The following is a 133,894-nucleotide window of genomic DNA, read 5'->3' as shown; positions in this document are numbered from 1 at the left end:
AGCGAAGGAAGAAGGGAGGAAGGGGGACTGGAGCCCCCTGGGAGCTTGGCCCACCTGGACTCCCCCAAAGGGGGCTCCGTGGGGTTCCCGGGAGCAGGGCCCTCTGTGCATTGGACCATGCTAGGAAGTCACTGGGGGTGGGGTGGGGGTGGGGGCTGCAGTTGTACTTGGGATTCAGCTGCTCCCTGTACAGCAGCTGCTGGGCCATCTCTCTAGGAGCCACAGCTGTCCTCTGGGGTGGCACAGGTGGGACAGGTGGAGCGGAGGGGCCTGCCCTGTCCCCTCCCAGGAGCCGTCTCCCACAACCGGTGAGCCTAGTGAGGGAGGGGCTGGGGCCCTCACAACACAGCCTGGGGTGCTGAGGCCACTCTGCTGTCCACCAGCTGTGTGGTCCAGCCAAGTCACTGCCCCCCCGCCCCGGGTGTGTCATACATGATGGGATGGGCTAGGGGTGTGTAACAGACATTCCTGATTCTTTTTTTTTTTTTCTCAAGATTTATTTACTTGAAAAGCAGAGTGACAGAGAGAGACAGAGAAAGAGAGCTTTCATCCTCTGGTTCACTCCCCAAATGGCCGCAATAGCCAGGGCTGGTCCAGGCCAAAGCCAGGACCAAGAACTCCCTCTGGGTCTCCCACGTGGGCGCAGGGGCCCAGGCACTTGGGCCATCCTCTGCTGCTTTCCCAGGTGCATTCCCAGGGAGCTGGACTGGACGTGGAATCAGTACTCCAGTATGGGATGCAAGCAGTGACTAACACACGGTGCCACATGCTGGTCCCTACTTCTGTCTCCATGGAGTTGCCTACTGTGGACATTTTCACAGAAGTGGAACTGTATTTCAATTACTATGGTTTTTCAAAAATAGACGTCATTTTTTGGAGCAGTTGTAGGTTCCCGGTGGAGCTGAGTTGAGGAAGAGAGCTGTCACGTGACCCTGTCCCCACTCACAGAACAACTTTCCTTCAAGGGGTGCATTTGTTCCAGTCGGTGAACCTAGGAGGATTATCATGGGCACCCGAGTCCAGGCTGATGGCAGCACCCCCACTTCATTGCGTCTTTTATGGGCTTGCACACACATGGAAGGGGGGTGTCTACCATGTGAGGTTGATACACCGGATTTTCACCGCCCTCAACACCCCTGCTCCGCCGGCCTATCCATCTCTCTCCCCCAGATCCTTCCAGGCCGGCGTGGAGGCGCAGTGGGCTGAGCTGCCGCCTGCAAGTACCCGTTCCAACCCCAGCTGTTCTGCTTCAGATGCAGCTCCCTGCTAACGTGCAGGGAAGGAGATGGCTCAAGTGTTTGGGCCTCTATCACCCATCTGGGAGATAAGGGTGCAGCTCCAGGCTCCTGGCTTCAGCCTAGCCCAGCCCTAGCCATTGCAACCATTTGAAGAGTGAACCAGGCCGGGGCTGTGATGTAGTCGGCTAAGCCTCCACCTTCAGTGCCAGCATCCCATATGGGTGCCAGTTCCTGTCCTGGCTGCTCCTCTTCCAATCCAGATCTCTTTTATGGTCTGGGAAAGCAGCGGAAGATGGCACAAGTCCTTGGGGGCCGGCACCCATGGGGGAGACCTGGACAGAACTCCTTGCTTTGGATGGGCTCAGCTGTGGCCATTTAGGGAGTGAATCACTGGATGGAAGACCTCTCTCTCTGTCTTTCCCTCTCCCTGTCTGTAATTCCACCTCTCAAATAAATAAATAAAATCTTAAAAAACTAACTCTGCCTTTCAAATAAACGAGTGAAAAGAGCCTGTAGGAGCGGGATGTAGTGTTCATCTATCTGTGGCTGGCTTATTTCACGTAGCACGATGTTCTCAAGGGTCTTCCATGTGAGGTCACAGAGTAGAGTTTGCTTCCTCTGTAAGACAGAACAATGTCCCACGGGACGCATGCATTTCCCTTCCCCGTTCGTCCAGGGTGGCCACCTGGGTTGCTCCCGTGTCGGAGCCGCCGTGAGCGAGGCTGCCTGAACACAGACGCACAGACATCTCGAGACCTTGCTTTCAGCGCTTCGGGATGTACCCATTAGTGGGCTCACTGTGTCATGGGGTGCTTCTGTTTTTAACCCTTTTTGCTTTTGTAGAATTGTCCATGTGGCCTCACTTCCATTTCTGATTTTGTAATTGCAGTCTTCTCTCTCTCTGCTTTTTCAGTCCTTCTAGCTAAAGCTTTGTCCGTTTTGTTGATCTTTTCGAAGAACCAACTTTCAGTTTCTTTGATTATCGCTATTGTCTCCTGTTCTCTATCTAATCTTCATTGTTTCCTTCCTTCTCCTAGTGTTGGGCTTAGCTTGCTCTTCTTCCTTAGTTCTCTAAGTTGTAAAGTTAAGTTGCTTTGAGATCACTCTCGTCTTTTAGAGCAATTTCACCCTCACCACCGCTTTCACTGTGTCCCAAAAGTTTTGGGATGTTGCCTTTTAGTTTTCATCGGTCTCCAAGTACTTTATTTGTTCTTGTTCTTCTTCTTCTTCTTTTTCAATCTTATCTGAAGTGCAGAGAGACACAATTAACCAAGGAGAGGGGTCTTTGAGCTGCTGCTTTACTTCCCAAATGCCCACAACAGTCAGGGTTGGGCCAGGCCAATGCCAGGAACCAGGAGCTCCAACAGGGTTTTTCACGTGGGTGGCAGGGACCCAGGAACTTGAGCCATCACCTGCTGCCTCCCAGAGTGAGCATCAGCAGGAAGCTGGATTGGCAGTGGAGGTGGGATGCAAATCCAGGCTCTCCAATGAGGGGTACAGGTGCCCCAGCAGCAGCTTAATCACTATGGCCACCCCCAGGTATTTTCTAATTTCCTGTGGTTCTTTCTTTGATCATTGGTTGTTTAATATCATGTTATTTAATTGCCACAGATTTGTGAATTCCCCGGGTTTCCTACTGTTACTGATTTTTTTTTTTATAATTTTTTTTTTGACAAGCAGAGTTAGACAGTGAGAGAGAGAGAGAGAGACAGAGAGAAAGGTCTTCCTTTTTCCATTGGTTCATCCCCCAAGTGACTGCTACGGCCGGCGCGCTACACCAATCTGAAGCCAAGAGCCAGGTGCTTCCTTCTGGTCTCTCATGTGGGTGCAGGGCCCAAGAACTTGGGCCATCCTCCACTGCCCTCCCGGGCCACAGCAGAGAGCTGGCCTGGAAGAGGGGCAACTGGGACAGAATCCGGCGCCCTGACCGGGACTAGAACCCAGGGTGCCGGCGCCACAGGTGGAGGATTAGCCTAGTGAGCCGTGGCGCCAGCCAACTGTTACTGATTTCTAACCTCATCCTGTTGTGATCAGAGAAGACCCTTGGTGTGTCATCAACCCATCAAGACGGTCTGTGGCTTAACACTCGGTGTCCTGGAAGCCACCCTGTGTGCAGTCGAGGCGCACGCGTGTGCTGCTGTTAGCGGGCAGAGTCTTCCACACTGCCAGCCGGGCCTGCTTAGGACCCCTGTCTCCTCACTCAGCTTCTGTCTGGTTGTTCTGTTCGTTACCAGGGGGATAGTGACGGTGCCGGCTGTTAGGTAGAGCTGTTTCTCGCTGCGGTTCCATCCGTCATTGCAGCGCACGCCTCGGTGGTCTTCAGTAGGTGCAGGTACACCTTAGGGTTCTCCAGGGAGACAGTCAGTAGGAGACAGTGGATACGGGGAGGGGACTCCTTAGGGGAATGGACACACATCAGAGTCGGTAAGCACACAGCATCCCTCAGTCCAGGTCTGAAGGCTTGGTAGAGGGAGTGGGGAGCCCAGGGAGCCTGGGAGAGTGTAACTCAGTGTGGGGACAAGGGCCCAGCAGTCCAGTCCTGGTGTCCAGGGGCAGAGAAGAAAGGCATCCTGGCTTTAGCCAGAGGAGCAGCCTTGGCCCCTCCTCCACGCTTGGTCATGGGGCCCCCAGCCAACTGGCCATGTGGAGGACGGGTCTTCACCGCCCAGGCCACTCCCACGCCAGTCTCCTCTGGGAGGTCCTCGCGCCCACCTCGAAACCTTGCTTCCCCTGCACTCCCTGCGCCTTCACCCAGGCGACCAGCACGGTGCACAGCTGCACACCACTGTTAGGTCTCTGGGCTGAGCCTTTTATTAGCATAGGGAGGAGGGTGGGGGCGGGGGCTGCCGTGTACGGGACGGTCAGGAAGTCTCCAGAGGGGCAGCCTGGCAAGGTCTGGGTGAGGCGTTCCAGGTTGGCTCCGGCAGGTGCAGGATGTGAAGGGCGGGCGGGGAGAGAGTGCAGCTGGGGCCTCGAGGGCAGTGCAGCAGAGGGACATGTTTCAAGGATGCTCTCTTGTCCTGTGCAGGGAGGAGGGCACTGGGGAGAGGCAGGGTCCTGGCATCCACGCTGAGGGGGCCAGGGGGAGCTCAGGTCTGCCGCTTCCCAAGACACCCCTGTGGCCCCCCTGCCCTGGGGAAGGCCCCAAGTGTCTCTTTGGAACCCTAACACCCGTGAGCAGCATGCCAATGGGAGCTGATGCGGCTGGGCCATGCAGACCCCTCCCTGGGACCCGACGTTGGCAGTCCTGTCGGGACGCCGGACGCATGGACCGGGGCCGCGGGTCTCCATGGGCTGGCTGGCTGGCCGGCTGTTTCCGGGGAGTTAACTGGTTTGCCCTTTGCTGATCCAGCATCCTGGGGGAGGGGAATGAGAGTTGTCACTCTTGTGGGCAGGGGCGGGCCCTCAGACAGGAAGCCACGCGATGGAAGGCGGTTTCTAGACAGAAAAAGGAAGCCCCCTCTTTGGGAGGGTCTGCAAGTCTGGGTGCAGCTGGTAGGGCTGAAAGGCCACGGGAGGCCGGCTCGCTCAGCACCCATTTCCCTGGAGATTCGCTCCCAGGACAAAGACAGCTGTGCTGACTTAATGAGCTCCTGCTGTGTGCACGGTTCAGCCGGGCAGGGGACCCAGGCACGCAGCAGCTGAACACAGCCTATGGAGCTCCAGATCCGGCGGGGAGGAAGCCCACGGAGAGCCCCTGGGCCTGTGTCATTCCAGCCATTACTCTGATCGGTGCTCCAAGGCAGGCCCATGGGTGCTGGGACGGGGAGCCAAGGTATCAGGGAGGCCAGGAGAGCTCCCTGGAGGAGGTGGCCCTAACCATGTGGCCTAGGCAACCCCAGGAATGCCCCCTAAAGTGGGCAGTCTTGAGGCAGACTCGGAGCCGATGACCTTTGGACACCTCTGAGGGCAGGAGCCATCCTCGGCTCTGTCTCCCAGTGGCCATCCCACTCACCCTAGAGGCCCCACACTTGTCCGGCTCTGTGGTCTTCTGGGGGTGGGGGCTTCTCAGAGCGTAAAAAATGTTCCTGAGTGATTTCCATGAAGGGCTGTGAGGGCCCCGCCTGGGGCTGTGCCCCTCTTCTGCTGCAAGGTCGTGGGCACCCAGAGCTACTGCAGGGTGTGACCTGGGCCCTGAGGAGCCTGGCGGTGGCCTTCCTGCGGGAGCGAGGTCACCCCCAGGGGTCCTGGTACCTGGCAAGCCACAGCTTCTGCAGCGAGGCTGGCTCCCCCACGCCAGGCCGTGGAGGGCGCAAACTGGCGCAATCGGGAGAAAGCTGAGGCCCTGGGAGGTAGGTTGTCTCCTTCCTTCCCACACTTGGCTGTGTAGTCACCTCTATTTCTTTTTTTTCTTTCAAGGCAGAGTGACAGAGGTAGAGAGAGAGAGAGACAGAGAGATCTTCCATCCGTAGGTTCACTCCCCAGATGGCTGCAACGGACGGGGACTCCGGCCAGGTTTCCCACGCGGGTGGCAGGCGCCCAGGTACTTGCGGTGTGACTATGGCTGTACTAATCTTATTCCAGGCTCTTGTCTTACACAAAGATTACCAGGTACAGACATGTATGAGGTGCACACAGTGATAACACGTTTTATTCAAAAGGTGAGAAAGTGAACACACACGCACTAGTGAGCGTGGATGGCCCTACGTGGACAGACACCTGTCACGGGTGGGCCAGAGGATTGCTGAAGGGAGGGGTGGGGGAGGGGAGAGCGAGCACCTCCAGCTGCGGCCCACAGCAAGGGAGACCTGCCCTGGGTGTTGGTCTTATTTATGAGGCAGGGGGTGTGCCTCCGCAGGCGTGAAGCCACCTGGGAATTTTATGAAACTTCCATAAATTGCACGTGGAGCTTTACATCCATATTTCAGGGTGCCCCCCTTTAGGTCCTGGATGAAGCAGGTGTATCGTGGGAAAGGGGCGTTTTGATGGACAAGTAGGAGGGCACACTCACATTCGGGGCTCTCAGAGGCTTCCAACTCACGCAGACCTGTCTGGCTTCCTGGTTACACCATCACTTGGGCCTTCCAGGTGCCTTCACAGGAAGCTGGATTAGAAGTGGAGGCGGGACTCCAAGCCAGGTGTCCAGTACGGGATGCAGGGGTCCCAAGCCATGGCTTCACTCGCTGCCCCATCTCTGTGTCTCACAGTGTTGTTGAGACAGAATTCAAATACTGCACAGTGCACCCTGTAGAGTGCACAGCTCCGTGGTTTGCAGAGTTGGGCCATCATCACCACAATCAATGCCAGGAGATCTCACCACTGCTGAGGAGCCCTGCCGCGCAGTCACGGCCCTTCCTGCTCCCCTCTGCTGCTGACAGCCATTAACCCACTTCCTGTCCGACACCGTGCTGAAGGGAAGCCCGTGTGATTCTTTGTGACCAGCTTCCCCACCGAACAGGCGTTTCCAAGGTTGCCTGGGTTACAGGCTGTCTCTGACTTTGTTCCTTTTTATGGTGTCTCATATTCCGGGTTTGAATATACTTCACTTTGTGTAAACATTCATTGGGGGATGGACATTAAGTTTTGCCTACTTTGTAACTATGCATATCAGTAGTATATATGGATAAAACTTCTATGAACAGTTGCATACACAATTTTTTAAACATTTAAACAAAGTTTTATTTGGGAAGAAAATATATTTCATTTCACTGCAATATTTGCATACACTTTAGACATTTTGAGGGGCCGGCACTGTGGTGTAGCAGGTAGACCTGCTGTCTGCCATGCCGGCATCCCATATGGGTGCCTGTTTGAGTCCTGGCTGCTCCACTTCTGATCCAGCTCCCTGCTAATGCACCTGGGAAAGCAGCTGAGGATGGCCCAAACCTTTGGGCCCCTGCACCCACGTGGGAGACCCGGATGGAGTTCTTGGCTCCTGACTTCAGCCTGACTCAGCCCTGGCCTTTGGGACTATCTGAGGAGTGAACCAGAAGATGGAAATGCTCACTCTCTCTCTCTCTCTTTCAAATAAAATAAATACATCTTTAAAGAAAAGGAGAGAGAGAGAAAAAGATCTTCCATCTGCTGGTTCACTCCCTGAATGTCTGCAACAGCCAGGGCTGGATCAGGCCGAAGCCAGGAGATAGGAACTCCATCCAGTCTCCCTGGTTGCGTGGTGGGGACCCAAGTACTTGAATCATCACCTTCCAGGCGCATTAGCAGGAAGCTGGGTAGGAAGTGGAGCAGCCTGGACTCTAGCTCGCACTCTGATACGGGATGAGCCTGCCAAGCAGCAGCTTAACCCTCTGTGCCACCTCAGCCCCATGTGTCCACACAGAAACGTGTCTGCAGAGTGGGTGTTGTGGCATGGTGGGGCAAGGGCTACTTGCAGGCATTTGGGGAATGAACCAGCAGATGGAAGATGTGTCTCCCTCTTTCTCTGTCATTCTGCTTTGCAGATAAATCTTCAAGCAAAGTGGATGTATGTGTTAGTTTTGGATGTATGTCTAGGATTGGGATTTCTGGGCCAACTGGTAACTCTAATTGAACTTTTTGACTGCCCAGCTGCCTTCCAAAGCAGCTGACCACTACGTTCCCAGCAGCAGTGGGTTCCAACTCCTCCACACCCTCACAGCTTTTGTTCTTGTCCAGCTTTCCAGAAATTGCCAGCCTTTGGGCACAAAGCGGTGCCTCATGGTGGTTTTGGTCTGCACTGCCCTGGTGGCTACTATTAGGCAAGGTTCACGTGCTTATCGGTCATTTGTGCATCTCTACTCAGATACTTTGCCCCTTTTAACATCGGTTTATTTATTTTTCTTTCTTTCGTTCGTTCTTTATTTATTTGAAAGTCAGAGTTATACAGTGAGAGGAGAGGCAGAGAGAGAGAGAGGTCTTCCCTTCACTGGTTCACTCCCCATTGGCCGCAATGGCCGGAGCTTTGCTGTTCTGAAGCCAGGAGCCAGGAGCTTCTTCTGGGTCTCCCACGTGGGTGCAGGGGCCCAAGGACTTGGGCAGTCCTCTTCTGCTTTCCCAGGCCATAGCAGAGAGCTGGATCAGAAGAGGAGCAGCTGGGACTGAATTGGCACCCACATGGGATGCCGGTGCTTCAGGCCAGGGAGTTAACCCACTGCGCCATAGCTCTGGCCCTAGTTTATTTATCTTTCTGAGATGTGTGAGTTTACTATATACTCTAAAGTCCCTTGGCATGCATGATTTACAAATATTTTCTCCCACTGTGTTATCTTTTCACCTTTTAAAAACATTTATTTTGAGGCCGGCGCCGTGGCTTAATAGGCTAGTCCTCCGCCTTGCGGCGCCGGCACACTGGGTTCTAGTCCCGGTCGGGGCGCAGGATTCTGTCCCGGTTGCCCCTCTTCCAGGCCAGCTCTCTGCTGTGGCCCGGGAGGGCAGTGGAGGATGGTCCAAGTGCTTGGGCCCTGCACCCGCATGGGAGACCAGGAGAAGCACCTGGCTCCTGCCTTCGGATCAGTGAGATGTGCCGGCCACAGCGGCCATTGGAGGGTGAACCAACGGCAAAAAGGAAGACCTTTCTCTCTGTCTCTCTCTCTCATTATCCACTCTGCCTGTCCAAAAAAAAAAAAATTATTTTGAAAGGCAGAGTTACAGAGAGAAGAGGGAGACAGAGTTTCCATCCGCTGGTTCCCTCCCCAGACGCTGCAACAGCCAGCACTGGGCCAGGCCAAAGCCAGGAGCCAGGAGCTTCACTGAGGCTTTCCACCTTGGGCCGCCTTCCGCTGCTTTCCCAGGCCATCAACAGGGAGCTGGATCGGAAGTGGAGCAGCTGGGACTCGAACTGGCGCCCGTAGGATGCTGGTGTCTCAGGTAGTGGCTTTACCCGCTACGCCAGCTTTATGTTTAGTTCTTACAGTTTGTCGCAGATCCATTTTATTACTGAGTTACTGACTTAGGAACTAGCAGGATCTACGCTGGCTCTAAGCACTGTGAGATTTTGGAGACGAGAGTAGGTGTTCTCCCGAGATTTCGTGCACAACTGTGCTGAGATGGTGTCACGGTTTCTGTGGGTGACAAGGTCACAGGCCCTGCTAATACCACCTACATCCTTAAGTGAAGAGAATACTAGATTTCAGTTAAAGGTCACTTTAAATGAAGCCGACATCCATGTCCTCTGATGCCAGCCACGGGTCCTAAGCTGAGAGCTCCTGGGAGGGCAAACATTCCCTCCTCAAACCGCAGTTTCTTGTGGGGCCCTGCATGCTCCCGGGCCTGGCTTCAGGGCTGTTTTCCTGCCTCCCTCGCCCCCACCAGCCCTGGCCAGGACCCTCTCCTGCGCCCGGGAGCTTGCCGAGTGGGCCTCTCTAACAAGCCATCTAGTACGGTGACAGCAGTAACCAGCAGCGGCGATGAGAGCTGTCAGCACTGTTAGAACCAGACAGGGCATCCTGAGCACAGCCTTGTCCCCACCCCACCCCCGGCATTCCTGGGAGCAGCCCTGAGAGGAGCAGGATCCCGCTTGGCGCTGTGCCTGGCGTGAGCCCTCCTTTCCCCACGTGACCGGTGCGTGACTTTCAGCAGATGCTACAGCCCGGGACGCCTCGGCTTCCTACCCACAGGGTGGGAGGCAGGCACGGTGTGGCCACCGAGGGGACTGCTGGGCAGGCTACGGCGCTCAGAACTGTGTCACTGAGGGGAGCCGGGCACGGGCACAGCCTGCAGCACCAGCTCCTGCCGCGGGGCTTCCCAGGGTGACAGGAAGATGGCTTCTCCTTCGCTTGAATCTCTCCACAGCCCTCTGCACCCGTTATCTGCATCACCCTGGACTCGGGTCATATAGGACGTTCTGGGGGACCAAGTCAGAAGGCCAGGCTTTCAGGCCTGGTTTATGAGTGGTGTGGGTCTCTGATGGGCCGGTCAGGTCTCAGCCCCCTTCTCCCTAACTCAACACAGACCAGTGGGGTGGGGAGGGGGAGGCAGGCCAGGGGCTCGGGGTGCAATGGGGGAAGGAAAGCCTCCTCAAGCACTCCAGGGTCAGAGAGCTCCCTGGCCCTGCCTCGCCCCAGCCAGGTCCCTGTCCTGGGAGCCCTGGGCATTGCCATTCCTGAGGTCCTGGCCTCGGAGAGGAAGGGGTTCTTTCCTGAGTTCCAGAAAAAGTTCCTAAAAGGGCCTCAGCTGCCTGCATTCCCTACCACTCATCCATCCACCTCTCACTCAACAGGTATTTAATGAGCACCTACTATGCACCAGACACAGAGAATGAACCTCAATAATTATGGGTTGGAAGGCAGCGTGGTGCCCAGAGGGAATGGTCAGCTCAGGTGCTGCTGCTGGCAAGGGGAGACCAAGAAGGGACTGCTGTGGGTGAGCTCAGCAGGGGTTAACGGGTGGGGGGCACGGCCCGGTTGACTGGGCTGAGAGGTGGAGAGGCCACGTGTAGATGGGGCTCTGAGGAGGGTCTGTGAGGGGTCTTGGGAGCAGGCGTCAGGCTGGAGCAACCCTGAGGGGGTGAGAGGGTCTGGGGGGCAGGGAGAAGTCAGTCTGGGGACTGCAGGGGAGGAGCCGGTCTGCTGGAGAACAGGGGAGGCCATGGGCTGGGAGCAGGCAGAAGGGCTGTGGGAGGTGTAAGAGGGGAGACAGCGCAAAAGCTCGGTCTCCCCCACAGCCCTGGCTGCTGGCTGCATGCAGCGCGCAGGGCGACTGCCACCCCCAGCCCCAGCAACAAGAGAGACGGCCCGGGAAGTGAACTCCAGGAAAACCCAGGAGGCCAGGAGGAAGGTCCCAGAACCCGCATTTTACAGGTGAGGTTGCAGGCCTTGGGGTCAGACACAGCAGAACAGGCCCTTGTTAGGCTTTTTATTTTAAAAATAAGATTTATTTGAAACACAGAGTCACAGAGACGCAGAGAGAACTGCTGCTTGTTTGAGCTTATGGGCTGGTGCTGTGGCGTATTGGGCTAAGATTCTGCCTGTGGTACGGGCATCCCATAGGGGCTCTGGTTTGCTTCCTGGCTGCTCCACTTCGGACCCAGCTCTCTGCTGTGGCCTGGGAAAGCAGTAGAAGATGCCCAAGATGGCCCCTGTACCCACGTGGGGGACCTGAAAGAAGCTCCAGACTCCTGGCTTCAGATCGGTTCAGCTCCAGCTGTTGCAGCCATTTGGGGAGTGAACCAGCAGATGGAAGATCTTTCTGTCTCTCCTATTCATTTATTTGAAACAGAAAAGCCAGAGACAAAGGGGGAATCCTCCACCTGCTGGTTCACTCAGATCTCTACCAGGCCAGCCAGGGCTGCGCCAGCTGGAGCCAGGAGCCAGGAGCTCTGTCTCTCTGGTGGGTGGCAGTAATCCACTCCAAGCACTCCAGTCATTATCCGCTGCCTGCCAAGACATGAGCAGAAGCTGGGGCTCATGGAGAAGCCGGGAGGACCAGGCACTCTGATACGGGATGTGGGGGTCCCGGGGCAGAATAAGCAGCTGTGCCAGAGCTCACACCAGCAGGTTAAAAAAAAAAAAAAAGAAAAAAAAAGAGGGGGGGAGGCTGAGGGCTGGCGTCTCGGCTTTGAAGGTTACGCCTTGAGCCTGCAGTTTTGGCCTCGCACGTAGGCGAGGTTCAAATGCCAGCTGTTCAACTTCCAACCCAGCTGCCTGCTAATGCGCCTGAGAAAGTGGAAGACGGCCAAGTCCTGCGGCCCCTGCACTCAGGCGGGAGACCGGGAATGAGCTCTTGGCTTCAACCTGGCCCAGCCCCGCCTTTGCCACTGTGGCCTTTTGGGGAGTGAACCCAAAGATGGAAGCTCTCTCTCTCCTTCTCTATGGCTTTCAAATAAATAAAATCTTAAAATAAAAAAAGAATGGCTGGAAGGTCCAGTGAGGCACACGTGGTGGTAGACCCAGCCAGGAAGTGGCCCCCACTGCGGGCTGGGGGTGCGTGCGCCCTGGAGCCCCTGGGCCCTAGTCAGTGAGTCACCATCACCTCCGTGTCCTGGGAGGCTGGTCTTAGTCCAGGGGCAGGGCAGGGCGCTCTGAGCCTCCTTCCGTGAGTCAGAGGCCCGGGCCGGGCCCAGCCCCAGGAACACAGCCGTGGGTCCTGCCCTGCCCTGCCCCGGGCTTTGGCGCCTGCAGCTCCGGGACTCTCCGGGGGCAGGGGCGTCCTGAGCGGAGCCCGGGAGCTGGGCCCTGGACTCGGCTGCGTGGGGTGGGGTCGCAGCCCTGCTTAGAAGAACCGCAGTTCGCCAGGACGGGAAAGCCCTGGCGACGTCCTCGGCTTTAACTCCGGATTTCTCCCGGTGCCGGCTACACCCTGGGCCCACAGTAAGCTCAGGTTTAAGTAACTTAAAAACGGGGATCCCGGCTTAAAAAAGGAAGAGGTTTCCCGAACACGCGTCCTGGGGTCTCACTCGGCGGCCCCCCGCCGGGTGCGGGGACCGGGGGGCCGGGCTCCTGCCCGGGAGGAAGCCGACCCTCCCCCTTCCCAAGGGCTTGGGATGGAAACAGCTTCTTCCTTGTCGCCCCCACCCCCGGCCCGCGGCCCACTTCCTTAAGCCCCCCGCTCGGCCCCCAGACGGGTCGGGCAGGACGCGGGGCCCCCGGGGCGCGCCCCCAACTCCGGCAGTTCGGGCCCCCCACCCACCCACCGGCCCGGGGAGCGCCAAGCCCGGGAGACCCAGGAGACCCCGGCCCCGCACCGCCGCCTTCTCCGCAGGGAGGCCGCCCCGGGGACCCTGCCCCTCGCTCCCCCGGCCCCGGCACATCCCCCAGCCCCTCGAGAGAGGCGGGGGCGCAATTAGTTTCTCCCAATTAGTTTCCCCTCTTTGTATGGATCCGTTCAAGCTGCGGTGTAGTCCTCCGCGCGAGCGGAAAGTAGTCCCGCCTCGCGTGCTCGCCCGTGCTCCAGCCGGCTCGCTCGCCTTCTGCAGGCCGGCCGCGCGGCCCGGGCTCCTCCGGGGCGGGCGGGGGCGGAGGCCGCGGGGGGCGCTCGCGGGGCCGGGCCGGGGGCCGCGGGGAGGGGCGGGGGCGCGCAGGGCAGCCGACTCCTCGCTGTTGCCTGGAGAGATGGATCATGGGGCGTAGAGAGATTGCAACCCTCGAACCACGTACAGTGGGCGATACGCGCCAACCGAACCCGGCCAGCGGAAGCCCGGGGCCGCCCCCTCCGCGTGCGCCCGCCCCGGGGCCCGGACGGACGGGCGCGCGCGGCCAACCCCGCCGCCGCTCGACCGCGCCGTCGCACGGAGGGGGCCAATGGGCGCGCGCGGGGGCGGGGCCTCGCGCGCCGGGTTAGGCTGCGCGCGGCCCGCCCCCGGCCCGCGCAGGCCCCGCCCCCGCCCCTCCCCGCCCGCGGCGCCCGGAGTAGTTGGAGCCAGTCAAGTGCGGCCGCCGATGAGAGCCAAAGTTGCGCTCGGATCGGCGCCGGGGGCTTGAGGCGGCTCCGCACTCCGCCCGCCTGGGCCTCCTGAGCTCCGACTCGCGCCGAGGGGCTGCCGCCGCGCCCGCCCGGCCCGCGCCCGGCCCGCGCCCCCTCCCCCCCGCCCCGGCCCCGCTCCTCGGAGCCGCGGGTCCGCGCCACTTCGGCCGGGCCCCGGCCCCCGCCGATGCCGGCCATGGTGGAGAAGGGCCCTGAGGTCTCCGGGAAGCGCAGAGGGAGGAACAACGCGGCCGCCTCGGCCGCCGCCGCCTCGGCCGCCTCAGCCGCCGCCGCCTCGGCCGCCGCGGCCGCCTCAGCCGCCTCGGCCGCCGCGGCCGCCGCCGCCCCCAATAATGGCCAGAATAAAAGTTTGGCGGCGGCGGCGCCCAACGGCAACAGCGGCAGCAACTCCTGGGAGGAAGGCAGCTCGGGCTCGTCGAGCGACGAGGAGCACGGTAGGTGGCAGCCGCCCGCGCCCGCCGCCCGCTCACTCCCCGCGCACCGCCCGCTCACCGCCCGCTCTGCTTCCCCGCAGGTGGCGGCGGCGGCATGCGGGTCGGACCCCAGTACCAGGCGGCCGTGCCCGACTTCGACCCCGGTGAGTAGCGGCCCGGCCGCCCGGAGCGGGAGCGCGGGGGGCGCCCGTCGCCAACTTTCTTTTTGTGTGTCTGCCCTGCCGTCGGGGGGCGGGCGGGGACGGGGACACGCACGCACACGCACACGCGTGGCCCGCGGACGTGCCCGTGCGCACGGGAGGCGCCTGCGAGCTCGGAGGCGGGGGGTGGGGCGGGGGCGGCTCCCGGGCTCCCGGGCGCAGGTGAGCCGGGGTCCCCGCGCCCAGGTGAGCCGCGCCTCTCCGGGGCCGGGCGTCGGCGTGGCGGCGCCCGGGGAGGTGGGGGGCCCCGAGACCCCTTTCCCAGCGCTCGCCGGACGCTCCCCGCTGCCTGCCGGCCCCTGGCGGCCCCCCGGCCCCCCGGAATCCGTTCATGAAAGAAGTGCTTTCCAGAGGGCGCTTGCCTGGGCGGGGAGGCTCGCGCGTGGCAGTCGGGTGTTAGGACCTATTTGTAAATGTGCGTGCATTTCCTTTATCTCTTTTTGGGGAAGGGAGGGGGAGGGGCGGAGAGGATAGAGCCGTCAGAAGCTGGAGCCTAATAGATGGTTCCACCTACGAGCCGTGCCTGCACCCTGGAATGGAACGCGTACTTCCTCTGCTCCGTTTTGTGTGGAAGCGCATTTAAAGTGGTACAGGAAAAAATCCAATCAGACAAAGGAATTCGTCGGATTTTAGTGCCTGGGATTCTGGCCTGTCTGTCTGAGCGTCGTCTCTAAAGGGAGGACGCAGGGTGCGTTTCAGAGATGCAGAGGATCTGTGAGGCTGGACTTGTCTTCCTGGTTGGGGGTCTAGAGCCGGCGGTTCTCTGTGTAGGTTCTACCCCAGGTTTATTAAAAAAAAAAAAAAAAAAGTGCTTTCCGTGGAAACAAAACTGCAGGAAATTGCAAGGATTTCGTCCTTGAAAAAGGCGATTGCTCTTCAGCTGTTACTGAGGTGCTAAACTCTGGGTGTGCTTTGAAGTGAAGATCCACAGGGGTCCCTGGGGGGCCCTTGGACATTGGAAACCTGTGACTTTACCCAAGTCTGCTTTCTAAGTTTTTGTTTGTTGACTTGAATCTCTTGGGGTTATGCCGTCTACCGCCAGGTTGGTCTCCCCCTTTGAAGCCCCTCTGATGTCTTGGTGAAGTGAGGGTCCCTTGCCCCACATTCCCTGCCTCCTGCATGCCGTCCCTGGCCACCAGGGGAGGCACACTGTGTGTTGGTTACAGTTGACCCTGCCTTCATTTTGTAGGTCACGTCTGTCTTCGCTTTACAGAACATAAAGCTTGTCACCAGGTTTCCCCATCGTGCTATTTTAAAAATCAGCTTGCACAAACCTTTGAGTAAGTTGGTCAGTTTTTGATTTGTGTTACATTCATTTTGAAAGCTTTATTTGAGTATGTTGGATGAGATGAGGAAAAGGGAATATTTGATGGCGGCAGCAGGAATTCGATTTCTGACGCTCATCTAAATGGTGATGTCCAGCTCTGAGTTGCTAGCAGTGAGCTGACTTCTCTGGAGTGGTGCTCAGCTTTGGAACAGTAGATGTTGAATTGCCGCTACCTTTTTGATGGAATAGGTGCTGCCATCAACTTGCCACAGGCCCCCTTTCTAGAAAGTGAGACTTTGGGAAGGCCCTGCTGTGTGGACTGTGTGGGTAGCAGTGTTTCCGCCTTTCTTAGGAGTCTTAACAGGTAGGAAACAGTTTCAAACCCTCTTTTGTCAATGGGACATTCCTAGAAATGACTGGAAATTGCCAAACTATTATTTTTTAGTGATTTTTAAAAATGTGTATCGTTATTTAACTCAAAAATCTGAGGGAAGGGGAGACTGCCGTCTTGGAATAGAAGTGATACAGCAGGTTTGTTTCATGGGAAAATTCTTCAGATCTTTGAACTTAAGCCAGGCTCTGGAAGAGTACAAGCTAGGAGGAATGATGCAGTTGAGGGTGCGACTCTGCTTTCTCCCTGCCGAGGGTTGAGTATATCTTTGTTCTCATTTACAAGAATTTGAAAATAGACAGATGAACGTGAAGCACATCAGAGCTATCCCCCCATTTTTATTCACTTTTCATTTTATTTCAGATGAGAGAGATCTTTCATCTGCTAGTTCACTCCCCAAGTGCCTGCACTAGCCAGTGCTAGGCTAGGTCGAAGCCAGGAGCCAGGAAGTTATTTGGAATCTCCCATGTGGTTGGCAGGGATCCAGGTGTTTCAGCCATCACCTGCTGCCTGCTGGGATACTTTTTTTTTTTTTTTTTAAGCAAGAAACTGAATCAGAAGCAGAGTAGTCAGCGCAGGAGCCAGGCACTTGGACATGGCATGCTGGGATTGCTGGCAGTAAATTTACTGCTGTGCCACATGACTGCCTTTTTTTTTTTTTTAAAGATTTATTTATTTGAAAGTCAGAGTTACACAGAGAGAGAAGGAGAGGCAGAGAGAGAGAGAGAGAGAGAGAGAGAGAGGTCTTCCATTCGCTGGTTCACTCCCCAATTGGCTGAAATGGCCAGAGCTGAGCTGATCTGAAGCCAGGAGCCAGGAGCTTCTTCCGGGTATCCCACATGGGTGCAGGGGCCCAAGGACTTGGGCCATCCTCCACTGCTTTCCCAGGCCATAGCAGAGAGCTGGATCAGAAGTGGAGCAGCTGGGACTAGAACCGGCGCCCATATGGGATGCTGGCACTGCTAGCACAGCACCAGCCCTGAATGCCTCTTCTTAAAAACTATATATGATAAGGATGTATGAATGGAAGAAATTTGGCCGGAGCCGTGGCTTAACAGGCTAATCCTCTGCCTTGCGGCGCCGGCACACCGGATTCTAGTTCCGGTTGGGGGGCCGGATTCTGTCCCGGTTGCCCCTCTTCCAGGCCAGCTCTCTGCTATGGCCCGGGAAGGCAGTGGAGGATGGCCCAAGTCCTTGGGCCCTGCACCCGCATGGGAGACCAGGAGAAGCACCTGGCTCCTGGCTTCGGATCAGCGAGATGCGCCGGCCGCAGAGGCCATTGGAGGGTGAACCAGCGGCAAAAAGGAAGACCTTTCTCTCTGTCTCTCTCTCTCACTATCCACTCTGCCAGTCAAAAAAAAAAAAAAAGAAGAAGAAATTTATAATCAGTTTATCATGTTTGTTTGCGGTATCCCTACTTTCTTTCACTTTAAAGTGAATGGTTGGGGCTCAGACCATTTGACACTTCTCTAAATAGTCCCAGAAAACTAATTCTGTCATGCTTCACAAGGGGCGCATGAAGTGAATAGTACCATAGTCCTAAAAATGCTGATTTGGTTCTTAAAATTTTTTTTTTTTTTTGGACAGGCAGAGTGGACAGTGAGAGACAGAAAGGTCTTCCTTTTGCTGTTGGTTCACCCTCCAATGGCTGCTGTGGCTGGCGCGCTGTGGCCAGTGCACCGCACTGATCCGAAGGCAGGAGCCAGGTGCTTCTCCTGGTCTCCCATGCAGGTGCAGGGCCCAAGCACTTGGGCCATCCTCCACTGCCTTCCCGGGCCATAGCAGAGAGCTGGCCTGGAAGAGGGGCAACTGGGACAGAATCTGGAGCCCCGACCGACCGGGACTAGAACCCGGTGTGCCGGTGCCGCAAGGCGGAGGATTAGCCTATTGAGCCACGGCGCCGGCCGGTTCTTAAACTCTTTTACAGAAAGCTTACAGCACCACACACTTCAGTACTTGTCATGAAACACAGACAGCCTCCCTCCCCACCTTACCTGGCACAGATACGCAGTATACTGCATAAACCATAGATTCCACTTTATTTTTCCAGAGGATAACTTTTCTTCAGCCCTTAAAGATTACACTCCGTACATGGGCTTTGGTGGAGGCTGTGGGGCAGCACCAGTAGGTTCGTAAAATCTTAAGACCTAGACTAGATCAGTGGAATATGGCATGGCTTAGAAATTAAAATACCATCTTTTTTTTTTTTTTTTTTTTTTTTTACAATGGAAGATAATTTGACCAGAGTTGAATGCAGAAACCAGGGGCCAATGTTGTGGCATAGTGGATTAAGTTGCCAGTAGCCAGTTCGAGTACTGACTGCTCCACTTCCAGTCCAGCTCTCTGCTATGGCCTGGGAAAGCAGTGGAGGATGGCCAAGTGTTGGGCTCCTGCACCCGCGTGGGAGACCCAGAAGAAACTCCCGGCTTCGGCCTGCTCTAGCCCTGGCCTTTGTGGTCATTTGGGGAGTGAACCAGTGGATGGAAGACTTCTGTCTCTCCCTCTTTCTCTGTAACTCTGCCTTCCAAATAAATAAAATAAACCTTTAAAAACAAACAACAAAAACCAGTGCTGTGGCATAGCAGATGGGGCTGCCCCCCTGCAGTGCTGGCATCCCATGTGGGCTCCGGTTCCAGTCCCGCCTGCTCCACTTCTGATACAACTCTGCTATGGCCTGGGAAAGCAGCGGAGGATGCCCCAAGTCCTTCGGCTCCTGCACCTGCGTGGGAGACTGAGAGGATGCTTCTGGCTCCTGGCTTCAGGTCTGACCAGCTCCTGCTCTTGTGGCCATCTGGGGAGTGATCCCATGGATGGAAGACCCCTCCCCTCCCCTCCCCTCCCCTCCCCTCCCCTCCGCTCCCCTTTCTCTCTACAACTCTGCCTTTCAAATAAAATAAGTAAATCTTTCAAAAATTAAAAAAAAAAAAAAAAAAAAAAAACCAAAACACCATCCCTGTACCTTTAACGGGCTGGAGCTTAGCTGTCTCGTGGTGTCCAGACTGTGTCTGCCTTGTGCCAAGTCGTCGCTGATGTCTCGGAACAGTCGGGAGGAGGATGCCTATTTTATCCTGCCTCTGGGTAGTTCTCTCCTACACTAGCAAAGCATCACTTATTTTGAAGTGAGTAGATTTTTTGGTTTGAAAAATGCATTTTCTTGTGATCTTAGCAATAAACTTGTGGAGGAAAAGTCTCTTAGCCTAAGTATTTCTTGATCATTTCTTTGACACTTTTTAAAAAAAAAATTATTTACTTGAAAGCCAGAGTTCAGAGAGAAAGGAAAGAGATCTTCCATCTGCTGATTCACTCCCCAAATGGCTGCCCAACTACCTGGGCTGGGCCAGGCCAAAGCCAGGAGGTTAATCCAGGTCTCCCATGTAGGTGCAGAGGCCCAAGCTCTCGGGCCGTCTTCCGCTGCTTTCCCAGGCACATTAGCAGGGAGCTGGATCAGAAGTGGAGCAGGGGCCGGTGCTGTGGTACAATGGATAAGCCCTGGCCTGTAGCACTGGCATCCTATATGGGTACCGGTTTGAATCCCAGCTAATGTGCCTGGGAAAGCAGCAGAGGATGGCCCAAGTCCTCAGGTCCCTGCACCCATGTGGGAGACCTGGAAGAGGCTCCTGGCTTTGTATCGGCCCAACTCCAGCCTTTGTGGCCATTTGGGAAGTGAACCAGTGGATGGGAGATCTCTCTCTGTCTCTGACTCTCTTAATAACTCTGTCTTTCAAATAAACAAAATAAATCTTTTTTAAAATTTTTTATTTATTTATTTATTTATTTTGACAGGCAGAGTGGACAGTGAGAGAGAGAGACAGAGAGAAAGGTCTTCCTTTTTGCCGCTGGTTCATCCTCCAATGGGCGCCGCAGCTGGCGTGCTGCGGCCGGCGCACTGCGCTGATCTGAAGCCAGGAGCCAGGTGCTTCTCCTGGTCTCCCATGCGGGTGCAGGGCCCAAGGACTTGGACCATCCTCCACTGCACTCCTGGGCCACAGCAGAGAGCTGGCCTGGAAGAGGGGCAACCGGGACAGAATCCGGTGCCCCGACTAGGACTAGAACCTGGTGTGCCGGCGCCGCTAGGCAGAGGATTAGCCTGTTGAGCCACGGCGCCGGCCCAAAATAAATCTTTAACAAAAAAAAAAGGAAGTGGAGCAGCCAGGACTCAAACAGGTTGCTAGACTCGATGCTGGCACTGCAGGATGGGGCACAACCCACAACCCAGAGTCTGACACTCTTGCTCCCTGTTGTCTTCTAGCTACAGGAGCACACGGATAGGTTTTAAGGTTGTTCAAGTTCCCTTAGGATGTCACCTTTTATCTTGAGTTGGTATTGAGTATCACAGTTCGCTGATGCTAAAGTGAAGACTTAAATACAGAGAAAGAAAATTGTTAATGCTGAGTAGTTTTGAGGTAATGGTCCTTTAAAAAAAAAAAAAAAACCTTTACTTGAACATGAAATCCAGTGTTTTTAATCAGATTTAAAACTTGTGGTTATCATCAGTTTAACTGTCACTTCAGACTAGACTTGTATTAGTAAAATGTGTTTTGCTTTCATGTATTAGAGATAATTTTCTGAACAGGATATCTTGACCTGTGTTTCCGCTGGTGTTTGGACATGTTCGTTCATTTGTTCGTTCGTTCTTTCTTTCTTTCTTTCTTTCTTTCTTTCTTTCTCTCTCTCTCTCTCTCTATTTCTTTCTCTTTTTTCATTTATTTATTTGAGAGGTAGAGTTACAGAGAGAGGAAGAGACAGAAAGGTCTTCCATCCTCTGGTTCACTCCCCAGATGACTGCAGCGGCCGGAGCTGTGCCAATATGAAGACAGGAGCTTCTTCCAGGTCTCCCACCTGGGTGCAGAGGCCCAAGCACTTGGGGCATCCTCTGCTGCTTTCCCCGATGGCATTAGCAGGGAGCTGGATAGGGAGTGGAGCAGCCAGGACTCAAACCTGCGTCCATATGGGATGCTAGTGCTGTAGAGTGGGGCTTGAACTCACTGCCACAGCGCTGGCCCCGGACGTGTTATTTCTGTTAATTGTAAAGAACTATTTTGTACATATTCTAAAAGTCATAGGTTTTGCAAATGCTCTGTGATTTAAACATGTTTTAAGGCAATTGTTCACCCCAGTGAGAGGTCAGGGTTCTAGCGTGTGATGGTAAATCTAGAGAGTGATCAACTGCATTAGGTATTATGGTTGGGAGTCACCCAGTGGTGGCCCTCAGGAGAGACTATCCTGCATCTGTGACTGAGAAGGAGATACAGGTAGAAGTATCCTTTTGTCACCAAGCGCCTCATTTCTTCAGTCTTGAATGGGTGGTTCTTTTAATGGTGAATACTGTCTAGGGGCAACATAGACTAGACTAGGAGAGCGTGCATGGACTGAGAGCTGTGAGACCCTGGTTCTCACAAGTGCCCTTTTGTGCTGACCCCAGGCCAGTGATTTCATTGTGTCTTCATCTGTAAATGTAGATACTAGAACTTTTTTATTTTTATTTTAATTAAAAATTTTTTTTTATTTGACAGAGTTAGTGAGAGAGAGAAAGGTCTTCCTTCCATTGATTCATCCCCCGAATGGCTGCCATGGCTGGCACTGCGCTGATCCGAAGCCAGGAGCCAGGTGCTTTTCCTGATCTCCCATGCGGGTGCAGGGCCCAAGCATTTGGGCCATCTTCCACTGCCCTTCCGGGCCACAGCAGAGAGCTGGACTGGAAGAGGGAGCAGCTGGGACTAGAACCCGGTGCCCGTATGGGATGCTGGCGCTGTAGGCGGAGGGTTAACCAAGTGAGCCATGGCACTGGCCCTCCTTTTTTTTTATTTTTTATTTGACAAATAGAGTTAGACAGTGAGTGAGTGAGAGAGACGAGAGACAGGTGTTTTTTTTTAGGTTTATTCATTTATTTGAAAGGCAGAGTTACAGAGAGGCAGAAGCAGAGAGAGAGAGAGAGGTCTTCCATCTGCTGGCCCACTCCTCAGTTGGCTGCAAGGGCTGGAGCTGCGCCTATCCGAAGCCAGGAGCTTCCTCCTGTGTGGGTACAGGGCCCAAGGACTTGAGCATCTTCTACTGCTTTCCCAGGCCATAGCAGAGAGCTGGATAGGAAGCGGAGCAGCCGGGACTCGAACCTGTGCCCATATGGGATGCCAGCACTGCAGCTGGCAGCTTTACCAGCTATGCCACAGCGCCGGCCCCAGTTCCTGTGTTTTTTTTTTTTCTTTTTCTTTTTTAAGATTTTATTTATTTGACAGGTAGAGTTACAGACATTGAGAGACAGAGAAAGGTCTTCCTTCCGCTGGTTCACTCTCCAAATGGCCACAACGGCTGGAGCTGCACCGATCGGAAGCCAGGAGCCAGGAGCTTCCTCCCAGTCTCCCATGTAGGTGCAGGGGCCCAAGCACTTGGGCCATCTTCTGCTGCTTTCCCAGGTCATAGCAGAGAGCTGGACTGGAAGAGGAGCAACCGGGACTAGAACCGGTGCCCATATGGGATGCCGGCGCCACAGGCGGAGGATTAACCTAGTGTGCCATGGCGCCAGCCCCCCAGTTCCTGTTCTTAAGAGAGGCAATTATCTGAGCCATATGTAAAACTCTTAGTGTAGTGCCTGCCACACAGTGAGTACTGAGTAAACATTTTCCACCATTCTTGTTTTGATTGTTATCCGTGTAACCGAGGTTGCCAGGCAGTGGTCCCTTCATTGCCTGCATTACTGGGTGGTGACATTGGCTTGTAATGAAGCCACTGACTTGAATGCAGGTCAGCCCTACACTGAAGTGTGGAAGATCATTGTTTTTAAGTTATGTGTTCCTAACACAGTTTAAGTAAATGTCCTTTCCTGGAAGAGAGCCAGTCCACAACTTTTCTGTAGGCCAAGAGAACACTGAGGTCCAGAGAGCAGATGCACATGTTCAGATCAGGTCCCGGATGGCACAAAAGAAACCTTGAATACAGCCCTGGGCTGGGGAAGTACACAGTAACTGGCTTCTGAGTTAGGAAGCTTTTTGATTTTTTTTGAAAGACAGAGGGAGCCAGACACAGAGACAGAGACAGAGAGCTTCCACCCGTTGTCAAGTTACTATTTGTGTTAAAAACAGAATCTGGAATCACTTTCCAGGGGAGGGAGTCTGTAGCAGCATAGAAATCTGAATAAATAGGAATTGAGAAACCTGTGCTGGTTCAGTGGTTTGGACTGAGTTAATTCCCACAACTAACGAGCAGTTTTGGAATATGTTTGTGACTCTAGAAATAGTAGAGGGATAGGAGCAGTATAGCAGTTCCTTCTGTTTTATGCTCTGGAAGTTTTATTGATGCACATAACTGATCTCTGGCTTAATTTTATGATTTCTGTTGTTGACTTTTAAAGTTGATTTTAGGGGCAGGTGTTTGATGCTGGCTTTAAGACATCTCTAATCTGTGTTCGAGTCCTAGCTTTGCTTCCAATTTCAGTTTCTTGCTAATGCAGACCCCGAAAGACAGCAAGTGGTGGCTTAAGTACTTGGGTCCCTGTCGCTCATGTGGGAGACCCAGATGGAATTCTGATTCCTGGCTTCAGCCTGGCCCACCCCTGGCTATTGAGTGAACTAGTAGATGGAAGATCTCTCTTTGTGTTGGTTTGTCTCTCTGCCTTTCAAATAAAAATAAGTAAAATTTTTTTTTTTTTTTGACAGGCAGAGTGGACAGTGAGAGAGAGAGAAGGGTCTTCCTTTTTGCCGTTGGTTCACCCTCCAATGGCCTCTGTGGCCGGTGCATCATGCTGATCCAAAGCCAGGAGCCAGGTGCTTCTCCTGGTCTCCCATGCAGGTGCAGGGCCCAAGGACTTGGGCCATCCTCCACTGCACTCCCGGGCCATAGCAGAGAGCTGGCCTGGAAGAGGGGCAACCGGGATAGAATCCGGCGCCCCAACCGGGACTAGAACCTGGTGTGCTGGCGCCGCAAGGCGGAGGATTAGCCTGTTAAGCCACGGCGCCGGCCAAAATAAGTAAATTTTAAAAAAAAAAATTTTTTTTTTTTTTGACAGGCAGAGTGGACAGTGAGAGAGAGAGAGACAGAGAGAGAAAGGTCTTCCTTTGCCGTTGGTTCACCCTCCAATGGCCGCCGCACCGCGCTGATCCGAAGCCAGGAGCCAGGTGCTTCTCCTGGTCTCCCATGGGGTGCAGGGCCCAAGCACTTGGGCCTTCCTCCACTGCACTCCCGGGCCATAGCAGAGAGCTGGCCTGGAAGAGGGGCAACCGGGACAGAATCCGGTGCCCCGACCGGGACTAGAACCCAGTGTGCTGGTGCCGCAAGGCAGAGGATTAGCCCGTTGAGCCACGGCGCCGGCCCAAAATAAGTAAATTTTAAAAATTACCAAGTTTTTTTTTGTGACAACAAAAATGGTTTGCTAGAATGTTTGAGAAAAAATACTTTCAAATAATATTAAATGCTGATCCTGGGGCTGGTGTTGTAGTACAGCAGGTTAAGCCATTGCCTGTGATGCCAGCGTTCCATATGGGAGTGCTGGTTTGAGTCCTGACTGCTCTATTTCCAATCCAGCTCCTTGTTAATGTGTCTGGGAGGGCAGCAGGGGATAAGCCAAGTACCTGGGTGCCTGCCCTCCATGTGGGAGATCCAGAAGGAGTTCCTGGCTCCTGACTTTGGCCTGGCCCAAACCTGGTTGTTGGTGACCTCTTGGGGAGTGAATCAGCTGATGGGGAGGATCAATCTCTGTCTCTCTCTGTCTCAGTCTGCGTTTCAGATCAACATCTTTAAGATGTCACTTCATTGAAATGTTAATAGTAAGCACTAAAACTTCTGTTTTTTTCAAATTAGTCAAATTTTTAAAATGTATTGATCTTAGTAAAAGTTACACACCAGACATAATTCTTGGAGATTTCTTGATTTTCCCTGTCTCAGAGTTCTTGGAGAGAAAATTGTGGTTTCCATCTAAACCAAGGTTTCCTGTTCCTGAGAGTAAGATAAAGGAGATAAAGTAATTTGTATTGTCTTTATTTTGTAAACATAAGAAGTATCTCAAGATAGATATTTATTTAGGGTCATATGTGACCAAATGTAGAACTTTTTTCTTTTTTTAAAGACTTCTTCATTTTACAAGTCAGAGTAACAGAGAGAGAGACAGAGACAGAGATAGATCTTCCTTCTTCTGGTTCACTTCCCAGATGGCTGTAACTGCCAGTGCAGGTGAATCTTAAAGTAAAAATTATAAAATCCAAATAGAATAATATCAGCATTGTGATTAAACATTGTTAATATTAGACCCTGTTTGCTGCAGGTGCAGCTGAAGCCTTAATCCCCCCTAATCTTTTTTCATTAATTCGAAGTTGAAGTTTGAATTTGAAGTTTTCTGGCAGTTTGTATTTTCTAAGAAGCAGGTGCCAAGACAGTGAGATGTGTCAGAAATTTGTTGTAGTAAATGCTTGTCAAGGTTCAAGAGGGGAGGGGAAGGAGATTTGGGTTGCGAGAACTTCCAGTCAGATGTAGGTGGGGCCCTTGGGGAAGGAAGGATGATGGAGCCCGGGACTGCAGTAGAGCTTGCAGCCAGAGTTAGAGGAGTCTTGGGCAAGACCAGCCCTGCTCTGGATGCCTGCTGTTTTCTTTCTTTTTTTTTTTTTGACAGGCAGAGTGGACAGTGAGAGAGAGAGAGAGACAGAGAGAAAGGTCTTCCTTTGCCGTTGGTTCACCCTCTAATGGCCGCCGCGGTAGCGCGCTGTGGCCGGCGCACCGCGCTGATCCGATGGCAGGAGCCAGGTGCTTCTCCTGGTCTCCCTTGCGGGTGCAGAGCCCAAGCACTTGGGCCATCCTCCACTGCACTCCCTGGCCACAGCAGAGAGCTGGCCTGGAAGAGGGGCAACCGGGACAGGATCGGTGCCCCGACCGGGACTAGAACCCGGCACACCGGCGGAGGATTAACCTGTTGAGCCACGGCGCCGGCCCCTGCTGTTTTCAGTTCTTTGCTGGGAGTGGCCTGGAGGAGCCCTCCCAAGGTGCGGGTATTGCAATGGATTTTGGTGGGGTCAGGCAGCTGGGGCTGTCAGTTACCCACATTCCTCTCAGCACTTTCTCCCTCACAGGGAAACCCAGTGTTCTCTGGCACTCACAAGGTGGTCAGAATTCAAATACCTGGTCTTGTATTTCAGGACAGACTTTTGTATGACAAATAAGTTTTTTTTTTTTTTAATAGTCTTTGTAAATGGAATTACTGTGTTTTGTTGCTTTCCAAACAGGTACATTTCTTTTTCTTTTTTTTTTTTTTTAATTTTATTTATTTACTTGAGATGTAGAGTCACAGAGATAGACAGAGAGAAAGGTCTTCCTTCCGCTGGTTCACTCCCCAAATGGCCGAGATAGCCAGAGTTGTGCTGATCCGAAGTCAGGAGCCAGGTGCTTCTTCCTGGTCTTTCACCTGGGTGCAGGGGCCCAAGCACTTGGGCCGTCTTTCACTGCTTTCCCAGGCCACAACAGGGAGCTGGGTCAGAAGAGGAGCAGCCGGGACTAGAACTGGTGCCTGTATGGGATGCTGGTGCCGCAGGCGGAGGATTAGCCTGCTGCACGATGGCGCTGGCCCCAGCCAAACAGGGACATTTCTACTAACAAGGCACACAAGTTCACCTAGTCTTCACTATGATGTTAGGTTTATTAATTTTTTTTGAAATGTCACTCTTGTGATTTATCCTACCATTTTTCTAATTACTGGTGCAGTTTCCTTGTGAGAATGCATCATTTGCTGTCTGTAGAGTGTTGATCGATTTCTTATTGGCTTGTGAGTTATTTGAATGTTTGGATAGCAATCCTTTGTTAAAATTGTGTGTGCTCTTGTTTTCTTTTTACTTGTGTGTGCGGTGTGTTTCTTTCATTAGAAAAGCATAAAAATACATCCCTGATTGTAGACTGTGCTTGAAAGCGGAAGTCTTTAATATTTGTCATGAAGACCCCTGCTTTGAGTGTCACTAAGAATGGACTTCTGTTTCAAATCAATGTCGTTTGGCTCATTTTGGTAAGCTGTTAACCAGCTGACCCAAATGATAGTGCCGATAACTTGAAAAGCATGGTTTAATTTCTGCCCAGTGTGTACTTAGAGGTTAAGTTTAAGGCTTTGATTCCTACAATGGTCAGTTAGTTTCCTACAAAAGCTGAAAGTGCTGTGAACTAAGATTCAATTCAACTGTCTGGTGCACTTGCCACTTGATGGGTGAGTGTCTGGATGGGACAGTCCAGCCTGACATCATTAACAGAAAACCTAACCTTCAACAGCGTGCTTGAGGAGTGCTAAGTCAGTGTGATGCTCACTCTGTGCCGGGCTGGTTTGAAGACTTTATAGTATTGAATCACTCGGCCCTCACAACAGTCATTATCTCCATTTTCTGGATGAGGAAACTGAGGCACAGAGGCTTTGTGTCACGTTTCAACCTGAGAGCTTGCCCAGCATATCCTATTCTGAGATGCCATTAGCTGTCAAGTGCATCATTATTATTATCTTTTTTAAAAGATTTTATTTATTTGAGAGGTAGAGTTACAGACAGTGAGAGGGAGAGACAGAGACAGGTCTTCCATCTGCTGGTTCACTCCCCAGATGGCCACAACGGCCAGAGCTGAGCTGATCTGAAGCCAGGAGCTTCTTCTGGGTCCCCCACGTGGGTGCAGGGGCCCAAGTATTTGGGCTATCTTCAGCTGCTTTCCCAGGCCGTGGCAGAGAGCTGGATTGGAAGAGGAGCAGCAGGCACTAGAACCAGTGCCCATATGGGATGCAGGCGCTGCAGGCAGAGGATTAACCTACTGTGCCACAGTGCTGGCCCCAGGTGTGTCATTATTTTGTATGTCACTAAAAAAGGAAAAACATTAACGATGTCATGACTGTTGAGTTGTAATCAGATTTCAACCTGGTGTATTTCAGGGACAATCAGCTAGAAATGCTGCTTAGGAAGCACTGGGAAAAGAGAGAGAGAGAGAAGCAGTATTGGTCTGGCTTGTGGTGCAGCAGGTTGAGCCACAGTGACATGCCTGGGAAAGCAGTGGAAGATGGCCCAAGTGCTGCACCCATGTGGAAGACCCAGATGGAGTTCCAGGCTCCTGCCTTCGGCCTGGCTCAGCCCTAGCTGTTGGGGCCATTTGTTTTGAACTAGCAGATGGAAGACTTTCTCTCTGCCTCTCTTATTCTGGCTTCCAAATAAATGAATCTTAAAAAAAAGAAAGAAAGAAAGAAAAGAAGAAACGCTTAGGAGCAATGCTTTTATCAGATTCAATGATTAGCTTCCATGTGGGCCCAAATGTTGTAGAATTTTATTTTATTTTTTTATTTTCTTGATACTTGGGCCGTCTTCTCCATCTTCAGTGCTTTTCCCAGACGCATTAGTAGGAAGTTAATCGGATCAGAAGTGGAGCAGCCAGGGCTTGAACCTGGGCCCATTTGGGATGCTGGCACTGCAGGTGGCAACTTTACCCACTTTGCAACAACGCCATCCCTGTGGAGTTTTTTTTTTTTTTTTTTAATTTTTGACAGGCAGAGTGGACAGTGAGAGAGAGACAGAGAGAAAGGTCTTCCTTTTGCCGTTGGTTCACCCTCCAATGGCCGCCGTGGTAGCGCGCTGCGGCCCGCGCACCGCGCTGTTCCGATGGCAGGAGCCAGGTGCTTCTCCTGGTCTCCCATGGGGTGCAGAGCCCAAGCACTTGGGCCATCCTCCACTGCACTCCCTGGCCACAGCAGAGAGCTGGCCTGGAAGAGGGGCAACCGGGACAGGATCGGTGCCCCGACCTGGACTTAAACCCGGTGTGCCGGCGCCGCAAGGCGGAGGATTAGCCTGTTGAGCCACGGCGCCGGCCCCTGTAGAGTTTTAAGTTCAGGGTTGCAGAGCCAGCTTCATGTCCACTGCATTCTTCTTCATGGTATTGAAAACCGATGGAATGGGAGGTAGCTAGCTTGGGTCACTGGGCGTAGATGGGAATGAGCTGCCTTGTTCCTGCGTGTGTTGAAATAGTTGCCTTTCCGGAGCTTACAGTATAGTGGGTGTTGAGGGGAGCTGTTGGCTATGACTTGAGGCTATGATACAGTGCTGTGCTACCCTTTTAGTGTAGCATTTAGATCTCTTCTCTCACCTCCCAAATATGTTCTTCTGCAGGCTTCCGTTGAATTTGAGCTGTGGAATGAATTTAAGAGTCACATTTTGAATAAGGTGTGAAATAATGAAGTATCTGAGAGTATTAATAAAACCGTTGATGTCAGAGCACAGCAAGTGCAGCTGTCTGATTAGTGCCATCTGTACGTGATCTCTTGCCTCACTCTTCCCATTTCCCTCCTCACTAGAAAACAAGCTTCTCTTTCCTTTGCCCACAAAATCAGCATATATTTTTTGGTGTTATATTTCAAAGGCCAGATAATACTTAAAGAAATATCAAGTCTTATTCTAATTGACTCAAATGTGAGATTTGCCATATTCGATTTTAGTATAATACTAACTCAAGCTGGCTTTGTATTTAAACCTAGGGCCCTCAGTGCTGTGGTATAGCAGGTAAAGCCGCCGCCTGCAATGCTAGCATCCCATTTGGGCACCGGTACGAGACCCAGCTGCTCCACTTGCCATCCAGCTCTCTGCTATGGCCTGGGAAAGCAGTAGAAGATGGCCCAAGTCCTTGGGCCCCTGCGCCCATGTGGGAGACCCGGAGGAAGTTCCTGGCTTCTGGCTTCGGATTGGCTCAGCTCTGGCCCTTGTGACCAATTTGGGGGGTGGGCCAGTGGATGGAAGACCTCTCTTCTCTTTCCACCTCTCCTCTGTGTAACTCTGCCTTTCCAATAAATAAATAAGTCTTTTTATTTTTTATTTATTTATTTATTTTTTTTTGACAGGCAGAGTGGATAGTGTGAGAGAGAGACAGAGAGGAAGGTCTTCCTTTTTGCCGTTGGTTCACCCTCCAATGGCCGCTGCGGACGGCGCATCTTGCTGATCCAAAGTCAGGAGCCAGGTGCTTCTGGTCTCCCATGGGGTGCAGGGCCCAAGGACTTGGGCCATCCTCCACTGCCTTCCTGGGCCATAGCAGAGAGCTGGCCTGGAAGAGGGGCAACCGGGATAGAGTCTGGCGCCCCAACTGGGACTAGAACCCGGTGTGCCGGCGCCGCAAGGCAGAGGATTAGCCTGTTAAGCCACGGCGCCGGCCAATAAGTCTTAAAAAAATAAATAAACCCAGGACCCTCACCTGCATCTCTTGCTGAAGTTTGGTTTGCTTATCTTTCTCTAGCAAATTCACACTGTGCCCTAGAATGCTGCTTGATGGCTTTGTACCTGAAAAGTGTTGGGTTGACTAGGCATTCTTTTGCCAATTTTTTTTAGACTTATTTATTTATTTGAGAGGTAGAGGCAGACACTCCCCAAATGGCCACAATGGCCAGAGCTGGGCCGATATGAAGCCAGGTCCTGGAGCTTCTTTCAGGTCTCCTGTGTGGGTGCTGGGACCCAAGGACTTCAGCCAGCCATCTTCTGCTACTTTCCCAGGCCATAGCAGAGAGCTGGATTGGAAGTGGAGCAGCTGGGACTTGAGCTGGTGCCCATATGAGATGTTGGCAAAGCAGGCAGCAGCCTTAGCCACAGCGCTGGCCCCTCAATCAGGCATTCTGACTTGAACTTGGGGTATTTCTGTACTGTTTCTCTCACATACACTCATTGAATGCTATAGTTTTTGCTTTGCCTTTATTTGGGTAGAAGCTTGTGGGCTTGCCAAGTTTAACGTGTCTTATCTGATTTTCCTCAGTCCTGCAAAGCTTCTGGGAGCTGGGGGTGTCCTGGACTATGTATGGTTTCTTTGGAGATAGTAACAAAGTTTTCCGCTGCGGAGTTGTTAGGTGTCTTAAGTCTCATGTTGTGCTAAACCTGTAGCAGACAACTCAGTGTCACTGAATACTAAAGAATTCTCAGTTTTGCTGAGTTTTCTTGAATATTCATTTGTAATGGACATTTTATAATTAAGCATCAAGTTCAGTTATTTAAGAAATGGAAACCCAAGGGGAAATGGGCTTTTAAGTTGTAGTTAGAAGCTAATTTTTCCCATTTTCTTTGCCTCTCCTATAATTAGGTGAACTAAGATGTACATCTTGCATAAAACGCTTTTTTTTTTTCCGAGGGGGATGATACTCCCATCTCCTGGTGGATTTTATGGTTAGGGTTGGGGCTGGGGTTGTGTGTTTTATGGTAAGATACATTTTTAAGGCTCCTTTTCCTTTGAGTTAATTTTTTGGGTGGATAGAGGTTTGTTATATCCTTTGAGTATGTATAGGGTGGTATTTGGGGAACTAGAATAGAGATTTAAAATCCATTGTCTGCAGCAGGCATCTGGTGCAGCAATTGGGTCACTGCTTGGTACACCTCATCCTGTATCAGTACCTGGTTAGAGTCCAGACTACTACATTTATTTCATTTTTTAAGGATTTATTTAATTTTTTTAAAGATTTATTTAAAGACAGAGTTACAGAGAGAGGTAGAGACAGAGAGGTCTTCCATCCGCTGGTTTACTCCCCAGGTGGCTGCAACGGATGGAGCTGCGCAATCCAAAGCCACCAGGAGCTTCTTTTGGGTCTCCCACATGGGTCATCCCATATGGGAAGTCGACGCTTCAGGCCAGGGCTTTAACCTGCTGTGCCACAGTGTCAGCCCCTTAAGGATTTATTTGAAAGGCAGAGAGGGAGAGGGAGAGCCAGAGAGATTGATCGATCTTTATCTGCTAGTCCACTCCCCAAATGGCCGCAACAGCAGGGCTGGGCCAGGCTGAAGCTAGGAGCCAGGAGCTTCATCTGGGTCTTCCCGTGGGTACGAGGGCCCAAGGACTTGAACTATCTTCTGCTGCTTTCCTAGGTGCATTAACAGGGAGCTGGATCTGCTGAAACTCTAACCAGCGCCCATATGTGATAGTAGCAGTGCAGGCTTAACGCACTAGGCCAGAGAGCTGACCCCACCATACTACATTTCTTTCTTTCTTTTTAATTTCTTTTTATTTATTTGAAAGAGCTACAGAGATAGGTTGAGACAGCGAGAGAGAGGTTTTCTGTCCACTAATTCACTCCCCAAATGGCTGCAATGGCCAGAACTGAGCTAATCCGAAGTCAGGAGCCGGAAGCTTCCTCCGAGTTTCCCACGTGGGTTCAGGGACCCAGGCACTTGGGCCATCCTCTACTGCTTTCCCAGGCCAAAGCAGAGAGCTGGATCAGAAGAGGGGACTCGAACTGGCACCCATATGGGATGCCAGCGCTTCAGGCTGGGCTTTAACCTGCTGTACCACAGCACGCTGGTCCCATTCTGATTCAACTTCCTGTTAATATGCACCCTACAAAGCAGAAGATGATAGCTCAAGTACTTGGGCTCACCCTAGAGACCCAAACTGAATCCTGAACTCCTGACTTAAGCCTGACCCAGCCCTGGCTTTGTGGGCATTTGGGAAGTGAACCAGAGGGTGGAAAATCTTTTGCTGTCTTTCTTTCAAATAAAGTGAAAATAAGCAAATAAAAATGTAAAAACATCAAATGTCTGCTCTCAAGGAGTTTAGTCGAGTGTAGGAGATCAATTAATGAAATAAAATTCTGAGGGCAGTACGCAGAGCACTGTGAGGCATGGTACAGTGGGTCACCAGATCCTTGCTGGGGGTGGGGGTGAGGGTAGGGGGATGGAAGACACCAGGGAGAAGCTTTAGTTGGAATACTCCTTTTTATTTGAGAGGAAGAGTTTCAGAGAGAGAGGGGAGCCTTCCATCTGCTGGTTAACTCCCCAAATGACTGCATTGGGCACGGTTTAGCCAGGTCAAAGCCGGGAGTCAGGAACTTCTTCTGGGTCTCTCAAGTGCATGCAGAGACCCAAGGACTTGGGCCATCTGCTGCTGCTCTCCCAGGCCATTAACAGGGAGTTGCATTGGAAGTGGAGCAGCTGGGACTCAAACTGGCGACAATTTGGGATACTGGCACTGCAGGTGGTAGCTTAATCCACTATGCCACAATGCCAGTTCCTAATATAACTTAAAAAATATATTTATTTGAAAGAATTACAGAGAGAGGAGAGACAGAGATCTTCCGTTCACTCCCTAACTGGCTGCAGTGGTCAGGGCTGACCAGGTGGAAGTCAGGAGCCTGCAACTCCATTAATATCTCCTGTGTGGATGGCAGGGTCCCAGGTACTTATCTGCTGCTTTCCTAGGTACGTTAGCAGGGAGCTGGATTAGAAGTGGAGCAGCCAGAACTTGAAGCAGTGCTTGTATGGGATGTAGGTGTGATAGGTGGCAGAACCCACTGTGCCATAATGCTGGCCCCTGATTAGTGTAGTTCTGAGGAAAGTTTAATTTAGGAGATACCTTACCCTTTGGCTGTGGGACCTCCACCATTCTGGAACGTGGTAAAGTGAGTGTGTGTGTGCTCTTGGAAGTGCTTAGTAGATAATCGATCCCCTCCTAGTCATTTTCGTCTGCTTGTTTTTTTAGAGTTTTGCACATCTGGCGCTTTTTATGTGCCATATATTGGTGCTTCTGAACACGTAGGATTTTTGTCTCCGCTGAGGAGCCTTGTAGAGTTGTTGCCGGGTTCTCTGCCTGCTTGGCAACAGGTCAGTTTCCATGGCATTGCCAGTTTTGTGCTGCATTGTTCCTGAAGCTGAGAGATTGGGGGTGGGGCTGCAAGCCCCTTACCCTGCTGAAGCAGGGCAGAAAGTAGAATAGCTGAGCTTTGTCTGGTTTTGCATATTAAGCTCCTGGATAATTCTTTTTTACATTAGAGTTTTATTAAACAGTAGAAAACAGTTTGACATCCATGTCTTCTGCCTTCTTAAGAACAAGTAACACTAGAAAAGATAAAATGTTGGTATCAGTAATTTTGAAGTGGTAGGTTCTGTAAACAATGCAGTTGAGACAGCCGCCATTAGGCATCCTGGAAGCTGACTTTAATGTAGATGCACTTGTTGGTAGACTGTTTAATTTTGAAGGAAAAATACCAATTTAAGAGCATGTATGAAGTTGGGATTATTCTCTGGAAAAGTGAGATGAGATGAGAGGTCATCAGATATTTTTATTTTTTAGAAAAATATTTATTACTTGGAAGGCAGAGCCACAGAGGGAGGGAAGGAGGGAGAGAGAGGGAGAGACAAAGATTGATCTATCTGTACTCGTCAAATGGCCACAACAGCTACAGCTGGGCTGGGCTGAAGCAAGGAGCCAGAAACTGTATCCTGGTTTCCCCACATGAGTGGCAAGGGCCCTAGTACTTGGGCCATCATCTGTGTCAGAAGTGTAGTAGCTAGGACTGGAACCAGCACTCTGATGTGGGATACTGGCATCACAGCATCACAAGCCGTTATTTAACTTGCTGTTCCACAATGCTGGTCTCTTGTTTCAGCTTTTTTTAAAAAAAAATTTACTTATTTTACATGAAAGAGTTACAGAGAAGGAGAGACAGATCTTCCATCCACTGGTTCACTCCCCAAATGGCTAGAGCTGAGCTGATCTGGAGCCAGGAGCCAGGAGCTTCTTCTGGGTCTGCCACATGGGTGCAGGGGCCCAAGGACTTGGGCCGTCTTCTACTGCTTTCTGAGGCACGTTAGCAGGGAGCTGGATTGGAAGTGGAGCAGCCAGGACTCAAACCAGCGCCCGTATGGGATGCTGGCACTGCAGGCGGCAGCTGTACCTGCTATGCTGCAGTGCTGGCCTCTGTTTTAGCTTTTTGAGAGCATAATTCTCCTTATGTGTCTTGCCTTAGTTTCCACACATTACATTTTTGTATATGTTTTTAGGAACTCATGCAAAGATGTGATGATGTGATGGAGTACTTATACTTTTTTTTTTTTTTTTAAGATTGAGAGGCAGAGGGCAAAGACAAACATACAGAGAGTTCCCGTTTGCAGGGTTACTCCCCACATAGTTGAAATGCTCTGGGCTGAAAGTAGTGCTGGGAACTTAGTCTGGGTCTCCCACGTTGAGTGGCAGGAACCCATCACAGTTGCCACCCAGAGTCTGCATTAGCTAGAAGCAGGAGTCAGGAGCCAGAGCTGGGTATGAAGGCCAGGGATATCAGTTTGGATGCAGGGCATTTTACGGCTAGGCCTGCTCCCAGGTGTTGATCTCTGAGTCTTATGTTAATGTTAGAATAGAACTTAATCAAATTACGGTGTTTGAAGGTGGGGCCTTAGAAAGTGATAAGATTGGATTAGGTTGTGGGGGATGGGGCTCCTCTGATCAATTGTTGTAGCTGTGTAGAGGCACATGGCTGTGAAAATGGAATGAGCTTCACCAAGTGCCTTAGCCAGAGGGGCCGCCTGATCTAGTTCTGTGATTCTCCAAACTGTCAGCCAAAATAGACCTTCCTAAGTAGCTTCTTTTAGGTATTTTAGTTACAATAATGAAAAGCTGTCTAATACAAGTCTTTCCACAGGTGACTCTTAAAATAGTTTTGAAGGGCAGTGAAGGGATGCTCTCCAGGTTGAGGGAGCTGCATATTTGAGCGGAGCCCTATGGGCAAAGCTTGACCTTTCTTTTCTTTCCTTTTCTTTCTTTCTTTTTCTTTTCTTTTTTTTTTTTTGAGGAGTACAGTCTCATGTGACTTAATGACAGGGACATGTTCTGAGAAACATGTCACTGGGTGAACATCATAGACTGTCCATAAAGAACCCTGGATAGCGCAGGCCCCCCAGTCCATGTGGCCTCTTGATGACATTGAGAGTGACAGTAAACAGGAGCTGTGTCAGGCTGTATCTGGTGTCACAGAGCATACTGCTGCCCAGCAAGTGGGAGGAGTATATTCTAAAGTGATGATAAAATGTATTGGAAATACAAAAACCAGTAGCATTAGGTATTTCTTATTGCTAATAACATGTACTGTACATAATCTGTTTGCTATGCTTTTATACAGCTGGCAGCAAAATTATTTTTTTAATAGAAAGTAACAATTTTTTTTTAAAGATTTGTGTTATTTTATTTGAAAGAGTTACATAGAGGAGTAGAGACAGAGAGAGAGAGAGGTCTTCAGTCTGCTTGTTCACTCCCCAAATGTCTGCCACAGTCGGAGCTTAGCTGATCTGAAGCCAGGAGCCAGGAGTTTGTATTGGGTCTCCCATGTGGGTGCAGGGCCCCAAGGACTTGGGCCATCTTCTGTTGCTTTCCCAGGCTTATTAGGGAGCTGGATTGAAAGTGGAGCAGCTAACACTCAAACCCATATGGGATGCCTGTGCTACAGGCTGGGGCTTGAACTCTCTGCACCACAGAGCCGGTCCCACAAAATTATTTATATTGATTGATTGATTGATTGACAGGCAGAGTGGACAGTGAGAGAGAGAGAGACAGAGAGAAAGGTCTTCCTTTACCCTCCAATGGCCGGTGCGCTATGGCTGGCACACCGTGCTGATCTGAAGCCAGGAGCCAGGTGCTTCTCTTGGTCTCCCATGTGGGTGCAGGGCCCAAGCACTTGGGTCATCCTCCACTGTCCTCCCAGGCCACAGTAGAGAGCTGGCCTGGAAGAGGAGCAACCGGGACAGAATCTGGTGCCCTGACCAGGACTAGAACCCGGTGTGCTGGTGCCACAGGCGGAGGATTAGCCTATTGAGCTGCAGCACTGGCCGAAATTATTTTATTTTTAAAAAAGATTTTATATATTTATTTAAGAGATAGAGTTACAGAGAAAGGGAGAGACAGAGAGAAAGGTCTTCCATTCACTGGTTCACTCCCAGATGTCTGCCACAGCCGGAGCTAAGCTGATCTGAAGTCAGGGGCTTCTACTGAATCTCCCATGTGGGTTCAGGGGCCCAAGCACTTGAGCCATCTTCTACTGTTTTCCCAGGCCATAACAGAGAGCTGGATCAGAAGAGGAACAGCCAGGACACAAACTGGGGCCCACATGGGATTTTGCACTGCAAGCAGAGGCTTTAGCCCACTATGTCACAGCGCCAGCCCTGCAAAATTATTTTGAAAAATAATTTGAGGCCCAGAACAGTGTTCCCCCACCTCTTAAGATTATTTATTTATTTGGAAGACAGAGTGACAGGGGACAGAGAAGAACTCTTCCATTCAGTGATTTACTCCCCAAATCATTGCAATAGCCAAATCTGGGCCAGGCTGAAGCCAGGAGCCCAGAACTCCATCCAGGTCTCCCAGTGGAGTGGCTCAGCTGGTGTTCCACTTCCTTTTCAGGTACATTAGCAGGAAGTTGGGTTGGGAACAGAGTAGCCACGACTGGAACCTGCATTCCAGTTTGGGATACTGTTGTTATGAGCTGCATCTTTCCGTGCTATGCCACAGTGGCGTGCTAGTCCTTTTACTAAAGTGGCTTGTGCTTGTTTCTGCTAGATGCTGATACCCTGGAGTAACCTTAAACCAACTCAGAACTGAGACAGGTCAAAGGTGTGGTGATGTCCTTTGAGGGCTTGTGTGCTTCAGTTTCATCTGCAACTCCCAGGAGGTAGTCTGGTGGGGTCTTAGCCCAAAGACAGGGATGTTCACTGGCCACTGCCCATTCCACTCCACCTGTGCAGCTCTGGAATCTGCTACCTGGTGGTCCAGCCTTGCAGTGGACCCTCTGAAATTAGCAAACACGTTTGGTGGAAAAGTGAATACCAGTAGCTGATCTTTCTTTTGTGAGCTCCGGGCTCTCCTGCTTTCTGGGCCTGTTTTAGTTTTCTGATTCCTTCCATGTCTTTAGTATTTTGTTCAGCTCCTCTGCTTGTCCATTAATGTGAGGGCTCTGAACAGTTGAGTCTCCAAGAAGGGATATAGTTCCTTTTATTCTGTTACTTAGTCCAGAAGGGATATTGTGGTTTCTTTCTTTTTTGAAATGCAGAGAGAGAGAGAGAGAGCGAGCAAGAGTGAGAGCAAGAGATAGATATCTTCCATCTGCTGGCTTACTCCCCAAATGGGGCTGGGCCAGGCTGAGGCCAGGAGCCAGGAGCTTCTCCTGGTCTCCCATGTGGTGCAGGGATCCATGCACTTGGGCCATCTTCTGCTGCTTTCCCAGACGCAGGGAGCTGGATCAGAGCTGAAGCTGCTGGGACTCCAACCTGTGCCCGTATGGAATGCTGGGGCTGCAAGCCGTGATGCCAGCCCAGGATGTTGTGGTTTCAGTATTCTTAAAATAAGACACTTTGCCTGCTTGGTTCCTTGCCTTCTCTTCAGAGATCCTATTATCTGCTCTCTCTTTTTTTTTTTTTTTTTTTTAAGGATTTATTTTATTTATTTGAAAGAGTTACAGGGAGAGGTAGAGACAGAGAGAGAGCTCTTCCATCTGCTGGTTCACTCCCCAGATGGCCACAACGGCCAGAGCTGAGCTGATCTGAAGCCAGGATTCAGGAGCTTCTTCTGGGTCTCCCACGTGGGTGCAGGGGCCCAAGGTCTTGGGCTATCCTCTGCTGCTTTCCCAGGCCGTGGCAGAGAGCTGGATTGGAAGAGGAGCAGCCGAGATTAGAACTGGTGCCCATATGGGATGCCAGCATTTCAGGCCAGGGTTTTAACCTGCTGCACCACAGCGCTGGTCCCATGCCTGTTTCTTACCTTAGATTTCTCAGAAAGTAGTGCATATGACAAAGCTTTCGTGCTAACATATTTGAAGTTAGAGTGAGGGAGAGAGAAAGTGAGGCAAGGAAGCAGATACGAGTGTGTGCTCTCAAACAGGCCACTGTGTTGCGGGAGCCTTTGGCTTGATATTGCTGGAAATCTCTAGAGAATGGTGACGCTGCTCAGATCATATGCAGGTAAAAAGGGGGCCACAGACAACAGCTAAGACATGTTTGTTGATTTCTTCCTGTCTGTCCCTTACTGATCTGTTGCCCCAGGATGTAAACTGCTGTGTGCCTTTGGGTTTGTTCTTGGTCTCTCCATGCAGCTGCTGGAGAAGGACCTGACCTGGTGCTTTGGAGCTGTTGAGGTGTGGTGAGAGCCCCCAGGTCTTATCACCTGGAAGGGAGAGACCACTGGTGGTGCTAGGAGGTGAGAAGCTGGGCTTTGTGATCCTGTAAGCCTGCTGGAAGTCGAGTGGGCAACGGGTATGGGTCTGGGGGAGGGTGCATGCGCTGCGGCCATATAGTCTTGCATCCCTTAAGCTGAACATGCAGAGAAGCCAGAATGGTCTCATTTTACACTGGTGCTCACCAAAATCAAGTAGGCCCATTACAGGTCAAATTCCATTTTTTTTTCCTCCAGTTGCTCTGCTAGAGAATAGTTTAAATGTCTTACTTTTTAAAAAAATTTTATTTAAGTTATACAAGTTTCATATATACAAATTTATGAGCATAATGATACTTCCCCCCCTACCCTTCCTCCAGCCCAAGCTCCAACCCTTCTTCCTGTTTCCTCTTACATTCCCACTCTTAATTTTTACAAAGATCTATTTTCAGTTTACTTAATGATCATATAGTTAACCCTACACTAAGTAAAAGAGTTTAACAAATAGTATGGAGAAAAAAAAACACTGTTTCTCAACAGAAGAGACAAGGGCTGTAAACAATCATCACATCTCAAAATGTCCATTTCATTTTTTTAAACGAAGCATTTCATGTTTCTCCGATGCTCTGGGTTTTATTTAATGCACTTTTTTTTTTTTTTTTTGGGACAGGCAGAGTGGATAGTGAGAGAGAGAGAGACAGAGAGAAAGGTCTTCCTTTTTGCCGTTGGTTCACCCTCCAATGGCTGCTGCGGCCGGTGCATCTCGCTGATCCGAAGGCAGGAGCCAGGTGCTTCTCCTGGTCTCCCTTGCGGGTGCAGGGCCCAAGGACTTGGGCCATCCTCCACTGCCTTCCTGGGCCATAGCAGAGAGCTGGCCTGGAAGAGGGGCAACTGGGATAGAATCCGGCGCCCCAACCGGGACTAGAACCCAGTGTGCTGGCACCGCAAGGCGGAGGATTAGCCTGTTAAGCCACGGCGCCAGCCCCATTTCATTTTTAAACATTACGTTTTAGGTACTCTATTAGTTATCTTGGATCATGGAAAATATATCTTTTTGGGACTGGCTTATTTCACTAAGTGTATGCTTTCCAATTGTGTCCATCTTGTTGCAAAAGACAGGGTTTCCTTTTTTTTTAACAGCTGAGTAGTATTCCATAGTGTGTATATACCATAATTTCTTTATCCAGTTAGCAGTTGATAGACATTTGGGTTGATTCTATATCTTAGCTATTGTGAATTGTGCTGCAGTGAACGTGGGGGTAGAGGTAACTCTTTCAGATGCTGATTTCTTTTGGTTTGGGTAAATTCCCAGGAGTGGGATGGCTGGATTATATTCAGATTTCTGAGGTGTATCCATACTGTCTTCGAAAGTGCTGTACCAGTTTACATTCCCCCCAACAGTAGATTAGGGTACCTTTTCCCCTATATCCCCACTAGCAATTTTTTTTTTTTGCCAGGCAGAGTTAGACAGAGAGAGACAGAGAGAAAGGTCTTCCTTCTGTTGGTTCACTCCTCTAATGGCCGCCATGGCCGGCGCTGCGCCGGTCCAAAGCCAGGAGCCAGGTACTTCCTCATGGTCTCCCATGTGGGTGCAGGGACACAAGCACTTGGGCCATCCTCTGCTGCCCTCCCGGGCCACAGCAGAGAGCTGGACTGGAAGAGGAGCAGCCGAGACAAGAATCCAGTGCCCCAACTGGGACTAGAACCCGGGGTGCCGGTGCCGCAGGCAGAGGCTTAGCCAGGTGAGCCATGGCGCCGGCCTGAGAGCCATTCTAACTGGAGTGAGATGAAACCTTATTGTGGTTTTGATTTGCATTTCCCTGATGGCTAGTGATCCTGAGCATTTTTTCAAGTGTCTATTGGCCATTTGAATTTCTTCTCTTGAAAACTACCTGTTCAAGTTCTTTGCCCATTTCTTAACTGTATTATTTGTTTTGTTATTGTTGAGTTTCTTGAACTCTAAATTCTGAATGCTAACCCTTCATCATTTGTAGTTTGCAGATGTCTTAATTTTAACCACTAATTCTTTCTTCCTCAAATTCCTTTTATTTCACTGGCAAAAATTGAGGTATTTAGAGGTAAACTAATACAGGCTGCCACCTCCTGACATCTGTGCTTCATCTTATGCCGTCTCAGTTTTTGTTCCTAGCTAGGACCAACCCTTCTGCATATCACTCTACCCATATGTTTCTGTCTGCTTAAAGATATCTCTGCAAAACGAATCTTAATGAAGAATGGGATGGGAGAGGGAGCAGGAGATGGGATGGTTTGTGGGTGGGAGGGTGATTATGGGGAGGAAGAACCACTATAATCCAAAAGTCGTACTTTTGAAATTTAGATTTATTAAATAAAATTTTTCTATTAAAAAAAGAAAATGGAAAAAAAAGATATCATTCTAGTAATTCATCCTTTATTTCCAACATCAGATTTTCCTTCTGTTGTATCATTCTCATCAACATATAAATAAATAGGTGGTTTTTTTTTTTAATTGAAGTTCTTTATTTTATGTACATAGCTGGCATGACTTTCATAGTGCTGATGTCTTGGAGAAGCCATTCAAGGAGGATGACTTAGTCCAGCTTCCTGAGGCTGATATCCTTCGCGCACTGATGGAAACGCTGGCGGCACATTTAGGCCTGTGTTTCCTGATCAGACTGTGCCGGTTTGAGCAGACGTGATAGGAGTGGGAGCTCTGGCTAAATTTTCACGGGTGGTTCCAGTAGAGCTGCTGGTGGCCCATCTTTTTTTCAGAAGTGCAATGAGGCAAAAGGGTAAATAGGTTTTTTTTTTTTTTTTTTTTTGTAACATTTTACTTCTTTGAAAGGCCGAGAGGTGCAGAGGTAGAGAGGGAGAGAGAGAAGTCTTCCATCCACTGGTTCATTCCCCAGATGACTGCAACGGCCAGAGATGTGCTGATCTGAAGCCAGGAGCCAGGAGCTTCCTCTGGGTCTTCCACATGGGTGCAGGGGCCCAAGGGCTTGGGCCGTCTTCCACTGCTTTCCCAGGCCATTGCAGAGAGCTGGATGGCAAGTGGAGCAGCCAGAATTCGAACCGGCGCCCATCTGGGATGCCGGGACTGCAGGCAGTGGCTTTACCGGCTACACCACAGCACTGGCCCCTCCTAGTCTTTCATGGGAGTGGCAGAGGCCCAAGCACTTGAGCCACCTTCCTGTACATTCACAGGAAGTTGGATCAGAAGCGGAGTAGCTGGGACTGGAACAGAGCTCTAATGTGGAATTTGGGCATCCTAAGCAGTAGCTTAACCGGCACTACAGGTCCACCCTTCCCTTGTTCTCTTGAGCACATTCCATTCCAGCTTCACTCACTGTGCTCTTACAGAAATGCTTTTAGGGTCACCAGCGTGATCTGTGTTGCTAAGTCCAGTGGTCAGTTTGCAGTCCTCTTGTTTGACATTCACCACCCCCAGAGACACATGAAAGGGGTTTAAAGAGTTCATGGAAAAATTGCATTATCTTTTTAACATTTATTTATTTGAGAGGTAGAGAGAGGGAGAGAGAGCAAGTGCTGGGCCCTCCACTGATGTACTCCCTGAATGCCTGCAGTGGCTGGTTGCAGGGCCAGGTGGAAGCTGAGAACCAGGAGCTCAATCAGAGCTTCTTCCATGTGGGTGGCAGGAACCTGATTACCTGAGTCATCACCACTGTCTTCCCAGGTCCATACCGGCAGGAAGGAGGCAGACTTGGTATTCAAACCCAGGTCCTCTGATGCCTGGGTCCTGGGCATCGCAGTGCTAGGCTAAATGTACTCCCACGTTTTGCTGCTTGGCCCGTGTGAACATGTTTCCGCCTTAGGGCCTTTGTGCTCCTTCCTTGTGTTCCTGGTGCTTTCTTCTTGCTTCCCCTCCCCCATCCCTCAAAAAAATCTATATTTTCTCATCTGCATTGAAGTGTCAGTTTCTCAGAATCTTCCGTGGTCAGTCTTGAGATTTCAGCTACATCCTTGACATTTCCTGTTTCTCCTGCTTGCTTTATTATTATTATTATTATTTTTTGAATCTACTGTCCAGCATGCTTCCTTATTTATTTTGTTTATTGTGAGTTGGAGGGTACACTCTGAGGTGAGGTATTTTTTTTTTAAAGATGTATTTATTTACTTGGAAGCCAGAGTTACAGAGAGGCAGAGGCAGAGAGCTCTGGCTGCTACAGACCCATCTGAAGCCAGAAGCTTCTTTTAGGTCTCCCACCTGGGTGCAAGGGTCCAAGGGTCCAAGGTCTTGGGCCATCCTCTACTGCTTTCCCAGGCCATAGCAGAGAGCTGGATCGGAAGTGGAGCAGCCAGGACTTGAGCCGGCACCCATTTGGGATGCCGGCACTGCAGGCAGTGGCATTACCCGCTACACCACAGCACTGACCCTGAGAGGATGTTTTTGATATTGTCAAAAAAAACTACAAATGTCGGCTGGCGCCGTGGCTTAACAGGCTAATCCTCCACCTTGCAGCACCAGCACACCGGGTTCTAGTCCCAGTTGGGGCACCGGATTCTATCCCGGTTGCCCCTCTTCCAGGTCAGCTCTCTGCTATGGCCCGGGAAGGCAGTGGAGGATGGCCCAAGTCCTTGGGCCCTGCACCCCATGGGAGACCAGGAGAAGCACCTGGGTCCTGGCTTTGGATCAGCGAGATGCGCCGTCCGCAGCGGCCATTGGAGGGTGAACCAACGGCAAAAAGGAAGACCTTTCTCCCTGTCTCTCCCTCTCACTATCCACTCTGCCTGTCCAAAAAAAAAAAAAAAAAAAAAAAAAAAAAACTACAAATGTAACTACAGAAAACAAAGGAATACTCCCTCATGGATATCTGTGGACATGTTAGGTGGACAATGTAGAAGCAGGTACTCGGGGGCCAATGCTGTGACATAGCGTCTTAAGCCATGACCTGCAGTGCCAGCATCCCATATGGGTATGGGTTCAAGCCCCGGCTGCTCCATTTCCAATCCAGGCCCCTGTCAATGTGCCTAAGAAAGCAAGTGCCTGGGCCCCTGCACCCACGTGAAAGACCTGGAAGAAGCTCCTGGCTCCTGGCTTCAACCTGGCCCAGCCCAGACTGTCACGACCATTTAGGGAGTGAACCAGCAGATGGAGACTCTCTCTGTCTCTCCTCTCTCTCTGTCTTCCAAATAAATAAATCTTAAAAAAAAAAAAAAAAAAAAAGTGGGTACTCACTGACTTCAAAGGTTAAATAATCTGCCTGAGATCCTCAGTTCCTGTATGACACAAAGTAAGAGGACATCTCTACATGTAGCAGGTGGGATATAAATTTAACAATGGTCAAAAAGACATAGGCCGGTCCCTCTTACATCTTTTTATTTTATTTTTTTTTAGTTTTTGACAGGCAGAGTGGATAGTGAGAGAGAGACAGAGACAAAGGTCTTCCTTTGCCGTTGGTTCACCCTCCAATGGCTGGCGCGCTGCGGCCGGCGCACCGCGCTGATCCGATGGCAGGAGCCAGGTGTTTCTCCTGGTCTCCCATGGGGTGCAGGGCCCAAGCACTTGGGCCATCCTCCTCTGCACTCCTGGGCCACAGCAGAGAGCTGGCCTGGAAGAGGGGCAACCGGGACAGAATCTAGCACCCCGACCGGGACTAGAACCCGGTGTGCCAGCGCCGCAAGGTGGAGGATTAGCCTATTGAGCCGCGGCGCCGGCCCCCTCTTACATCTTTTAAACACTGGAAAAAATATTCAAGTTTAAAATAATTGTCCTCTATGATTTGTATTATGCACTTCTTCTCCAAATGTCAGTACTTTAAAAAATAAAAAGGAAGATTGCCTTGGAAAAACAGTAAAAAAGTCCAGCTCCCCCCGATCACAGAGTTATAATGTTGATGGGTTTGTGCCTTGTTTTCAAGCCTGTTTGACAGATTTGCTACATCAGAGAACAGAAGGTTGTGTAACAGTTCTGGGAGGAGCAGCACACATGCAGGTAGGCTGTGTTCCTTGTCGGCAGGTGCAGAAGCTGTTGGGGAAGGCTTGGGAAAGGAGGTTCTCATGGAGGCTGTCTGGGACGTGCAGGGAGGGAAATCCCAATGGATTTTATTGGGAATGGTGCTAGTCAATATTCTACCTTCATAGGAGTGTCTTCTATCCAAGTTTTGGATGTGAGTCTCTTGGGATTCTTTGCTTGCAGTTGCACTGTACTGCTCATGGCTGTATCCATGGGAACAGAAGTGGGAGACATAAGTTCCTAACTTGTTGCTAGGCAGATCTAGTTCATAATGTCTTAAAATTTCCTCATTAGAAATGTGTTTGGATGTTTAACCTTTTGCAGGGGATGGTAACTAAAGGAAATAGTTTGGAATTACAACTGTGAAATTGTTTTTAATTGAATATTCATATTTTAAATGGAGAAGAATTAGTTGAAGTAGCTGTGTTGAAATGATTTGCTGTATTAGGCTTAAAGGTCTGTGTTTGGGGGCCGGTGTTGTGGCATAGTGGGTTAAGCTACCACCTGTGACGCTGCGAGTTTTGGCTGCTGTACTTCTGATCCAGCTCCCTGCTAGTGACCTGGCAAAAGCATCGAAAGATGACCCATGTGGGAGACCTGGAGGAAGCTCTTGGCTTTTGGCTTGGCCTGGCCCAGCCTGGGCTGTTGCAGCCACTGGGGAATGAACCAATAGACAGAGGATTTCTCTCTCTCTTGTTTCTCTATCTGATATTCAAACAAACAAGTAAGTCTTTTAAAAACCAGCTGGTACTGTGGCATAGTGGGTTAAGGCTCTGCCGACCGTGCTGGTATCCCATGTGGGTGCTGGTTCGAGTCCCAGATGCTCCACTTCCAGTCCAGCTCCCTGCTCATGCACCTGGGAAAGCTGTGGCAGTTTTGTGTGTGGGTACTTAGGTGGCAGGGACCTGAGAACTTAAGCCATCCTCCATTTCTTTCCCCAGGTCATTAGCAGGGAGCTGGATTGGAAGTGGAGTAATGGGGACAAAAACAAGCGCCTGTATTGGATGCTGATGTTGCAGGCAGCAGTTTAATCCACCACAATGCTGGCCCAGTGATATATGTCTTAGATACTCATGGTTCCGAAAGACCTTAAGGGCCAATCAAGGAGATTCAAGTACCTGGCTTCTGTTTGGTTGCAACTTTAATTTCTTTTAATAACTTTTTTTTGAATAAACAATATTATTGGTATCAAAGAACTAAATTTCAGAAATTATAAATCTTTAAAAGATTTATTTATTATTTATTTGAAAGAGTTACAGAGAAGCAGAGGGAGGGAGAGAGGGAGGGAGCGAGGGAGGGAGGGAGGGAGGGAGAGGTGTCTTCCGTTTGCTGGTTCACTCCTCAAATTGCTGCAGAGGCCAGAGCTGGGTCCATCTGAAGCCAGGAGCTTCTTCTGGGTCTCCCATGTGGGTGCAGGGCCCCAAGGCCTTGGGCCATCTTCTGCTGTTTTCCCAGGCCATAGCAGGAAACTGGATCAGAAATGGAGCAGCTGGAACTTGAACCAGCTCCCATATGGGATGTCGCATCGCAGGTGGCGGCTTTACCTGCTCCATCACAGTGCCAGCCCATCAGAAACTATAAATTAAAATGTCATTGGTTTCCTACCTCCGTTGTCTGAGCCACACAGTCCCCTTCCCTGAAGATATCACCCTACTCCTTTTCTGATTATAATGTGAAGAATCGTTTGAGTAGTTATTTAGTAATGGATATTTTTTATGCATTTTTTGGTGCCAGTTGCTATGAGTACTTTATGGAACAATTTTTGGAAGCAATTATTATTAACTCCACTTTATTGTAAGGAAACAGTCTTAGAGATGTTAAGTAAGTTGCCCAGAGTTTGCTGTTTCTTGCCCTCCAGATCGTGTGTTCCTAGAGAGTAGGGGCCGTGTTTGCTTTGTTCCCTGTGTCTAGGATGTGCTCCAGGAGGTTTGAGTGTGTCAAGTGCCGCATTCCAGGTCGGCTTCACAAAGATAGTGGTGCTCTCAGCTGTTGACTTTGAACTTGTGTAGCTGTGACTCAGCCTTCTCTTTCTAGAGAGGTCACGTGGGGAGTTTGAGCAGCACTGACTGCTTATTTGTCCTAGGAGCCTTATTTCTGAATTTCATATAGGTAACATTTGAGAGTAGTTGGCTTGTGATTTTATAAGGCATAATGTTGGGGCCCAGAGTGGTTAATATAGAAGTTGATACAGATGTGACTCCATTCCATTTGTGTTACTCCAGCCCTGACTTTCCAGGGTCCTTTCAGTTTCTTAACCTAATAGAAGGAGTAAGAACAGATGGAAAAAATCTAATAGAAGGAATAAATGCCCTTGTTTGCCAATATTAGCAAATGTTGGTGACTTGAAAGCCTATCACTAGTGTAAGTTTTTAGTGTTACAGGTTTCTTGCCTTTATAGAACATAACATTTTAGAGCTAGGTAGGATCATTGCAATTATTGCAGTTATTTGCTGAAAAGAAATTGAGGGACAGGTCATTTCAAAGGATCATTATGGGATGCAGTTCTTCATTTGTTAAGTGGGGATGATATCACAGGGTTGATATGAGGATTAAGAGATACTCTAGGCCGGCGCCGTGGCTCAACAGGCTAATCCTCCGCCTTGCGGCGCCGGCACACCGGGTTCTAGTCCCGGTCGGGGCACCGATCCTGTCCCGGTTGCCCCTCTTCCAGGCCAGCTCTCTGCTGTGGCCAGGGAGTGCAGTGGAGGATGGCCCAAGTGTTTGGGCTCTGTACCCCATGGGAGACCAGGAGAAGCACCTGGCTCCTGCCATCGGAACAGCGCGGTGCGCCGGCCGCAGCGCACCTACCGCGGTGGCCATTAGAGGGTGAACCAACGGCAAAGGAAGACCTTTCTCTCTGTCTCTCTCTCACTGTCCACTCTGCCTGTCCAAAAAAAAAAAAAAAAAAAAAAAAAGAGATACTCTAGGCCGCCGCTGCAGCTCAATAGGCTCATCCTCCGCCTGCAGCGCCAGCACCCCAGGTTCTAGTCCTGGTCGGGGCACTGGATTCTGTCCCGGTTGCTCCTCTTCCAGTCCAGCTCTCTGCTGTGGCCTGGGAAGGCAGTGGAGGATGGCCCAAGTGCTTGGGCCCTGCACCCCATGGGAGACCAGGAGAAGCACCTGGCTCCTGGCTTCAGGTCGGCGCGGAGCGCCGGCCACGGTGGCTATTGAGGAGTGAACCAACGGCAAAAGGAAGACCTTTCTCTGTCTCTCTCTCTCTCTCTGTCCACTCTGCCTGTCAAAATAAATAAATAAATAAATAAAATAAAAAAATAAACAAAAGATACTCTATAAAAGTTGGACCGATGATTCAGGGCTAACAGTAATAAATTTTGTCACACACTTTGTGTGCTGGCATAGTGTGGGCAGGAAGTGTTCTAAGACAGTATAGGTGGGTTTGGAGGACAGAGGAATGAAGACAGGAGGGCCGTTGACTCAACAGTTTTCTGAGTGTGATGGATAGTGGAGGCTGATTAAGCATTAGAAATGGAAAAGAGGTTATTTGAGAGGATCTGAACAACCCATGTAGAGCTAGCAGGAAAGAAGGGAGGCTTGAAAGTCTGAGTAATGGGATACTTACACACAGTACAGCAGTCTGGAGGGGTCACTAGTATTTTTGAAACTAGAAAGATTGTTCAGGGTGTAGTAATTAAGTCAAGCAGATTGCTGCCGCAGAACCTCAGTTGCCGTGGAAGTGGTAACTTCCTACTTCCCCCTCCAGGGCCCACTGGGCTTCCACTGGAGAACTTGGATCTCCAGATTGGACTTCATTCTAGCTGCCCAGCAACCGCACCTGCACCATCATTGCACTGACAGATGGAGTGGGAGCCAAAGGGAGCCCAGGTTTGGAGGGGGAGGATGAACAGGACTGGACAAACAGTGAACTGGGAAAGTAAGTAGAGTAAGTGGAAGTTTGCAGATTGAATGGTGAGACACCTAGGGATGTCCCAGAAGTCTACAGCTGGTTGATACCCTCCTGGCAGATCAGAAAATTCTTCTTTAGAAGAAAACCAGGCTAGATGTGATGTGATGGTGGTGGAGTGTCACCCTGCCTTCCAATCAGTGATCATGGCGGTTGATGCTGTTACTTTTTTTTTTTTTTTTTGGCAGGCAGAGTGGATAGTGAGAGAGAGAGAGACAGAGAGAAAGGTCTTCTTTTTTGCTGTTGGTTCACCCTCCAATGGCCGCCGCGGCCGGTGCACTGCCAATCTGAAGCCAGGAGCCAGGTACTTATCCTGGTCTCCCATGGGGGTGCAGGGCCCAAGCACTTGGGCCATCCTCCACTGCACTCCTGGGCCATAGCAGAGAGCTGGCCTGGAAGAGGGGCAACCGGGACTAGAATCCTGTGTGCCAGTGCCGCAAGGCGGAGGATTAGCCTATTGAGCCGCGACGCCAGCCCTGCTGTTACTATTTTCTTAAAATAACAGCAGTCATTTCACTAAAGCCCACATTTTCTGTTGGTGAGGATTGAGGGAGGGTTCAGCAGGGCAGCTCTGACTTGGGTTTCCCTGGTGGAGGTTTTGGTCACAGCGGCTAGAATACTGTGCTGGAACAGCAGGCAGGACAGTAGCTGGGGTGGTCCAGTCTCCCTGTGTGCTTACAGCAGTCTCCGGCTGCTCATGTGGGAGTTTACAGCTCAGGGGCCAGTGTCCCAAGAGAACTGAGTGTAGGCTACAGTGTAGGCTGTGCACCTGCTGGGACCTTGCCCCATGGGGCATCACTTCTGCCAGTCACGAGTCAGCTCAGCTTCAAGGTGAAGGAACAGGAACTCCATCTCTGAGTCATGCTGTAGGGGCAACATGTGGGATGGAAATGTTGTTGTGACCATTTTTGGAGAATACATCTCCCACAGCTTTCAGTTTGATCCCTGTAATTAATGTTCTTCCTACATGCAAATTACACCCACAGCCCCTCCCCCACCCCACATTATGGCATTAGCTAAAAGGTCGTTATCCTGGCCCCTAAATCAGGCCCAGCTGAAGTACCTCAGTTCTGTCCAGGTCCAAACCCAGGTGAGCTGGAGACCCCAGTGGTCTGCCCCTCCTGCAGTTGACAAGGTGGGACAGGCCCAGGATCACTGCTGCAGAAAACACGAGGCACAGTTGACCTGTTGCTGAAGTTCACCTGGGCGCTTGTGGCAGGTTCCCCGTTGCTGGAAGCATTCTGCAAGATGCCTGGCTCTGCTCTCTGTTGAGATTTGTTTTGCTTTCTGATTCACTCTTTCCAAAGAAAGTGTTAGTTTATACCCAGACACAGCAAACATGCTAAAGAGTTTGCTTAACCTATAGGCTTCATGATCATAGTATTTGGGGAGGGAAAAAACCTCTTCATTCATTTTGCTGTGTTTTTGTGGCTGAGATCAAACTGGTACAGTTCTGTTTTATTTGTAGATGCCAGTTGATGATGCTTTGATCAAAGCTGTACTTACAGGTCTCCTTGTGATGCTCCTTCACTTCTTGAGCCCCTTGGAACTCTGCTTTTGGGGAGGCATCTTTCCTGGAAGTCTGGTTAGTGATGAGGGTCTGCACAGGAGATTCGGGGTCCTCAGAAGGCTCTTGGGCCATCTATAGCTCTCCTGAGGTTTTCAAGGTCTTAACAGCTGTGGTTTGGATTTGATCCTGAGATGTTGAGAAGCATTTTGCCCTTTGGAGGGGTTGGAGACAAGAAATGGTTTTATGCCGGCGCTGTGGCTTAACAGGCTAATCCTCCACCTTGCGGCGCCAGCACACCGGGTTCTAGTCCCGGTCGGGGCGCTGGATTTTTGTCCCGGTTGCCCCTCTTCCAGGCCAGCTCTCTGCTATGGCCCGGGAAGGCAGTGGAGCATGGCCCAAGTCCTTGGGCCCTGCACCCCCATGGGAGACCAGGAGAAGCACCTGGCTCCTGGCTTCGGATCAGCGAGATGCGCCGGCTGCAGCGGCCATTGGAGGGTGAACCAACGGCAAAAAGGAAGACCTTTCTCCCTGTCTTCTCCCTCTCACTATCCACTCTGCCTGTCCCCCCCCCCCAAAAAAAAAAAAAAAAGGTTTATTTTTGAACCCAGTAAGTCCTATTTTCCCAGCTCATCTCTGTTCTCCCAGTTTAAAACCTCCAGTGTGGAAGAGCTTATGGTACTTGCACTGTTGTGTGTGGAGTTTTCAGTGACTAGAGGATTTAGGGTGCTAGGTACATTTCTGTTGTTCATGTTCCTACCAGTCTCATTCCTAGCACTTCGTAGCAGAGATCTCCTTTGCTCTAGTGATAGTTTGTTTTCCATTGATGTTTGACTCAGCATTTCCCTCGTCGTGAGGACTTTTCAGCTTTTTCTAAAAGCCTCTGTAGAGCCTTCTAGCTCCACCTGCCACCCAGCCCCTACCATGAGCTCCAGGTTTTGCTGTAGCAGCATCTCACTTCAAGGTGCCAAAATCTCTTCTGTTCTCTTGCTGTCTGAAAAATGACCCCGGTGACTTAGTAACTGGAAATAATTTCATGGTTTTTGTAGGTTGGAATTTGGGGAGCAAATTCTGTGTGCTGGTAGAGCTGTGCCTGTGAAGTTTTTGTGTGTGTGACCTGGCACCACTTCTTCACGGCACATGGGCTGCTTCTGTTGTGGTGTAGTGTCTCAGGAGAACCAGGCAGAACCTCTTTCACCTTTCTGGCTTAGTCTTGGAGGTCATAGCATGTCACTTGTACTGCTGACCGGGGCCTGGGAAACCCAACGTGTCAGTTGGCTACAGTGTAAGAAGACCATGTTGGGTGGCAGGCTTTGGAAGCTATGGTCTTCCACAGCGCTGGCTGAAAGAGTTAGAGCCCTGTCTAGTTACCTGTGGGGAAGTCCTGCCATTTAAGTTCCATTTGTGCATATTATCAAAACCTTATTTTTAGCTAGTACTTCCTTAACTAGGAGTGAACAGTCACTGTGACACATGGAGAAGTCTAAGACTCTGATACAAACAGAAAAAGAAACAGGAAACAGGAAGTACAGAAGGAAAGTTCAGATTTAAAAACAAAGAAAGCTTAAAGAGCTAAGAGAAGACACACAACCAAAAATAGGAATCCATTCAGAGAATAAGTGATCCTGGAAAATAGGGCATCCGGGAAGCATTTCAATTGAAAATTAAAAATCTTCCAGGAAGTAGTAGGCAAATACAGATTTGGAAAAAAAAAAAAATCCATGATTGGATCTTTGAGAAATAATGCTTGAGGTGGGAGAAAGAAATATGAAAATGTGAATGAGGACTGTGTGCTGTGTGGTAATAAATAACTTAATTTTCTGTAAGTGTGACAGTGGCACTGGGATTATATAGGGGAATATCTTAATTCCTAGAAGATGCATATTAATGAATCTCTTTCTTCATTTTTCAGGTATGCGTGTGTATAAATACCCTATATGTAGAGGGAGAAGGCGTGTGTAGGACAGACTTGTGGCATAATGTTAACAATTGAAACAAGAAGGGAATACTTGAGGATCAGGTCAGGATGTTGTGGGATGGCAGGATCTAGGTTCTTGTCTCTGATGCAAGAAAGAATTCAAGGATGAGACACAGGTAAAGGTTATTGTTATCCAGGTGAAAGTGTACCCTGGAGAGGGAGTATGGGCATATAGAGTGAGCTGCACCCAGTGAGGTTCGAGGCCATCCCTTTATATGATCTAGAGGCAGTTGGGTGATGTCTGAGATGGAACTTAATTGAAAATTCATAGTGGGTGATTTTTGGGGTGGGGTTTGAATACTGCCTTTCCTTGCCCCTTTTTGGAATTCTTTGAGGTGTCATGGTGTCAGATGGATGATGGGTGTAGGACTATCAGCCTTGGTAACTGTATTACAATGATACTGTGATCAACTGTAGGTCATTTTGGGGACACAGTTAGCAGTCATATTGGTTATCTTTGGCTGGCACTTGTAGTGAGCAGTATAGAAGCCACAATTTTTTCCAAGATCTGATGACCTCAGCTCCCCTGTGCTACCTAGGTACCTGTATCCAGGAGTTCTAGCAACTGAATTATTAGGTCTTCCAGAGAAAGAAAGAAAAGAGAAAGCTGAGAAGAAACAATATTTGATATTTTAAGATTTCCTAATAGTGAATGATCTGTACCTTTAGATTGAATAGACCTACTGAGGATCCAGACAAAATGAATGATGGAAAAAACTGATTGGCACATCACAGTGAGATTTAAGAATTGTGAAAATAGAGAAGATCTCACAGTCTTCCAGAGAGGGAAATCAAACACCTCAGAACTGTAGGAGCATTACTTCCACTCTGGGGTTCTGTGCTGGTGTGGTGTGAGGAGAAAGGCATTTCAGACATGGTGGCCTTTTTTGTTTTTTGCTTTTTTTTTTTTTTTTTTTTTTTTTTTTTAGGGGGGACAGTGGCTTGTCTGCTCCCTCTGTGTATGCATATTGTTGTTGTTTTTTTCCCCCCCATGCACCATTCAAAGATAAGTTGAGATACAATGCTCTTTTTTTTCCCTGAGGTTTTTTCTTTTTGATTTTTTTGAATAGTGGCTTTATTGAGAGTTTAAAAATATTATATAACTTACAAATTCATCCATTTAAAATGTGCAGTTTTGTGATTTTTAGCATATTCATCCAGTTGTACAACCAGTACTGTTTCTGTTTTAGAATGTTTTTGCTATGGCTGAAGAATGTCCCAGAGCCACTAGCAGTCTCTCCCTTGTTGATGCCAACTCCAGTCTATTTTGTGTGTCTGGATTTGCCCCTTCTGGACTTTTTATCTAAATGAGGTCGTCTGCTAAGTGGTTGGTGATTGGCTTCGATCACTTAGCGTACTACTTTCCAGATTGATCCATGGTAACTCCTGGGCCAGCCCTTGCTTCCTGTCTGTTGCTCAGTACTATGCCGTTGCTGAGATGCTCCATGTCTGTCTACTTGTCGTTTGATGACCTGCTGTGTCACAGTGCTGCCCCACACATTTAAAAAATATGTATGCCTGAGTCAGTGTTGTGGTGTAGTGGGTACAGCTGTTGCCTGCAGCACCAGCATCCTACATGGGCGCTGGTTTGAGTCCTGGCTGCTCTGCTTCCAGTCTAGCGGCCGGCTAATATGGGTGGGAAGGCAGTGGAATATGGCCCAAGACCTTGGGCCCTTTCCACATGAGTGGCCACCCATGAAGCTCCTGGTGTCAGCCTGGCCTAGCTCCAGTGCTTGTGGCTTTTTGGGGAGTGAACCAATGGATGACAGATCTCTCTGTCTCTTCCTTTCTCTCTCTCTTACTCTTTCAAAAAAAAAAAAAAAAAAACTTAAAAAAATATAACTTAAAAAATATATCATGCCACAATAAAGCTTAATTTTTATTAGAAAAATTGTTATTTGAGAATTGATTCAGACAGAGTGGAAAATTCAGTAAAAAGCAAAATGTGGAATACAGGACCCAGTGAGGAAATAACTTTGGTTGTGTTTAAATGATTGCCATATGGTGGGACGGGCATTTGGTACAGCAGTTAATTTGCCACTGGGATGCTTGCAAACCATGTGAGAGTGCCTAGATTGAGTGTCGGCTCTTCTACTTCTGATCCAGCTTCCTGCTAATGTGTGCCCAGGGAGGCAGCCAATGATGGCTCAGGTGTTTGGGTCCCTGACATCCCCATTGGCGATCCAAAAGGATCTGTGTGGCCCAGCCCTGGCTGTTGTGGGAATGTTTGAGGAATGAACCAGAGGATGGAAGATATCTCTCTCTCTGTCTCTCTCATTCCTCCCTCCTTCTTTTCCTTCTCTATTTTAAGTGAAGTAAAAATAAATGAACTTAAAATTTGTAAATGCCAGCATGTTGGATTATTGCTATGTGGTATGCATATAGACATAACTCTGCATGTGTGTATCCCCTTAAATCTGAAGCTGCAAACTCTGCTGAACATAGCCTAAGACAGTGCCCAGTGCCAGGGCAGGGACAGAGGGAGGAAGCCGAAGCATCTGTGGAAGCCCACCTGGGTTTCTGTGGAGAGTGGGAAGGGAGATCAGACCTCAAAGAAGTGGATCCCAGTGAGCCATTAGATCTTTCTGATGGTGAACTTGCTCTCCAGAGTCCTTGATTTTATGGACAGGGAAACCAAGTCCCAAATACAAGTCAGCTTTAAAAAGTTCATGTAGGGGCCAGTGCTGTGGTATAGCAGGTAAAGCTGCTGCCGACATCCCATACAGGCGCCGGTTCAAGACCTGGCTGCTTCTCTTCTGATCCAGATCTCTGCTATGGCCTGGGAACGCAGTAGAAGATGGCCCAAGTCTTTGGGCCCCTGCACCCACGTGGGAGACCTGGAGGAAGCTCCTGGCTCCTAGCTTTACTCATGTAAAATGAGTACCATGAAAAAAAAAAAAAACTGCATGTATTTTAAAAATCTTTGTAACAGAATAAACATGTCTTAATTCAATTTCCATGAACTTTTTAAAACCCCCTCATACTTTTTGAAATTTCTGATTTGTGCAAGAGAGTAAGTAATCTGGTTGTCCTGAGCAAAGGAATGCATATTTTGGTTATTAGGTTGTTTCCTCTCATTGCATTATGGGTGTTCTTTATAGCCTAGCTGGTAACTGACTCCCTCAGATACTTTAACACTATCAGGCTTATTTTAATTTTAATTGATTCCTCTCTTACTTGAATGGCAGAGAGAGAGAGAGGTCCTCCACTCGTCAGTTCACTCCCCAAATGCCTGCGACAGCTTGTGTTGGGTAAGGGTAAAGCCAGGAGTACAAAACTCTAACCTGGTCCGGCATGTGGGCAGCAGAGATCCAGATACTTGAGTCATCTCCTGCCTCCCAGGGTCACATTAGTGGGAAGCTTGATTGGAAGTAAGGTAGCCGGAACTCTAAGCAGACACTCTGATACAGGATGTGAGTGTCCCAAGCAGTCCCTATCAGTCCAGTCCCTATCAGGCTTATTTTAGAGCTCCTTATCTTAGTGGTTAAATGCTGACAACTTGCTCTTTATTGCATGATCTAATCAACATCACCAGTAATGATTATATTAGACAGTGAGCCTTAAGATTGCTAGTACAATCCAGATATCTCAGTGAGAATGTCTCATTTTTTAAATATATCATACTTATTAAAATATATATATATCTCATTTTTAAAATTTTAGCACCAGATGAAACTTGGTTTGTTGTACAATAAATTGTTGACAGCAGTTAGAAGAATTGGATGATACCTTTGCTGTTAAGGAAGGAGATAGAATTTAAAATAGCTTGAGACTAGAGAAGTAGATTGATAAGAATATCTGCAAAACAAGTAGGTCCCTTAATTATGTAGAAAGCTCCCTGGGTTAAATTTCTTGAAGCTGAGGGTTGCTGAGTTTATCCTCAAGACTCTTTTATTTTTAAAGATCTATCTATCTATCTATTTATTTCAAAGGCAGAGTTACAGAGAGAAAGGAGAGACACAGAGAAAGAGAAATCTTCCATCTACTGGTTCACTCCCCAAATGGGCGCAACAGCTTTGACTAGGCCAGACTGAAGCCAGGATCAGGAGCTTCTTCCGGGTCTCCCATGTGAATGCAGGGACCCAAGGACTTGGACTGTCTTCTACTGCTTTCCCAGGAGCTTTAGCAGAGAGATGGATCAGAAGTGGAACAACCGGGGCTTGAACCGGTGCCAGTGCTACAGGCTGCAGCCTTAACCACTATGTCACAGTACTGTCCCTTATCTTCAGACTCTTAAGTAAAAGGCGATTCAGCGTGAGGCTTGATAGGTAGGAGTTGCTAGGGCTGCTTTAGATAATAATGTTGTACCCGAGTCTTTTAACAGTATGTTCGTGATTGCAGCTGGTTCTCCTGTCTCCTATGTGCCAGATCTTTGCTTTCTGTTTGAATATGCTGTTTTGTTAATCTTTGTGAAGAAGGAACAGTTTCCTCCTTTTAACAGAAAACAGGCCAGAGGAGAGATTAGGGAACTCTTGTTCTGTCTATGCAGAGCTGGGATTCCAATCAATGACTGTCAGGCCAAGGCAAATAAATGTTGTGTTAAAGAATGAGCTGTGAGGGGCCGGTGCTGGGTGTAGTGGGTGGAGCTGCCACCTGCAGTGCTGGTATCCCATATGGGCACCAGTTTGAGTTCCTGCTGCTCCACTTATCCAGCTCTCTGCTGTGGTCTGGGAAAGCAGTGGAAGATGGCCCTGGTCCTTGGGCCCTGCACCCACGTGGGGGACGCAGAAGAGGCTCCTGGCTTCAAATTGCCTCAGCTCTGGCCATTGCAGCTGTTTGGGGAGTGAGCCAGTGGATGGAGGACCTCCCTTCCTCTCTCTGTACTCTCTGTAACTCTTTCAAATAAATAAAAATAAATCTTAAAAAAAAAAAAAAAAGGAGCGCTGTGATACTACTTGGTGGGAAGGAATGCTGAGTGGCAGGCACCTCTCCCTTCCTTGCCTTGTGTTGGCAGAGATCAGATTTTTTCAGACCGTTGCCTAATTCCTTTATCTTCAAGCTCAATGTGATTTTCATTTCTTCCTTATGGTAAGCTTCCTGTCTGCTTCTACTATACAGTTCTCTTCAAGTATTGCACCATCCACACATCTGTACTTAAGTATTTTATTATGGCCTTTCATTTTTTATTTTTTTTAAGATTTATTTTATTTATTTGAAGGCAGAGTGACACAGAGAGAGAGACAGACAGACAGAAAGAGAATCTTCCATCCACTGGTTTACTGCCCAAGTGGCTGCAGTGGCTGGGATTCTGCCTGGTCAGAACCATGAGGCGGGAACTCCCATCTGGTCTTACATGGGTTGCAGGGGTCAGGGCACTCGGGCCATCTTTAGCAGGGAGCTAGAGCAGAAGCAGAGCCAGTGGGACTGGAACCCATGCTCTGATATGGGATACTGGCAACCAAGTGGTGGCTTACTTAGCTCACTGTGCCATGCCAGCCCTGAGTCCTTTCACTAAGACAGTAATTTGAGTGCAGATTCTCCAAGCTGCATTTCTTCCTGTGTATTCTGTTTTTATCATATAGAGCCAGCCTGTCAGCTGGGAATATTTTGGGGAGATATGTTTTCTGTCTTCCAGTTGACAAAAACAATGCCATTGATAAATAATGAACACTTACAGTGTACAGCTGTTCCATATACATGGGGAAGGATGTTCCTGTGTAGGGTTTTAGAACATGGAGAAGAATTAAGTGAAAATATCAGCTGTTGAATGTTTAGTGCTATTCTTTAATAGTTCTTTTTTTCCTCTAACTATTTATTTATTTATTTGAAAGGCAGGGTTACACAGAGAGGGAGAGACAGATAAGTCTGTCATCTGCTGGTTCACTCCCCAAATGGCCGCAACAGCCAGGGCTGGGCCAGACAGAAACCAGAAGCTAAGAGCTTCTTCTGGGTCTCCAACATGGGTGCAAAGGCCCAAGGACTTGGGCCATCTGCTGCTGCTTTCCCAGATACATGAGCAGGGAGCTGAATCAGAACTGGAGCAACCAGGACTGGAACCGGCACCCATATGAAATATCAATGTTACAGGCAGTGGCTTTACCCACAATACCACAATGCCAGTCCTGAGACTTTTTTTTTTTTAAGAAAACAAAAAAAGGACTCAAACCAGCACCCATATGGGATGCTGACGTCACACCTGCAGCTTGACCTGCTGTGCCACAACACCAGTCCTCTTTAATAGTTCTTAAAAGGCCTGTGTGGGCCGGCGCCACTGCTCAACAGGCTAATCCTCCGCCTGCGGCGCCGGCACACCGGGTTCTAGTCCCGGTCGCTCTTCTTCCTGTCCAGCTCTCTGCTGTGGCCCGGGAGTGCAGTGGAGGATGGCCCAGGTCCTTGGGCCCTGCACCCACATGGTAGACCAGGTTAAGCACCTGGCTCCTGGCTTCAGATCAGCCCTACCTGTGGTACCATAATGCTGGCCCATATCTAGCGGGTGTTTTTAAAAAGTATTTTAGGGGCCAGCACTGTGGCGCAGCGGGTTAACACCCTGGCCTGAAGTGCTGGCATACCATATGGTCACCAGTTTGAGACCCAGTTGCTCTACTTCCGATCTCTGCTATGGCCTGGGAAAGCAGTAGAAGATGGCCCAACTCCTTGGGTGCCTGCACCCATGTGGGAGACCGGGAAGAAGCTCCGGGCTTCTGGCTTCAGATCAGCGCAGCTCCGGCCGTTGCAGCCTTTTGGGGAGTGAACTAGCAGGTGGAAAACCTTTCTCTCTCTCCCTCTCTCCCTCTCTCCCCCTCCTTCTTTCCCTCTTTCTCGCTCTCTCTCTGCAACTCTTTCAAATAAATAAATCTTAAAAAAAAAAAAAAAACACTTTTTTAAAAAGTATTTTTAAAAAATTGCATTTATTTCAGAGGGAAAGAGAAATCTTCCATCCACTGAATCATTCTCTAAATTCCCACAAAAGTTGGGTCTGGGCTAGCCTGAAGCTGGGAGCAAGAAACTGAATTTGGATCTCCCAAATGAGTGGCAGGGACCCAGCTACTGAGTGTATTAGCAGGAGCTACACTTGTTTCTGGAACACAGGCATTATGGTAAGAGATTGAGCCTGACCAGCTGTGTCTTAACTACTAGTCAATGTGCTTGCTGTAAAAGGGCATTTTTTGTTTTAAGATTTATAATTGTTTATTTGAAAGGCCTGATGACAGAGGGGGAGACGCAGAGATCTTCCGTATGGTGGTTTATTCCCCAAATGCCCAAAGTGGCTGGGGCTGGACAAGACTGAAGCCAGGAGCCAGGAAGTCCCTTGAGGTCCCCCATGTGCGAGACAGGAACCCAAGAACTTGAACCAGCACTGCCGTCTTCCAGGGTGGATATGCACCAGCAAGAAGCTGGAACCAAGCATTCTCATTGCTTGCAAGTGTTTGAAACGCCTGCCCTGGATCTAAGTTTTTCTTATTTATGGTTTTAATACTAGGAGTTTTTAGAACTATTTCTTAGAAATAGAGTGGCTACCAATCCCTTCCCCCTTTCCTGTACATTGTTGATGAGGCCCCTCCCCCAGAGCCCCCAGTGTTGACATCTCACCTCACCATTTTGTGCGTGCCACACCCTGTTGCCATCTGGTAACTCTGCAGACTTTGTTCAGATTTACTAGTTTTCTCATTAGTGTCCTTTAATAAAACATTTCCCCTATTTTACTAGAGAGAGAGAGAAATCTTCCATATGTTGATTCACTCCCCAGATTCCTGAACAGCTGAGTGTGGTTCAGGCTGAAGCCAGAGGCCCAGAACTCACTCTGGACCTCCTTTGTGTGGGACAGGGACCAAGCCAAGGGTGCACACTGGCAGGACTTGAGCAAAAGCATCCTGATGAGGAAAGCAGACACCCAACCGAGGTCGGACAGGTGCCCTTTATTCCATCCAGGGTGCCGTGATGTATTGTGTGTAGTGTCCCCCAGGCTCCTTTGATCACTGACACCTTCTCAGTCTTCCTGTTTTCTCTCACCTTGAGAATTTTGAGACATTCTGGTCTAGTATTTTATAAAATATCCCTCAGTTTGTTTCACGTGCTTCTCAAGATTAGACTGGGATTGTGAGTTTTGGGAAGAATCCAGAGATGAAATGCTCTTCTCTTCTCATCCTGTTGAAGAGTGTGTGTGCATACTAGCGTCGAGTCTTAGCCCTCGATTACCAGGACCCTCATCCATACTGACTATTTGGAAGAAGTTACTAAGATAAGCCCACACTCAAATGGAGAGAATTAAACTCTACTTCCTGGAAAGATGAATCTACATGGATTTTGGAAATTCTGCACAGAAGGTGCTTTTTTCAGGAAATATCTCTGTCCATTTCATTATTTGCTTGTTAGGCTTGCTCTTTTTTTTTTTTTTTTTTTAAACTTGTATTTGAAAGGCAGAGAGAGGGAGGTGGGGAGGAAGAGAAAGAGAAAGAACAAGAAGACATGTTCCCATCTGCTTGTTCACTCTCCAAATGCCCACAACAACTGGGTATGGGCCACAACAAAGCCAGGAGCTATGAACTCAGTCCTGGTCTCCCTTGTGGGTTCCAGGGGCCCAGCTACTTGGACCCTCACCTGCTGCCGCCCAGAGTCCGCATTGACAGGAAGTTGGAATCATGAGTGAAGACCAACACCTAGGCATTCTGATATGGGACACTGATAGCCCAGCTGGCATTGTAGCCACTGAGCCAAGTACTCACCTATATTATTAGATTTTTCGATTTGTGAGAGGAAGCCCTATATATAATCTTCATAAATATTTGGATAAATTACTGAGATTAGCTGTTTGCATATGAGCAAGTAGAATTGTTTTGTTGATAGAATGTTTCAATAGGTGCCAGAATTACAGCTTAGAAACATTCTTCTATTTGCTATTCTAGTGTTAGGTAACAATTTCATGAGAAAAAAAAAAAAACTGATTTATTTTACCAGAAATTCCTGTGTAGTGCCACAGAATTTCAAAACTAGCATCTTGCCCTGGTATACCTTTTCCTTAAACAAGAGGTTTGGGATCAACGCAGTCAAACGTGGCCAAGGGGATTCTGGACTGGAATCAGAATGGGCTGTGGTAAAGATGAGTCCTTCACCCACATGGCCACAGCAAGACACATGTGTGTGGTTTCCTCACTTGCAAATTAGGCAGACTCCGTCTGTGAAGGTCTCTATCACTGTAATCTTCTGAGTCAGTTTGTGGGGTTGCCTGGATTTCTCTCCCTCTCCCTCTCCCTCTCCCTCTCCCTCTGTCTTTCTCTCTCCCAGCCTCTCCCTCTGTCTCCCTCCCTCTCTCTCTCATTTGGTGGCGGGGAGGAATTTTTGCAAAGCAGTATGGAGTAGCATCATCGGGGGAGATAATTCCTGCTGCCATTTATAGAACAGGTTAAGATCTGGAAACAGGAAAGAGACAGAACCTTGTGTAAGGACCATGCCACGACCTGAACAAGCTGTGTGGGGGCTAGATCCTTGTTGGGGAATGTAGAAGAAAGCCACAGCTAGGAAGCATCTTTTAAAATTACACCCAGTTACTTTTCAGTGGCTTTTCTGCTTGTCTCGCACAGTAGTCAACTGTTGGGTGAGCGGAGTGCCTGCTGTGTGTAGGGCATTCAGCTAAGCGCCTTACTCAGATCATCTTATTTGATTCTGTCACTGGGAGTTTGAAGCTATTTTTAACCACGTGTTCTAGATGAGAACATAAAGGGTTGTCCTTAGTTCTCAGTGTCTGGAACTTTGCAGGTGCAAATCTAGAGTTCTGTGCCCCACTGACTCATCTCAGTGGTTTCACCTGTGGACATTTAGAACGACAGCTCTTAAGAGTGTGATTCACAGTGTAAGTGATTGGAAAGTGGTTTCTTAATATGAAAATGTGAATACTTTTTCATAGATTAATTTAGGATAAGTTTTTCATATTGTATAATAAAATTAACTTTTAAGTCTGTTCTAGATCAAGAAGAAAACAGACGTGTCCTTTCTGTCACTGGTATTAAGACATTGGCAGCACTTGGTTTCTGCTGTCATTACTGTGTAATTTTACCAGATGCATACAAACTCAGACACGTGTTTCCTTCATACCATGTAACTTGCAGTATTATGCATTGGTCCAGTTTTGTTTTAAAAATTGTAAAATTGTGCATCAGTAATACTGTGGGGGCTGTGCTGTGGCATGGCCATCTGTAGAGCCTGGATGCTGGTTTGAGTCCTGGCTGCTCCACTTCTGATCTAGCTCCCTGCTAATGCACCTGGGGAAGCAGTGGAAGGTGTCCCAAGTTCTTGAGTCCCTGTACCTGTGTGGAAGACCTGGATGAACCTCCTGGCTCCTGGTTTTCGCCTGGGCCAGCCCTGGTTGTTGGCCTGGAGTGAACCAGTGGATGGAAGATCTCACTCTCTCCCTCCCACCTCTCTCCTTCTCTGTAGTTCTGATTTTCAAATAAACAAATCTTTAAAAACATACTTCAAAGCTCTTTTTCAAAGAGATGAAGTACTATAAAGAGAAACTGTGGGAGTAGAAACTTAATAAACTCAAAAGTCTAGATTAGTGACAGAAAAGTCACTTGTAATTATGTAGTTTTTTAATCCAACCCTTCGTGCTTTCTGTTTTATTCAGAACAGACATAATATTCCTGCCATCCTCTTTTCATTAAACTTACAGTAGCTCGATACTCCCCAGTGTCGATACTCCCCAGTGTCGATACTCCCCAGTGTCTACTCCCCAGTGTCGATACTCCCCAGTGTCGGTACTCCCCAATGTCGGTACTCCCCAATGTCGGTACTCCCCAGTGTCGGTACTCCCCAGTGTCGATACTCCCCAGTGTCTACTCCCCAGTGTTGATACTCCCCAGTGTCGATACTCCCCAGTGTCTACTCCCCAGTGTTGATACTCCCCAGTGTCGATACTCCCCAGTGTCTACTCCCCAGTGTCGGTACTCCCCAATGTCGGTACTCCCCAGTGTCGATACTCCCCAGTGTCTACTCCCCAATGTCGGTACTCCCCAGTGTCGATACTCCCCAGTGTTTACTCCCCAGTGTCGATACTCCCCAGTGTCGATGCTCCCCAGTGTCGATACTCCCCAGTGTCTACTCCCCAATGTCGGTACTCCCCAGTGTCTACTCCCCAGTGTCGTAGAACTCAGAGGGAAAATGCATTCCTCAGTAAGAGTTTGAGGAATGTAATCAGGCATTTAGTGCTTCGAGGGAGGAGACGCTTCCCAGAGAAGTGACTGCTCTGGGTAGAGGGGTGCATGGGGAAGGATGGGCCATGGGGCGTGAGTCCACTGTGGGGCAGACAGAGATGCCGGGGCACGTAACTCCAGTGGGGCATGAGTGCTGTTGTCACGAGGGTGCTGTTCCTGTTCCTCGCTGAATGCTGCCTGCGGCTTTGAGCTGTCTCCATGTTGGGCTGCAGACCTTGAGTCTTCTGTTGGACTTCCGAGTTCTCCTCGGTTTGTTGCCTCTCAGCATCATTTGACGCATATGTTTGTAGATGGATTTTTGCATAGTTCTGTGATTTTACCGTAGATTCAGTTGCTGGAGACTTCGGTAAACATTGCTGAATTCCCCCTTCTGCGTGCCCAAGCTGACTTTCATTCAGCACGCCGCTGCTGGCAGTTTTGGTGGCCAGCATTTCTGTGCCCCTCTGACTTCCTGCTCGGCCAAACCTTTGGAAGGAAGGCCATGCTCTCTCTGTCCTAATTCAATCATTTGTAAGAAGGCTCCTGTAACATGGTTATAGTTTGTTGTTTATTTTTATTTATTTGAAAGGCAGAGACCTTTGATCTGCTGATTTACTCCCCAAATGCCCACAATGACTGGGGTTGGGACGGCCAAAGCCAGGAACCTGGAACTCAGTCTGTCTCCCATGTGGATGGTAGGGATCCAAGTACTTGGGCCATGATCGCTGCCTTCCAGGGTCTGCATCGATGAGAAGCTGGAGCCAGGAGCAAGAGCTGGAGAGCAAACCCAGTTACTCCCATGTGGGACATGGTCGTAGCCTCGAGGGCAGTAGTCCACTGAAGAGAAACAGCATAGACCATGCTTATGAGAACTCACTTTATTTACTTACTTATTGAGAGCTTACTTTTTATTAAGATGATTTGATGCTATGAAGGTAGGATGGAGGGATGGTGGATATAATGACACTGTTATAGTTTCTGTGGGTTTGTAGTTTTAGTTTTTTGTCAGAAGACTTGAGCAGGAAGCTAGTGTCTGCTTTTTAACTTATTATACTATTGCAGGTTGAATATCCTTTATCTGAAAGGCTGTAGACCACAAGTGTTTCAGATTCAGTTTGGTGTATTTGCATAGACTTTACCAGTTCAGTCCCTGTGGCCCAAGCTGAACTCTTTGGAGTACTATACTGCTTGGATTAGGTATGCCCAACTTATGCTGCCGTTTTCATACATCTTTAAAGTTGTGATAAAATTAAGATGTATGAAGAAGAGTTGAGACTGCAGGAAACAAGACATGAGCTGCTAAGACCTACCCTTGTGAGCAGGTCTTACTTGTGATTGGTGAAGGCAAAAAATGCCTGTTGTTGTCCTCTGCTCCTTAACTGTTTGGACACTGCCTTGCATGTTTTGTCTTCCTCTTTCCGTTCTGACTGTGGTCAGTGAGTGGGGCCTGAGTGGTAGAGCAGCCCCTCCCCACTTCCTCCACCCTGCACACTAAAAGCAGCGAGTGTTTTTCAGGGTGTGGGTAGAGGCCTAGCAGAGAGGGGAACCTAAGTAGATGGTCCTGCTGGCTGTGGAGTGGCTGTGGGCAGCTTTCTCGTCTGTTGGTTTCTGGTGTCTCTCCACCCCATATGCACGCGCAGTGCAGAGAAGTGGTCCGATTTCCTGACCTGGGGAGCCACGGCATGTCTTTGTAAACTTTCACCTGTCCATGCTTTTGCTTCACATACCAGGGGACTTTAAAAAGTTCTTGGAAAATGGAATTGAAAGTCTGAGTTTAGGGGTCGGCATTGTGCAGTGGGTTAAGCTACCTCTTGCAGCATTGTCCCTGCCACCCATGTGGGAGACCCAGATAGAGTACAAGGCTCTTGGCTTCTGCCTGGCTCAGCTCTGGCTGTTATGGCTATTTGGTAATAAACCAGCAGATGGAAGATCTCTCACTCCCTATGTGTCCCCCTCTCTCTCTGTAACTCTTACTTTCAAATAAATGTTTAAATTATTATTATTTTTAAAAAGCACACCAAGAAGGGCCCAAGTATTGGGGCCATCTTCTGCCTTCTCAGGTGCATTAGCAGGGAGCTGGAGCAGACTGGAACCAGCCTCCATTTGGGATGCCTTCTTCACAGATGGAGGCTGAACCTGCTGTGCTGCAATGCAGGCTCCTAAATACTGTGTTTTTAAAAGACATGAGTTTATTTTTGTATAAAAGGTTTTTCCTTTTTTTAAGATCTATTTGAAAGATAAAGGGAGAAACAGAGATTCCCCATCTGTTGGTTTATTCCCCGGGTGGCTCCAACCACCAGGGCTGGGCTAGGCCGAAAGCCAGAGGCAGAAACTCCATCCAGGTCCCCCACATGGGTGCAGGGGCCCAAACACTGGGGACATCTTCTGCTGGTAGGCTGTTAGCAGGGAGCTGGATCAGAAGTGGACCAGCTAAGACTCAAACTGTTACCCATATGGAATGCCAGCACTGCCGACAGCTGCTTAACCTGCTGTGCCACAGTACCAGCCCCACTTTGTAGCTTTTTTTTTTTTTTTAAGAAATAATACCAAATTTTTCCAGTTCACTTTTTTTTTTTTTTAAGATTTATTTATTTTACTTGAAAGTCGCAGTTACACAGAGAGAGGAGAGGCAGAGAGAGAGAGACGTCTTCCATCTGCTGGTTCACTCCCCAGATGGCAGCAATGACCGGAGCTGCGCTGATCAGGAGCCAGGAGCTTCTTCCAGGTCTCCCACGCGGAGAGGCTTTACTTACTATGCCATAACACCGGCCCCTGTAGGTATAGGTTTTATAAGTAGCTTTTTTTAAAAAATTATTTATTTATTTATTTGAAAGGCAGAGTTGCAGAGAGAGTCTTCTATCTCCTGATTCACTCCCCAAATGCCCACAACAATGGCTGAAGCCGGGCCGATCCAAAGCCGAGAGCCTGGAGTCTCCCATGTGGGTGCAGGGGCCCAAAGATTTGGGCCATCTTGTGCTACTTTCCCAGGCCACAGCAGGGAGCTGATCGCAAGTGGGGCAGTTGGGATTTGAACCGGTGCCCATATGGGATGTTGGCACTTGCAGGTGGTGGCTTTATGCACTGTGCCACAATGTCAGCCCCTATAAGTAGCTTGTTTGTAGTCTGTTTCAAGCACTGGGTATGGGGTAATTTACCTCAGTTAATTGCACAAGGAAAATCCAATTTGTGGCATCTTAGAATGTGCTTTCCGCTGTTTTCCATTATATTGGACATCTCTGAAAGGACACAGAGTTCTTAAATCCTCAAAGTGTTTATATTTTTCTTCCATTTTAAAAAAAGATTTATTTCTTACTTATTTGAAAGTCAGAGTTAGAGAGGTGGGAGAGGAGTGGGAGAGACAGAGGGAGAGGGATCATCCATCCGCTGGTACACTCCCCAGATGGCTACAATGGTCAGGCTGGGCCAAACTGAATCCAGGAACTTCTTCCAGGTCTTCAGTGTGGTTAGCAGGGACCCACAAGCACTTGGGACATCTTCCACTGCTTTTCCAGACCATTAGCAGGGAGCTGGATTGGAAGTGTAGCAGCTAGGACGGGAACTGGTGCTAATATGGGATGCAGGCAGCGGCTTTAACCGCTTCACCACAACACCTTTCTCTAATTTACTTTGTCTAAATAATTTGTGCAAGTTCTTCCATTTTAGGAAAGAGCAGCATAATATGTGGAAAAGCATCATGGAATGACACTTCACGGGGCATCATTGTCAACGGCAAAGCCACTGCCTGGGAGTTATGACCACCACCAGCTCCCTGCTAAGTCTGGAAAAGCAGCAGAAGATGGCCCAAGTGCTTGGGCCTCTGCCACTCATGTGGGAGATCTGGATGGAGTTCCAGGCTCCTGGCTTCCACCTAACCTAGCCCCGACTATTGTGGCCATTTTGAGAGTGAACGAGCAGACAGAAGATCGATCTCTCTCTCTGTAACTCTGCCTTTCAAATAAATACTTCATTTTTTTTAAAGGAAATGATACCTCACAACTTTGTTTTTTCCTTAATATATTTTTCTTTTTTTAAGGTTTATTTATTTATTTGAAAGTCAGAATTACACAGAGAAGAAGAGGCAGAGAGAGAGGGGTCTTCCATCCGATGGTTCACTCCGCAAATGGTCGCAATGGCTGCAGCTGTGCTGATCCGAAGCCAAGAGCCAGGAGCTTCTTCCAGATCCCCCACACAGGTGTAGGGGCCCCAGGAGTTGGGCCATCTTCTGCTTTCTCAGGCCATAGCAGAGAGCTGGATCCAAAGTGGAGCAGCCAGGTCTCGAACCAGCACCCATATAGGATGCCGGCGCTTCAGGCCAGGGCATTAACCCGCTGCGCCACAGCGCCGGCCCCTCCTTAATATATTTTTCTTTGGCAGGAAACTTAATTACACAAGTACTGATTGAATCCATCCTTAGGGTGAAAGTCCAAGTCATGAGAAATGCATGGAGCTAAATCACAAATTCCATATCTTCCTCCCAGTGTAGGGGCCCAAGGACTTGGGGCATCCTCCACTACTTTCCCAGGTGCATTGGCAGGGAGCTGGATAGGAAGTGGAGTGGCCAGGGCTTTAACCCGCTGCACCACAGTACCGGCACCTGTAATTCATTTTCATAAAAAGTGTTAGAAAACAATTAAATATTGCCACTTTTAAAAATAGTTGGCCGGCGCCGCGGCTCACTAGGCTAATCCTCCGCCTTGCGGCGCCGGCACACCGGGTTCTAGTCCCAGTCGGGGCACCGATCCTGTCCCGGTTGCCCCTCTTCCAGGCCAGCTCTCTGCTATGGCCCGGGAAGGCAGTGGAGGATGGCCCAAGTGCTTGGGCCCTGCACCCCATGGGAGACCAGGAGAAGCACCTGGCTCCTGCCATCGGAACTGCGGCGGCCATTGGAGGGTGAACCAACGGCAAAAGGAAGACCTTTCTCTCTGTCTCTCTCTCTCACTGTCCACTCTGCCTGTCAAAAATTAAAAAAAAAAAAAAATAGTTTTACTGAGACATGATTCACAAAACATACAGTTCACTTATTTAAAATACGCAAACCAGTGGCTTTTAGTATATTCAGTTGTATTATAGTTATTACAAATGTATTTTGGAACATTCTCATTTTTCCATAAAGAAATATCTACAGTGACTCTGCATTTCTCCCAAACACCCACAGCTCTGGAAGCCACTAATTACTCTGTGTGCCTGTCCGACCTTTGTCGGTAGAATCGTAGAACATGAGTTTACTTTTCTTTGTGACTGGCTGCTTTCATTGAGTGTAATGTTTTCAGGTTCCATCATATTGACCATATATTTAAGTACTTCATCCTCTTTTTCAAGTTTTAATTTACTTTATAAAATTATTGGAAAGGCAAAGAGGCAAACAGATCTTCCACCCACTTGTTAGTGCCCCTAAATGCCTGCAACAACCAGGGTTAGGAAAGACTAGAAATCAGGACTGATAACTCCAGCTGAGTGTTCCACGTGAGTGGCAGGGCCCCCAGTAGTTGAGCTGTCTCCTGCAGCCTTGCAGGGTGTGTGTTACCAAGGAGCTAGAATGGCAAGTGAAGGTGGGCCTGAGCCCAGGCACTCTAACGTAAGATGAGCACCTTGACCCCTGCATTCCTTTATGTGGTGGTGTAATATGCCAGCTAATAGCTATAACATTTCTTAAAAAATTTATTTATGTATTTGAAAGTCAGAGTTACACACACACACACACACACAGAGGTCTTCCATCTGATGATTCACTCCCCAATTGGTCCCAGTGGCCGGAGCTGCGCTGATCTGAAGCCAGAAGCCAGGAGCTTCTTCCGGGTCTCCCATGCAGTTGCAGGGGCCCAAGGACTTGGGCCATCTTTTGCTGCTTTCCCCAGGCCACAGCAGAGAGCTGGATTGGAAGTAGAGCAGCTAGGTCTCGAACCGGCACCTATATGGGATGCTGGCAGTTCAGGCCAGGGCATTAACCCTCTGCTCCACAGGGCCAGCCTGGCTGTAACATTTTTTTAAGATGTATTTATTTGAAAGTCAGAGTTACACATAGAAGGAAAGGCAGAGAGAGAGAGAGAAAGAGATCTTTCATCTACTGGTTCATTCTCCAATTGGCCAAACGGCTGGAGCTGTGCCAATCCAAAGCCAGGAGCTTCCTCCAGGTCTCCCACGCAGGTGCAGGGGCTCAAGGACTTGGGCCATCTTCTACTGCTTTCCCAGCCATAGCAGAGAGCTGTATCGGAAGTAGAACAGCTGGGACACGCACTGGCACCCATATAGGATGGCGGCACTGGAGGCGCCGTTACTTGCTGAGCTACAGCTTCAGCCCCTGTAACATTTTGTTTATTGGCTTATCAGCTGGAGGACATTTGAGTCCTTTCTACCTTTGGCTATTATGAAGAATGCTGCTGTGGGCATTCTCTTTCCAAGTGTTTGCAGGGATGTGTGTTTTCTGTTCTTTGACTTTTACGCCCAGGAGTGACCTTGCTGGATCATTTGTAAGTGTTTAACTTTTTGAAGAACTGTAGCATTTCTGATCCCTCCATTCTAGAGAAATAATATAGTTTAAAAATTTGTTCATTTATGACAGGCAGAGAGCAATGAGAAAGTGGTTTGCTCCCCAAATGTCAAAGTGCCAGGACTGGGCCAGGCCAACCCAAGCCAGGAGTCCAGAACTCCATCTAGATCTCCGACATGCAGGGGGTCCAAGCAAGTTGGGCCGTCTTTTGTGGCTTTCCCAGTAGCAGGAAGCTGGATCCGAAGTGGAACCAGCTGGATTCAAACTGGTCCTCCCGTGGGATGATCAGCTTCAAACAAGCAGCAGCCTCAGAGTTAGCATCTTAGACACATCATGTCTGACCAGCCATTAACAACAGTGATGGGAATGCTGGGGTATGCACAGTTGGTGCAGCCAGCACCACACTGGGGTCCAGAACAGCTGCATCTCTCCAAAGATCTGCCTGGCACTTTCTCAGTCACCCCAGTCCCCAGTTCCTAACCCCAGACACCAGTGTTGGGTTCTTGATCCTCTCAGCTGTGCCTTTTCCAGAACATCATCTTAAGGACTCATCCGTGAAGTAGCTTTGTGAGACTGACGGCTTTCACTCAGTGTAAAGATACAGATTACATCCATCTTGGCTTCTGAGCCAGTGGTTTGTTTACATTTGTGAAGTTGCTGTGTCCTGTTCTAGTATATGGATTGTATGCCACAGCTTATCCGTTTGCCCATTGAAGCACCATTGTGTAGAAAGATACTGTAAATAATTGTGTGCAGGTTTTATGTGACAATATACGAGTTTTATAGGATCTATTTCCAGGGGTTGCTAGTTCAGCTGTTTGGTAAATTATAATTGCCTGTTTATTAAAAAACTACAAAATGTTTCTAGAATGAGTTTAACCTTTTGCTTTCATACCAGCAGTGTTTGAGAGTTGCAGTTTCTCCTTCTTGTCAGGACTCGGTATTGTCTGTGCCTTTTATTTCAGACACATTGGTTTCTCATCATGATTTAAGTTTGTATTTATTTAGTAGCCAGTGATGTTGAGCATCGTTCATGTGCTGTGCCATCTGTGTTACTACTTTGATTATGTCACTGATCAAATCTTTTGCCTGTTTTTTTTTTTTTAATTTATTTTTGACAGGCAGAGTGGACAGTGAGAGAGACAGACAGACAGAGAGAAAGGTCTTCCTTTGCTGTTGGTTCACCCTCCAATGGCTGCCGCAGCCGGCACGCTGCGGCCGGTGCACTGCGCCGATCCGAAGGCAGGAGCCAGGTGCTTCTCCTGGTCTCCCATGGGGTGCAGGGCCCAAGCACTTGGGCCATCCTCCACTGCCCTCGTGGGCCACAGCAGAGAGCTGGCCTGGAAGGGGGGCAACCGGGACAGAATCCGGTGCCCCGACCGGGACTAGAACCCGGTGTGCCGGCACCACAAGGCGGAGGATTAGCCTGTTGAGCCACGGCGCCGGCCTCTTTTGCCTGTTTAATAAAAATTGGATTATTGTTGTTGAGTTTGACGGTTCTTTATCTTGGATACAAGTGCTTTGTTGGCTATCTGGTTCGCAAGTATTTCGCACAGACTTCAGTGTTTCCATATAACAAATTTCACAGAGCAAGAATTTTAAAATGTTAAATGGTTATAATGTACCTTTTAAAAAAGTCTTAGGGATTACACTTCTGGCGTCATGTCTAAGAACTTGTCTCTTAAACTAGGTTCATAAACCAGGTTGAATATAGATCTGTAGGTTCACAGTGTTGCATACAGAGGTGCAATTGTTCAAGTGCCCTTTGTAAAAAGTTCTCGTTATTTATTTGACAGGCAGAGTGATAGGGAGGGAGAGAGATCTTCCATCCACTAGTTCATTCCCCAGATGACCAGAAGCCAAGTCTGGACCAGGCTTAAGCCAGGAGTCAGGGATTTCACCCCCGTCTACTACATAGGTGGCAGGAGCCCAAGCTCTTGGGTCATCATCTGCTGTCTTCTAAGTGCATTAGCAGGGAGCAGAACTAGAAGCAAAGCAAGTGGGACTCCAACCTGACAGCCACGTTTAGCTCTTTGTACCAGCATGTGGGGCTCCTAAGCTCATTGTTCTAAAAACTTTTTGACTTTTTTAAAAGATTTATCTCATTTATTTGAAAGGCAAAGTTACAGAGAGGGAGAAACAGAGAAATCTTCTGTATGCTGGTTAACTCCCCAAATAGTTGCAGTGGCTGGACCTGGGCCAATGCACAACCAGAAGCCAGGAGCTTCTTCCAGGTCTCCCATGTGGGTGCGGGGCCTAAGCACTTGGGTGGGCCATCCTCCACTGCTTTCCCAGACACATCGGCAGGGAGTTGGATCAGAAGTGGAGCATCTGAGACTTGAACCGGGGCCCATATGGAATGCCAACACTGCATGCAGGAGCTTAATCTGCTAGGCCACATGGGTGGCCCCTCTTGTAACATTTTATAGATTCTATAGATTGCTGCACTGATTATAGTGTTGTCTGTTAATAAAGACAGTTTTAGGGGCCGCCACCTGTGATGCCAGCTGCTCCACTTCCCATCCAGCTCTCTTCTTCTGTGGCCTGGAAAAGCAGAAGATGGCTCAAGTCTTTGGGCCCTGCACCCAAGTGGTAGATGCAAAAGAAGCTCCAGGCTCCTGGCTTCAGCTGACCCAGCTCCAGCCGTTGTGTCCATGTGGGGAGTGAACCAGCGGATGGAAGACCTCTCTCTCTTTCTGCCCTTGCCTCTGCCTCTCTCTAACTCTGCCTTTCAAATAATAAATTGATGAATCTTTAAAAAAAAAAAAAGAATTTTAATTGTACATTTCTGATGTGATACCTTTTATTTGACTTCTGATTTTTATTGGAAATCAAGGAAGACTTGCTTGCATTTGTATTCCATTTAGAGGCCCTGTCTACGCACATTTGTTGACTTAATTTCATTTGTAGTTTGTGTATGAAATCAACAATTTCCTAAAAGCTATAATTACATTAAAGGTTTTGCCAGCGTGGTTACCCTGATGTCTTTCGTCGCAATCCTCCCTCCTCATCTTACCTTCTTCTCCTGTCTGCCATGTAGCATCAACATGTAATCCTGCCTGATTTGTGACTCACTCCTGCTCATTTGTAAAGTAACTGTCCCCCACATTTTTATCAGAAGTGCTGAAGTTCTAACATTGAAGGTTAGAAACCAGCAGTTTCACAAACAGGATGGTGAATTTCCTGTGTCAGAATTAGGTCAAGCTGTCCACTACGTTCTCGAAGGAGGTTTTCTGTTTCAAAGGAAAGCAAGATGGCAGTGATGCCTTTGGAAGGAGGACTTTGGGCCTGATGAATGTAAGGGCGTCACGGTACAGCCTCCTGTCTCCTGAGGTTTTAGAGGATGACGCCTCAGTGTCTCTGATGTGCTGTGGTAATTACTGCTGCTCCAGTTAGTCCAGTCACATGGTCACTCCAACACCTGGCACCTGTACACCTTTGGGCCTACTATTTTGTATCACAGAGTATTACAAATTTAAATCTATTTCGGAAGTTTCCTTTCAGGATAAACTTTTTCTATTTGTTAATAAGCTGTTAGGGTAATCTTTGGATTATTATTGTCAAGTCACTAGGAAACTTCTCTTTCTGAGAGGGTACGAGTGTTCAGCATGGGCATGATGAGTTCACACCAAGCAGCTGGTGGTACAGTGCCCTGTTAGGCGGTCGAGGGTCTGAGCAGCGCCTCCAGGCTCACCTCTCCTAAGCAGATAGTGGCGGTGAGTCCGCCTGCCTCAGACACAGGCTGTGTTAAACGGGAAAGGACAGAGGTGGAAAAGGTGTAGCAGGCTCTGCAGCCCCCATCCCACAGTTAGGAAAAGGTGAGTGATGTCATCATATTCTGAGGCTTCAGAGACCAGAGTGGTGGTGTCGCTCAGTGTTTGTTATGTCTGTTATTCTAATAAGTTTCTTTTTTTCTTTCTACCAAGCCAAGCTAGCAAGACGCAGTCAAGAACGAGACAATCTTGGCATGTTGGTGTGGTCACCTAACCAGAACCTGTCCGAGGCAAAATGTAAGTTTTGGAGTATCTATTTCTCACCTTCCTAATTTAATGTTGTTTAAATAACTAATTGATTAATCTTTAAAGAGCTATTTATTTGAAAGAGTTATAGAGAGAGTGGTCTTCATCTGATGGTTCACTCCCCAGTTGGCTGCAATGGCCAGAGCTGAGCTGATCTGGAGCCAGGAGCCAAGAGCTTCTTCTAGATCTCCCATGTGGTTGCAGAGGCCCAGCAGTGAACCAGCAGATGGAAGACCTCTCTCTCTCTCTCTCTCTCTCTCTCTCTCTCTGCCTCTCCCTTTCTTTCTGTGTGACTCTCACTTTCAAGTAAAATAAATAAATCTTAAAAAAAGGAAGAAAAGAGGCCGGCGCCGTGGCTCAACAGGCTAATCCTCCGCCTTGCGGCGCCGGCACACCGGGTTCTAGTCCCGGTCGGGGCACTGATCCTGTCCCGGTTGCCCCTCTTCCAGGCCAGCTCTCTGCTGTGGCCAGGGAGTGCAGTGGAGGATGGCCCAAGTGTTTGGGCTCTGCACCCCAGGGGAGACCAGGAGAAGCACCTGGCTCCTGCCATCGGAACAGCGCGGTGCGCCGGCCGCAGCGCGCTACCGCGGCGGCCATTGGAGGGTGAACCAACGGCAAAAGGAAGACCTTTCTCTCTGTCTCTCTCTCACTGTCCACTCTGCCTGTCAAAAATAAAAAAAAAATAAAAAAAATAAAAAAAAGGAAGAAAAGAAGTATTTTGAAGAGTTTGAAAGTATATATTTCTTTACTGTGGCATGTCAGAGTGATTTAGACTCCAGCCCGTGGTGTCATTATCTTCCATCTTTCTCAAAACGTTGCACGTGTGGGTTCTGAAGTAAACAGGGGGAGACTCCAGTGGAAGGAACCTTGTAATGCAGTGTGGAACTCCCTCACCTGGGAATTCTAGGTTTGTAAAGACAGAAGTTTAGGGACTGGCAGTGTGACATAGGGGGTAAAGCTGCTGCCTGTGGTGTCGGCATTCCATATGGGCACTGGTTCGAATCTTGGCTGTTCCACTTCCAATGTAGCTCTCTGTTATGGCTTGGGAAAGCAGTGAAAGATGATCCAAGTCCTTGGACTCCCATACCTGTGTGGGAGACCAGAAGAAACTCCTGGCTGCAGGCTCCTGGCTTCGAATCAGCCCAGCTCTGGCCATTGTGGCTGTTTAGGGAGTGAATCAGCAGATGGAAGACTCCTCCACCCCCCACCCTGCGTCCCTGCCTCTGCCTCTCTGTAACTCTGTCTTTCAAATACATAAATAAATCTTTAAAAAAAAGATAGAAGTTTGAACAAGTGTATTATTATTAAAATTTTTTTGTTTATTTATTTAAAAGCAGTAGAGCAAGGGAGACAGGGAAGAGGGGGAGAGAGAGAAAGAGAAAGATCCTCCATTTGCTGGTTCACTCCTCAAATGACTACACTGGCTGAAAACCAGGAGCTTTCTCTGGGTCTCCCATGTAGGTACAGGGACCCAAGCATCTTGCACTGCCCTCCTAGGAACATTAGCAGTGAGCTGGATCAGAAGCAGAGCTCACGTGGGATGCCTGCATTGCATCAGCTTTTCCCAGTGCATCATACTGCCAGTCCCTTGAGTAAGTTTTAATTTGAAGGATTATAAATAGCAAAGTATGTTGGGAATAAGCCTTATAAATAATGTAAGATTTCAGCCTAGCTTGGAAGCAAAATAGAGAGAGGTCTTCTATCTCTAGGTTCACTTCTCAAATGGTCATAGCAGCCAGGGCTGAGCCAGGCTGAAACCGGAAGCCAAGACCTGCTTCTGGGTCCCCCTCATGGGTGGAAGGAACTCAAGTGTTTGGGCCATCACCGCCTGCTTCATAGGTGCATTAACAGGGGGCTGCATCAAAAGCTGAGTGCCTGGTACTCGAAGTGAGGTTCTGAAGTGGGGTGTGGGTGTCCCAGGTAGCTGCTAGACCTGTGTGAGAATGCCCACTCTGGAAGTAAAACTTTTGGATTGGGTAGTTAACAGTGGCACAGACATTCTGACCTGTACTGGATTTTGGAGTGGGGGCAGGTGTTCTGTAGCTGTTAATAATAATATTGATTATATTTTCTGTCTCTGCTCAGTTGTCATCATGCAAGATTAACTTTTTAAAGGAGATTTATTTCTTTGAAAGGCAGAGTTAAGCAGAGAGATCCATCTGCTTTTTCACTCCTCAAATGGCTGCAACGGCCAGGGCTGGGCCAAGCTGAAGCCAGGAGCCAGGGGCTTCTTCAGTGTCTTCCACATCAGTGCAGGGACCCAAGCCCTTGGACCATCTACTGCTGTTTTCCCACGTGCATTAGCAGGGAGCTGCATCAGAAGTGGAGCAGCCAGGACGTGAACCGGAGCCCATATGGGCATGCTGGCATCACAAGCCATGGCTTAATGCCACTAAACCACAGTGTTGGTCCTGCAAGATTGGTTTTCCATCTGATCTATTACCATGAATCTTTACCATTTTCATTGTCTGTATTTTCTTCATAACTTAAGGAGGAAGACAAATGAGAATGCCCCCTTTGAGATTTCATTGGAGGTCATGGATGGCATTGACTCACAAGCAGAGTTTTTAACATAGTGCCCATTTTTATATGTAAAAGACATTATATTTTCAAAGGAGCCTTTAACAAGAATAGGTTAAGAGCCATTGTTTAAAATAGTTAAATTGTGGCCGTTGCCGTGGCTCACTTGGCTAATCCTCCACCTGCGGTGCTGGCACACCAGGTTCTAGTCCCAGTTGAGGCGCTGGATTCTGTCCCAGTTGCTCCTCTTCCAGTCCAGCTCTCTGCTGTGGCCCGGGAAGGCAGTGGAGGATGGCCCAAGTCCTTGGGCCCTGCACCCCATGGGAGACCAGGAGAAGCACCTGGCTCTTGGCTTCGGATTGGCGTAGCATACTGGCTGTAGCAGCCATTTGGGGGATGAACCAATGGAAAAAGGAAGACCTTTCTCTCTGTCTCTCTCTCTCACTGTCTAACTCTGCCTGTCCAAAAAAATAAATAAATAAATAAATAAATTGTGAGCAAAGTCTGGAACTGGTGGCATTCCCAGGCTATGTTTGCATTGTTTAGAATAGAGTTGACAGGTATTAGTGCACAAGGGGCGTGCATTTTGTGTAACCTCCTCCTGAATGTACAGTCCACAGGAGCATATTGAAGGAGCTGTGAGCACAGATGTTGAAGAAGCATACTAGATTTTGATCCAGAAGGATTTATTTGTTGTATAATACCCTCCATGGAGGTGGGAAATTCAACCACTCTTAGTAATGTTAAGCTTAGCAATAACAAAATACTCTGTCCAATCTGATTTTTTTTTTTTTTTTTTTTTGACAGGCAGAGTGGATAGAGAGAGAGAGAGAGAAAGGTCTTCCTTTTTTCCGTGGGTTCACCCTCCAATGGCCGCTGTGGCCGGCGCATCGTGCTGATCTGAAGCCAGGAGCCAGGTGCTTCTCCTGGTCTCCCATGGGGTGCAGGGCCCAAGCACTTGGGCCATCCTCCACTGCCTTCCCGGGCCATAGCAGAGAGCTGGCCTAGAAGAGGGGCAACCGGGATAGAATCCGGCGCCCCAATCAGGACTAGAACCCAGTGTGCCGGCGCCACAAGGTGGAGGATTAGCCTGTTAAGCCACGGCGCCGGCCCAATCTGATTTTTTTTAAAGATTTATTTTATTTATTTGAAAGGTAGAGTTAGAGAGAAACAGAGAGAGAGAGCAATCTTCCATCCACTGGTTTACTCCCCAAATGGCTGCAATGGCCAGGGCTGTGTCAGGCCAAAGCAAGGAGCAAGGAGCGTCATGCAGGTCTCCCACACAGGTGCCGGAGCCCAAGGACTTGGCGTTCTCAGAGCGGAGGAAAGGGCCTCGGAGGGGCTGTGACCTCACTGAGGCTCCTGAGGCAGAGCCTTCCTGTCACATCGTCTCCCTCTGAGTTTCCTCAGCCGCTGAGGAGCATTCAGGACCCTCTGCTGTGGGTCCTCAACCTCAGGTGGACTGTGCTGAGGGAAGCCCCTCCGTGTGTGTGCGCTGGAAGGGAGAGGTGTGCCTGTTTGAATCATAGCTCCTCCGCTTCCGGTCTGGGCTCCTGGTCCTGTGCAAACCATCAGGTATTCGCCCTGCTACCCGTGTGGGAAACCAGGATGGAGTTCCTGGCTCTTGGCTTTGTTCTTCGTCCCTTGTGAGCATTTGGGAGAGTGAACCAGCAGATGGCAGCTCTGTCTCTCTGCCTTTCAATAAAACAAAGCAAAAATCCAACATTTAAAATTTTTTTTTTATGAGCTAAGTGTGTTTCCTATGTGAAGATGCACCCAGCTGCACTTTTTTTTTTTTAAAGGATTTATTTATTGGAAAGTCAGAACTAGAGAGAGGAGAGAGACACGGAGAGAAGATCTGTCTACAGGTTAACTCTCAAAATAGCAACAGCCAGGGTAGAGCCGGGCCAAATCAGGGAAGCAGGAGCTTCTTCCAGGTCTCCCATGTGGGTGCAGGTGCCCAAGCACTTGGATCAGCCTCTACTGCTTTCCCAGATGTGTTCGCAGGGAACCGGATCAGAAGTGGAACATCTATGTCTTGAGCCAGCACCCATGTGGGATGCTGTTGCTGCAGATGGCAGCAGCTCAACCCACTGCGCCACAGCACTGGCCCTGAGCACACCTTCGCATGTGTGCTGTCTGCGTGTGATTTCTCTTGCTGATCGGCACCTCTGCCTCTAGTTGAATCTCAGATGTTCTGCAGGGAGTTAGCTTTAATAGTTTCCGCGTTCATGTGTTTCGTGTCCCCTGTTCTATGGGAAAGACTGGAGCAGGCTGTCCTGCAGTCTGAGGGGGGGGTGCAGATGGGAAGCCGTGCCCGGAGCCCCAGACTCCCGCTGGCAGGGAAGGTTTCTGGTGGCAGAGGTGCTGCTTTTGTGTGGGTCCTCCTTGCGCTAGAGGGAGCTTGTGAGATCATTTTGAGGGCACATTTGATTGGTAGGGAGAAGCCCAGCGCATTGACCTGATGTGGGTGCAGCAGTGCAGTGTGGGTGTCACTGCACCGAGTTTGTTGGCTTTGGGCATTTTCTAAGGAGAAGGTGGATTCTGTCATTCTGCGCTGATCAGTTTTCAGGATTCTACTTCGGATGTCACGTGGGCAGATGCACAAATGTGTGACTGCTGCTGAGGGCAGATGGATACACTTATCCTTTTTTTTTTTTTTTTTTTTTAATTTATTTTAAAGACAGAGTTAGAGAGAGCGAGAGCGAGAGAGAGAGGTCTTCCATCTGCTGGCCATAGTGGCCGGAGCTGAGCCAGGAGCCAGGAGTTTCTTCCAGGTCTCCCACACGGGTGCAGGGGCCCAAGAACTTGGGCCGTCTTCTACTGTCCCAGCCATGGCATCAGAAGAGGACTCAAACTGGTGCCCATATGGGATGCCGGCTCCACAGGCAGAGACTCAGCCTACTACACCTCTGCTCTTTTTTTTTTTTTTTTTAAATGCAGCATACAAAACTTGAACCGGTGCCCATATGGGATGCCAGCGTGGACCTTAGCTGCTAGAGTACAGTACTCCCCTCTTGTGCTCTCTTTTCCCTTAAAGATCGCGCTAGAGGCAGCCTTCCACTATAAACTGTAGTAATGTTTGTGTCCACCAGGTGGCAGAGTTGCTTAATCTAAATGATGTAAGCTCAATTCTGATTTTCAATGTTACAGTGATAACTCATTTATTATTTTAGTAATAAAAGGAAATGTCATGATATTTGTTATCATATTCTTAAAAATATTTTGGCACAGTTTGAGTCATGAGAGAGTTATTGGTGTCATGTGTCCTTTGCAGTATCTAATGCTACTGCAAGTACTATGATGAATTCTTTATAAAAAGCTCTATTAGGGCTGTATGCTTTGTCCTCATCCTACCTTATGTTGTCAGCCTACCCTGTTCCACATAGAATGTGCAAGATCACAAGGTGTTCTGAGTCTGCAGTGTGTAGGGGGAGGGCAGGGTGAGGTAAGGTTACTGTGGCAATTTCCCTCTGTATTCTTAGTCTTTTGCAGTTGAATTTGAAACCCTAACAATAGGTACTAACAGCATTTAGCTTTTTTGGATTGAAACATGATTATAAAAACAAATGACATGCTGCACAGGATATCCATCTGTTTCTTACCCTGTTTCTATCACTTGCTTCATCAGCCACAGTTATGTTTTCCTAACTGTTTCCAGTTCCTGAACCTGGGATGCTTTTTTCCCCATGCGTGCTCTCAAAAGACAAGATTGTGCAAGTGTTCTGGGCCGGTGCTGTGGCACAGCAGGTTAAAGCCCTGGCCTGAAGCACTGGCCATATGGGCGCCAGTTCTAGTCCTGGCTGCTCCTCTTCCAACCCAGTTCTCTGCTATGGCCTGGGAAGGCAGTGGAGAATGGCCCAAGTCCTTGAGACCCTGCACCCACTTGGGAGACCTGGAAGAATCTCCTGGCTCCTGGCTTTGGATCGATGCAGCTCCAGTCATTGGAGCCATTTGGGGAGTGAACCAGCAGATGGAAGACCTTTCTCTCTGCCTCTACTCTCTCTGTAACTCTGTCTTTTAAATGAATGAAATAAATCTTTTTAAAAAAAGACCAAGTATTCTAGGGTCTGTGTGACCCTGGCCAAGATCCCTAACATCTGAGTCTTGATTTCTTCGTTTTGAATGTTTGTGATAATGGAATGACCAGAGAGAGGATTGAAAAGATAATTCCTGTGAAGAGTTGGGCACTATTAGTGGCACACAGTGTTCTCAAATGTCAGCTAATATTTTTACTTAAAAGAACCTTTGAGGGGGCAGTATTGGTGGCACAGCTGGTTAAGGTGTTGCCCGCAGGGCTTGGCATCCTGTATCAGAGCGCTGGTTCTGGTGCCAGCTGCTCCACTTCCACTTGAGCTCCCACTGGTGTTCCTGGGAAGGCCGCGGGAGATGACCCAGGCACTGGGGCTCCTCCTACACTTGTGGGAGATGCGGATGCAGTTCCAGGATCCTGGCTTTGCCTGGCCCAGCCCTGGCTGTTGTGGCCATTTGAGGAGTAAACCAGCAGTTGGAAGATCTCTGTCTCTCCTTTTGTGTCTGTTGCTCTGCCTTGCAAAGAAATAAAAGAAACCTTTTATATGTGCATATGTACATACACATATAAAAAGCTGTTGGATTTTTTTAAATACACATTTCTGCATAAAGTTTGAAATATTTAAAGATTTATTTGAAAGGCAGAGAGATGGAGAGAGAGAGACAGACAGAAGACAGATGGACAGATAGATGTCTTTCATCCACTGGGTTCACTCTCAAATGATGGACACAGCCGGCACTGGGCAAGACTGAAGCAGGAATCCAAATTCCATGGTAGGGAGCCAGGACCTTGAGCCGTCACCTGCTGCCTCTCGGGAGCTGGGACTTTGAACCTAGGCACTTCCACATCTCAGGTGGCAGCACAGCCGCTGCTCCAGGCACCTGCCTCAGCGGCTGGATCCTCAGGACGTTCTTGATTTATCGTCATCCCATGATCGTCAGTCTGGTCGTTATGTCCTGATTACTTTGCCTTCTCAAACACTTGTTCCAGTGCTTGCCTGCTCTTCTGTTTCCTGTGTGTTGGTTGACCGCTTCAGGAGGCCAGGGCATTTTTACACTTTTAGTTAAGCCTGTTCCTTAATCCAGTCATCCGTACATCAGTAAATGTTAATAAGCCTTTAGGGATTTTGTACATTTTCTTGATGAATGAGAGTCTCATACGCTACCTCACACGATGTTACTCTATGACTCACTCGCCCATGTTTTGATGGGGAGGCTTTGTGGCTTCAAAGATGCCTTGATTCATACAGTCTGTACTTTTCATAGAGTCAGTGTGATGCATATCTTTTTTTTTTTTTTAATTATTTACTTGAGAGGTAGAGTTACAGACAGAGGGAGAGGCAGAGAGAGGTCTTCCATCCGCTGATTCATTCCCTAGATGGCTACAATGGCTGGAGCTGGGCCAATCCAGCACTTGAGCCATCTTCTACTCCTTTCCCAGGCCATCAACAGGGAGCTGGATTAGAAATGGAACAGCCTGGACTTGAACCAGCACCCATATAGGATGCCGGCATTTCAGACAGAAGCTTAACCTACTATTCCACAGGTCTGGCCCCATGATGTTTATCGTTATTCATCATAATTTAGGATGAGACAAATCTTGCTGCTTGTTTCAATGGGAATTTTCAAGTTTAAAAAACATTGCTGTATGCAATAATGGAATTACTTTTAGTCTGAATACCCAGTGAGTGATTATTTTGCTGCTGCTGTTCCCTGCCCCCCAAAGATTTATGTATTTATTTGAAAGCGTTAGAAAAAAGGAGACAGAGATTGTCCATCTGCTGGTTTACTCCCCAAATGGCTGCAACAGCCAGGGCTGGGCCAGGCTGAAGCCAGAAGCTTCATCTGAGTCTCCCACATTGGTGGCAGGGACCTGAGCACTTGCCATTTTCCACTGCTTTCCTGGTTGGTAGCAGGGCGCGGGATTGGAAGTAGAGCAGCTGGGACACCAACTGGCATCCATGTGGTATGCCAGCGTTACAGGCAGCGGCTTTATCTGCTAGGCCACAATGCCAACCATGATTCTTGCTTCTAACAAATCACGTGAGCTGGCCACATAAGACTGGTGGGCCACGCCCGGGTGACTCTCTTGTACTGACCCCTGTGTACTGGGGAAGGCTGGTGGCTGCAAACTCCCATGCCCCTGTCAATGTCTTGGCATTTTCTTAGGCTCCTCAGGTTTTCTCCTTACTGATCATTTTACCAAATGCTTCTCTGCCCACAGTTGCTCCTTATTGTGATTGAGATCACCTCCGGTTGACCTTTGATCTTTTGGGGGCACAATCTAGATTATTGCTACCTGACGTGGAAGGATTGTAGAAGTATCTGGGCTGCCAGTTTTCTTTGTTTCAGAACAGATGTTCTCAGGTGGCTTGTGTTTCTCCTGCTTCTCTCCCTGTGCCGTCTGGGAGCCATCCGCCGTCGTCATTGTTGCCCTATGTTTTCATGAGGACAGCTGGGAGAGGGCTTTATTTTCTTGGGTTGAGCTTATTTCTGCTGTAGTTGGGAATACCCTGTGGGAGATTTTGAAAAAACACACACTTTACCCTTTCCTCACTGTTGCACCAGCTTCTGGTCATTCTGCAAAGGGCGTGGTGGGTGATGGGAAAGTCAGGGCTCTGGGATATTCCCAGCCACAGAAGGGCACCACATCCCTCTGAGTATCAGAGGAGGAGCCGCAGAGCAGAGTAGTAAAGCAGGGAGCGCCCAGGCCTGCCAGCAGCGTCATTCATGCCAGTGGCTGCATTCTGGGCTAGTTCTGGTCTGGAAGGTTCTGCCAGGGAAGAGGGGTCCCTTTAGTACCTAGTTTTCCCAGTTGGGTGATCACCCCACTTTCTGATGAGAGCTAATTCCTGGTGCTAAAAAAATTTAAATCACAACTGTTTACAAAGAATCTTTAAGTGACTTTATTTTTAATCTAGAGTTGGCAACACCTTGTTCCATAAAATAGAGTCGTGTTCTGAGGGATTGAGGCACTGGTTTGACAGTCCAGGAAGGCTGAAGGAATCAGAGCTGCTTGGTCATTTCAGATAGAGAGACCGAGGAGTAGAAGGGTGACTGGCTCAGCTCCGGCTGCTGCTTCCATGTCCGGATTAGGCAGAGAGCCGTGTTCTCGTGCAGCCAAAACCAGCTGCCTCCCACCCTGATTTCTGAGGCTGGGCAGGCAGCTCGGGGTCAGCTTGTCGGACGACACAGCATGAGTGACACTGTTCGCATTTTTTGCTTGGTCTGTTGTGTCCGACTTCCCCTGGTGGTCTCCAAGAGGCTCTCACAGTTGTGTGGTCTGAAAGGTTTCCTTTTTTTTTTTTTTGACAGGCAGAGTGGATAGTGAGAGAGAGAGAGAGAAAGGTCTTCCTTTTGCCGTTGGTTCACCCTCCAATGGCCGCCGCGGTAGGTGCGCTGCGACCTGCGCATCGCGCTGATCCGATGGCAGGAGCCAGGTGCTTATCCTGGTCTCCCATGGGGTGCAGGGCCCAAGGACTTGGGCCATCCTCCACTGCACTCCCTGGCCACGCAGAGAGCTGGCCTGGAAGAGGGGCAACCGGGACAGGATCGGTGCCCCGACCGGGACTAGAACCCGGTGTGCCGGCGCCGCAAGGCGGAGGATTAGCCTAGTGAGCTACGGCGCCGGCCTGAAAGGTTTCCTAAGGAAGATGCTCCCGTGGCAGAAATCAGTGGAGCTGTAACTGGAATGCTGTGGTCCCACTGTAGTTTGTAGCTGAATCTGGTTGGAGATGCTGGGGCATCACGGCCCCTGTACTGATGCAGTGGTGTGGATCCAGCAAATGACATCTGCCTGAGGTACATGGGCAATACAGGTCTTGTGAGCAGCCATCTCAGGGCCACCCACTCCACCCGTCAAGCTGTGCATTGACTGACTTCAAGATCACAGGACTGACCCGTGGCCATGCCCATGGTCCTTATTCAGCTAAGGTAAATAATAGCATGCTCGTGGAGCTGAGACTGTACAGAAGCTTGTGGTTCATTCCCTCAGAGCCACTAGACAGAAGCAGCACAGTGCCAGGGTTTGCTTCCGCTCTGCCTCCTCCCCCTGGCAGCCTGTCCTGGGTCCTGCATGCCACCCTTTGCATCCGAGCTCCTCCAGCACCAGCCTCTGCAGGTTCCGGCCTGGTCCACAGAGCCACTGCTTCTGTATCTGCACCTCACATCACATTTAGAACCTTAGGGCACACGTCCCTGTTGGACATTCTCTGCCCTATTTTAAAGTGAAAAGCATACAGCAGACTTTGGGATGCTTGTCCTCCCCTTTACAGCACACCAGTTTCAACTGTGGTGACGAGCTAGGGCCATTTACCTTCAGATCAGTAAGTGGCAGCCCAAGGTCGCTTCATTTGTTATTTGCTGACTCTCGGGTGTATTACAGTTTTACTGTGTCCTGAGTGGATTGACTGGTATGGCTGTGAGTATATGTGTTTTAAACTTTTTTTAAAAGGAAATTGGTGCCATTATAATTGTAATTAATAGTGACTTGCACTAAAGGGAGTTGCTGTGTGAATTAAATTGACTTTCTCTGTTGTTGATGGAAAAAATTTTCCCTGAGTATTTAGTATATAAGCTAGTAAAAGATTTGAATTATTTTTGGAAATTAATTTCTTTTTCCTAAATTGGTTGTCAATTATACCAGAATTAGCAATATGGTTGTAGTATAATTGAATAACAGGTTGAGATGCAGAAGGTCTGATTTTATTAGCTGGCTTGTGGCTGCGGTCAGCTCCTGGGGCCACTCAGGGCCTGCTTTCTCTCCGTTTAGTCCTCGGGCCAGAGGCTGCCCTGTGAGGGCAGAAGGAAGTGGCACCTGTGGGCATTGTACGATTGTTGCGTTCAGTTCCATGCTACTTTTTATGACTTGTGAGGGAAGGCCACCCACAAATGGCCCATGCTTCTTGAGGCCAAGTCAGTTCGATTTCTTCGTGCTGGAAAGCTAGCCAGCACTTGCCACCTGGTGTTTCAGTGCAGAGTCCAGGCACGGGGATGTGCAATTAATCTATTAGATTCTCTTTAAAAACACAAAAATACTTATTCTTTATCCTCAACTGAGACAAAAAACGAACTCCACTTTCATACTGCTTTTTACTGCTAAGTAAGTATTTGTCAAAGCACCGAGTTAATGGTTGTGTGTTGTGGCAAATTTGAACAACACCAAGAAAAGACACAGTTTCCCCAACGGTGTTGGGTATGTGAGTGTGTTCCTCTGGCATTTCTCTGTGTTACTTAGTGGGAGCCATGACGTGGTCCTGCCGTGGTCCTGTCGATCCTGGGGCAGGACTGATACGTGTGCCAGTCACGGCAGATAGAGCACTCTGCCCCTGCTCACTGGCCTTCTCGTCTTGTGTTTCAGTGGATGAATACATTGCCATTGCCAAGGAGAAGCACGGGTACAACATGGAGCAGGTAATGACACTCTGTCCAGCACGGTCTCTGCAGCCCGCCCCGTCAGCGTGTTCCCTGTGTGTGTGGAGCACTTTCCTTTCTGGCAGGGGGCAGGCGTCAGCCCTTCGGCTGGGCTCTAGCACCTGCGCCCCTGCGGGCCGGCGTCTCAGAGGGGCGTGTCTTTTCTCCTTGACATGTGATTGTTTGTGTTCTGGTTATGGGATTTTGTTTTCCACTCAGGCTGTCACTCATTCCTGCGGTGTTCAGTGTTCATTGTTTTACTTTCGGGCTGTAAATATTTGACTAGGATGTTTTCTAAAAATATTTTTGGAACATTTTTGAGAAAGCTATAAGATTTGTTTTTTAGAGATCTAAAAACATTTTATTTTGTTGATTATTACTACTGTTTTAGTTTTTACTTATTTATTTGAGATGCAGAGAGAGTTCCTATCCCCTAATTCACTCCCTAAATGCCTACAACAGCCTACTGTGCCTACCACCTGCTGGCTCTGGCAAGTGATTTACTGTCTTAGGGCCTCCTCCTATTTTTTTTTTTTTTTAAGATTTATTTATGTATTTTAAAGAGTTAGAGGGGGAGACAGACAGAGATCTTCCACCCATTGGTTCATTCCCCAGATGACTGCAGTGGCCAGAGCTGGGCCAGGCTGGACCCAGGAGCTCCCTCCGGATTTCCCACGTGGGTGGCAAGGGTCCAGTCATTTGGGCTCTTCCACTGCTTTTCCCAGGGGCCTCTGTGTTCTACTTGGGAAGTGGGAAGAATGCAGTTTATTTCCCAAGACACGGAAGGGCATGTGACGAAGAGGACTCTGTGATGACAGTGGAGGAGTGAGAAGCAGCCAGAAGTCAGGCTCCCCACTAGACGTTATGTCAGAATATGTCTGATGTGACGATTTTGGCAATTCAGTGAGCCAAAAGCTCCCCGTCCTCCAGGGCTGGAGACACAGGTGCAGCAGCTGTGCTAGCTCCTCCATCTGCAAGTTCTTTAAAGGGCCAGCACCCTTGCTCATCCCCCTCCTTTGTTTTTCTTTGATTTTGGGAGCCAGAGATGAAATACTAGGACATTCAAAAGCAAGTGCACATAGAGGGGATCAGAACATCATGGTGCGTGTCCTGGGAAAAGCATGAGCAGGGAAGTCCTTGGGCTGCTCCCTGGCACAGAGAAGGCCTGTAGCAGGGAAGTCCTCGGGCTGCGGCCTGGCACAGAGAAGGCCTGTAGCAATGAAACAAAAAAAACCCTGCTCAGGGGAGCGGGAGGGGGAACGTTTGATTTCCGGCATTCCCAACTCATTAGATTCAGATGTAGAGTTAAAAAAAATCACAAAGCATGCAAAGAAACAGCAAAGTTATGGCCTACTCAAGGGGGAAAAATCAGCAGATGCTGTCCCTGAGGAAGATGGGGTGAAAGGCCTGCCAGGCAGACTGTACCTGTCCTGTGGGCACTCAGAGAATCAAAGGAAGATGACAAGTCAGGAACCTGAGGCTTAGGAGCAGGTGTTTGGGGCAGTGGATAACATGCAACCTGGGGTTAAGTCAGGGCTCTGCTCTGCACGCCCGCTTCCTGCTGACACAGACCCTGGGAGGCAGTGATCATGGCTCCAATTGTTGGTCCCTGCCACCTACAGGGGAGACCTGGCTGGAGTTCTCAGCTCCTTCAGCCTGGCCCAGGTTTACCCTGACTGTCACAGGCATATGAGGAGTGAGGCTGCAGATGGAGATCCATCTCTCTGTCTGTCTCTTTTTCTCTGTCTCCAATAAATAACTTTTTTTTTTTTAAGATTTATTTATTTATTTTGAAAGGCAGAATTACAGAGAGGCAGAGGCAGAGAGAGAGAGAGAGAGAGAGAGAGGTCTTCCATCCGCTGGTTCACTCCCCAGTGGCCACAATGGCCAGAGCTGGACTGATCTGAAGCCAGGAGTTCCTTCCAAGTCTCCCACGTGGATACAGGGGCCCAAACACTTGGGCCATCTTCTGCTGCCTTCCCAGGCACATTAACAAGGAGCTGGATTGGAAGTAGAGCAGCCAGGGATCCTATATGGAATGCCAGTGCCACAGGAGGCAGCTGTACCTGCTACGCCACAGGGCCAGCCCCAATAAACAAGTTTTCTAAAAAGAAAGAAAATGATCTGTGAACAAAATGGAAATATCAGTAAAGAAAACCTAAAAGAATCTGAAAGCTTCTGAAGCAAAGAAATGTAACTAAAATGAGTAATTTGCTAGAGGGATTCAAAAGCAGATTTGGGGAGGCAAAGGAAAGAATCCATAAACTTGAAGATCAGACTATTGAAATTAGAGAATCTTGTTTTAATTAACTTAGAAAGCAGAAATACTCTCCAAATACCCATAACTTCCTGGACTGGGTAGAGTCAAGGTGGGGAACCCCTGCCTTGACAGCAAGCTGGATTCGGCAGCCAGAGCTGGGTATTGAATCCTGCCCATCTGAACTCCGTTTAAGATGAGCTGAGGGAGACCCACACCAAGACACCATGAAGCTTCCGAACACAGCACTCGTCTCCACAGCAGCCGGAGAAGCGGCTCGTCAGATACAGGGCGTCCTCAGTGAGGTTGCCAGATTCCTCGTGAGACACCGTGGAGACCAGAGAGACTGGACTGCTCTTCCAGAGCGCCAGGAGGAAACCTCAGTCCTGGGCCTGACGACACTGACGTCACACGGGAGGGGATGAAGCTGCTTCCAGGTGCACCTGAGGCAGTCAGTGCAGCTAGACCTGCTCCAGAACAAGACTCCCACAGGGGCGGCTGTCCGAGCCCAGGCTGCAGCAAAGCTGGGTGACTGCAGAGGTTAACAGCATTAATAAAGACACCACCTAGGGCCGGTGCCGTGGCGTGGCAGGCAAAGCTGCCACCTGCAGTGCCAGAATCCCATGTTGTTGCTGGTTTGTATCTCGGCTACTTCACTTCCAGTCCAGCTGGGAAAGCAGTAGAAGATGGCCCAAGTCCTTGGGCCCCTGCACCTACATGGGAGACCTGGAAGAAGCTCCTGGCCCCTGGCTTCAGATCAGTGCAGTTCCAGCTGTTCAGGCCAACGGGGGAGTGAACCAGCGGATGGAAGACCTCTCTCTCTCTCTCTGCCTCTACCTCTTTGTAACTCTGTCTTTCAAATAAATAAATCTTTTTTTAAATTTTTTTATTTTTTTATTTTTGACAGGCAGAGTGGACAGTGAGAGAGAGAGACAGAGAGAAAGGTCTTCCTTTGCTGTTGGTTCACCCTCCAATGGCCACCGCGGCCGGCGCGCTGTGGCTGGCACACCACGCTGATCCAAAGGCAGGAGCCAGGTGCTTCTCCTGGTCTCCCATGGGGTGCAGGGCCCAAGCACTTGGGCCATCCTCCACTGCCCTCGCGGGCCACAGCAGAGAGCTGGCCTGGAAGAGGGGCAACCGGGACAGAATCCGGTGCCCTGACCGGGACTAGAACCAAGTGTGCTGGCGCCACAAGGCGGAGGATTAGCCTATTGAGCCACGGTGCCAGCCCAAATAAATAAATCTTTTAAAAAATAAAAAGACCATCTAAAAGCTAGTATCGTAAGTTTGGTCTGCAGCTGCATGTTGTTATTCCTACATGTTTCAAAAGATTGACTCCTTTAAGAAAATATCTAGCTTGATTTTGTGTACAGATTCAGTTGGTTTTTTTTTTAAGATTTGAATGGCAAAGTTAGAGAAAGAGAGGAATTATCCTTCCCTGTACTGGTTCGTTCCCCAAATGTCCACAGTGGCCAGAGCTGGGCTGGGCTGGAGCCAGGAGCCAGCAGTTCCATCCCTGTCTCCCACATGGGTGCAGGAGCCCAAGCACTCGGGCCAACTTCTGCTTGAAGCAGCTCCCGTGTGGAATGCCAGCTCGATCGGCCATGGTGAAGCTGCTGTACCCTAGCGGGCCCCACAGCCTCAGTTGTTTTACAACAGCAGAGGAAAGCAGGAGGAGGCTGCCGAAGGAGCAGGTTGTCTGGTTGTTTGGGTGTTACTGGTATTGAAATGGGGGAAATTCACATTAAGGTGGTACAGCTTTAGGCTGTTAAATGCAATCCCTGTGGTAATCAGGGTAACTACAGAGTGTACACAAAGGAAATGTGAAAAGAATATAAACGTTTCAGTACATGTAATCAGCTGAACACAGACAGTGACTCAGAAAATGGGGAGCGAAAGAGATGTGCAGCAAATAGAAAAGAAATAACAAAGTGACAGAAATCATTTTCTCCTTATCAGTAATGACTTCAAATGTAAGTTGATTACATGCTGTGATCAAAAGAAAGGTGGGCAGAATGGGTGAGAAAACACTGGATTCTACTGTTGGCGCTGTACAGGAGACTCCATTAACAGTGAGTAGAGAACAGTGCAAGTTAGACAGGGGTACAGGGGACCGAGAAGGACATTCCCTGTTAGTGGGGTTGTAAAATGGTGCAGCCATTGCAGAAAACAGGATGGCAGCTCCTAAAAACTACCGTGTGCCCCAGCAGTTCCCCTTCTGAGTGTAGCTAAGGAAGGAGCAGCAGGGTCTCCCAAATACACGTGCACAGCCCTGCTCTCAGCAAACACACATGTCCATCAGCCTGCGAACAGATGAGTAGACCGGCATGTGTATACAGGTGGTATCATCTGAGGCAGGGTACAGTGTGAACTTGGACACCACTGGGTGAAGCGAGCCAGTCACAGAGAGGAAAGTATCCATCCTGTGTGATTCGACTTCTCGTGATCAGATCGCAGAGACGGGGCATAGAGTGGAGCTTGCCTGAGGCTGGGGAGGCAGGGGAGAACGGGGAAGGGGTTGGGACCTATTACCGATGGGAGACAGAGTTGGGTTTTTCAAGCTGCGTGGAGTCCTGCAGGGGTGGTGCTGACAACCGCGCGTCAGTGTGACTGGATACCGCTGAACCACACCACCTCAATGTGGGTTTACCACAGTGAGATCCCGGGAAAGGGGTTGATGCCAGTGTCTACCACGGAGCGGGCATGAGTTAGGTATCCATTGGTTTGTGTGGATGTGAAAAGCTGTGCATGCTCTTCTTTTGCCAATCTCATTTCCATTTTTGGGTTTGATTAAATTCTTTGTTCTAAAATTTTTTCTAGGCTCTTGGGATGCTCTTTTGGCATAAGCATAACATTGAAAAATCACTGGCTGATTTGCCCAACTTTACCCCCTTCCCAGATGAGTGGACTGTGGAAGATAAAGTCTTGTTTGAACAAGCCTTTAGTTTTCACGGGAAGACTTTTCATAGAATCCAGCAGATGGTAAGTGGGTGAGACCACTGCTTGTCTTGTTTGTCCGTCCGCTGGGCCAGGCCAAAGTCAGGAGCCAGGAACTCCACCTGGGTCTCCCACTTGGATGGCAGCAGCCCAAGCACTTGAGCCGTCTTCTGCTCTCTCTGGTGCATTAACAGGGAACTGGGTAGGAAGTGGAGTAGTCAGGACTTGGACTGGTGCTAATGGGATGCCAGCATTACAGTTGGCGGCTTAATGTGCTGTGCCACAATACCAGGCCCCATATTACTTTAAAACTACGTGTTTATTAGTTTTTTCCCTATCAGAAAAATGGTGCTGTGACTTAGGACATTTCTGAGTATTTCAGAGTGATCTTTATTTATTTTTTTTGCCAGGCAGAGTTAGACAGTGAGAGAGAGAAAGAGAAAGACGTCTTCCTTCCGTTGGTTCACCCCCCTAATGGCTGCTACGGCCGGTGCTGTGCCGATCTGAAGCCAGGAGCCGGGACTTTCTCTCGGTCTCCCATGGGGGTGCATGGACCCAAGCACTTGGGCCATCCTCCACTGCCCTCCCGGGCCACAGCAGAGAGTTGGCCTGGAAGAGGAGCAACCAGGACTAGAACCCGGCGCCCCAACCGGGACTAGAACCCGGGGTGCCAGCGCCACAGGCGGAGGATTAGTTAAGTGAGCCACGGCGCCAGCCAAGAGTGATCTTTATTAAACATATCTAAACATTATCTTTAAATATGAACCAGAGTATCTTTTATATTTAGCTTCCTGATAAATCCATAGCAAGTCTGGTGAAATTTTACTACTCTTGGAAGAAGACAAGAACTAAAACCAGTGTGATGGATCGCCACGCTCGGAAACAAAAGCGGGAGCGAGAGGAGAGGTGAGCCTGTTGGGACTGCGGGCTCTCCCCACCTGGGAGCTTTCTCAGTGGTGGAGGATCCACAGAGGAGAGGCTAGAAGGCCTAGAAATTCCCCAGTGCCTTCCTGGTCAAACTGAACCCCACACAGGTGCTCCTGAGCTAGCGCCATGAGCTGTGTTCCCGAGGGAGTGTTACCTCCTCAGGTACTTTTCTCCTTTCTGTTTCCTGCAGAGACCTTATATTTGCAACGAGTGAACTTATACATTTGTTTTTTCCCCCTGCCTTTCCAGGCTTATGCTTTTTATTAACCAGAAACCTCTTGTTTTGTAAGCTTAAGTTCATATTACTGTAGGGTATGTAAGAAAGGGGCAGCAGCAGATTAGATTCTCCTCTTCCCTTTTGACTGCTGGTCTTTGTGTGTGAGAGAGAAACGTTGTAGAATTTCTTACTAAGGAGGTGCGTTTTAAGGCTAGCTTAGTGAGGAGGTGCTTAGCTATCACTTCCTCAGTCTCACACACAGCATGAGGAAGGGGGAGTCTTGTCTACCTCAGGCAGGTCAGCTCAGTACACCTGGCCCTGAGCTCTGCTGTTCCAGGAAGGAGGTGTAGCAGTCAGAAGGCAAAGCACAGACATGTCGGGGTTTTGGGGCTGGGGGGTAGAGCAAGGGGGTGTCAAGAATCTAGGTGGCTTTAAAATATCATACTTTATAGGTTAATGATACTGATGAGAATGAAGGAGAATGAACTATATGTGCTGCAGTATCATATCTCAGGGCAGAATTTTGTGATTTCAAATGAAAAAGTGATACGTGAGAACACATTGGGAAATGAGAATGCCAATCTCTGGACCCAAGTGTAAATTGAGAGTGATGTGAGAAGCTTCTTCAAAGCTCTTTCCAGATCTAAGATCCAGCAGAACCTTGATACATGTGCACATTTTTTGTTCTACAGCTTACAGTCTTGTGGGGCTGTTTCTGGGTCAGTACTTACCCTAACTTTGGTTGATTTTTAGTTTTCCTTGCAAGGTAGACTCTGATTTATAGTTATGACTTGAGTCTGTTCCTACAACAGAATGAAATAACACGCACAGGAGTGGGCTGGCCTTGACTATAAATGGTCAGAATATGGCTGCCAATGCTGCCGTCGCAGTCCACACACCCGCCTCTGTGCGACCACCATGGCTGACAGCAGTGCTGTGCCAGCATGTGGGGCGACCCTGCAGCAGGACTTGTCAATGGAACTGACGCGGGGGCTTCAGGCTTTCTCCTCTGGAACACTTCTCAGCTGGGAGTGGCTGGGGGGAGGTGTTGCCAGGGGCCTGCTCACCTGGGGTGGGGTGGGCTCCTGACACCAAGTGGCAGGTTGACATTGGGAGGCCTGAGTGTTCTGCCATCACCACTGTGCAGTTGGTTCTGGCAGGGCAGACTGGACTGCTGCCTGACCTCTGCCAGACTCAAGTGTCTCGGTTTTTAAATGGAGTTCCTGCCTGCCTGAGGGTTTTTGTTATGTCTTCTTTCTTTCTTTCTCTCTCTCTCTCTTTCTTTCTTTCTTTCTCTTTCTCTCTTTCTCTCTCTCTTTCTCTCTCTCTCTCTCTTTCTCTCTTTCTTTCTTTCTTTTTTTTTTTTTAGAAATACTCAGTGGAAGGGCACAAAGCGTTTGAGGTACCATACCTTTGTAAGTGTTCCTCTTTTAAATTAATGAGCTTTAAAATATCAGTTATCCAGGCCACTAGAAACTCTTGGACTTTGACCAGATAACAGAGAGATGGGACTTAATATCAGTCGAGAGCTGAAAGAAGACAGTAATGTTCTACATCTGGTGTGGGAAGTGAGAAGCATATTGTAATAATTTTTCACTGTCCACACCAAAAACCAGTGATGTTGACATTCTCTTTGAATTACACAGAAGTATATACCTCAGTCATCTGGATACATATATTTTAATTTTATGTTGTGTTTGTCATAAACTAGTTTGTTGCTTATATGAATATAAGAATTAATACAAAGCAATCTTTCAGTAACTTGTTCTTGTCTTTCAGTGAGGATGAACTAGAAGAAACAAATGGAAACAATCCCATTGACATTGAGGTTGATCAAAACAAGGAAAGCAAAAAAGAGGTATTTTTCTCTCTGGTATTGATCAGGCAAATTTATTCTGCAGATAAAGCGTTCTTCTTGTCCATTCCACTTAACTTATTAAGGGTTCTATACAAAGCATCATGATACATCTTTCTTTGTTTGACTTGAGAGTTAGGCAGGGAGACCACCTGTCCACGTGTTCATTCATTCCCATATGTCTACAACAGCCAGGGCTGGACCAGACAAGAGCTGGGACCTCAACCTCAACCTCTCCCCCTCCCCCCTCCTCCCCTCTCCATCTCCCCCTCCCCAAAACAATTTCTGACCTAAAAAGAAAAATGATTAAATCTTAAGTAGTTTTCTGAGTGCTAGATTAGTAAAACAGGTTATGGTCAGTAGGTGACCTGTATTAAACAGCACAGTGCGGTATAGAATATAGTTTATTGCCAACTAATATTTGTAGATATTATTTATAACTGCTGTTACACAAGAATTGCCAGTACCAGCATGGTTTGCTTAGACTCATCTCAGTCTTTAATATAAGAAGCCAAAAACCTAAACATATTTTCAGTTTTATCAATGATTTTTTTTAAGGATTTATTTATTTATTTGAAAGGCATAGTTACAGAGAGGCAGAGAAAGAGAGAGAGGTCTTCCATCCGCTGGTTCACTCCCCAGATGGCCGCAGTGGCCGGAGCTGCACTGATTCGAAGCCAGGGGCCAGGAGCTTCTGTGTCTCCCACACAGGTGCAGGGGCCCAAGGACTTGGGCCATCTTCTACGGCTTTCCCAGGCCACAGCAGAGAGCTGGATGGGAAGTGGAGCAGCCAGGACACAAACTGGCGCCCATATGAGATACCAGCAAGGCAGCAGCTCTACTCACTATGCCACAGCACTGGCTCCTTATCAGTAATTTTAAAACACTACCAGGATGAGGTTTTGAACAGTTATAAAAATTGATTGTTCATAAGATGGTTACTAGTTTGATGTAACACTTTCTTTTCCAAAATTTTACTGGGTTTCACTTCAGAAGGTTTAGTGTTTGAGAGAGTACTTAGAATTAGCAGCAGTCACACATTTTAAAATGACAGCATAGGGGGTAAGGCATTGAGCCTAGCAGGCGGATGCCCATGTCCCTCATCAGCGTGACTGGTTCAATTCCCAGCTCTGGCTTCTGATGCCAGCCTCCTGCTAATAATACAGACCCTGCAAGGCAGTGGTGATGCCTTAGCGATTGGGTTCCTGCCACCCACACTGGAGACTTGGATTGAGTTTCCAGCTCCCTGCTTTACTGTGAGGATTTGGGGACTGAAATAGTCAATGGTATCTCTCCATCCCTCTGTTTCTCTGCCTCTCAAATAAATAAAAATAACTTTTAGAGGGCCAGCATAGTGGTGTGGTAGGTAAAGGCACCACCTGCAATACCAGCATCCCATAAGGGTGCCAGTTTATGTCCCAGCTGCTCCACTTCTGATCTGGCTCCCTGCTAACAGCCTGAGAAAGCAGCAGAAGATGGCCCAAGTGCTTGGGTCCTTGCCACTCATGTGGACCCAGATGAAGCTCCTAGCTCCTGACTTCGGTCCAGCCTTAGTGGCAATTTGGGGAGTGAACTAGCAGATGGAAGATGAATCTCTCTCTCTCTCTCTCTCTCTCTCTCTCTCTGACTTTCAAATAAGTAAGTCTTTTTTTAAAAAATAATATAGCAACCATGTGTATTTTTTGTATTTTATATATATATATTTTTATATATTTTGTATTTTTTGTATATTTTTGTATTTTTTTGTTTATTTTTTGTATATTTTGTATTTTTTGAGCAATTTATAGAAGTTACCCAACAAGTTAACTGTTGTCCACAAAGAAAAGATGTGTAGGGGCCAGCACTGTGGTGTAGCAGGTAAGACTGGTGCCTGCAGTGCCGGCATCCCATATGGGCACTGGTTCATATCCTGGCTGCTCCACTAGCAATCCAGTTCTCTGCTATGGTCTGGGAAAGCAGTAGAAGAAGGCCCAGGTCCTTGGGCCCCTGCACCAGTGTAGGAAACTCAAAAGAGGCTCCTGGCTTCTGGCTTCAGATTGGCACAGCTCCGGCTGTTGCAGCCAATTGGAGAGTGAACAAGCAGATGGAAGACCTCTTTCTCTCTCTCTCTCTCTCTCTCTCTCTCTCTCTCTGCCTCTCCTCTATCTGTAACTCTGACTTTCAAGTAAATAAATAAATCTTTCAAAAGAAAAGATGTGTAAAAGTCATATTTTCATCACTTCAAAATGTGTGTATTTCTTAAAGGGAAGATGGAAGTGAATGACTTCCAGATCCTTCCCCAGTGCTGTGTCAGTGGTCATCTGTGTGGAGGGGAAGATGTGGGCGGGTGTCAGAGGTCCACCTTATGCTAGGGAATGTGTCAGGATGTGGCCAGAGTTCTTCCTTGCTACAGGAAGCTGGACGTGCTTACTGTCAGAGGCTTAAAGAGGTAGAACAGGGACACTAGTGTATGAGATTGAAGCCCCTTTGAAGCCTTCCCGCCGGCCTGCTAAAGTGTGTATATAGTAGCTTTTGTGTTGTAGAAAATGGGGTTTCTTATTGTTGACACTTTTACTTGTTTCATTTATCAAATGTGTATATCATGCAGGTGCCCCCTACTGAGACAGTTCCTCAGGTCAAAAAAGAAAAACATAGCACACAAGCTAAAAATAGAGCAAAAAGGAAACCTCCGAAAGGCATGTTTCTTTCTCAAGAAGATGTGGAGGCCGTGTCTGCCAATGCCTCTGCTGCGACCACGGTGCTGAGACAGCTGGACATGGAGCTGGTCTCCATCAAGCGACAGGTGCGTGCAACCCAGTCCGGGAAAGGAATGAGCTGGTCGTTTGGAAGTGTTTGTACTTGACACCCATTTTGTCTCCTTTTGTAAATATTGAAAGGGGATTTTATTTCTAATGAATTGGACAGAATATTTTTGGGTATTAGTCAATCAATTTGTTTTAAATTGACTCTTAAAATATTAATAGGTAACAGAAAAGTATATGAGTGTTTTATACTCAGTACCTACATTTGTATGTGTGCATTTGTATCTGAATTATCTCAGTGGCTTTTTTATGTGTGTGGTTCAAGAAATAGGATGTCACCAAGACCCCACTTGTCACATACACGCACACTGCGCCTCGTGACCCACGCTGTCCCAGGAGAGGACATTGTTTTTAAGATGAGTCAGGAATCAGCAGAATTGTCCACAGCACCGTTATCCGCAGCGGGTTGTGGTTGTACTGTTTCTGGGCCTCCAGCTGCGGTGCAAGAGGACTTGGGGCGTGGCCCTTTGAGTTTTCCACGTATCATCATCATTTCAGTTTCCAGAGAAAGACTTCGTGGGAGTGGGCACCTCAGAAGCCCACCTCCCACACTGAAGTGCCTGACTTGGATTCCCTGCTGTGGCTCCTGGCAGCAGCCTCCTGGAACGCAGGAGCAGTTGAGGCTCCAGTAATTGGACTGGGCTCCTGCACCTGGGTGGGAGAATTCTCAGCTCCAGCTTTCTTATGTCCGTGCCCTCAGGGGTCCCCTCCCAGCCACATTTGTGGGCCGTGCAGAGTGAGCCAACCTTGCTCTTCCACCCCCACCTCTCAGATAATTTTTTAATTTAATTTTTAACATTGAAAAATAGAAAATTTACATCTTTTGAGTCTCTGATCTTTCAGTGTTCCATTGTTTCTGATTACACAGGCTTGTGCACCATTTGTTAAGGGTTGTTCCTAGATAGTTAGTACTTCTGCAGCTACTCTTGCAAAGGGTCCTGCTTTTTAAATTCCATAGTTAGGAAAGGGTGTATCACTTCCAGCTGGCTGCAGAGTGCTTTAGGACGGAGAATGTGGCCGAAGAGGGTGGTGTGGGCCTCTCCTCCGCTCTAACTTTCCCGCTGGATTTCAGCTCTAGAAAACTATCAGCGTTGTGGAGTGACAACTTAGTTCCGAGTTTCTGATTTGTTAATCTTGGTGGTTTCCCGGGAAAGTTACGTGGGGGCCTGTGTTCCTTCTTCCTTCCTGTGTCCCAGAGTGGGGGCTGGTACCCACCTTGACTGCAGCACAGCTGTGCTGTGATCTCAGGAGAATCACTTAATCTCCTTGGGCCTCGGAAATGAGGAGATTAATTCTGGCTGATGTCACGGATGTACCAGAGCACACAAAGAAGCCCTCTGCTGTGGCAGCGCGCGCTGATGAGGGCTGGGAGCTCTGCATCTTCATCTCTCACGGCTCTCGTCCCTCTGCCAAGAGGAGGTTTGTTAATGCGCTGAGCAAGGAAAATGAAGCCCCTTGGTCCACGGAGCTGGGAGTGATCGGAGTAGGAGACATGAAGACGGGGTTGTGGGGCGGAGTGCACCACTCACATTTGCAGATGCCATGGGGAGCCAGCTTGTGGACTGCAGCCCACCAGGACCCCCGTGGGGCAGTGCTGGCCTCTGTGGACATCTGCCTCCCATGTTGGGTAGTTTACCTGAAAGAACATAGAAACTGACCAAGCAGCTGAAACAGCAGGATTATTGTTGTCAGGTAGCAGGCGGTCCCCCACACCGTGGTGCCCCTTTGACTTGGTTCCTTTCACGTTTCCTGTTCTGTGTTCCACGGCCTCCCCCGGAAGCTGCAGAAGCCATTTGGTCATCTCACATGCATTCTGGCCATTCCTTGTAGCGGAACCCCACGGCAGTCTCCTGTGTGCCAGCCGCCACACGCTGCAGAGCGTCTGTAGCCCCGGCGTGTGCTGCACCCGGGAACGCTGCCTGCTGCAGCAGGTCTCTGAACGGAGAACGGGTCTGATGGGAGACAGGGCTTTCTCTGCACACCCCACACCCCACATGAGACAAAAGAAGTTGTCTTTGAGAGGCCAGGCGGGGCATCAGCCAAGTAGATTGATCTTTGGTTTTTTATTTTATTTTTTCCTTCTTTAAATGCTGGTTGCTTTCATACCTTAGCTCTTAACCAGCTCCTTACCAGTCTGGCTTCCTTCCCACCTGCTCTAAGGCTGGCAGCTAACACTGTTCTGGATCTGATTAATAAACTGTGTATTCCTGTTATGGAGAATACACCAGGGATAGGGGTGTGGACCGTGAGAATTTAGAATTTGTAAATGTCTTGTGTGTAATCGCTGTGCTAGCATCGAGAGCTCCCTTAGTGTCCAGCAGAGAAACCCCCTCTACACAGTTCAGGGAAGGAACCTGCTCCGTCCAGGAGGCCCCAGAGGGCGGAACACTGCCTTGGCCAAGCTGGCTATTTGGTCTGCATGCATTTTTCCTGTGGCTGGGCGAGGGCGAGCACATGAGGCACACTGAGGGAAGGAAGACACGATAGACAGGTTTGTGGGACAGCTGCTGACATCATGCGACATCTGTGTTGTGTGTGACGTAGTGGGACAGCACCAGGTTAGGGCTCTGGGAGGCTGGCCCTGAGGTTCTGCTGTGTCCTGTGTCTTCAGCTGACTTCTGTGTGGTAGGAAGCCCAGCTGCGCTGTCCCAGCATGGCCAGCTCTTGTGCTGAGGTTACCTTCTTGCCCCCACTCCTTGTGCATCCCGCCTCTGGCTGTGCACAGGCGTATCTCGTCAGATGTGCTCAGGGGACACCGCACAGAAATCGCTGCCGCAGGAGCTAGAGCGGCACTGCGCTTTGTTGTGTTTTGTTTGTTTCTTTTAGTTCTTTGCAGTTGTGTTTTCTTTTCATGCCTTTATGAAAGCTTTCCTTTTTTAAACAAAACTCTTTTCCCATTTAGATTCAGAATATTAAACAAACGAACAGTGCTCTCAAAGAAAAACTGGATGGTGGAATAGAACCGTATCGACTTCCAGAGGTAGGGCTGTGGGAGCGTCATCTCAGATCTACCCGTTTGGGGTGTTAAGAGAACAGTGTCTGGGGCAGGCATTATGCAGTGGTTCAACCTGCTGCTTGGGCTGCCTGCATCACGTGTCGGTGTGCCTGGAATCGAGTTCTGTTTCTGCCTCCAACCCAGCTTCCTGCCCATGTGCACCCTGGGAAACAGCAAACGGTGGCTCAAATACGACACCCACCTGGGAAACAGCAAACGGTGGCTCAAATACGACACCCACCTGGGAAACAGCAAACGGTGGCTCAAATACGACACCCACCTGGGAAACCCTGAGTTCCTGCTTCCTGGCATCACTCCGGGTGTTGTGGGCATTTGGGAAGTGAGCCATCAGCTGGAAGATGTCTGTCTGTCTCTCTCTGCCTCTCTACCTCTCAAATAAATAAATATTCCTTTTACCAAAGAATGTAGTATCTCTGTGATTCGTCTCTAATATGTATCTCCTAGGAAGAAGGGTGTAGAGACTGGCACTTGGTTTAGCTTAGACACTCGCACCCCATATCTGAGTTCCTGGGTGTGTGGCTTCAGTCCCTATCCCACTGACTTTTTTTTTTTTTTTTTTTTTAATTTATTTCACAGGTAGAATTATAGACAGTGAGAGAAAGACAGAGAGAAAGGTCTTCCTTCCTTTGGTTCACTCCCCAAATGGCTGCTACGGCTGGCGCTGAGCTGATCTGAAGCCAGGAGCCAGGTGCTTCTTCCTGGTCTCCCATGCGGGTGCAGGGACCCCAGCACTCGGGCCATCTTCTACTGCTCTCCCAGGCCACAGCAGAGAGCTGGACTGGAAGAGGAGCAACTGGGACTAAAACCTGGTACCCACATGGGATGTTGGCGCTGCAGGTGGAGGATTAACTAAGTGAGCCACAGTGCTGCCTCTCCCCCCTGCCCCCAGTTTTATTTAAGAGACAGAGACAGACAAAGATCCTCCACCTGCTGGTTCACTCCCCAAATGGCTACAAAAATCAGGGATGGGCCAGGCCAAAGCCAGGAGCCAGAATTCAGTCTCTGTCTCCCACGTGGTTAGCAGGAACCCCAGGTACTCAAACCACCATCACCTGTTGTCTCGGAGAGTGGAGAAAGCTGGAGTCAGAAGCCGAGCAGGAACTTTAATTCCGGTGCTCCAAAGGGGAGGCAGGGGTTAGAAGCAGCTTCTTGGTGGGAGCCAGATGCAGCACAGGGGCTCTGACTGCAGCTTCCTTCTGTTCAGCAGTGGTGGCTCAGTATTTGGGGCCCTGCCACCCTCCTGGGAGATGTGGGTTGAGTTCCCAGCTCTCAGCTTTGGCTGTCATTGTGGGCATGAGCATGAAGCAGTGGATGAGAGCTCTCTAAATCTGAGTTAGAAAAACAAGACCAGGAGCGGGCTTGAAAAAGCAAACCTTGAGAACAACTACAAAATAAACAAAGAAGAATGTTGAAGGATGTAGACATAATTTTATAAACCTGGTTGAAGTTAAGATTCAGCAAAGGTCATTACACCCCATAAGAGCACAGCCATCTCTAAATATAATGTGCTCAAGCCCTCATTTACTTCCCCAGGTCATTCAGAAATGCAATGCACGTTGGACCACAGAAGAGCAGCTTCTGGCCGTACAAGGTAGGGGTTTCTCCTTAGAGAACGCGCCAGCAGTGGGGTGGCAGTGACATCTCGCCTGCTTGCTCCCCTCACTTGCTTCCGAGAGAGAACATATGTGCTGCATTCCCTAGGGTTTGCTGCTTTTTCCTTTTGCACTTCTCACAGATTATAAAAGTTAACCTGGAAACCTCCTTGTGTGACTTTCATTCTAGCAGCTTGGTGTTGAGCTCTTCATAGTGAAATATAGAGCCGTAGACGTAGCAGGTCAGATGTGAGAACCTTACTCTGAAAGTGTTGTGGACTGGGGGTCCTGACGACATAAATGCAGGACGTCCCCAGGCTCAGGGAATGCAGGGACTTCCCTTGTTCTGTGACATGGTGGGCAGGCCGATGTCTAGATGACAGGGTCCTGTGGAGCTTGTACTGCTGTGTGCCTCTGCGTGCGTCCATCTAGAAATGACTGCTTACTGCTCCCTTTCCACACCAAGATAGTGCCTGCTATTGGAAGCCCCTGTGTTTTAAACTGGATAAGAGAACAATCAAATTGTGGTTTTAAAAATGGTTTTCCTATTTTATTGGAAAAAAAAATGCTCTCTTCCTTTCATAGCCATCAGGAAATATGGTCGAGATTTTCAGGCGATCTCAGATGTGATTGGGAACAAATCAGTGGTACAAGTCAAAAACTTCTTTGTAAATTATCGACGCCGCTTCAACATAGATGAAGTTTTACAAGAATGGGAGGCAGAACATGGTAAAGAAGAGACCAATGGGCCCAGGACGCAGAGACCTGCCAAGTCCCCGGATGACTCTGCAAAGACGCCCGAGGACGAGGATGAGGTAACAGTGCCCGCCCTTCTCCGCCAGCTTCATCTCAGTTTTTTTTCAGCTGTAGAAATATTTTTAGGTTTCACCTGCATCAATAATTTTACTTGTGCTTATAAAATGCCATGATATGTGTGTTGATTCTAGTCAGTTCTTGTCACTGTGTTTGATTATTCATGTTTTAACTGCTAGTCAAATTTTTTATTCCATCCTGGTTTCTTCCAGTCACAAAGTATTCCACCTGTACCAGTATTTCCTTAAATGCGGTATAAACCACGGGGAAACAGGAAGTGGGTGTCCGAGCTGTGTCCATGATGCCCATGGCGAGCTGCTTGTCATGACCTCAGGAGGGGCTTCCTTTTGGGGGCCTGTGCTCTACTAGAAGTCTGAGCTCTGTGCCTGCTGTACAAACCCTCTAATCTTTGGGGTTGTTCAGGCCTAATTATTGATAGGGACAATTACAGGTTTTCTTATGAGGCTGGAACTTGTGGGATGGTGACTGACTTTCTAGTAATTTCCAGGATGGTGCACTGGTGTATGTCGTCAGCCTAGTCAGCCAGGATTAGGTAGCAAGATTGCCTGGGCTCCAGAGACCCATCTGCCGCCCCTGCCCCCAGTGTCAGGGCTGCCTGCCCTTTCTCCATCTTGCCAGGACCACCCTCCCCTGTGGAAGCTGGGTGTGGGGCTTGGCAGAGGTGGGCGTTCATTGCTGGTTGCTGCACATCTGAACCTGTGCACTGACTGTGTATGGAGGTTTCCTGTAGCTCTGCAAGGAAATCGCTTCTCACCAGAGGCTTCCTCACCGCATGCATGCCGGGTCCGAGGTGATGGTCACGTTGAGGGAGTGTCCCCTTGGCTCTCAGAGCCTGGCTCGAGAGCACCTGGAAGCCTGTCGTGTCCTGAGCATGCATAAGGACCCTCATGAGGAGGAGGGCACCTCTGAGAGCATGGGGTCACTGGTCCATGACATTTCCGTCTGTTAGAAAACCGAGACATTGAGTTGAAATCTGGTTTTCCAGAGCCCCTTACCTTGATTGCACTTGGTGGTGAGTGTACAGAGTCTGACAGTGCCAGTGTGAAGGGCACCCGAGACAGCTTCCTGATTGCCCCAGCTGGAGGCCTGGCAGAGCGGGTGGCCTTACCAGTTAGCAGTGATTTTGTCTCTGCTAATTGCCCCTTTCACAGCAAGTTAACCTCCTCCATTTCTGGACTCAATTTAGGGGAACTTTGAAAAGTTGGTGATTATTGGGGAGGAAATATAAGAACTTTCAGGAATAAGAACCTTCTCCATGTGCGTTTTTAGCCTCAGTCCCAGGGTTACCAGAGCAGAAATAGTAAGAAATGCTGGTGCTCGGTTACCCTTTGCATAGCCAGCCAAAGAGAGTCCTGACAGCAGGACCTGCTTTGTGGCACAGTGGGTGAAGCCACTGCCCACAGCACCGACGTCCCATATGAGCAGCAGTTCCAGTCCTGGCTGCTGCACTCCAGTCCAGCTCCCTGCTAATGCACTTGGACGAGCAGCAGAAGTTAGCCCAAGTGCTTGGGCCCCTGTCACCCACATGGGAGATCTAGGTAGAGTTCCAGGCTCCTGGTTTCAGCCTGGCCCAGCCCTAGTCATTGAAGCCATTTTGGAAGTGAACCAGTGAATGGAAGATCTCTCCCTCCCTCTCTGTAGTTAGGCCTTTCAAATAAATAAATAAATACATACATCTTTAAAAAAATAAATCTGAGAGTAAATCTTAGACCAAAAATTTTTTGAAGTTTTTTTATTTTCATTATATTTGAAAGGCAGAGAGACAAGTTTCCCAGTCTTCTAGTTCATTCCCCAAAGGCTCCCAAGAGCCCGGCTGAAGCCGGGATCCAGGAATCTAGTGTGTGTCTCCCATGTCACTGCAGCCTCTCAGGTGCACATGAGCGGGAAGCTGGAATCAGAAGTGGAGAAGCCAGGATTTGACCCAGGCACTCCCAGGCAGTGCCGTAACCACTGTATGAAATATCTGTCCTAAGATTTCTTTCTTTTTTGCCTACAGTTTTTCTTCCGTCTCTGTGCCTGGCTCATTTCCTGGCTGACTTCAGTGAGGCAGGTGTTTGTCACTGGTCCTTGTCAGCTGTGCAGCAGGACCGTCCTCAGGCTCGCTCTGTGGGTGGAGCATCCGCTGCCATACGCAGTTGTGCCTCATCCACGGCTAGACCTCCTCCAAGTGGTCAGACCTTGGTTCTCTTTGGTGCTGAACGTTCTCTGTGCGGCTTACATGTGTTCACCCAGTGTCCTGGCATCAGAAGAAAACAGGAGAGTGGTGTGACCTGGCACATAGCCTTTTTATCCCCTTTAGAAGTCATTTAAAGTCCTCCCCTCAGATTTCTCGAGTCTCTTTGCTACTCTGCCACCATCTGTTTTCTGTTCTCTGTGTGTTAGTCTGTAGGAAGCTGATCCGTTATGATCACCACGTTCCTATGTCCCTGGGCCTAAGTGGGTGTGTGAGAGCCCTGGCGTTCTGTCAGTGCTCGGACGATGGAGTTTTGTCTTTTCCCAGCCTGTTTGCCCTGAGGAGTCCCATCAGCCAAGCTTGGAGCCCACTGATGCTCTGTCTGGGATTTTAGGTATTAGGCAAAACAACAGGAGGAGCACGTCTGAATCTCCAGGGGTTCGGCAAATATGATGGCCTGTTGGTGGCATTGATTTCCTCCACTTGTTAGAGTAGCGCCAGGACAGTGACCTTTTGTGGTCAGAGCCCTTTGAGGGGACAGACCTCACATCCTGCCTCACACTTGGCATGGCCACGGAGGCACGCTCACAGCTGACCATGGGCTGGAGATGGCGATCCTCGCCTGCAGTCTGGTGCTGGCGTGAAATAGCAGCTGAAGGGAGAGCTGGTTTCTGGCACTGCTTCCTAGCCCAGGCAGGTCCCTGGCAGTGACAGCACAAAGGTCATAGGGACCTCAGATGAGGCTTGGCTCTGGGTCCAGGAGCCAGCTTAGAAAAATGGAGACAGGAATTGAGCAACTCCCTTGTGGCTTTCAAAGAAGACGCTTGAGCAAGCGTGTTCCGGGCTCCAACAGGAACCACAGCTGTTCGTTGGGTACCAGGAGTTCCAGCCTCCCTCTGGCCAGGAGGGGCGATGCTGGTCACCGCATACTTGAGCCAGGGCCCTTCTCAGCTAACTTTTTTGCCTCTTGTGACCTCAGCGTTGCTGTTGTGTATATTCTACATGTGAGGAAACTGGAGCTCAACAGGAACTGGTAACTTGTCCTAGGTCACAGTGCCAAGAAGTCCAGGACCGTGGTGTGAGTGGGGGCACCCAGCCCTGGCGCCACCCTCACATCTGCCTTTAGGGCCCCCGTGCCTGAGTGTGAAGCGCTTGCCACCAGGTGTCAGCCTGCAGGAGCCACTACTGCCGCGTCTCCCTGCTCACTGACCCTTTCTCTTCGCTCTCCAGGCGGCTTCTGTCCTGGACGTCAGATACGCGTCTGCCTCCTGAGAGACGCTGGTGGCTGCGAACACTGGGTGTGGACTGCTGCGCTGTGCAGGACATCAGGTATCACGACACCACCTCGCCATCTGCATTACTTCTGTGGACAAGCAGCTATTACCAAAAAGGCACACACTCCCAGGCCTCTGGTGCACCTGCCTTAATTCCCTGCTCGGTCCTTGATGGCGGCACTACTTCCCAGAGAGCCCTGTCGCCTCTCCAACGCCGCCTGCTGCTGGGAATCCCCCGCCGCACTCCTCCTGGCTCCCGGGACGCACCTCCGCAGGCGGAGCACTGAGCCCCCGAGACGCGCCTCCCGGTCAGCAGCTTCAGAACGGGCGGTCTCCTCAGAAGGCACGGCTCTGTTCCCGCATGGCCTGGAGCTCTACTCTGTGCATAATGTCATTTTCGGAGTGACTGAGACCCTGTTGGCCTTCTAGAAAGTTTCTCTTGTTCTTTCTGAGCAGCCAGTGGCGAGGCGTCACACTTCTGTGGCCGTCACAGTATGTCGGCAGACTGCAGCGTGCCCTTTGTCGTGCCAAGGTCCTGATAGATCTCGCATTGCCCCAAATGTCGGGTGTCATGATGGTCTCTACGTTTAGTTGGCTTAAGTCTCTGCCCTCTTCCTCCCTTCCCGAGGGTCCAAAGCTTACTCACAGCAGCAGCCCTTGGGCGCTCTGGCTGGCGGGAGTGTGAGCCAGTGTGTTCTGCCTTCAGCTTTCAGCCCCATCTCTTCCTGATGCCCCGACCGCCACCACCACTCAACTCCAAGAGATTCGGTCCCTGCCTCTGTACCTGGTGCTTGTACATCGGACTCGGTGCCTTCTCCTCTGGCAACCACGTCACCACCCTTTTCTGTTCTAGCGTCTCGTTTCTTCTGTAAGGTTTATCGCTTGCCAAAGATGACATCACTGAATTGAGGAGCAGGGGAGAGCTTCTGCAGTTTCTGGCAGAGTGCACATTTTAAATGTGTGTGAGCTCAGTAAGTGCTGTTAGAATCGCTGGGGATGGTTTTATAAAGCTCTGTGTGGACTGCACCCGTCGCCCCTGGTCTGCCTGGCCTGCTGTGTGCCCTCCGTGTGTCCTTCATGTTCGATGTGATCACACCACACCTCCCCTCTCTTCTAGTACTAGCACAGGAAAGAGAAGTGATCGATGTGTCGGTCTCACAACAGCACGATGAAGACTCTACAAAGTGGTATGGGATGCCTTTTGGTTGGACTGGGAACACGTAGAATTTTCTGGTAAATGTGAGACACCCAGCGTCACCTCTGCTCTCAGACCGTGGGCCTGCCGAGGGGTTGTGTGTGGAGCACACATCCCACCGTAGCCCGCCCCGCACTCAGTGTGTTGAAGTAGCTTTTGTTGTTTGCATCAAATACTTTTTTCTGCTTTCAATACCAAAAAGAAAAAAATGCAGATGCTTTAAGGCATAACCAGAATTCTCAAGAATTTTAAATATGCAATTAGATGTGCTGTGTTTTGACTCCACGCACCTTGCTTTTTGTTTTTATAAGTCAGCTGATTTTCTCTTTAGAAAGAGGGCCAGCTAGCAGAAACCTTAAGTTTTTCGGAATTGTGCATTCTTTTTTAGAAGTTTGGAGAAAGGTCACTCAATGGGGGAGGACAGTGGACTTTCCCGCCTCTCGCCACCTTGTTCCTGCACGAGGCGTCTGTTGGGCCAGGAAAACCTGTGTTGAGCAGCTTCAGGAGGCCCCAGCTCACTGTTCACACCTGGTGACAGGGTAGCAAGGTGCCACTAGTGCCGGGTAGGGCGGCCTGTGTCACCGGAAGCCTGCGGGGTGACTGAAAGCCGGCAGGGCAGACGTGGAGGGAACCGGCCTGCGTCAGGGGACCCGAAGGCATGGACTGAAGCCTTAGGTCCCGTCTTGTTTAGCAGAAGCCTCCAGCAATTGCTGCAGTGGGTTCCTCCCTCTGCCAGCAGCTGCTTTCCCTGCTCATACCCAGGCTCTTCCCCTGGGGACTGGGTCCCCTCTGGCAGCACCTGGAGGCTCCGTGCCTGTCCCTGGGCGGTGTGGCAAGTGGAGCGACAGTGCCGGCAGCCCCCTGTCTTCTGCACGATCCTGTCCTTGGCTCCTGTGCTGGAGCTCTTGAGATCACAGCAGCCGGCTCCAGGCTCCCCGAGAGCACATGTGGTCCTGCCACCGAGCGGAAGAGGTGCTGAGCCGCCTGCCTGCCGTAGTTGCTTCCTGAACAAGATAGCACTGTGTTTTAGACTTCTTTTCTTTACACTGTCCTTGCAATGATGTAAATGCAAGAAATCACTTAGCTTAAAAAGCTCAATGGTTTGGTCTTATTTATGTGAAGACTTTTTAACATATCAAGAATTAGGTGCATTGGCAGGTAGTGTTTGGGATGTGATAACTGCTTCAGATGGAATGTTCACTTAAGCATTGTCTTCTTTAACATTATCAATGTGAATGTCATAATTATATATTTTTGTGGGAAATTTCTCCTAAGTTATTGTGCAAAGTATAGTAACATTGACGCAAATAATAGTTTAACTTTTAGTTTAGAAACCCTAAAAGATATAAATTGTGTTGCATATGCATTAAAAGTTTGTTTTATTTAATTTTATGTAGATGTGTAAAGTGTTAGGTAAAAGTTTTTTTCACTTTTCCATTTAAACACCTCGTTACTTGAATATCGTGTTGACTGGTCTGCGACAGTGATCCGCTCTGTAACAGCTCGGGTGACACCAGTGGTGGCGCGCAGGCGGGGGCCGGGTAGGCAGGAGCCAGGGGCTAGTGGCGTGTACCCCTTGCCTTGTCTTGGCAGGTTTGTCGAGACACCATCCTCACGGTGACTGTGGTGGCTCCGCCTGTAACACCCTTTGACGGTCACAAACTTGTAATCGAAACACGAAGGTGAAAAAGCAATTGAGTTTTCAAAGCTCGCTGTGGTGGACGATTTTGTAGTTTTCTGTTTCTCTAAAGTTCCTCAGATACCACACGCCACTGTCAGCGTGTTCATTGTCACTTTAAATTCCAACAATGCCCTGTTTTGTCTTTCTAAGTAGCAGATTACTCTTGGTTACTTGCACACCAAAAATAAGCCGAACAGTGCATTACACTACCTGGATCCCTGCTTTTACGTGAGCGAAGGAAAGACGGAGCCAGCTTACACGAGAGCCACTGTTCCTCTCGTCCAGCCTGTTCCCCAGGACTCGGCTCCTAGTACCGAGCGCAGCTCCCCCTCGGATTGACTCGCAGGAGCCGGCGACCTGGCTCGCTGGCCTCGTGCCGCGCGGCCGCGCCCTGGGTCTGCAGTTCTCCCAGAGTGCAGGGAGGCACAATGGCAGCACGCTACAGTCAGAAGAAGGACGGTCAGTACAGTCTATGCACGTTGTAAATAGTGAGTGTTTACAGGCGCCGCCTCGACAAGATCTACACCGGAGTGGATAGGATCCCATTCTGTAGACTTACCCATTTTGCTAAGTGCTTTTTAGATTGCTTAAAATTTTTTCAAGATTTTAAAAGATGTATAAGGTTAAGTTTGCAAATATAATGGAAATGCTGTATATCTTTTGAAGTGATAAAATCCACGTTGGAATTTTAAAGAAAATACATTGTAATAATGCCGTTGTAAGTAATATTTTAATGTCTGCCTGTTTTCTACTTCAGCACATTCATTGTGGTGAATGTTCATAGCATTATAATTGCTTAGCCATTGAATGATAACATTTGTTAGTGGAGATTAGAAACTTTATTTGTGAAAATCTGCAGAGTTCATTTTCTATTTCCAGTATTTGCTGAAGTTAAATAAAAATTTTCAAGCCATTGCAGTAACAGATGCGAAATGAGAGCGCCTTCTGCACGCCGGCTCCAGCCAGGCTCCACCCAGCCCTGCCGCAGAGGAGGGGAGGGGAGGCATGGTGGGGTTCCTGCAGGCGTCAGCTTGCCCTAGACCCTGTGGAAACAGCAACTCCCTCTGAGCCGTTAGCGTTGCCCACGCTGTGTTGTCCTCCACGTGTGCTTGGCGTGCTGTGCGATGCAGGGGCCACCGTGTTTGTGGCAGTTGGGCTTCACTACAGTGGGTCAGGGAGAAGAACTTTCAGTAGTTTTTCTTTTTTCTTTCTTTCTTTTCTTTTCCAGCATAGGCAGGCTTTGACTTGACCTTTGGAGGCTGGTCTGCTCCTGGCCCCTGGACTGTAGTCTCTGGCTAACCAGGAGTGGCCCCGTCCTCGTGTCTGTGACGTCCTCTCTCTGAGCGGGAATGGAGGATTTAATTAGATTACTGCTATGGAAGCCCGAGTCCCAGATGCGCATGCCCCAGACAGAATCGACAGTTGGTGGTTGGACTGCGTCTCGCCGCAGGGTCTGGCCTCGCGGAGCTGACGCGGTAGAGGAAACAGAGCCTCTTCTCCAGGCCAGCAGTGCCTCCAGAGCGTCTGGGAGGGAGACCTGGGCTGCCTGTGTCCCACAGAGCACCTGTCCTGGAGCCAGGCTTGCAGGAGGGGCGACATCTCCTTGGCTTAGCTGGAGCGGCCACCAGGATCTGTGCTGTGGAGCTGGCTTGCCGTGGGGAGCAGGGAGAGCAAGTGCCATGGCAGAGTCTGGGCTTCCCACCAGGAGACAGGAGGAAAGGATGGGGTGGGCAGGGCGGACACTGCGGCGCCTGCATCCCATGTGGCTGCGGGTTCAAGTCCCTGCCACTGTACTCCTGTCCAGCTCCCTGCTAGTGTGCCGCAGAAGCAGCAGCAGATCTCCCGAGTGCTTCGGTCCCTGCCACCCACGTGGGGGCCTGGATGGAGTCCCAGACTCAGCTTTGGCCTGGCCCAGCCCTGGCCTCTGCAGCCATTTGGGGAGTGAATTAGTGATTGAAAGTCTGTCTCTGTCTCTCTCTCTCTGCCTTTCAGAAAAAAAGATGGGGGAGGAAAGGTCATGCCTAAGATGGACATTGTCAAGGATCCACTGCCTTGAGCTGGGGGTGGCAAGGGAGGTGTCTAGCCTGGCACGACTCGAGTGTGTGGTAGCACAGCTGGGGTGGGGGACAAGTCACGGGTCTTGAAGGCAAGGCCTCTGACTAAGGGAGAAGGATTCGTGTGTCTCAAGGTCACCTCTTGTGCCTTACTTCACACGGTCTTGGCCCTTGCTGCTGCCCTAGTTCAGGTGAGTGCTCCCACAAGGGAGGCCACACTCGACCTCGGATGTGCAGTCCCCTGGGGCACCCTCCGAGCTGTGCTGCAGTCAGCCAGCCCGCTCAGCACTGCAGCTTCGTACATGTTCCTTAACCTGTCTCACTTCTGCCTCCCGTCTTCTGTTCCCTGTGATCGCATTCAAAGTTGAACCACTGGACACAAGCCCTCAGGCCCTTGTGGGATCTGGGCCAGGCCGGCACGCGCACTCGGGACCCCTTTCTCTGCTCGCTGTCAGGCCTGGTCATCGTGGCGTCTTCTGCTGAAGGGGTACTTTTGGAGAGCCCACAGGAATGGTGACAGAGCTGCTGTTTAACTGCCAGTCGTGTGGCTTCCTGTCACACCGTACGTCCAGCGAGCGCAGGTACTTGAGAACTGGTGTGCAGCTCAGACTGCCAGCCTGGGGCCGTGAGCTCTGACAGGCCACCTCTGCGGCTGCTCCCAGCTCGAGGCGTAGAGCTAAGACTTGGGCCAAGACTAGTTCGTGGGTGGTCCTGACGTCCCCTAAGACATGACTAAAGTACCGGGTTTAAAGGGCAGACTGTCCCTGTCCTCTGCTGCTGCCAGTCCAAGACAGTCAACACGGGTGTGCACTTGGTCTTTTCCCACACAGCACACTGCACACACTGCTCTGGCCAGGCCTTGCTTGTTGCTGACAAGCCTGTGTCTCCATCTTTCTGTGTTAGCAGGGGTCAAGTCGCTTGTTCTTTCCCACTGGCCTCATGGTGGTCCAGGTACGGCTGTAGCTGACATCCATGGCCGGGCCTCACGGTGTCAGTGTGCCATCAGCTTCCTGGCTTTGTCCACGCGCTGCTGTGGTTGTGAGATGAATACCGAGGACTGGTGTTTCTGGACCAAGAGATCTGTCCACTTGTTGACATCTGATGCCCACCACCCAGGTGCCTTTCCCAGGGGCTGCGGCCGTTTCCACTTCCTGATGCTGTGGTTGGAGGGCCCTCGGGTGGGCAAGCTGCCTGTGAGTGCCCGAGGTCAGGACTGCCAGCGTTCCCTGGGTTCCCAGGGCCAGCGACAATAGGATCCAAGGCTGGCTGAAGGAACGGGACTCGGATGCATGGAGGAGGAAAACTAAATGTCTGCCGGCCCTGCGCCGGAGGGTCGGGGCCCCGAGCAGCAGGGGCCGTGGTTGGTGATTGATGGATAGCCAGAGAGCCGTGAGCAAAACCTGAGGTCTGCCGTGTCGGTTGTGGCTGCCCAGGTGCCGGGAGACGAGATTTCAGCTGAAGATGTGCTCACGGTGGGCTTCAAGGAGGCTGGGTTCTGGATCCTGGCTTTTGCGTCCTCTCCTTCCCTTGGGTACTCGGTGCCCCTCTGCTCCCACCCCCAAGCTGCTTGTCACGGATCTGGCTGGCCGATCCCTGGGAGCAAATGGACAGACGCCTTCCGCAGAGCCGCAAGCGGGGCTGCCAGGAGCCTGCTGAGAAGCGGGACGCTGTCCAGGAGGTGGCAGGTGAAGGAGCAGGTGCCAGCCCGGGCGTGGGGTGCACCTCCCTGTGCCCTGTGGGTTAGGGCCCCCAGCACTGTGAGCAGGTGAGAGGGCTGTGGCAGCGAGGAGTGGATGGTGGGGTGCAGTGCACCCTGGGACGCGAGGCTCAGGCTGCAGGGAAGGCTGGAGCCTGGGTGCCGCCTGCGTGTCCCGGCTCTCGGGCCCCTCAGTGGAGGAAGCTGCAGGCTTGGAGGGAGAGTCTGAGCTCTTACTGGGAGGCTCGGACACCCCCTTCTCGTCCAGGGCTGACCGCAGAGTGCCAGGTGCAGCACTTCCACAGCGGAGACCACCTGGAAGCCCCGCCCACTCTGCCCTGGATGGACAGGGCAAGCTGTGCAGGCAGCCCCAGGCCGTCCTCAGCAGCAGCTTCTTGCTGCCCCCACGCCATGGGCACACCGAGACCTGTGGATCAGACGCCTTTTTCAGAATTGAAATGCTCTCCCTGCTGGTCCTCTTTCCTCCGTGCCACACCGTTGTCGCCTTCCCGCAGTGGGCCGCCGTGGCCTCGGGCTGGAGTGTTTTCCAGCTTTGTGAAGCCAGATCCTTCCTGGCTGGAGCCAGGGGCTTGGGTTACGGCCCTGAAGGACTGACATTAGACCAGGGGCTCCCTTCCTGTCCCTCTGGGTGCCCTGGTGAGGTGACCGCCCAACCCCCTCCCAAATGACAGAGAAATCGCTGAGAGAGAAGAAGGTAACGAGCTGTTGAAGGAAACACTGATTTTTGAAGAGCTGCCTTCAGGATGCTCAGAGAACGAAGGCAGGCATGGAGACAACCAAGACGACGCGTGGACAGCGTGAAAGACCGATAAAGATGCAGGAAGCTGAGAACCCCAGAGTGGCTGTAGAACGGAAAGTGCAGTGGCTGGGGCTGGCCTTGACCACAGCAGGGTGCTGCTTGGGTCTCCTGCGTGGCGTCGCACGATGCCTGGGTTCAGTGCTGGCTCCTCTGCTTCCAGGCCGTCTTCCTAGCGGTGCACATGCCGGGAGGCAGCCGGTGACGTCTCCCACCCCTTAGTCCCTGCCACCCCCACGGGAGGCCTGGACACAGGTCTGCACTCTGGCTTCAGCCTGGTCCTGCCCTGGCTGGTGCAACCATTTGGAGAGTGAACTAGTGGATGGGAGGTGGATCTCATCTCTCTACCTTTCAAATAAATCTTTAAAAAATGCAAATGTCTTAAGTAAAAATTCACTAGAGGGATTCAACAGCAGACTTGAGGAGTCACGAGAAAGAACACGAAGATGGGAAATGGAAATCACGGGATCCGAGGAACAGGAAGAAGCGTGCACGGAGCCTCTGCAGCCGCCGGCAAGCGCGTGCGTCTCGGGACTCGTGGAGGGAACCACGAGGGGTACAGGCAGAGGGATTCTTTGAAGGAATAATAGGCCTTAACTTCAGAGTTCGATGGACGACATGAACGGACATGCTCACAAAGATCAAGGCTGGCACCACAGCCGTCCCCATGAGGCCCGAAAACCAAGCCCACGAAGCTCCTTGGGAGCGGGAAGCACAGAGCGGCCTGGCAGATGCAGGTGCCAGGGAGGACTCATCGCAGCCTCGGTAGCACCTGCAGGCCGGAGGCGGTGCCAAAAAGCCGAAGACTGCAGCTGAGAACCCTGTGCGCTGGAACGGCCTTTAGCACCCCCACCGCCGGCCTGTGGCTCGGACCACAGCCCACTCTAGAGTCAGTGCTTGCCTTCGGGTCCCACAGCTCTGCTCCCTGCCGCCGCCCCGCGACTCTGAGAGTCCTGTGCCCCGCACGGCCATCGCAGGGAGGTTTTATTGATCGCTTCCACAGCAGGTAGAAAAGCAGCAGGCCGTCCTAAGTCAGCAGTAAACACAGAGCAAGCGACAGCCGGTATTCACTGAAGTGCGTCCGGAACACCACTCTGTTCTCTTCAGCAGTAGAGACATTTTTAAAATTTACTTTAAAAAAAAAAAAAGTATTTATTTATTTGAGAGGCAGAGACAGAGAGACAAAAAGAGAGGCCTTCCATCCTTTGGTTCACTCCCTAGATGACCCCAACAGCTGGAGCTGCGCCAATCTGGAGCCAGGAGCCAGGAGCTTCTTCCGGGTCTCCCATGCGGGTGCAGGGGCCCAAGGACTTGGGCCATCTGCTGCTGCCTTCCCAGGCCATAGCAAAGAGCTGGATTGGAAGTGGAGCAGCCAGGACTTGAACCAGCGCCCATATGGGATGCTGGCACGCAGACAGCAGTTTTACCCACTGCTCCACAGTGCCAGCCCCTAAAATGTACTCTTAAAACAAGTATGATTGAGGCTGACATAGTGGTTGAAGCTGCCGCCTGTGGCACCAGCATCCCATGTGGCCTCCTGTTCAAGTCCTGGCTGCTCCTCTTCGGATCCAGCTCGAGGGCTTGGGCCCCTGCACCCGTGTGGGAGATCCAGAAGAAGCTCCCGGCTTCAGATTGGCGCAGCTCCGGCCGTTGTGGCCATTTGGGGTGTGAATCAGCGTGGAAAATCTGTTTCTCCCTCTCTCTGTAACTCTACCTCTCAAATAAATAAATCTTGGTTTTTAATTGCACATTCTTTTTGGAACATAAGTTAATAGGCGTATGTGGTAAAACGTTATTTGTGAACACACAGTATCTGCAGGTGTAATTATGTGACATCAAGGACTGAGAGGAGTCGGGATGGAGCTGGAATTCAATAACCTTGTTTTACAAAAGGAAACAAGACAGGCACAGGCTTTGCTCATGGTCCAGGTGGCCGCAAGTGTGCAGACCAGTGCCGAACGTTACCCGTCTGTCACCAGGGAAATGCCGGCTAGAGCCCCAGGGCCTCACTTCGCCCCTGCGGGATGGCAGCCATGCGGAGAGAGGGGACTCGTGTCCCTGTTGGGTGGGAAGTGAGTCTAGAGGCAGCACGGAACAAAGCCGGAGTGTGGGAGGCAGCGGCACTCATGTCCGCTGCAGCCCTGCCCAGTCACCCAGGGGCCGTGTCCACTGTGCCGTTCCTTTAAAGGAGGCTCTGCAGCGGCATCGGGGCACAGCGGGTTAAGCCACTTGGGACACCTGCATCCCGTATCAGAGTGTTGGTCTGAACCCTGGCTGCTCCACTCCTGATCCAGCTCCCTGCCATTGACTTTGTCTCAAATAGTATCTTAAAAATGTGGTTTAGGGCCGGCGCTATGGCTCAGTGGGTTAACTGCCTGGCCTGAAGTGCTGGCATCCCATGTGGGCACCAGTTTGAGTCCTGGCTGCTCCACTTCCCAACCAGCTCTCTGCTATGGCCTGGGAAAGCAGTAGAAGATGGGCCAAGTCCTTGGGCCCCTGCACCCACGTGGGAGACCCGGAGGAAGCTCCTGGCTCCGGATCGGCACAGCTGTGGCTGTTGCAGCCAATTGGGGAGTGAACCAGCAGATGGAAGACCTCTCTCTCTCTCTCTCTCTCTCTCTCTCTCTCTCTGCCTCTCCTCTCAGTAACTCTTTCAAATTAATTAATTAATTAAAAGGATGGCTCATAGTGAGTTTATAATTTTAGCCTGCCTCACCACCTTGGTGTCCTCTTGCGATCCATTTTTAAGTAGGAGTTTAGTTTTCTCACACCAGAAGCAAGGCTTGGTCACCCCTGACAAGCAGGTTTCCGTGCCATGCCTACTCAGACGGCTGCAGCATGGCCCGAGGTAAAACTTGGCGGCTGGCGACGTGGCACAGACGTGGCTCGGCAGGATAAGTGCCACCTGTGACGCCAGCATCCTGCATCAGAGTGCTTTTCAGCCTCTAACTGTGATTCCCATTCACTCCCTGCTGATGTGCCTGGGAAGGCAGCAGATAGTGGTCCAGTCCTTGAGCCCCTGCGCCCGTGTAGACGGGGATGGAGTCCCAGCTCCTGGTTTCAGCCTGACCCAGCCCTGGCTGTTGCAGCCGTTTCGAGAGCGGCTCTGCAGATGGAGATCTCGCCCTCGATCTCCTTTTCAAATAAATAAATTACTTTAAACAAAACAAACAAACAAATATAAAAACCTAGAGGTGTGGCTGTATTTAGCACAGTGGTTTGGCCACTGCTCATGTGGTCCATATCACATGACCAAATTCCTGGGCTGACATCCCAGCTCCACGTGTGGTTCCACTTTGTGATAATGGGCACCTGGGTGGCAGGGCTGATGGCCCAAGTAGCTGGGTCCCTGCCGTTCACATGGGAGACCCAGGTTGACCTCCAGGCTCCCAGCGTCAGCCTGGCCCAGCCCTGGGTGCGAATTCTGGTTATGTGTCTCTTTCCCACTTCCTCTGTCATTTTCAAATAAAATAAATATTTAAATCAGACCACTAAACTTGAAAAACATTTTAAAATTTATTTTTGTTTTATTTGAAACAAAGTCAGTCGGGACTCTGCCGCCCACGGGAGAGGCCTGGGCGGATTTTCCAGCTGCTGGCTTCAGCCCGTCCTGGCCCCCCCCCAGCCATCAGGCATTTGAGGCAGTGGATGGGAGAGTTCTTGTGCACGCACACGCTTGCTTGCTCTCTGAAATAAATAAAACTTTAAGAACGGTGAAGATGCGGCGTTCTGCGTGGCGTCTTGTTACAGTGGAGAGCGGTTTGCACGGTAAATGGCAACGAGGGTTTTAAATGCTGCCGTAGCAGGCAGAGCTGAGGCCCGGGACGCACCGTCAGGAGTGCCGCACAGGACCATCTCTGCTTTTCAAATTAACTGCATTCAGTAAAATGCACCTAATTGAAGGCTTTATTTTTTTTTTAGAATTGATTTAAGGCTTATGGCAAAACTGAGGGCCAGAGCTCACATCCATGCCCCGTCCAGAGGAGCGGAGCGGCGGCTCTCGGCTCTCGTGTCCGGCAGAACCTCTGCCCTGATGGCCCTGCCCGCCACGGCAGCTCAGTGGCAGGACGGTCGGGTAGCTCTCGGAGGGCGGGAGCTTGCATCTGGCCGGCGTGCCCCTCGGCCTGCGGTTCCCCTGAGGTGGGAAGTGAGTCTTTAGCTCCAGGTCTCCCAGCAGGAAGGACACCGTCCCCAGGCCTAACTTTTTCTCATTCCACCCACGGATGGAGCTCCTGGCTTCAGCCTGGCCCAACCCTGGCTGTTGAGGGCATTTGAGGAGTGAATCAGCACATGAGCACTCTGTCTCAAAGCGGGGGGGGGGGGGGGGGGGTCCTGCCCTTGAACTTCGTCTTGCACACTGTGACTGGCACCCTGCACACATCTCCACGGTGCACAGGGCTCTGCTCGCTGGCGCTGTGCCCACCATCTCCACAGGAGGGAGGTGAGAGACCTCACTGTGGCTTTGATCGCTGCTTGTTGATGAAGGAAATTGGCACAGGCAACCGGCTAGGGAAGGAGGAGGCCACTGCCGCGTGGGCTTGGGGGCCCCGGCAGTCCGCCCAGTGTGCCAGATGTGCCTGGCCTTGTATCTGGATGTCATGGTGAGGACAGAGGGCTTCAGGGACACCCTGCCCCTGTGTATCCTCCCCCACCCTGTCTGTGTGGGGCTCACGGGAATCTTGCGGCTGCTGACTGAGGGCAGGACCAGCGCGTCAACCTTTGCTGTCCCTTGCTGCAGCCCTAGAGGGTGCTCACCAGGTACTAGACAGAAGGTGGCCTGCTGGGGACAGGGCTGGGCCGTGGTCACGTGCTCAGACCCCACATGCACCTCACAGGTCATCTTAGCAGCTGGGGACAGGTGGGGTCCTCAGCCCCTAACTCTGCACCTCCCAGCAAGGTGCACAGCGCTGCCCTCTGCCCAGTTCCCAGGTGCCTGGCACTGGGGGTCTTTGCGCTGGGACACGATCCCTGGCAGCACAGGGGACAGTCACGAGGTGTGATATTTTGAAAACACGCGGTCTGTGTCAGAGTACGGCCAGCCCTCCGTCCAGACGCTGGCTCCCTGCTCCCTGGCTCCCTGCTCCCTGCTCCCTGCTCCCTGGCTCCCTGCTCCCTGGCTCCCTGCTCCCTGCTCCCTGCTCCCTGCTCCCTGCTCCCTGCTCCCTGGCTCCCTGACTCCCTGGCTCCCTGCTCCCTGCTCCCTGGCTCCCTGGCTCCCTGCTCCCTGGCTCCCTGCTCCCTGCTCCCTGCTCCCTGGCTCCCTGCTCCCTGCTCCCTGGCTCCCTGGCTCCCTGGCTCCCTGGCTCCCTGGCTCCCTGCTCCCTGGCTCCCTGGCTCCCTGCTTCCTGGCTCCCTGCTCCCTGCTCCCTGCTCCCTGGCTCCCTGCTCCCTGCTCCCTGGCTCCCTGGCTCCCTGGCTCCCTGCTCCCTGGCTCCCTGCTCCCTGCTCCCTGGCTCCCTGGCTCCCTGCTCCCTGGCTCCCTGCTCCCTGCTCCCTGCTCCCTGCTCCCTGGCTCCCTGCTCCCTGCTCCCTGGCTACCTGCTCCCTGCTCCCTACTCCCTGGCTCCCTGGCTCCCTGGCTCCCTGCTCCCTGCTCCCTGGCTCCCTGGCTCCCTGCTCCCTGCTCCCTGGCTCCCTGCTCCCTGGCTCCCTGCTCCCTGGCTCCCTGCTCCCTGCTCCCTGCTCCCTGCTCCCTGGCTCCCTGCTCCCTGCTCCCTGCTCCCTGGCTCCCTGGCTCCCTGCTCCCTGCTCCCTGGCTCCCTGGCTCCCTGGCTCCCTGGCTCCCTGCTCCCTGCTCCCTGGCTCCCTGCTCCCTGGCTCCCTGCTCCCTGGCTCCCGGCTCCCTGGCTCCCTGGCTCCCTGCTCCCTGCTCCCTGCTCCCTGGCTCCCTGCTCCCTGCTCCCTGCTCCCTGCTCCCTGGCTCCCTGCTCCCTGCTCCCTGCTCCCTGCTCCCTGCTCCCTGGCTCCCTGCTCCCTGCTCCCTGGCTCCCTGGCTCCCTGCTCCCTGGCTCCCTGGCTCCCTGCTCCCTGCTCCCTGCTCCCTGGCTCCCTGCTCCCTGGCTCCCGGCTCCCTGGCTCCCTGGCTCCCTGCTCCCTGCTCCCTGCTCCCTGCTCCCTGGCTCCCTGCTCCCTGCTCCCTGGCTCCCTGCTCCCTGGCTCCCGGCTCCCTGGCTCCCTGGCTCCCTGCTCCCTGCTCCCTGCTCCCTGCTCCCTGGCTCCCTGCTCCCTGCTCCCTGCTCCCTGCTCCCTGGCTCCCTGCTCCCTGCTCCCTGCTCCCTGCTCCCTGGCTCCCTGCTCCCTGCTCCCTGGCTCCCTGGCTCCCGGCTCCCTGCTCCCTGCTCCCTGGCTCCCTGGCTCCCTGGCTCCCTGGCTCCCTGCTCCCTGGCTCCCTGCTCCCTGGCTGCTGTGTTTGTGTGACTGGACCTTTTTAGCCTGCAGAGCTTTTGTTGTTTCTGAGCGGTTGTGGACAGAGGAGCCACAGACAGTTCTCACCAGCTGTCCCAGGCACAGGTGCGCCTAGAGAGGCCTTGGCCTCAGACTGGAAGACTCGCCTCACTTGGGCCTGTGGCCCACTTCATGCCCTCTTCACCCTACTGACCCTGGAGGCAACCCCAGGGGACCTGAGCCAGAGGCCACATCCAGCCACCCGCCCCCTGCAGCACACACCGCAGCACGGCACCCGGTGTGGGTGGAGGCAGCGCCCATACGTTAAGGACTGGGCATGGACAGGCCTCGGCAGGTGTACCAGGGCCCCCGCTCCAGCTCTGAGGTCCAGGGCACTGTCCTGGGGGCACGGGGGTCTCAGCCCTCAAGCCTGGCCTCTCATCCGGGATCTCCTGGAGCTTCCCTCCTTCCCCCCTGCAGCTGAGCTGCAGGGTCCCGGGTCCTCCCCTGGGATCATTCCTGCCCCGGACCCTGACAGCAGGCCCCCAGGGGGGTGGGGCACCCCCCGTCCATTGCTCTGGGATCTGGCTCCCTCCTGTTCGGTCGCCTGCTGAGTGTCCACGTGTAGTAGGTCCATTATTTTTAGCAGCCTTGGCTCCTCCCAGCTTCTCTGCCCTGGAGACGTCCCTTCCAAGACGGCCAGACTGTGGCCGGGGCCGTCAGGCGCCCTGCAAGGCCTGGGTGAGAGGCCACCAGACTCCTGCAGCAGAAGCCGGCCCTGCTCCCCAGCCCTGTCTGCACTTTCCCCGAGCCGCTGGCCCCAACCCTGAGAATCCCTGTGCTGAGACCCATGTGTCCCTGCACCCCCAGAGGGCGGCCAGCTCTGGCCGGGCACCAGCTGCACCCCACGCCATCACAGCAACAGCTGCGAGCAGACAGGAGCCCCTCCTGTGTGTATGGATGCAACCCAGGCAACCGCCTGCAGGTGTGGGCGCCAGGGCTGGGGGGCGTGAGGGGAGGACGGTGGCCACAGGTCGGTGCCTGGCCTGAAAGGCCTGGTGCCCCGGTGCACGGGCCCTCTGAGTGTGCTGGGAGCAAGCTGGAGCTGCAGTCTTTGGCTGATCGTTGTTTGTTTTCCCAGAGCAGGTGGGGGCAGGGCCCTCTCCCATCCATTATCACGGCGACAGTGAGGCGCCGGCGCGTGTACAGGCAGAGCATTCTGGTTTTGCTTGAATTAGCCAGGGAACAGCAGAGCATAGTTTGAGATATCTGGATATTTGTGGCTGTGCAAACGCAGACTCAACTAATAATAATCAGCGAATCCACAGGAATTGCATCAATAGTTAACAAATAGCAGTAGTAACAGCACACCAGGAATCCCAGCGTCCAGAGGGTGTGGTCCGGCACCTGCGCTTGTCAGCGCCCCACTGTCTCCCTCATTCTCCGAGCCTTGTAGTGTGTCCCGCCCAGTGCGGGCTGCAGACCTCCCTCCGTCCAAGCCCAGGCCATGATGTGGGCACTTCTTTCTTTTGTTTTTACAGCTATATGTATTTATTTGAAAGAGTTACAGAGAGAAAAGGAAAGACAGAGATCTATCTGCTGGTTTACCCTGCAGATGGCTGCAATGGCCGGGACTGAGCCAGGCTGAGGCCAGGAGCTTGCATCTGGGTCTCCCACAGGGGTGCAGGGGCCTAAGGACTTGGGCCAAACTCCACTGCTTTTCCCCAGCCACTAGCAGGGAGCTGGATCGGAAGTGGAGCTGTTGGGACTTGAACTGGTGCCCGGATGGGATGCTGGCATTGCAGGCGGCAGCTTTACCCACCATACCACTACACGAGACCCCAGTGGTGGGGCTGTGCAGGCTATCCTTAGACCCCATCCAGGGGAGGAGGTGGGAGCCCACAGAGGTCATGGTGTGCAACCCAGGGTCCTAAAAGCCAAGGGTCCAGCAGGCAGGTGGTCTGGGGGCAAGGAGGAGACAGGCTAGGGCTACTGTGGATGGCTGATGGCCGGTCACCTCTGTGGGCACCTGAGGCTCGGCCTCTCCACCCGAAGGGATCCCGACTCACAAAGGAGCTGCTCCTCAGGAGGCCGGCGGCCGGCAAGCACTCACCAGCGACTCCTGATCCGGTGGCTGTGGACTGCCCCTTGGCTGCCAAGGTTCCAGAGCTTCTGCCGCTAGGGGTCCTTCCTGGCTTCAGGGAACCCCGGGACGCAGAGGGCTGGAGCGACCTCTTAGCTGGTGTGGTCCTGGCACAGGATCCGGCCCTGTCTGGCGCCATCCTCCATGGCTGGGCAGAAATGGGAGGCAGGACAAGGATGCCAACAGGGACCTGGAGCTCCTCCTGGCTCTCCCATGTGGGTGGCAGGGACCCAAGTGCTTGGGCCGCCTTCCTGGGCCTCCACCATTGCATTAGCAGCAGCTGGTCGGAAGCAGGGCAGCCAGGACTAGAACGGGGCCCTGGTCCAGGACGCTGGCCCTGCACGCTGCGGCTCACCCTGCTGCGCCATGGTTCCCACCCCAGCTCTCAAAATCCTTGACAGCACTGCTTGGGAGTCCCGCGTCCCATGTGGAGAGCCTGGGTTGAAGTCTCTGCTTCCAATTCCAGCTTCCTGCTGGTGCACACCCTGAGAGGCAGCAGGCGATGGCTCAGGCCGAGTCCCTGTCACCCACGTGGGACACCTGCATTGGGTTCCAGGCTCCTGGCTTCAGCCTGGGCCAGTCCTGGCTGTTGGGAGTATTTGAGGAATGAACCATCGGATGGAAGACTCTCTCTCTCTCTCTCTCTCTCTCTCTCTCTCTCTCTCTCTCTGCTTCTGCTCTCTCTGTGTAACTCTTTCAAATAAATAAATAAATCTTTTAAATAATGAAGTAAAATAAAAAGTCCAGGGCTGGGCGGCACAGGCCTTAGCTGAGCCAGGACTCTGGGCTCTCACCAGGAGCTGTGGCTCAAGGTCCCTGTTGTCAGCGGCACAGAGCAGGGACGCCAGTTGAACGCCCCGTGCCATGTGCACCTGCTAAGGGGTATGTGGTGTCACAGGTGCAACAGGTCGGGGGGTGAGCAGAGGTCAGAGGGGCTAGATTTTGCCTGTGGACTCTGTGCTCAGACCCTAGCCCCACTGGGGCTGTGTGGCCCTGGGCAAGTAGCTTCCCCCTCTGGGCTTCAGTGTTCTGGTCATGCAGAATGATGGCTCTACCCAGGGAGGCTTATGGGAGAGAATCACAACGACCACGTGCAGGCCCGTGGGTGGCCTGGGGCTCGGATGCCACATTCCTAACCTCCTGTGCAAGTTTGAGTCCTGGCCTGGGCCGGCCAGGGCTGCAACCGAGGCCGAGGGTCCAAGGCTGGGGACAGGTTGGGAGGGGGCTGTGGGGCTGTGGCCGGGGGCCTGGAGGAACCCCGTGAGGTTTTGGGACCCCGCTTGGGGTTTTCACGAGAGGGTTGCTGGGCTGCTTCCGGCAGGAGACCCCTCGCACTCCGGAGCTGCCCCCACCCAGAAGTCACATGGCTGCCGGGCGCCCTCAGCAAACAGGCAGATAGGCCTATCTTCCCCACAGTCAGCCACTGCTTTTTTTTTTTTTTTTTTTTTTGACAGGCAGAGTTAGACAGTGAGAGAGAGAGGCCGCCATGGCCGGCGCTGCGCCAATCCAAAGCCAGGAGCTTCTTCCTGGTCTCCCATGCGGGTGCAGGGCCCAAGCACTTGGGCCATCCTCCACTGCCTTCCCGGGCCACAGCAGAGAGCTGGACTGGAAGAGGAGCAACCGGGACAGAATCCGGCACCCCAACTGGGACTAGAACCCAGGGTGCCAGTGCCACAGGCGGAGGATTAGCCAAGTGAGCCGCAGTGCCGGCCATCCACTGATTTAAAAAAAAAAAAAATTGCTTATTTTGAAAGAGTTACAGAAAGTGGGAGAGGAAGAGAGAGAGAGAGCTTCTATCCACTGGTTCACTCCCCAGATGGCTGCAGTGGCCAGGGCTGGGCCAGTCCAGAGCCAGGGACCTCATTCAGGTCTCCTAGCTGGGTGGTAGGGACCCAGCCTCCTGAGCCGTTCCTGCTGCCTCCCCAGGGCGCACATTAGCAAGAAGATGGGTTTGGGAGCAGAACCCAGGCTTCAACCCAGGATTCAGATACGGGATGCAGGTGTGGAAACCTCGAGGCCAAGCTCCCACCTGTGCCCTTCGCTGTCTGGGATGTGTCCACTGAGAAGGACGGCCCCTGGGAAGTCTGCCGTGGTCGGTGCAGCCCTCGTGTGACCTCACAGGGCTGCCCCAGATGGACTTGTTGGGGTCCTCATCCTGCTCTTCCTCGGGGGTGCCTGATCCTGCCAGGGCCCGCTGGCCTGCTCGCTGTGGCCACCAGGCGCCAAGCAGGACGCTGGCAAGTGAGGGATGGCTGGCCTTCGGAACACAGCGTGCGCACAGCTCAGAGCGACCACCGGCGTGCGTGCACCCTCCAGCACGTTTGGGAAGAGAGAACTCGAATTCTTTAGCTTGCTCAGTCCTTCTTTCCTCGCTGCTGTCCGACCCGGCGGCCCCACCCCACAGGACAGACCAGGGGCCCCAGGGAGACCCAGCCCAGGGATCCTGAGGGCTCCATGACGTCCCCGGACAGATCCTGGCTGAGTCCTGCTCCGAGCTGTCTTTTGCAGGTGATGAGCTCACCGTTGTCTGCTGAGGCCGAATTCCACACCCTAAGAATAAATGAAGTTGCGTTCCTGGAATATATATAAATCCTTATTTTGGGATCGGCCAATTGGTGGCAACCTCAGATGTTCACATGATTTTTCTTTTTTTTGGTCCTGTCTGGGTAGCAGCAGAATGGTGATATATTGGGAAAGTCTGTAACTTGTCTGGTGTCTCTGTGAACGCACGCAGAAGGCCCAGGACCCGTCAGCCTGGTGACAGCAGAGGAAGGAGCGGATGCCCCAGGAGTCACTCGGGGACACGCAGAGCCAAACAGCCTCTCCGTGTATTTCGATCAGTGGGATTTAGTCTTAATTATTTAAGAGAACATTCATGAGATATTTTCAAAGAGAACTCAGATCTTAATAATCTGAGCTCTCGTCCCAGCCTTCAGCTGTTGAATCTTTATAAGCCGCTGCTGGAAGTGTGGCGCGGCGGCGGCTCTGCAGCGCCGTGGGGCTCAGGGCGCTCGGCCTCACTCTCCCAAATGGGCAGAGGCTGTGGCAAGGAGCAGTCCCCTCTGTGTCTGGGGGACTGCGGCGGAGCCAGGCACGGCCGTCGGGGGGAGACCTGGAACTTCCCTCCCCAGCCTGGCTTAAGTTCCTTCCTCTTGCTGAAGTTGCCCCACTTTTCCCACTTTATTTTACTTTTTTTTTTTATAGGATTTATTCATTTGGTGGCTGGTGATGTGGCTTAGTGGGTAAAGCTGCTGCCTGGGGCGCCAGCATCCCATATGGGCACCGGTTCAAGACCTGGCTGCTCCTCTTCCGATCCAGCTCCCTGCTAATGCGCCTGGGAAAGCAGCAGAGGATGGCCCAGGTCCTTGGGCCCTGCACCTGTGTGGGAGACCCAGAGGAAGCTCCTGGCTCCTGGCTTCAGCCTGGGAAGCCCTGGCCCTTGCGGGCATTTGGGGAGAGAACCAGCAGATGGACGATTATCTCTCCCTCACTCTCTCTCTCTCTCTCTGCCTCTCCTTCTCTGTAACTTTGACTTTGAAATAAATAAATCTTCAAAAAATTATTTAATCGAAAAGCAGAGCTAAAGGGGGGGAGTTCCCATTTGCTGATTCACTCCACATGATCGCAACAGCAGGGTCTGGGCCAGGCCGAAGCCAGGCACCTGGATGGCCCTGCGCATCTCTCAGGCGCGTTGACAGTTGGGTCAGGAGTAGAGCAGCCAGGACTCCAAGGGGCTCCTAGGGGATGCTGGCGCGGCAGGGGCGGCTTCGCTGCTGCGCCACAACACTGGCTCCTCTCGGGGACAACGGGAAGGAGGTGACCTGCAGACTCGGCCAGCAGCTTCGGCCCTGGACGGTTCCCAGCCCTGCTCAACAGCTGCCCGACATCTCATTGGTTGGATGTGGGTCACACGCCCCACGTCAAGCCAATCATCGGCCTAGCTGGGCGCAGGGACAGCGCTGTGCCTGTCAGCAGGGAGGGTGGGCGTTGGTGTGGGCTGGCCCCGGGGGCCCACGATCTCTAGCGTGTTCCACCTGTGGAGGTGAGACCCTCAGATGGTGCTGTGCCCGTCAAGGCTACTTCAGGGAGATTCTGGGAACAGAAGGCGCCGTTTCCGCCTGCCGGACCAGAGTGTGACCCAGGGTCGCCCACTGCCAGCCGGTGAAGCCGGCAGGAGCTGGGCCCTCTTCCCTCCACAGCCCTCAGTCCAGCCTGAGGGTGCTCTTCCGTCTCACGTGTCGTGGGGACCAAGTCCGAGCTCCTCCCTAGCACGATGCACACGGGAGCTCACCTCATCCTCACCATCTGGGGAAAGGGCAGGCTGGGCCGAGGCCAGTCCCACGCGGTCCTGCAGCCGGCGTTCCCTGAGAGCTCACGCCGTCACCCACGGCCTCCAGCTGAAAGTCCCTTTGTGGAACAGGTATAACGCTCGCTCACCCTTCGACGCGTGGTTGCAAAGCACAGTCCCGAGGTGGTTAGTTTGGGTTTTGCACACGGCGGTCAGTTCGGGCACCAACCGGCCCTTCCCCCTCCTCAGCTCCAGCAACCATTAATGTTTCTGTCCCTGGGGATTTGCCTAGCCCGGATGCTTCGAAGAAAGCGATTGCGCAATATCTAGGCCCTTAGTGCCTGGCTTCCTGACGCTTGTTGTAACCTGTACCGGGGCTCCCTTCCTTTTGTTGCCAAGTAAGATTCCGTGGGGTGGCGGGCCCACGGCGTGTTCACCCAGCTGCTGCAGTCCACACAGCAGTGGACTTGGGAGTGCCTGTTTCTGTGTGGACAGATGCCCGAGTTGCCGAGTGAAGGATGTTTGCATGGGGGATGCATTCACATTGGAGGGGTCAGCAAGCAGGGGCGGAGGGCGTCCTGTGTCCTGGAGGGGGAGTGGGGGCGGGGCTGTGGTCCGGACTCTGCTCTCTGACTGTGAGGACCTCAGCCACATACCTGCTCTGGGCTGGGCTCGAAGGCAAGGGCCCTGCGGTGGATGCGCCCGTCTCGGGCAGGTGCCTGCATGCCCAGCTCCTCGTTGGGAAGGACCAAGGGTGTCAGACACCGTGCTGGGAGTGACAGTGCCCACCTGCGGAGACCACGCGCCCTGGCTTTGGCTTCTGATCAAGGCCCTTGGGGCTCAGAGATGGGAAGACATCGCCCTCCTGCTGTAATTACCACCAATTTTTCATTTGCACTTTAAAGGCTACACTGCTTTATTCCATTGTATCCTTTTAGTTTTGAAAGTAATCCTGGGGCCTGCGCTGTGACGTAGTGGGTAAAGCCCTGGCCTGCGGTGCCAGCATCCAATATGGGCGCTGGTTCAAGTCCTAGCTGCTCCACTTCTGATCCAGCTCTCTACTTGGCCTGGGAAAGTAGTAGAAGATGACCCAAGTCCTTGGGCCCCTGCACTCATGTGGGAGACTTGGAGGAAGCTCCTGGCACCTGGCTTCAGATCAGCGCAGCTCCGGCTGTTGTGGCCACTTGGGGAGTGAACCATCGGATGGAAGACCTCTCTCTCTCTCTCTCTCTGCCACTCCTTCTCTCTCTGTGTAACTCTTTCAAATAAATAAATCTTTAAAAAAAAAAAAAAGAAACAAAAGAAAGTAAACCTTAGTTAATTCGAATCAGAGCCATACAAAGCTCAGCCAGAAATTTAATCGCATTTACTAAATAGCTAATAAATATTTACCACGAATCTCATTGTTCCATAAAATGAGACTGCACTGTCTGCCTTCTTGCTGCGGGGCTGGGCTGGGCGGCAGGGAAGCCGGTGGGAAGGAGAGGAAGGAGCCGGCTCATCTCCCTGTTTGGCCCCGCTGTGGTCCTCCGTCTGGTGTTTTCCATAATGAGAGCTGACGGCTCGCCAGGGCCTTTGATCTGAGTTTGGTCATTTTATCCAGGAAGCATGCGTTCTCACAAGGGTTCATTTCCATGGCAATTCCAAGCCAGGTCTCTCTGATTCTGCCTGGAAAGCTCGCATTTTCCACTGAGATGGGTTCTGAATTAACTGGAAACTTGGCAGTTTTGTATTTTTTGAATTGTAGATTTCCAACTCCCCCTCTTAGTCTCCCAAGTCTCTCAGTGGGCATTCCTAAATCTGAAATTTGCCATAGGCTGAGTCCTCGAAGAAAGATATATATCCTTGACATTTTAAAAAAATTGACAGAAAATCATTAAATCCTTTGGATTGCAGCATTGAAATGTGGTTACCACTTTTCCCCCAGGCAGTGGGGATTGGATCCCAGCACAGCGGCCATGCTGAGTATGGGAGGCTGAACCCAAGGGCTCCCAGACCTGCTGCTGGGCTCTCTGGCTCTGAGTTGGGGCTGTGCCAGGTGGGGCAATGACCTGGCGACCCTGCCAAGTACCCAGACTCGCTCAGGAACCCCAGAGAGGAGCCAAGCCCCCAGGGTAAAGGCGTGGGCTGAGGGGGCTGCTCTGGGAATCCCTGGGGAGCTTGTTCCCTGTCGCCTCCCCTGTTCCAGGAATCCTGGAGCCTGTCGTCGGGCTGCAGCCTGTTTATGGGGACAGAGGACATTTCTGCAGGTCAACCGAGGGTCAGAGGTCACAAGGCCCAGGCCCAGGCCCAGGCCCCCGCTCCGCTGCACCCACACAGGTGAGAGGGTTGGCGAGCCTTTAGGGCCACTGGGTGTGTGTGCGGTGGGCACCGTGGGGCCTGTGTGCCTCAGCCTTGCTGTGGGATAAATGGCCCAGATGGGCAGAAGCCAGCCGTCCCTCCTCAGCCCTCCACCCTGAGAGTGGGCCCAGGTGACCAGCAAGGTCTGAAGGCCTGGGACACCTGGGTCCTCCTGTGGGCCCAATCCCAGGGTCTTGGAGCTCCGAGTGCCACCGGTCCGTGCGAGAGGGCCTGGGCTTGTGGCCACTCTGCTCCCTGCAACGGGGCCCCCAGCCCCACGTCTGCGCCCATTCCCCAGCTCACAGCTGCCTCCTCTCAGCCGCGTTTGTCGGTCCCAGCCCGAAGCCCTTCTCCGGGAGGGGGGCCCTGTGTGCTGTGGTCGGTGCTCCTGAGCCCCGCAGGCCTCGGGCCAGGGCTGGACTCCACTGCAGCCCCCGCGTCCACCTCCCCTCACCAAGCCGCGGACCCCCACAGCCGAGATCCGGCTCTGCTGCCAGCGGGCCCCACGCAGGAGTGTTCCCTGCCAGGTCCCTCCCGCAGGCCGGCTGATGCAGCCCCCTCGTGAGGCCTTCGCCTGCTGGGGGGACTCCGCCAGCTCCACCCCGAGGAGACCCTCCCAAGCCGGGCCTCTCCCGAGCTCCTGGCCTGCAGAGACGGCCGGTGCGGGAGGTCTTGCCGGCGCTCGGCTTTGAGTCCCCTTGTTGGGGGCGGCAGCGGCTGGCGGGGTCCCGGGCAGTGTCCACCTTCTTGCTCTCACGGGACTCGCAGACGAGGGTGCCCCCTCCCCTCAGGGCCCTGCACGCGCGTCTGCCTGCCCGGCCCCTCGATACCTCACAGTGGGGTTAATTTCCACGCGTGACCCTTTGGAGGACACTCAACCCACGGCCACTGCAGCACCCCAGGTCCGTGGGGGTAGAATTCGGGGTTTACAAACAGGACAGGTGAGGAACAGAGCCCATTCTGTCCCTGTGCCGCGGACGCTGTGGGTGAACGAACACGTCAAAGGCCTGTCTGGGGAGGCCACTGCCCGTGGGTCCCGGAGCAAATGCAACCTCTTTTGTCCTCAAACACTGAGCAAACGTGGAGTCCGGCCTGGGACAAACAGGGGCGCTTCTCTCAGCCTCGTGCCCTCTGCTGTCCCCTCTCGGGAGAGCTGTCGTCTACCCACACGGCAGCGCGGCAGGAACGTTCGTGTCCCTGGCCACTTCACACAGGCTCGTGCCTGTGACCTCGTGTCCCCAGGGAGGCCGGGGCGTCCTTCTGGGCGAGGTGACCTGGAGGTGGCCGCCCAGAGGAGCTCTGATTCCGGGGTGCGTGGCCGTTGCTGTTTCTGCATTTGGAGTTGCAGAATGAAGCACCCAGAGGAAGAGCAAAATCCCCAGGCCCAAGTTAGACCGTCCGATTTGGGTTCCTTAACCATCTGCAGGGAAATTTTTGAGTTTGCCCCACACTCAAAAAGAAACAGCCAGGGAGGAAAGGCCGCTTCCTGTGGCCTGTGTGTCAGGGCAGCCTCCCCGGGCTTCAGCCTGGAGACCTGGGTGCCCACCCTGGCAGGGCCTCACCTCCACCACCAGCGGCACTGTGGGTGGCCTCGGCAGCCCTGCCCACGACTCCTGTTACTGCTGCCCCAGGAGAGAGGAAGCTGAGAGCTGACCTGGGCCTCTCTCGAGGCCGCCTCCCGCCAGCCCTTGGGCCCTCGCTCATGCCCGGAAGCTCCTGCCACCAGCCAGAGTGCTGGGCAGGCTGATCCAGCTTGTTACACAGAGAAGCGGGTTTGTTTACACAGCCTGCTGATCCAGGGAAGTAATTGTCTGAGGCTCTAGGACTGCATTTCAGGTAACACCACAGGAGCAGTCAGAGTCCCCTGGGAAGTGAGCGGCCTCGGGCCCCTGCTGAAAAACAGCAGAGGGAGATTTTAGCTCGGAAGGAATGAGACGTGTCTGGATTGGCCACAGAGGAGTCACAGGAACCTGAACTGTGCATTCGCTGAGGCCGTTCACCCTGCGGCGCGAGACAGGGAACAGAGAGGATAGCTAGGAACTGCAGCCCTGCTGTGGCTCAGCTGGTTAGGCTGCTGCCTGCCACACGGGTTCAAGTCCCAGGAGCGCCACTTGTTCTCCAGCTCTCTGCCAGAGCATTCTGGGAAAGCAGTAGAAGATGGCCCGAGTTCCTCGGGCCCCTGACCCCACGTGGGAGACCCAGACAGAGCTCCAGGCTGCTGGCTTCAGCCTGGCCCAGCCCTGGCCGTGGCAGCCCTCTGGAGAGTGAGCCAATGGTTGAAGATCTCTCTGTCTATGCTTCTCTCTCGGTAACCCTGCCTTTCAAATAAATAAATAAATCTTTAAAAAGGAAGGAAGGGAGGGAGGGAGGGAGGAAGAAACTGCCCCCTTGAAGGTCAGACCCCGGGCCGTGGGCCGTGGGCTGTGGGCTAGACTGCACTCCTTCCTGGGACTCGCCCAGCCTGCCCCCAACCCCAGGGCCTCGAGGTGCACCTGCACTTGGGGACTACACTTGTTAACAGTTTCTCACCCAGCACTCACAAGCTCCCGGTGAAGACACACAGCAGGGCCCCCGGGAAACCGCCTGGTCACTGGCAACCCCAGGGCAGGGCCCGACCTCCGCCGGACTCACAGTGACTCTGGATCGGCCCCGGGCTGGGCAGAGGCCTGGCCGTCGGTTCCTTTTGTGCCCATGCCCAGGGGTGAGGCTGAGGGGTGCCCGAAGATTCCCCGTCTTCAGCGGGCCCCCAGGTCCGTTCAGATCCACATACTGAGGAATGGACCGAGCCTGTGTGGCCGTGGGAGTCCAGGCTGAGTCCTGATGGCTCTTCCGGGCAGACAGCTCCACCACGAACCTCTGAGCAAGGAACCATGGAGCCAGCTCTGGGGCCAGGGCCCTGTGCCGGCCGACGCGGGGTGAGGCCTGACCGAGCGTCAGCCACCACTCATCACTCATCACTCATCACTCATCACTCATCACTCATCACTCACAGACGTCCCCAAGGTTGCCCCTCGGGCAGAGTGAGCCCCTCGGAGACAGGGGGGAGTGGCTGGGAAGGGGGTGCAGGGAGGCCCAGGGCTATTCAGGGGCACACGGGCAAAGTGACCCCATCATCATTTGTTTTTTTTTTAAAGTAACCTCATTCATTCAGACTCGACTCATTCTGAGTCCGACTCCATCCAAGGCGTCGCACTGCACCAGAAAGCGGTGAAAGAAAGAGCTGCCCCGTGCCGGCCCCGCGCGGCCCCGCACAAGGCTCGGCTGCCTTCAAACCTCAGCAGGACCCACAGCGAGAAAACATGTCGCGGCTACACACACACACACCCCAGAGCCACGTGCACCCCGCGGCACTGAAGCTGGGTGCCACAGCGTCCCCGCCCTTGCTCAGGGTGAGTTCTGCCACTTCTGGTCGTGTCCAGCTTGTTGGTTGTGGCCCACGAGGGTTGTTTCCATATTTCACACAGAACTGGAAGACAGGCGCGCGGCGGTCCCGACACAGGTGATAAGTCGGGGATGATAATGTTCTGGTTTGATCATTACGCTCTGTAAACACCCACCAGCCACACGTGCCCACACATACGTGCAACAGTCATATGCCAATAAAACACAAATGTAAAAAGTAGACTTAAAACCTTAAAAAAAAAAAAAAAGACGCTGGTCACATCTACTCAGCTGACCTCACGACCTTTCGATGGTTCATGACCTGTAGCTTGGAAACTGCCCTTTGGAGACTGGACAAAGGCACGTGGCCCCATGTGAGTCTGATAAGGAGCTAAGTGATGTCCCCAGTGGGTCTTAGCCATGTCAGGTTTTTACCCACGGCGATGGGTCAGGGGCTCCTGAAATTAACTTTCCACGTGACCACAGCCCAGCATCTGGACCGCCCCCGGCACCTTCTCCTGTTTCGGCACCTGCCTGGGGCCTGTTGGCCGCACGGTCCTCCGCAGCAGGGCCGCCTTCTCGAAGCTCCCTTGGGGGAAGGCAGGCGGTCGCAGTTCCGCTACAGAAAAGGGGAAACACGGGGCCAGCGAGGCGGCGTCTTCCTGCGATCACACAGCCAGTCGTGAGTTGAGTTCTGCTTTTTCGATTCCTGCTCTAGAATTTTCCCGCTCCAGTGAATTCCTTGCTGGTTCGCCCTTCCTGGGGCACTCATCACTACCAGGTTCTGGGAAGCCCTTGGAAGAGCAGGGCTTGTCCTGGGGCACCCAGCGTGCTCCAGACAGCCCGGGGGCCCTTCGGAGGCAGGGATGGTGGGTTCTAGAAACATACCTTTTATCCAGAGCCACCCCGACTGGCAATGACCAAAGGAAGCGGGGGAGGGAGGGCTGGTTGTAGATGGCTGTGGCAAGAGTGGTCTGGGCAGGGGCAGCAGCATGAGCAAGGGGTCTGAGGCCACCCAGAGGCCAGTCACCAGGGCCAGTGGGCCAAGGGGCACCAGGCCTGGAGCTGACCCCCATGCCCCCGCTCCCGGTTCTTCCTGCGGACTCAACCACTGACAGCAGACTGGCAAAGGCTGCTACGTGGGACCCGGGGGGCCATGGCCAGAGCTGCCTTGGGCCCGGCCCTGTGCTGTGTCCTCCCAGATCCTCATCCCGGTTTCCCTGTGTCCTTTCTTCCCATCGGCTTTGATGCAGATTGTTTAAAAGAAGTCACTGGACATGTCTCCACAGCACTTGGACTTGGAACTGAAAAAAAAAACACACACACACAAAAACCTGACATGTAGCCATTTAAAAACCAGCCTGGGGGGCCAGCATTGTGGCAAAGCAGGCTAAGCCTCCGCCAGCATCCCATATGGGCGCAGGTTCGTGCCCTGGCTGCTCCCCTTCCAATCCAGCTCCCTGCTAATGGCCTGGGAAAGCAGTAGAAGATGGTCCAAGTGCTTGGGCCCCTGCACCTGCGTGGGAGACCTGGAAGAAGCTCCTGGCTCCTGGCTTCGGATCAGCTCTGCTCTGGCTGTTGCAGCCATCTGGGGAGTGAACCAGGGGATAGAAGACCTCTTTCTGTCTCTCCCTCTTTCTATCCATAACTCTACCTCTCAAATAAATAAATAAATAAAATATTGGGAAAAAAAAAAAAAAAAAAAACAACCAGCCTGGGGCTGGCAGTCTGGTGTAGTGGGTAAAGCTGCTGCCTGCATTCTATATGGGCGCCAGTTTGTGTCCTGGCTGCTCCACTTCTGATCCAGCTCCCTGCCCGAGAAAAACAGTAGAAGACGGCCCAAGTATCTGGGCCCCTGCACCCACATGAGAGGCCCAGACTGAACTTGGGCATGTGGCTCTCTGAGGAGCGAACCAGCTGGTGGAAGATCTCTCCCTCCCCCGCCCCTCGGCTGGCACTGGGTTGTAATGGATTACGCCATGGCCTGCAATGCCATGTCCCTTGTGGGCACTGATTTGAGCCCCAGCTGCTCCACTTCCCATCCACCTCCTTGCTAATGTGTGGGGGGAAACAGCAGAGGACTGGCCCAAGTTCTGCAGCCTCTAACCCGTGTGGGAGACTTGGAGGAAGCGCCTGGCTCTTGGCTCCCAGTTCCTGGCTATGGCCTGGCCCAGCCCTGGCCCATCCTTGTTCAAATGGGTTCAGACAAACCAATAAATCTCTAAAACAGAAACAACAAACAAATAAAAACCCCCTCTCTCTTTCCCTCTCCCTATAGCTCTTTTAAACAAATAAATCAATCTTAAAAATAAAAACAAAAAACCCAGCCTAACGAGGCCTGCCTACTAGCTTCCAC

The 133,894-nt window shown here is 51.0% G+C and overlaps 1 protein-coding gene across 2 annotated transcripts; it reads left to right on the top strand.

Moving 5' to 3' along the window:
• Positions 1-13,710: 13,710 nt before the first annotated feature.
• On the top strand, positions 13,711-109,353 carry RCOR1 (REST corepressor 1). 2 transcript variants are annotated; one of them, XM_062181039.1, is made up of 12 exons: positions 13,726-14,008; positions 14,089-14,151; positions 73,620-73,703; positions 85,624-85,676; positions 90,754-90,915; positions 91,658-91,776; positions 93,794-93,872; positions 96,457-96,651; positions 99,573-99,650; positions 101,220-101,277; positions 101,864-102,093; positions 105,516-109,353. In XM_062181039.1, exons 1-12 carry the CDS (start codon positions 13,741-13,743, stop codon positions 105,555-105,557), a joined length of 1,431 nt encoding a protein of 476 aa, XP_062037023.1. In that variant the 5' UTR covers positions 13,726-13,740; the 3' UTR covers positions 105,558-109,353. The 2 variants fall into 2 exon arrangements, with proteins under 2 accessions (XP_062037024.1, XP_062037023.1); XM_062181040.1 differs by lacking the exons at positions 101,220-101,277; positions 101,864-102,093; positions 105,516-109,353 and adding an exon at positions 99,810-100,210 and having other exon boundaries at positions 13,711-14,008.
• Positions 109,354-133,894: the final 24,541 nt, after the last annotated feature.

Source organism: Lepus europaeus, chromosome 22 (assembly GCF_033115175.1).
Source record: "Lepus europaeus isolate LE1 chromosome 22, mLepTim1.pri, whole genome shotgun sequence".
NCBI lineage: Eukaryota > Metazoa > Chordata > Mammalia > Lagomorpha > Leporidae > Lepus > Lepus europaeus.
Note: the sequence above shows the minus strand (reverse complement) of the source record. Positions and strands in the feature narration are given on the sequence as shown.

Coding starts and splice junctions, on each gene's coding strand:
- RCOR1 (XM_062181039.1), top strand. CDS start 13,741: ATGCCGGCCATGGTGGAGAAGGGCCCTGAGGTCTCCGGGAAGCGCAGA. Junction 14,009..14,088: donor GTCGAGCGACGAGGAGCACG/GTAGGTGGCAGC, acceptor GCTTCCCCGCAG/GTGGCGGCGGCGGCATGCGG. Junction 99,651..101,219: donor AACCGTATCGACTTCCAGAG/GTAGGGCTGTGG, acceptor TTACTTCCCCAG/GTCATTCAGAAATGCAATGC.